Raw genomic sequence first — 144,179 nt, 5'->3', positions numbered from 1 at the left:
CTTCCCCAAAGTTACTTATTGGTAGGTGGGCACACTTCAGGATACCACATCCCTATTCTAATGTTGCTTCTACCACTTTACAATGAAGTCCTCATCCATACCTCTAATCCCTAAATCCCACTTTCAAAAACCAGGGGATTTGGAGAACAAAGAATCAGGCAGGAAAACAAAATGGAACCTGTAAACAGCCTCTGTGACTAAGGTGGGAAGCACCATAACACACTTTTCATTAAGTTGCACAATCTGCTTCCACAAATAACCAACCAGACCAGGATACTTACCTTCATGTACTTCTGATATACACTTCACATGCTAGGCCCTCCGGTTCACTTCCCCAATCATTCTCATAATAGGAAGAGTTAGGGTAATGTATTAGACTCCTAATCCTGCCCTAAGAAATCATTACAAATATGGTGGCTTAAAAGAACCCAATTCATTCTCTTATGGTTCTGGAGGCCAGAAGTCCAAAGTCAGTCTCAGAAGGTTAGCAGGCCTCACTCCCTCCAGAGGCTCTATAGAAAAATATGTTTCCTTTCCTCTTTCAGCTTCTAGAGCTGCATTCCTTGGTTCATCATCCCTTTATCCATCTTCAAAGACAGCCAAGCAGTATTTTCACATCTCCCTGCTTCTATCCTCACATCATCTTCTGCCACAGTGTCAGATCTCAGCTCTCTTTTCACACCAGCTCTCTTTTCTTTCTCCTCTATCATAAAATCTCCCTCTGCCTTCCTCTTATAAAAACACTTGTGGACTTCTGGGGTTCATAACCTTCTGCTTCAAAATCCTTAAACATATCTACAAAGTCCCTTTTGCTACATGTTCCAAAAATTAGAACCTGGATATCTTCGGGGGCCATTATTCAGTCTACCCCAGGGAGCAGTGAAAACAGTATTACCTCCTTCAGAGGCAAGCACTAAACACATTTCTACTTAGAAATGGTGTGGGAAGAATTAGAATAAAGCTGATTTATTTTCCCAGTCATGGTTAAGATAATGCCACCAGCCAAGGCATTTCAAACATTTTAGAGAGTCAAGAGTATCGTCCTGATCTTTCTGTTTTCCACAAAAGAACTGTTTGTTGAAATTTACCAACTGATTTTCAACAGCCTCTTTCACTCAACTAGCTTTTCCATCTCCAACTGATGCTCAGAGCCAGGGAATTATCATAGAAATGAAAATGTTTGGTTAAAACTGAATATACATTCCCTTAAAATGCAGTTTGAAAGCTTTGCCCAAGGAGTTTCACCCAAAGAAACAATTATTTTAAGCATGAAATTGAATGTTAACATTCTGAATATAAATAAACTTTCTCTGTCTCCCTTGGTCTTTGTCTTCAGGGACGTGGGGGAAGGAGCCCCAAAAGCACAGAAATACGCAATTTTTTAGTTGTTCCTAATTTTTCTAATTATTTTATTTAAATTGTATTTTAGAAAGTTTCAAATTAATACAAAAGCAGAAAATATAACTTCATGTATCTATCACAAGCTTTCACAGTTTCCAACACTCTGATGCTACCTTTCCACATATTAATACTTCACACCACTTTTTTTTTCTGGATTATTTTTAAGCATATCTCAGACATCATAAAAAATTTCTCCTTAAGTCTTAGCTTTTATTATTAAAAAGGAGACCTTTTAAAATATATATATAACTACTACATCAATACCTCATTATACAAAATTCACAACAATTTACTAATAGTCTTCAGTATCACTCAGTCTTTAGTTACCACCACTTGTTTCAAAAATACCTTTTAACAGGTGGCTTGTTCAAACCAGAATCCAAACAAGGTTATTATTGTTTTTAAAATCTCTCTTGTATCTACAATTACTTTTCCTTTTTAATTCTGTTATTTTTTTATTTTTGTATCTTTTCTCCTTTTTCTTAATTGGCATTACCAAAGTTCTACCAGTTTTAGTTTTGTGAATCTTCTCTATTATTTTTTGTGGCTGTTGTCCTTTTGTGTGTGTGTGTTTGGTAAAATCTACTGATACTATCTTAACCATTTTAAGTGTACAAAAAAATTTCCATGACATTAAGTATATTCACAATGCTGTGCAACGACTACCATTTATCCATTTCCAGAACTTAGAAAGGATCCATTTTATAAGGAGACCCAAGAGAGTAACTATCCTAAAAAGTAGGTTAAATGCAGATTTCAAAAGTGATATTTACAGATTCATTAGTAGTTTCCAATTTCATGCCAATTTTTAAAGCCCTGACCTAGATTCACAGTTAGGTAGCTTTAACTGGCATTTAATAAATGTCATTTGCAGGAAGGATATATAACTGCATTATATATCCAAATAACTCATCCAAATAACTGTCATCCAAATAACTCATCCAAATAACTGTCAGGGTGCCAACTACTAGGTATTGATCTTTCATATTCAACACCCCATCAAACAGCATCACGTAGTAAATGAAACTGCTGATTTCATCCCAAGGTTCATAGAACTATAAAACTGTTTATAATGTCTAACTAATGAATAGCATCTCAATTCAGAAGCACTGGTTTACTCCTTGAAATGTTTGCACTCCATCAATAGTCACAACCTCACTTTGCCACTTTTCTTGCTATTAATTAGAAGAGGTACAAATAATTCATAGGAGAATAACTAGCAAGCTGTTCAAAATCTTCTTTGAAAATGTATTGAGGTTAAAGCAATTAGCAGAAGTGTAACCTGATTAAAACAATTGGTAACTTCAAGAGAACCTCTGTGATGCAATTTGCTCCTCTAGTACTAGTGGCAAGAGGTTGAAATAAAATGTGATACATGTATTAACTAAGTGTTTATTCAAGAAAATCACAAGGATAAGAGAGCAGACATCCTGAACACTGCATAGAATATTCCACATGATATTTGGTTTACAGCATCACAATTCACCGTCTTAGAAAATGTGAGAGATTCAGTCAGTGATGGGCAGGCCGTTAAGTACTCTGATGCATGGGTCTCCATTATAATGAGATTCATTTCTGATTGAAAAAATTCATAGAATTGAAGAGGAGAGGAAAAGGGGAAGAAGTAATCCTACTTTTACGTCTCATCCAAATGTGTAGATAACATTGGAAAACCTGCATGGGGAATAAGGTATGAAATTGCTTTCACGGTATATGAACATCATGGTCACTGCTAGGCTGTCATAATATTCTTTAAGGAGTTTTATTCCAAGACTTTAGATTTTAACTCTTGGCTGATAGGAGCCTACAAAACATCACCATGAATTAAACATGGAAGTTTCACGAAACTAAATGAAATAAGGGAAGGTTGATAAAGTTTGGCTTCTTAGGGGTACAATTAAAACATGAAAGAAAATACTTCTCAGAGACGAAGCAGTTTTACAGAGGAGTAAACAAAGATGCCTCCAATGTAATTATCTTAACTAAATTGGAATAAGCGGAAATGGTTGGTTCAGCAATTTTACTTCTGCAACTGATTTTCTTGATTTGTAGAAGGAACAAGAAAAATAGCTCCAGAGCCAATGTTTTAGCTGTTTATTTATGGAAAATATGAGTGCCTGCCGTGCTCTGGCACTAGGCTAAGTGCTGGGAATACAGTGGGGAAAAAAACAACTTGTTCCCATCTTCATGAAGCTTCCATCCTGATAGAAGAGGTGATAAATAACCAGATAGGAAATTAAGCAGAACCACAAAATACAAATAATTATAACAGTTTTAGCAGAAACAAGAACAACAACACCCCGGAGGAGACATGAGTGGTGACTCTGGTCACTAATTACTGTTTATGTAGTGGGTTTTCCACAATAGTCAGCCAGACCGCCACAGACTCAATTCATTGATGATGCTTATGGTTGTAATTAAAATGAGAGAATAATCATGTGTGTCAAGCACTAAGAAGCTGAGCTGCTTCTGGAAGTCTCCCTAACAATGACAAAGAGTGAGATGCAAACTGTTTTTATAAGAACATATGTATGTAGGTATATTCAGCGAATACAAGTAAATGCAATTTTCTACAGGACAGAAATGGCTCTAGAAAATGTGTCCCTAACAGAAATTTTATCCCTTATTTGGCCAGTTGCACACTCCCATGCTGTTCGTCTCGTTACAGAGAAAAGAGAAGTAAATGTAAAGCTCCAGCTTCCCCATCATGCTCCTCCCTGGTCAAGCCCTGATTAGTGTGTAGGTTAAGGAAGCTGCCACACTCCACCCCAGCCCACTCCCTCAGCCTTATTGTTATTGCTCAGTCACTCAGTTCTGTCTGATTCTTTGCAACCCCATGGACTGCAGCACGCCTATGTTTCCTGTCCTTCACCTTCTCCCAGAACTTGCTCAGATTCATGTCCATTGAGTCTGTGATGCCATCCAACCATCACATCTTCTGTCATCCCCTTCTCCTCCTGCCCTCAGTCTTTCCCAGCATCAGGGTTTTTTCCAATGAGTCGCTCTTCACATCAGGTGGCCAAAATATTGGAGCTTCAGCTTCAGCATCAGCATTTCCGATTAATATTCAGGGTTGATTTGCCTTAGGATTGACTGGTTTGATCTCTTTGCCGTCCAAGGGACTCTCAAGAGTCGTCTCCCACACCACAACTCAAAAGCATTGATTCTTTGGTGCTCAGCCATGTTTATGGTCTAACTCTCACATCCATACAAGACTACTGGAAAAACTATATAGCTTTAGTTAGATGGACCTCACTCAACCTATGAACACTTATCCCAAAGACTAAAAGTCCCACCCAACATTTTCCTTCAGAGTTAGACATTAATAGCCTCTATTCATATTCATATATGCTACCAGGTCCACTTGAGCCATTTCCTGACTGCATATGAGAATCACCTGAAAGGCTTCTGGAATTTTGTTTTTTTGGTGGCACAGATATTGATTTATTGGTTGGAATGGAACTTAGCATGGATCCATTTGAAAAGCTGCCCAGGTGTTTCCAATGATGCAGACAGGGCCAGGAACCACTAAGTAAATGCTTTAGCATAAATTAGTTTGCCCATTTGGTTTTCTTAAATTAATTAATTTTTAGCTGCACTGGATCTTCACTGCTGCCTGGGCTTTCTTCCAGTTGCAGTGGGGGGTGGGAGTTCCTCTCCAATTGAGGTGTGTGGGCTTCTCATTATGGTGGCTTCTCTTATGGCAGAAAAGAGGCTCTAGAGTATGGGTTCATTAGTAGTGGCCTATAAGAAAGCCTTCCTCAGTGATCAGTGCAAAGAAATAGAGTAAAACAATAGAATGGGAAAGTCTAGAGATCTCTTCAAGAAAATTAGAGATTCCAAGGGAACATTTCATGCAAAGATGGGCTCCATAAAGGACAGAAATGGTAGGGACCTAACAGAAGCAGAAGATATTAAGAAGAGGTGGCAAGAATACACAGACAAACTGTACAAAAAAGGTCTTCACAACCCAGATAATCACGATGGTGTGATCACTCACCTAGAGCCAAACATCTTGGAAGTCAAGTGGGCCTTAGGAAGCATCACTACAAAGAAAGCTAGTTGAGGTGATGGAATTCCAGTTGAGCTATTTCAAATCCTGAAAGACGATGCTGTGAAAGTGCTGCACTCAATATGCCAGGAAATTTGGAAAACTCAGCAGTGGCCACAGGACTGGAAAAGGTCAGTTTTCATTCCAATCCCAAAGAAAGGCAATGCCAAAGAATGCTCAATGGACATGGGTTTGGGTGGACTCAGGGAGTTGGTGATGGACAGGGAAGCCTGGCATTCTGTGGTTCATGGGGTCGCAAAGAGGCTGAAGAGCAACTGAACTGAACTGAATTGGGAAGATTCCACATGCTGGGGAGCAACTAAGCCCATCAGTTCAGTTCAGTTGCTCAGTTGTGTCCAATGTCCATCGAGTCGGTGATGCCATCCAACCATCTCATCTTCTGTTGTCCCCTTCTCCTCCTGCCCTCAACCTTTCCCAGCATCAGGGTCTTTTCAAATGAGTCAGCTCTTCACATCAGGTGGCCAAAGCATTGGAGTTTCAGCTTCAACATCAGTCCTTCCAACGAACACCCAGAACTAAGCGTCTTTTAATTTCATGGCTGCAATCACCATCTGCAGTGATTTTGGAGCCCAGAAAAGTAAAGTCAGCCACTGTTTCCACTGTTTCCTCATCTATTTGGCATGAAGAGATGGGACCAGATGCCATGATCTTAGTTTTCTGAATGCTGAGCTTTAAGCCAACTTTTTCACTCTCCTCTTTCACTTTCGTCAAGAGGCTCTTTAGTTCTTCTTCACTTTCTGCCGTAAGGGTGGTGTCATCTGCATATCTGAGGTTATTGATATTTCTCCTGGCAATCTTCATTCCAGCTTGTGCTTCCTCCAGCCCAGTGTTTCTCATGATGTACTCTGCATATAAGTTAAATAAGCAGGGTGACAATATACAGCCTTGACATACTCCTTTTCCTATTTGGAACCGGTCTGTTGTTCCATGTCCAGTTCTAACGGTTGCTTCCTGAACTACATACAGGTTTCTCAAGAGGCAGGTCAGGTGGTCTGGTATGCCCATCTCTTTCAGAATTTTCCACAGTTTATTGTGAGCCACACAGTCGAAGTGTGTGGTGAAAAGTCAAAGGCTTTGACATAGTCAATAAAGCAAAAATAGATGTTTTTCTGGAACTCTCTTGCTTTTTCGATGATCCAGTGGATGTTGGCAATTTGATCTCTGGTTCCTCTGCCTTTTCTAAATCCAGCTTGAACATCTAGAAGGTCACAGTTCACATATTGCTGAAGCCTGGCTTGGAGAATTTTAAGTATTACTTTACTGACGTGTGAGATAAGTGCAATTGTGCAGTAGTTTGAGGATTCTTTGGCATTGCCTTTCTTTGGGATTGGAATGAAAACTGACCCTTTCCAGTCCTGTGGCCTCTGCTGAGTTTTCCAAGTTTGCTGGCATATTGAGTGCAGCACTTTCACAGCATCATCTTTCAGGATTTGAAATAGCTCAACTGGAATTCCATCACCTCCACTAGCTTCATAGTGATGCTTCCTAAGGCCCACTTGACTTCACATTCCAGGATGTCTGGCTCTAGGTGAGTGATCACACCATCGTGGTTATCTGGGTCGTGAAGATGTTTTTTTATACAGTTCTTCTGTGTATTCTTGCCACCTCTTCTTTTTTTTTTTTTTTTTTTTAATTAGTTGGAGGCTAATTACTTTACAATATTGAAGTGGGTTTTGTCATACATTGACATGAATCAGCCATGGAGTTACATGTATTCCCCATCCCAATCCCTCCTCCCACCTCCCTCTCTACCCGATCCTTCTGGTTTTTCCCAGTGCACCAGGCCCAAGCACTTGTCTCATGCATCCAACCTGGGCTGGTGATCTGTTTCCCCCTAGATATTATATGTGTTTCGATGCTGATCTCTCAAAACATCCCACCCTCACCTTCTCCCACAGAGTCCAAAAGTCTGTTCTGTACATCTGTGTCTCTTTTTCTGTTTTGCATATAAGGTTATCATTACCATCTTTCTAATTTCCATATATATGTGTTAGTATACTGTAATGGTCTTTATCTTTCTGGCTTACTTCACTCTGTATAATGGGCTCCAGTTTCATCCATCTCACTAGAACTGATTCAAATGAATTCTTTTTAATGGCTGAGTAATATTCCATGGTGTATATGTACCACAGCTTCCTTATTCATTCGTCTGCAGATTGGCATCTAGGTTGCTTCCATGTCCTGGCTATTATAAACAGTGCTGCGATGAACATTGGGGTGCACGTGTCTCTTTCAGATCTGGTTTCCTCAGTGTGTATGCCCAGAAGTGGGATTGCTGGGTCATATGGCAGTTCTATTTCCAGTTTCTTAAGAAATCTCCACACCGTTCTCCATAGCGGCTGCACTAGTTTGCATTCCCACCAACAGTGTAAGAGGGTTCCCTTTTCTCCACACCCTCTCCAGCATTTATTGCTTGTAGACTTTTGGATAGCAGCCATCCTGACTGGTGTGTAATGGTACCTCATTGTGGTTTTGATTTGCATTTCTCTGATAATGAGTGATGTTGAGCATCTTTTCTTATGTTTGTTAGCCATCTGTATGTCTTCTTTGGAGAAATGTCTGTTTCATTCTTTGGCCCATTTTTTGATTGGGTCATTTATTTTTCTGGAATTGAGCTGCAGGAGTTGCTTGTATATTTTTGAGATTAATCTTTTGTCTGTTGCTTCATTTGCTATTATTTTCTCCCAATCTGAGGGCTGTCTTTTCACCTTGCTTATAGTTTCCTTTGTTGTGTGAAAGCTTTTAAGTTTCATTAGGTCCCATTTGTTTAGTTTTGCTTTTATTTCCAATATTCTGGGAGGTGGGTCATAGAGGATCCTGCTGTGATTTATGTCGGAGAGTGTTTTGCCTATGTTCTCCTCTAGGAGTTTTATAGTTTCTGGTCTTACATTTAGATCTTTAATCCATTTTGAGTTTATTTTTGTGTATGGTGTTAGAAAGTGTTCTAGTTTCATTCTTTTACAAGTGGTTGACCAGTTTTCCCAGCACCACTTGTTAAAGAGGTTGTCTTTTTTCCATTGTATATCCTTGCCTCCTTTGTCGAAGATAAGGTGTCCATAGGTTCGTGGATTTATCTCTGGGCTTTCTATTCTGTTCCATTGATCTATATTTCTGTCTTTGTGCCAGTACCATACTGTCTTGATGACTGTTTGCCACCTCTTCTTAACATCTTCTGCTTCTGTTAGGTCCCTTCCATTTCTGTCCTTTATTGAGCCTATTTTTGCATGAAATGTTCCCTTGGTATCTCTAATTTTCTTGAAGAGATCTCTAGTCTTTCCCATTCTATTGTTTTCCTCTATTTCTTTGCATTAACATTCCCAGACCAGGGATCAAACTGGTGTCCCTGCATTGGCAGGCAGATTCTTTACCACTCAACCACCAGGGAAGTCCTAGTTTATCTCTTTAAATAACAGAGGTTGAACAGGAAAGAACACATTTCACCAGGGAGGAACAGCCAGGCGGGGGATAAGCAGATTACCCACCTCTGGAGTGGGTGCAAGAAGGGATAGCTTTGAGGAGACAGAGGTCATGAAAAGACACAGGAATATTGAAGGAGGCACAAAATACATGAGCCTCTGATGAGATAATATGCTCTTGGTCTCTGGAGCTTGTGTTGTGGGATTAAAGAAGGCTGATCCTGGGGAGGAGCTGTGTAATGAAAAGACTCAGTTCCCCTCCTGTTTCTCCTTTACTCTTCACATCACCACCATACTCACAACACTTCTGACAACAGCAGCGTGGGGGTTGTTTCCCCACACCCAGCAATTCTCTGAGAAATCTACTGAGTGTCCTACAATTTAACTCAATTCTGATGCTCTCTACCTGGAGATAACATAAATCCCATAGTTAAGAGCTTAGTCGAGACTACCACCCACTTCAGATGCCAATCACAAGTAGTAGGCCCCCAGGTTACCTACAATTTCTTTCCCACTTGGCTACATATCCAAGGTTCCCAAGACCTCCTCCTTGGATTCAATTATTTGCCAGAACAGCCTACAGAACTCAAGGAAACACTTGCTTATGCTTACCAGTTTGTAGTAAGGATATATGATAAAGAATATGATAAAGAATACAGATGAACAGCCAGATGAAGAGATACCCAGGGTGAGGTCTGAGAAGGTACCAAATGTGGGAGCTTCTGCCTCCAGAGTTGGGATGTCTCACACCCCTGGTATGTGGGTATGTTCTACCTGGAAACTCTCTGAACCCGGTACACAAACAATTGATATTTTAGACATATTATTCTTTAAGCATAAGAGGCATTTACTGCCCTATCCAATACTACTGATCTTTGTTTTGTAATAAATATTACAAAGAAAAATTGTTGCTCATTTCATGTTGATATTAAGAGTTCATCCAAAAACATTTTTATATTGGGTGTCGGCATACATGTTGCTTCTGATAAGTTCATTTTCATTCATGCTTGATTTTGGGTGTGACATTGAAATAAATAGTGCTTTTACTAATACAGATCTTATATAATTTGTGATTGCATGTCAGAGTATTCCACATAAATATACACATCTTTTCTGTATTCCTCTGTTAAAGTATTTGCAATTTTAGATACTGGAAAATACCAGCAAACACTTTTAGGTATATTCTAATGCCTAAAATTCAGAACTTCTAGCAGTTAGCAGTACTACTAGAAATCATGTGTCAAAACTCCCAATTTAAGAACTATTTTGTCTACAAAACTTGTTTTTTGGAATGCCACTCATATAAGTTGCATATAGTATATAATGCATGTAAACTTATTAATATTAATTCCTCTTTTATAAAAAGGACTCACTGTGAAAAGTAGACAAGGCCACAAGCCCCCAGTTATGTCAACAGCTCTAAGACTAAATGATTATATCATGACCACTCCCCTCCTATGTGCTCCTGTACCAGTTCCCAGAAATGTCAAACTCAACCTTCAACTTCACATGGCAGCTTTCCTGTTCTTGCTTTTAACTTGACTTCAGAGAAATCTCAAATTAGTAATATCTTTATGTTGATTGTTAAGCTTTAATTCCTTCAAGATCTGGAATTTTTAAAAAAAAACATACAAGTCATAAGAGCTACAAGGAAGGATTCCTTCATGGAAATACAAAGGCTGATCAATAACTAATTAGTAAATACAGGCAATAAGTAAAATGTAACAGTGTTCAAGGTCCCCCAGCTGTGGACACCATGTTCTAGTAAAGCACTTACTTTTGGTCCACATGTATGAACTGACAATAGAGTTGTACTATTCCTGGCTTCTGGGATTTTTCTAAGGGCAGGAGCTTCCCACCATGCCAAAGGGATCCTCAAAATCCTTAAGAGTCCAAGGAGATAACTCACAGGAATACAAAAAAAAAGATTGGGGAAACTTTCATCCTAGACATATGTACTTATTTCTGTTGCCTTCAGCATAAAACTCCTTGCTTTGAGGCAGTGGTCTTTGAAAATGTGAAACAATTGATATGGGACGCACCCAGCACGGTAGTAGAACATAGTCGACACTTCCAGTATGTTTAAATAAAATCCTTCCAAAGTAATACCCTGGCCTTGTCCCTTCCTGCTGAAAACCCATTTAGAGTCATTCATTTTCACTGGATTTTAACGGTCTTGTTGGTCTACATCCCCTCACCTCATCCTCTATGGTACCCACCTGTGTTGAATTCCTTCCTTTTGCAATCCTGCTCCACTGTTAATAGAAGCTTGTGAGCAGTTCGCCTTATTTCATCACTTCACTTCTAATCATTCTGCAGAACCCAAATGGTCAGTCAGAGTTCACAGGGCAGGGAAGAGGAAGGGACAATGATGCCGGTTTAACTCTAACACTTCCTAGTCCTAGCTGTGTCATTAAGATTTGGCCAGTGACTGACAGTACACTAACCAGGAATTCACAGCCAAGATGTGTGAAAACTGAAGAAACCTCACAAATGAGCCTTCTTTCTACCAGCCTGCTTCTATCCATTCATTTTGTCATCTTCTAATTTTACCTACTCATTCCCTTTTTACCTCTTCTCTTCTCTTCTCCTCCATCTCCTTTCTCTTCCTCATTTGCTCTTCTGCTTACTTTTTCTCCGTGGCAAAAGATAAAAAAAATGGCATATAGAAATTAAAAGAACATAAACATTGAAGTCAGGTGAAAGAAAATAAACGTTGCAAAGCAGAAAATACATGCATATTAAATCATTTCTTGCTGTGTGTCCTTGAGTAATGTGTTTAACCTCTCTGAGCTTTGTTTCCACCATGAAGAAATATGTTACAAGAATTAAATGGGAATAATGTATGTCATTTCCATTATATGTAACTAAAAGTACTCAATAGATGGTAACTACTATTATTTATTATAGGCAGCAACATAATTTGCTATCTTTTATAACAAACTTTGGAAAATTCTTAAATAGATGGGAACACCAGACCACCTGACCTGCCTCTTGAGAAACCTGTATGCAGGTCAGGAAGCAACAGTTAGAACTGGACACAGAACAACAGATTGGTTCCAAATAGGAAAAGGAATACATCAAGGCTGTATATTGTCACCATGCTTATTTAACTTATATGCAGAGTACATCATGAGAAATACTGGACTGGATGAAGCACAAGCTGGAACCAAGATTGCTGGGAGAAATATCAATAACCTCAGATATGCAGATGACACCACCCTTATGGCAGAAGGTGAAGCAGAACTAAAGAGCCTCTTGATGAAAGTGAAAGAGGAGAGTGAAAAAGTTGACTTAAAACTCAACATTCAGAAAACTAAGATCATGGTATCTGGTCCCATCACTTCATGGCAAATAGGTGGCAAAACAGTGGAAACAGTAAGAGACTTTATTTTTTGGGGCTCCAAGATCACTGCAGATGGTGACTGCAGCCATGAAACTAAAAGATGCTTGCTCCTTGGAAGGAAAGTTATGATCAACCTAGACAGCATATTAAAAAGCAGAGACATTACTTTGCCAACAAAGGTCCATCTAGTCAAAGCTATGGTCTTTCCAGTAGTCATGTATGTATGTGAGAGTTGGACTATCAAGAAAGCTGAGCACTGAAGAACTGATGCTTTTGAACTGTGGTGTTGGAGAAGACTCTTGAGAGTCCCTTGGACTGCAAGGAGATCCAACCAGTCCGTCCTAAAGAAACGGATATTCAGGACTCTGAATATCTATTGGAAGGACTGATGCTGAAGCTGAGACTGCAGTACTTTGACCACCTGATATGAAGAACTGACTCATTTGAAAAGACCCTGATCCTGGGAAAGATTGAAGGCAGGAGAAGGGGACGACAGAGGACGAGACGGTTGGATGGCATCACTGAATCAATGGACATGAGTTTGAGTCAACTCCGGGAGCTGGTGATGGACAGGGAGACCTGGCGTGCTGCAGTCCATGGCGTTGCAAAGAGTTGGACACAACTGAGCGACTGAACTGAAGTGAACTAACAGGCTGTCTCTTTCTACCCAAACTGTGCTCTCTTAAACCCTCTTTGCCTCCCATCATCTTGCATCCCCCAGAGACGATGTCCATGATCATAATAGTGATGGGTTAGAGGGAGAGGAGTGGTTTGCAATTCATTTTGCATTCATGATGGGCTATATCCTGTGCTAGATGTTTAACACACATTATCTGATTTAATTCTCACAATAATTCTACTAGGTACCACAGTATTAATATTATCCTCATTCTACAGATGAGAAAAAGAGGCTTAGAGAGTTGAATCAACTGGACCAAAAGTTCATACAACTAATAAGTTGCAATTGCAGACTTTGAAACTAGTGCTGTGTCCTTAACCACTACAAAACTTGCCTATCCAAGGTACTTCTCCACAGTCAAAGGCAAGCACATCCACAGTGGCATACCCCATTTTACATTCAGAGTTAAGGGGTTTTTATATAACTTCAATGACAGAAATGCTTATAAAGTAAAACACTATACAGAGAGCCTGACAAATAAGTGGCAGTGCAGGTGCCTGACTAAGCTTCCCTTGTTCAATCGCTCAGTCGTGTCTGACTCTTTGCAACCCCAGGATCTGCAGCACACCAGGCCTCCCTTTCCTTCACTATCTCCAGAGCTTCCTTATGAATCCCTAAATTTTTAGTGTAGGGTGAGTGCAGGATCTATTTCATGCTCTGACATTTCACTGGAGAGGGTTCACGCTTTGTTCATATTCCTTTCAAGTACATCTTACTTCATCCCAAAGACTAAGGAATATTGTTACAGACTGGTCATCTTCCTGGATTGCAGCTCCAAGAAGTAGATCTTTCAAAGGGATTGAAGTTCAAGCATATATGATCATGATTTCTCTTTAAATATACTTTATTCCTAGAGACTCAAGAGGGCACAAGTGAAATTGACTCAAAGAAGGTCTGACTAAATCCTATACTTTATTTTGGACTGAGAGAAAGCAAGATGATCTCAAGCAACTGATTTTGAACAATGAACTGAATTGTACATAAAAAGAACCTCTCCTACACACACACACACACACAACCAACAAATATAGTGCTTAAATTGGAGGAAATGCAAGAAGAAAGCAAATTAACAGAATTATCTTAAGAGATCTCCTCATTCATAATAGAATTCTCACAATTCCAGATGAAAAGGTACTCTGGCATAATGACAGAGCAAAGCCCAGAAAGGTTTAAGAATCATGCAAGACAGAAAAACACACAGATCCTGGAGCTACTCTCGGGGCATGACTTTAGAAATGTAGTGTCTTGCCGCAAGAGGCAACGAGCACTAAATCCCTAGAGAGAACCTACACTGTATGGACTGAATTGTGTGCCCCCAAATTTCATATCTTGAAGCCCTGAACCCCAATGCAGCTACATTTGGAGACAAAGCCTTGATGGAGGTAATATTAAGGGTGGGACCCTAATCACATAAGATTGGTGTCCTTAGAAGAAGAGATACCAGCGAGGTCTCTCTCTCTCTCCTTCCCTCTGTCTATCTCTGCCCCTCCCTCCCTCCTTCTCCTTCTCTCTGTTTCTCTTGCCCTCCCTCCCTCTCTCTCTGTCTCTGTCTCTCTCCCTCCCTCTGTCTCTCTTTCTCTATCTCTCCTTCCCTCATGTCTCTCTCTCTTCCTCTCTCAATGTGCTCACAGAGCAAAGTCCATGTAATTACATGGCAAAAAGGCAACTCTCTATCTGCAACCCAGAAAGAGAACTCTCACCAGAAACGGAATCTGCCAGTCCCTTGGTCTGGGACTTCAAGCCTTCAGTACCATGAGAAAATTAATTTCTGTTGTTTAAGACACCCAGTCTGTAGTATCTTCTTATGGCAGCCTCACCTGACTAATACAGACACTAATTCAACAATGGAACCCAAGAAAGTAGGAAATCAAGAAGAAGTTGGAAAGAAAATGTAGGAGTTTTAAACAAGAAAATGGACACCAAAAGGAAGACGGAGACTTCAGAAAAGAACTGAGGGTGGGCAATGCCACTCTAGCAGGTTGCTAAATTTCACAAAAAGACAGGAGCTTTACATATCCCTCATGGAGAAAAGACAATTTGTAACAGGGGCAGATTTCCCCCTGGAGTACAAGAGCTGTTGTGCCCCAATTAACTTCCTGATGGGCATTTCCTTCCAGTGGAGTTTAAGTTCACATGTCCTCCACTCGAGAAAACGCATGGATTCATCACCACCTTTAAAGCTGGAAACAAGGAATCTCTGTCTTTTGCTCTCCTGTTAACTCTATCCATCAACCTCTCCCACATAAATCTCTTGGTCCATGGCTCATATCAACCATGTAGACCTAGAATATAATATATGTTAATTTCCAACTAATACTTTGTTGGAGGACATGCTACTCTCTGAAGAAACTGCTACTGTAGTTGAGAACGGCTGAAGCAGGAATGTAAGTTGCTGCAATTTTATGTGTTATCTATATTATTGGAACTCTAGAACTGCAGGACACATGTAGAAGCTGGAATTAACTCAACTTTTTAGATGTTTGGTGGTGTTTCAGGAGTAAACTCAGCTCCAGAAGAAGTCAGTTGCAATAGGAGAAACCCAATTCCCAGTAAGCCACCACTGACAGCAGATGAGTCCACCAAGGAAACAAGGGCTGTTATACATATATGGGGACTTTATTCTTTCTATGGCAACAAGAAGAAACGAGATCCAGTTTACTATACTAATTTCTCTGGCGAAACAGGAATTGACTTACTAGGGAAATTCACATTGTTCAATGTTAGGTTAATGTGCTATAGCATTATAAAGCAGATGAACCTGGGTTAAAATCTTATATCCATCACTGATTAGCATGTTGTTTCAGTAAATTACTGAATGTTTCTGAGCCTCACATGTAAAATGAAATAATGATACTAACCATCTCAAAAAGTTAATTTGAGAACTGAGTTAAATCATGCCTGAAAAGTACCTAGCACATCATAATTTCTCAGTAAATGTTAGATCCTCTTATTATTAATAATTACTATTTTTTACTGGACTTTATTCTGGGGCAAATAGCAAAACATTATCTGCTCACTGTGTTGGAGAAGGAGGCAAGTATAAGGAACACCTAGCACTGAATGAGTACTTACTCTGTGCTAAACCCAGTGCTGAGTGTTAAGACATAGATTATTTCATTTTAAAATTTGATTTATTTTTCAATTATTATGTGTGTGCATGCTTAGTCACTTCAGTTGTGTCTGAGTGTTTGCAACCCTATGGACTAAAGCCTGTCAGGCTCCTCCATCCACAAGGATTCTCCAGTCAAGAATACTGGGGTGGAAAAAAAAAAAAAAGAATACTGGGGTGGGTTACCCTGCCCTCCTCCAGGGGATCTTCCCAACCTAGGGATGGAACCCAAGTCTCTTATGTCTCCTGCATTGGCAGGCAGTTTCTTTACCACCAGCGCCACCTAGAAAGCCCCAATTACTATGTGTTTGAATTTTTATTTATTATTTATTAGCACCACCTTATGAAGTAGATACTGTTACTTTAAAAATGATGAATCTGAGATTCAGAAAGCATTTTACTAAGGTCAACACAGATAGTAATTAGTGACTCTAGGAATGTAAATCCCAGTGATAAGACTCTAGGGTCTATCATCTTGACAAGGATCAACTAAAACATATTTCAACAAAATTCAAGTCAAAAATAAGAAGAGTATGACTTCTCAGGTACCATAGCGAATGGTGCTGGGTATAATCTCAAAAAGGTTTCTCGAGCAATGTCACAAAAGCCTTGAAAAACCAAGCTGCCCATTTCATGGTCACAGATGCAGACTCAGAGACTGAGCCAGTGATCTCAGTGAGGTCAGGACACTAACATTTCCTGACTTTCATATCTCATGCTATTCCTAAGGAGGAAAGGTTTATCTCTGGATTGACCTCTGTCCGTAAATGTGTATGTTCAAGGGAGTTAAAGATCATGAGCATACATGTAAGTTCTTTCCTTGTATTCCCTTGATTCCTTGAAGCTGGAGAAGGAAAACAAAAACAGGACCTGCCCTGTCCTGGGATAAAATATATTCATCTCCATTTCTTTTTGGCCCCTTTCTCCCTTTTGAGACCTACATCATCCCACCTGGTAAGGAAAGATGTGTCTGCTGATGACTCATTCCTGAGGGCTTCTAGAGCTTCTTATTCTTTTATTCATTGCTGGGCACTCTGGCCCCTGCCATTGGAGCAGAAAGACCTGAGACTCAGGGGTGCACTTAATGGGAAGGAAGCAGAATAGATTAGTGGTTATTATCCTTGACTACACATTAGAATCCACCTTGATAGATTTTTTAAAGTTCTGTTGGCCAAGCCACATATTATACCAAATCAGCCAGTATCTTTGGTGGCAGAAAAGAGAAGAACCAAAAAAAAAACAGTGTTTTTTAAATCTCAGATCACCCCAATGGGCAACTAGCAAAAGAGGCTATATAACCTGTTTTGGTTCCAAAACTCAGAACCACCCTGAGAAGGAAAAAAATTTTTTCTCTTTTTGACTCAGTACAGATTGTTATAGTTCTACAACAAGTTTAAGGGTCATAGCCAGAGGATAATAAAGAATGCTCCTTGGTCCCACCATTTTATCCTGTTCATAAGTATTCCCTTTGGGGACTTTGAATGATTAAATAGCAATGGTATTTGTCCCAAGGTTTTGGGTCATATACAACCCTCTTATTGCATGATATTTCTCACAAATTGCAGAGACCACATTTCTCTCCAATCACAATTGTGCTCTTTCCCTTTTCCTTTTCCCCCACATCTTCAGCAATGCATGAGCTAGAAATTAGTTTCTATATAATTATGATATTGTTCCATGAAATATCAGGATTGATTTTTTAATTTTTTTTATTTTATTTATTTATTTATTTCTAGATGTGCTGGGTCTTCATTGCTGCACAGGCTTTTCTCTAGTTGCAGTGAGCAAGGGCTACACTCTAGTTGTGGTGCGTGGGCTTCTTATTGCAATGGCTTCTCTTGTGGAACACAGGCTCTAGGGTGCTCAGACTTCAGTAGTTGCAGCATCAGTAGTTGCAAATCCCAGGCTCAAGAGTGCTGGCTCAATAGCTTTGGCACACAGGCTTAGCTGCTCCAAAGCATGTGAGATCTTCCCAGATCAGGGATTGAACCCATGTCTCCTGCATTGGCAGGCAGATTCCTACCACTGAACCACCCGGGAGGCCCAGGAATGATTTTTTAAAGTGTCATAAAAACATTTCCAAGAGGATGAAATTCTTGTATCTGACGGAAATGTAATAGGTCAGCCAAAACTTCTATTTATGTGTCATGAAACAAAAATAAAGTTCTGTTTTTCCTAGAACTACAAAAAAATCACAAATTATCTTCACCAAAAAAGAAAATTTTTAAACAAAAATATCAAATTATGCACAGAGGGAGAAGCAGCAGTATCAGACTGAAACAACACGGTCATAGAAACATGCTATCAACTTGGTTCACATATTACAACCTCGTAGTGAGCTTTTTTTCCCTTTTTAATTAATTTTTTTATTGAAGGATAATTGCTTTACAGAATTTTGTTGTTTTCTGTCAAACCTCAACAGGAATCAGCCACAGGTATACATCTATCCCCTCCCTTTTGAACCTCCCTCCCACCTCCTGCCTCATCCCACCTCTCTAGGTTGATACAGAGCCCTGTTTGAGTTTCCTGAGACAAACAGCAAATTCCCATTGGCTATCTATTTTCCATATGGTAATGTAAGTTTCCATGTTACTCTCTCCATACATCTCAGCCTCTCCTCCCCTCTCCCCATATCCATAAGTTTATTCTCTATATCTGTTTGTCCATTGCTTCCCTGTAAATAAATTCTTCTGTACCGTTTTTCTAGATTCCATATATGTGCGTTAAAACATGATATTTACCTTTCTCTTTCTGACTCACTTCACTCTGTATAATAGGTTCTAGGTTCATCCACCTCATTAGACTGACTCAAATGTGTTCCTTTTTATGGCTCAGCAATATTCAGTTGTGTATATGCACAATTACTTCTTTATCCATTCATCTGTCGATGAACATCTAGATTGCTTCCATGTTCAAGCTATTGTAAATAGTGCTGTAATGAACAATGAACATGTGTCTTATTCAGTTTTGATTTCCTCAGGGTATATGCCTAGGAGTGGGACTGCTGGGTCATATGGTGGTTTTATTCCTAGTTTTTTAAAGAATCTCCATACTGTCTTCCATAGTGGCTGTATCAATTTACACTCCCATCAACAGTGCAAGAGCGTTGCCTTTACTCCACACCCTCTCCAGCATTTATTGTTTTTAGACTTTCTGATGATGGCCATTCTGACCAGTGTGAGGTAATATCTCATTGTGGTTTTGATTTGCATTTCTCTAATAATGAGCAATGTTGAGCATCTTTTCATGTGTTTGTTAGCCATCTGCATGTCTTCTTTGGAGAAATGTCTGTTTAGGTCTTTTTCCCACTTTTTGATTGGGCTCTTTGTTTTTCTAGTATTGAGTAGTATGAGCTGCTTGTATATTTTGGAAATTAATCCTTTGTCAGTTGTTTAATTTGCTATTATTTTCTCCAATTCTGAGGGTTGTCTTTTCACCTTGCTTATAGTTCCCTTTGCTGTGCAAAAGCTTTTAAGTTTAATCAGGTCCCACTTGTTTACTTTTTTTAATTTCCATTACTCTAGGTGGTCCCAGAAGATCTTGCTTTGATTTATGTTCTTTGGTGTTCTGCCTATGTTTTCCTCTAATAATTTTATAGTTTCTGGTCTTACATTTAGGTCTTTAATCCATTTTTAGTTTATCTTTGTGTATGATGTTAGGAAGTGTCCTAATTTCATTCTTTTACATGTAGCTGTCCAGTATTCCCAGCACCATTTATTGAAGAGGCTGTCTTTGCCCCATGGTATTTTCTTGCCTTCTTTGTCAAAAATAAAGTACCCATAGGTGCATGGGTTTATTTCTGGGCTTTCTATATTGTTCCACTGGTTTACATTTCTGTTTTTGTGACAGTACCATACTGTCTTGATGACTGCAGCTTTGTAGTATAATCTGAAGTCAGGAAGCTTGATTCCTCCAGCTCCATTCTTCTTTCTCAAGACTGCTTTGGCTATTTGGGGTCTTTTGTGTTTCCACATGAATTGTGAAGTTTTTTGTTCTAGTTCTGTGAAAAAATGCCATTGGTAATTTGATAGGGATTGCATTAAATCTGTAGATTGCATTTAGTAGTATAGTCATTTTCACAATATTGGTTCTTCCTACCCAGGAACATGGAATCTCTCTCCATCTGTTTATGTCATCTTTGATTTCTTTCATTAGTGTCTTATAATTTTCTGGGTACAGTTCTTTTGTCTCCTTAAGTAAGCTTATTCCTAGATATTTAATTATTTTTGTTGCAGTGGTAAATGGGATTGATTCCTTAATTTCCCTTTCTGATTTTTCATTGTTAGTATATAGAAATTGTTAGTATATATGCAAGTGATTTCTGTGTGTTGATTTTGTATCCTGCAACTTTGCTAAATTCACTGATTAGCTCTAGTAATTTCTGATACTGTCTTTAGGGTTTTCTGTGTACAGCATCATGTCATCTGCAAACAGTGAGAGCTTTACTTCTTCTTTTCTGATCTGGCTTCGTTTTATTTCTTTTTCTTCTCTGATTGTTTTAGATAGGGCTTCCAGAACTATTTTGAATAATAGTGGTGAAAGTGGACACCATTGTCTTGTTCCTGATTTTAGTGGGTGTGTTTTCAGTTTTTCACCATTGAAAATAATGTTTGCTGTAGGCTTATCACATATGGCCTTTACTATGTTGAGGTAAGTTTCTTCTATGCCCATTGTTTGAAGAATTTTAATCATAAATGGGTGCTGAATTTTGTCAAAGGCTTTTTCTGCATCTATTGAGATGATCATATGGTTTTACCTTTCAATTTGTTAACACGGTGTACAACATTGATTGATTTAAGTATATTGAAGAATCCTTGCATTCCTGGAATAAACCCAACTTGATCATGGTGTATGAGCTTTTTGATGTGTTGCTGAATTCTATTTGATAAAATTTTGTTGAGGATTTTTGCATCTATGTACATCAGTGATATTGGCCTTTAGTTTGCTTTTTGTGTGTTATCTTTGTCTGGTTTTGATATCAGAGTGATGGTGGTCTAGTAGAATGAGTTTGAAAGTCTTCCTTTCTCTGCAATTTTTTGAAAGAGTTTTAGAAGGATAGGCATTAGCTCTTCTCTAAATGTTTGATAGAATTCTCCTGTGAAGCCATCTGGTCCTGGGCTTTTGTTTTTTGGGAGATTTTTGATCACAGCTTCAATTTCAGTGCTTGTAATTGGGTTGTTCATAATTTCTACTTCTTCATGGTTCAGTTTTGGAAGATCAAGCTTTTCTAAGAATCTGTCCATTTCTTCCAGGTTATCCATTTTATTGCCATATAGTTGTTCATAATAGTCTCTTATAATCCTTTGTTTTTCTGCATTGTCTGTTGTAACCTCTCCTTTTTCACTTTTAATTTTGTTCATTTGGTTCTTCTCTCTTTTTTTTCTTGATGAGTCTGGCTAAACGCTTGTCAATTTTGTTTATCTTCTTAAAGAACAAGCTTTTAGTTTTATTAATCTTTACTATTGTTTCTTTTCTCTTTTTCATTTATTTCTGCTCAGATCTTTATGATTTCTTTACTTCTACTAATTTTGGGGTTTTTTTCTTCTTCTTTTCCCAGTTGCCTTAGTCATAATGTTAGGTTGTCTATTCGATCTTTTTCTTGTTTCTTGAGATAGGATTTTATTGCTATAAACTTCTCTTTCAGAACTGCTTTTGCTGCATGCCATAGGTTTTGAGTTTTCGTGTAATCATTGTCATTTGTTTCTAGAAATTTTTTTATTTCCTTTTTGATTTCTTCAGTAACCTGTTGGTTATTTAGAAATATGTTGTTTAATCTTCATGTGTTTGTGTTTCCTACAGATTTTTCTTGTAATTAATATCTAGTCTCATAGCATTGTGGATGAAGATGCTTGATACAATTACAATTTTCTTATATTTACTGAGATTGGATTTGTAACCCAAGCTGTGGTCTATCTGGAGAACTTTCCATGTGCACTTAAGAAGAAGGTGAATTGTTCTGCATTTGGATGGAATGTCCTGAAGATATCAATGAGATCCATCTCATCTAATGTATCACTTAAGACTTATGTTTCCTTACTAATTTTCTGTTTTGATGATCTGTCCATTGGTGTGAGTGGGATGTTAAAGTCTACTATTGTTCTGTTACTGTTAATTTCTCCTTTTATGTCTGTTAGTGTTTGTCTTATGTATTGAGGTGCTCCTATGTTGGGTGCATGGATATTTACAATTGTGATGTCTTCCTCTAGGATCGATCCCTTGATCATTATGTGGTGTCCTTCCTTATCTCCTGTAATCTTTGTTTTAAGGTCTATTTTGTCTGGTATGAGGATTGCTACTCCAGCTTTCTTTGGCTTCCCATTTGCATGGAATATATTTTTCCATCCTCTCACTTTCAGTCTATATGTGTCTCGAGGTCTGAAGTGGGTTTCTTGTAGACAGAATATATATGGGTCTTGCTTTTGTATCCATTCAGCCAGTCTGTGTCTTTTGGTTGGAACATTTGTCTGAAAAGCTTTTTATTTCTCCATCAATTTTGAATGAGATCCTTGCTGGGTATAATAATCTTGGTTGTAGATTCTTCCCTTTCAGTACTTTAAATATATCCTGCCATTCCCTGCTGGCCTGCAGAGTTTCTGCTGAAAGATCAGCTGTTGAGTGTATGAGGTTTCTCTTGTGTGTTACTTGTTGCTTCTCCCTTGATGCTTTTAATACTCTTTGTGTTTAGTATTTGTTAGTTTGATTAGTATATGTCCCAGTGTGTTTCTCCTTGGGTTTATCCTGTATGGGACTCTTTGTGCCTCTTGGACTTGATTGACTATTTCCTTTTCCATGTTGAGGAAATTTTCAACTATAATCTCTTCAAATCCCTTTCTTTTTCTCTTCTTTTTCTGGGACCCCTATAATTCAAATGATGTGTTTGATATGGTCCCAGAGGTCTCTGAGACACTATCCTCAGTTCTTTTCATTCTTACTTTATTCTGCTCTTAATTTCAGTAATTGTGTTATTTGTCCCTGTATGTTTATTCTTTAACTCTTCTAGGTCTTTGTTAATTGAGTCTTGCATTTTCTCCATTTTGTTTTCAAGATTTTTGATCATCTTTACTATCATTATCCTGAATACTTTTTCAGGGAGTTTGCCTATTTCCTCTTCATTTATTTGGACTTCTGTGTTTCTAGTTTATTCCTTCCTTTGTGTAGTATTTCTCTGCTTTTTCATTATTTTTTTTAACTTGTTGTGTTTGAGGTCTCCTTTTCCCAGCCTTCAAGGTTGGATTCTTTCTTCACTTTGGTTTCTTCCCTCCTAAGTTTGGTCCAGTGGTTTGTCTGAGCTTTGTATAGGGTGAGATTTGTGCTGAGTTTTTGTTTGTTTGTTTTTCCTCTGATGGACAGAGCTGAGTGAGGTGGTAATCCTGTCTGCTGATGATTGGGTTTGTATCTGCATTTGATGGGCCAGCCTCTCTATTGTTAGCTGCCAATGCTGGCATGTTGGGGGAGAGAGGCTGTGGTGATGGCTCCACCCACCACATATGACTCAGCAGTATCACCTTGCTTCCATGGCTGCCTGACTTTCCTCCTCCACAGGCATTTCCCACCACAGTCCCCTCCCTCACATCCCCTCAATCCATGTCTCTGCAGTCAACAGCAGCCCTTGCCCTGGGATTGCTCCACAATCCCTAAACTCCAGCTCCCAGCCTCTGTACCTTCCAGGGGATCTATGACCCTGTCCAGGGTTTGTATGGCTGCAACAAGGACTGTCTGACTCTCATTCCATTTAGGCTGCCACAGATCAGTTGTTTCACTCTCAGCCTTAAATGTTTCTCCTCTGACTCAGACAATTGCCCCGATGTGGGGATTGGACCCCTGCCTCAGTTCCCCCACCTGCTGAGGGTGGTCCAGTCCTACTAACACTCCTGTTTTTCCTTCTAGTTCCTTCATCCTACTGAGTTTTGTGTAGGTCTCTATATTTTTTTCCACTGGTCAGGTCCTCCTGTCTGCTCTCAGCTGGTGTTCTGCATGCACTTCTGTGTCTGAAGGTGTATTCCTGACGTATCTGTGGAGAGAGATGTACTCCACATCCACCAACTCTTCTACCATCTTGTTCTCCCTAGTGAAAAATGAATCAAACCAGAATCTGTAGAGATGAGACTTATATATGAGGTTGGTGGGGTGGTTTGTTTATTTGTTTTTTCAAGCTTTCCAGAGGACTCCAATATTCAGCCAAAATTAAGACCAATGCTCAAGCAATGTTTCAGGACCTTGAACAACTAGATACAGAATAGGCAGAAGAAAAAATAATAATAAATTGAGACATTGTTCACTTTTTACTAAAGACATGATCACTTTTTCTAAAGAGACAGAAAAGTAGAAAAAAAAACAGGAAGGAAAAAAAGTACAAAGCTTCAAGAGAAAATTCCATTCTTATTTAAAATAATATGCTCAAACCAAAATGACATATAGAGTTAAGAAAATGTTAAGAAAAGAAACAGACAAGGTTTGTTATGTAATGGTGGTTTAAGTTTACTCTTTTGACAAAGACCCTCTTTACATATAGAGTACCCTCCACTTACACATACACACACATGGACACATGCACACACACACATGTTCTTTGATTCTTCTAGAAAAGCCATGACCTTCTAGGTCTGGGTTTTACTTTTCTACTTTTTTTGTTTTGTTTTGTTTCTTTATATGGAATCATAAATTGTCAGAGCAGGAGTTTTAGAACTTTATGCTTATCCTTCCTTTTTTATAATTTTTAAAAATTAATTTATTTATTTTAATTGGAGGCTAATTACTTTATAATATTGTGGTGGTTTTTGCCATACATTGATATGAATCAACCATGGGTGCACATGTGTCCCCCATTCTGAACACCCCTCCCACCTCCCTCCCTATCCCCTCCCTCTGGGTTGTCCCAATTCACTGGCTTTGAGTGCCCTGTTTCATGCATTGAACTTGGACTGGTCATCTATTTCACATATGGTAATATATATGTTTCAGTGCTGTTCTCTCAAATCATCCCACCCTTGCCTTCTCCCACAGAGTTCAAGTCTGTTCTTTATATATGTGTCTCTTTTGCTGTCTCGTGTATAGGGTCATCATTACCATCTTTCTAAATTCCATATATACGTGTTAATATACTGTATTGGTGTTTTTCTTTCTGACTTACTTCACTCTGTACTTTTAATGGGAAAATATTCTTAAGACTTAATTGTATTTTCCTTTTTATCCGACTATAAGAAAAACAAGATGATAAATGGAAATTTGGGGGGAGGGGAACAGCATGCAGGTTAAACAGAACACATCTGTAGGATGATTTTGGCATAGATTACATCAACTTGCAACTATATGAAATTAACAAAATAATGCAAAACATGCGAAAATTTCTGTCTAACTTCAAAACTAAGCTCAAATTAATTCTCAGGCTTAAATGTGCTCTATGATTTATGAGGTTTTTAAGGGGGAGAGATCTTTTCACTATTCATCATCAGCTTTCCTACTTCCCAGTCAAATTACATTAGCAAATTTCTGTTTTGCAAAGCATCTGTTGGCCTGATCCCTATCATTCACACAATGCAAAAAGACTGTAGCAATTACATGGACAATTCATGATGAACAGGGCATTGGCATAGCATTTGGGATATTCCATTATCATTTTCATTACAATGTAGGCAAATTATTTATTGGAAACCTAGATAAAGCAGTTCACATTTATCAGGCAAAGCCACAGAGGCTCTATGCAAATAGCTCAACCTTTTCTGCCACTTGAGTTATTTCAGTCAGTTCATCATTGAAAGCACCTTTCATTAAGCAAAGGAGTCTGACTGTGAAGGACTAAGCCAAGCAAAAGCTCTTTTTATCCAATCAATCATGAGAAAATAGATAGTATCCACATTATCTAATTTATTTGTAATGGATTTGTCATTGAAAATACAAAAAAAATTAGAGAAATTTGCTTTCTCCATGAATAAAGTAAATCACTTTTATGTTATTTCTTTAAAAGGAGGATCCTTCAGGCATCTGGTTGGATCCAATCACTCTGGATGCTCTGATTTTAAATAGCATTCATCCCGGTAGATTTAGAAGCCAGTTTTTCATTCTACCCCATTGCACTCCTATGAGCTCCGAGTACTACTCTTTCCAACAAATGGCAGGCCCTGGACCATGCTTTCTGTGACTTTGAAGAGGAGAAGCATTAAGGCATAATGTCAGAAATATTTACAGTTGCCAACAATTCCACCTCTGAGCTAAAGTTATAAATACTTGACTAAATTCCAAAGGAATATTTATGAGATGTTTTTCCCTCGAGAAAGAATTGCAATCTCCAAAACCGCCTGTTGTAAAAAATATATATAACCAGTTTGAAAAATGTAGATTTCTTTCTGGGTTCACAGAACTTTAGAATCTATGATACAAGAGGACTAGGGCTCATCTCTCCAACCCTAAGGGCTGCCTGGCTGCCGTAGGTAAAAGTTGGAGGCTCAGGCTGCTCTGAGTGCTGGTGTAGACTGTCCTGGCTGAAGCCTCTCTGATCAATCCTGATTCTTACAAAGCGGCTACAACCTGCCCATCAATTAGGGACTGGGATGGCATCACTTTTCATATTGGAAGGCTGAGCAAATCGATTTCCAAAGATTTCTGAGATTGATTAACCACGTGGGCACCCAGAGACCACCAAATGTCACTGCACACAGTTCATTCTATATCCTGAATATTCTATGCTTGCCTTCCCTGAGAATAGTAAAAACCAATACAGAGGAAAACTCTAGTGATAAAAAAGACATGTGGTAGATGGCTAATTTAGAATTGATAAACAGAAAGTTTCCCCCAAGTGGGAAATGCTCTTTCCAGTTATCATGTGTGTGTCTGTGTATCTGTTTTATTTAGGTGAAATTCATATAAAACTAACCTTTTTTTTTTTCATTTTTTGTCTTTTAATTGGCGAAAAATTGCTTTACCATTTTGTGTTGGTTTCTGCAATACAACAACATGAATCAGTTATAATTTTATATATATATATTTATAAATAAATATATAAATATAAATAAATAAATAATATGAATATAAAATATAAATATAATATATTTATATATAAATATAAAAAATAAATATATATATATAGAGAGAGAGACGGTAAAGCATCTGCCTGTAGAGCAGGAGACCCGGGTTCGATCCCTGGGTTGGGAAGATCCCCTGGAGAAGGAAATGGCAACCCACTCCAGTACTCTTGCCTGGAAGAAGCTTCCATGGACTGAGGAGCTTGGTAGGCTATAGTTCATGGAGTCGCAAAGAGGTGGACACGACTTCACTTCCATATACGTATATATTCTTTCCCTCCTGAGCCTCCCTCCCCTCCCACCCCTCTAGATCATCACAGAGCACCAGGCTGGACTCCTTGTACTTTTCAGCAACTTCCCACTGGGTATCTATTTTACACATGGTAGTGTACATGTTAGAGACTTCCCTGGTAGCTCAGGCAGTCAAGCGTTCTACCTACAGTGCGGGAGACCTGGGTTCGATCCCTGGCTCAGGAAGATTTCCTGGAGGAGGGAATGGTAATCTTGCCCACCCCCACACCCCCCAAAAAAGGGGCTCCCTCCCCTCCCAGCCCTCTAGATCATCACAGAGCACCAGGCTGGACTCCTTGTATTTTTTAGCAACTTCCCACTGGGTATCTATTTTACACTTGGTAGTATATATGTTAAGGCTACTTTCTCAATTCACCCCACCCTCACATTCCCCCTCTGTGTCCACAAGTCCTTTCTTTACTAGGCTCATTTGTACCATTTTTCTAGGTTCCATATATATGCATTAATATATGATGCTTGTTTTTCTCTTTCTGACTCACTTCACTCTGTATAAGAGCTCTAGATTCATCTACCTCACTACAACTGACTCAGATTTGTTCATTTTTAAATGGCTGAATAATACTCCATTGTATAAATGTATCACTACTTCTTTACCCACTCATCTGTCAATGGACATCTAGGTTGCTTCCATGTCCTGGCTATTGTAAATACTGCTGCAGTGAGCATTGGGGTACATGTGTCTTTTAGAACTGTGGTTTTCTCAGAGTATATGCTCAGTAATCGGATTGCTGGGTCATATGGTAGATGTATTCCTAGTTTTTAAGGAATTTCCATATTGTTTTCTATAATGGCTGTATCAGTTTACATTCCCACCAATGGTGCAGGAGGGTCCCCTTTTCTCCATATCCTCTCCAGCGTTCGTTGTTTGTAGATTTTTGATGATGGCCATGCTGACAGGTGTGAGGTGATACTTCATTATAGTTTCAATTTGCATTTCTCTAATAATGAGTCATGTCGAGCATCTTTCCATGTGTTTATTGGCCATCTGTAGGTCTTCTCTGGAGAAATGCCTGTTTAGGCCTTCTACCCACTATTTTTTATTGGATTGTTTGTTTTTCTGATATTGAACTATATAAGCTGCTTATATATTTTGGATTAACCTTTTGTCAGTTTCTTCAATTGCATTTTCTCCCATTCTGAGGGTTGTCTTTTCATTTTGTTTATAGTTTCTTTGTTATGCAAAAGCTTTTAAGTTTTATTAGGTCCCATTTGTTTATTTTTTATTTCCATTAATCTGGGGGGTGGATCAGAGAGAATTTTGCTACAATTTATGTCAAAGAGTTTACTGCCTATATCTTCCTCTAAGAGCTTTACAGTTTCTGGCCTTACATTTAAGTCTTTAATCCATTTTGAGTTTATTTTAGTGTATGGTGTTAGGAAGTGTTCTAATTTCATTCTTTTGCATGTGGCTGACCAGTTTTCTCAGCACCACTTATTGAAGAGGCTGTCTTTTCTCTATTGTATATTCTTGCCTCCTTTATGAAAGATAAGGTACCCATAGGTGCATGGGTTTATCTGGGCTTTCACTGGTCTATGTTTCTGTTATTGTATCCGTACTATACTGTCTTGATGACTGTAGCTTTGTAGTATAATTTGAAGTCAGGGAGGTTGATTCTTCCAGCTCTGTTTTTCTTTCTCAAGATTGCTTTGGCCATTTGGGGTCTTTTGTGTTTCCATATAAATTGTGAATTTTTTTGTTCTAGTTCTGTGTGTAATACCCTTGGTAATTTGATAGGGATTGCATTGAATCTGTAGATTGCTTTGAGTAGTATAATCATTTTGACAATATCAACTCTTCCAACCCAAGAACATGGTATATCTCTCCAAAAATATCACACACACAAAAGAAAATTATAAGTCAATATCACTATGAACATAGCTGCAAAAATCCTCAACAAAATTCTAGCAAACAGAATCCAACAAACATTAAAAGAATCATACACCATGATCAAGTGGGGTTTATCCCAAGGATACAAGGATTCTTCAATATATGCAAATCATGCATGCATGTTAGAACATGCTTTTGATACCACTGGATTTAGCTTCTTCATTCCTCCCCAAGGAAGAAGTATACCATACAGTGGACTCCTCCATACTAAGAACTGTGCCTGGGGCAGTACACTGCAAAATTAGAAAACGTACAAAGTCTGCTTTAGGGAACCTCCAGACCTTCTTACCAGACTTCTTCTCCTGCCTTGTTTTGCTCTGGTGTCCAGTGAATTTCTATATGTCCCCATAGCCAAGCCTGCCCTTCCCAAGAGGACACCAAAATCCTAAAACTTCCTCATTTCTGAGCAACCTAGTGCTTAATGTCCAGTGCTTTACTGATTGCTTTTCTTCAAGATTTTTAAAATTTTTTATTTATTGATTTTTTTGGTTGTGCTCGGTTTTCATTGCTGTGCAAGCTTTTCTCTAGTTGCAGTGAGAGGTGGCTACTCTCCAGCAGCGGTGCGTGGACTTCCCACTGCAGTGTGTTCAGAGGCACAGGGTGTAGGGCACACCGGCTTCAGTCGCTGCAGCATGTGGACTCAGTAGCTTTACCTCCCAAGCCCTAGCGCACAGGCTTAGTTGCTCCACAGCAGGCGGGATCTTCCCGGATCAGGGATCAAACCCTGTCTCCTGCTTTGGCAGGTGGATTCTTTACCACTGAGCTACCAGGAAAGCCCTACCGATTGCTTCCAATAACACAATAAACAACTCAGAACTATTAAGCTAAACGTTAATGATGAGAGAAGGCTGAAGGGGAGAACGAACTTGGGACCCCAGAGTTCTTTCTGTGCTCCTGAAACCACCACTGTGGTCTGTTAGCTTGTGAAGTTGATCCTGAGAATGTCTTTACTTTAGGCTTAAGAGATTACAAGTGTTACTCTAGGGTGGAAATTTCACTCCAGATTCACCCATTCTCAAACAGAAGATGCTCGTGGCTGTTTCCGCCTCCAGGGATGCTGTCTCTAGCATCCAGGCATCTGTACTTTTTTTTTTTTTCTTCATTTATTTTTATTAGTTGGAGGCTAATTACTTCACAACATTCGTACTTTTTGAAAGCACCCGGGTGAGTTTCAGCCACAATCAAGGTTAACTCCCTCTCTGTGGAGATTCTAATCAAGTGACCACTGAGGGTCAACCTGTCTCTCAAGTTCTTTGATATTCAGTGAAACTTCTCTTTCTCCACGATCATGAGAGAAAATTACTGTCTGTTCTGTTAGCCTCTTCTAAGGTCCCAAAATTTTTAGGCATTGATTTTTAGTACTAAGCATGACATCCAGGCCTTAAATCAGATTTCATTTTTCTCCTAATGCTCACCATTGATGAATGAGAGGTTGAGGCCTGCGTGATTCCGTTCCATTACTGAAATGAATTGAAAGGCCTCAAAAAAGCATCCTCAGCCAAGCCATCAATAATGTAAAAACATGGTCCCCGCGGATTGCAAAAGTGATGTCTATTTCGATGGGCACATCCTGTGTGGCCTTTGCGTGTGAGGAGGTGACTGTTTAATTAAGAAAGAGCACTGTCCCTGGCAGGACAAAGCAGCTCTCCAAACTCAATCGTCGTCTTAACTAGAGCACGTCTGCCACCTAGTGTTCAGAGCTAGCATAACATTCTTTTAGTCTTCAGGGAAGACTGCTTTATTTCAGGCCTACTTCAGTTTTACTTTCTTTAGTTAAGGTTGTTTCTAGAATGCTTGGGGGTAACAGTGGGAGGTATTATTTCTGAGTAATACCTAAACACTAAACCTAAAAATATAAACACTTGCATTCATCACTCACTCACTCACTAAGGACTGTAGTATTTTGGTGCTGAAATTTACATTTCATGAAATACAATTCAATCAAAATGTTCTGTCCCTAGGAAATGCCTGGGGCTCACAGTTCAGCAGACTTAATAGCCCTCTCTCCCTGGATGATAGTTATAAAGACACTAAATAAAATAAACATGAACTTACAGGGAGATACTGAGGAACAACTATTAGATGTAGGGGTAAAGGATCTTGTCAAAGCAAAGACATAGGTGTATCTTATGTGGTTTAGTGCCCTTTCCCCAGCCAGAGTAAGAGCTGTCCTACAGCTAATGTAAGTGGGGATGGATCACCAGGTAATGGGTTCAGAGAGAGAAACCTATGGGGATAACTAACTCTTTCTTCCTCGTGGTGCCACCTCTACAATGCAGTCTATCCTCTTTGCTCTCTTCCAGGTTCAAGAAGAAAAAGGGCTAACAGCTATCAGGAGAATTTATCCAGGCACCACTGAAATTAACTGGTATCAATCAAGCACTTACGACATACCAGGCCCTGTGCTTCACCTACATTACTACTCCAGTGAGAGAGAATCAACTGTCAATACCCTATGCCAGTCAGCCTGGAAGAACTAAAGATCTTCCCTACATCCAGGGGATTCCCACATTCCAATTTTCCTTGGTACCAAATGCCAGTTGACTCTAGGAACTAGGATAAAAGTTTTTAAGGATGCTAGGACTGAACCCAGGCAATGGGCAGCCAGTTCTAGAATCTGGGCTCTTGAACACTGCACTGCACTCCCCTTCTATAGCACAATGTTATACATTCTCCCTGACAGCTTATTCTTAGCCCAGTAAAAACAAAAGAGAAATATCTCAATCTGATGCCATTTAAATTTAAATCAGACACTGAGCAACTCCACTTTTCCCTAAAAAAGAAAGAAAGAAAATCATTATAGAAATGTCTAATTCTTACCCTAATTCTGACAGCTGTTCCTGAAAGCATGGTTCAGTGCCATGATGAAGAAGGAAACCACAAAACCATTCCTGGGCCCCCAGTTCTGACAGCAGCAAGCCCAGGATGGCTGTCCGGGCCCTAACAATGGTGTACATCTCACAGCCTCCGTCCTTCTCTTGGTTACACAAAATGACCACTGTTTAATATTTAAAGTTCCTTTCTACTGGATTGGACAATATCAGTATAATGCATTCACATTATTTATAAACATTTGCAAATATTTACAGTTTGCCAAGCAATTTAAGACAAAAAATGTAAAGATAATCTAAATCAGTGAGCAATTTCCATGGTTTTAATTTCTTATTTGGGGGTTGTTTTACTCATATATGTTGGACTATTTCCTCCCAGCAGGAAAAAATGTGCATCTGGCTTGTGAAATAGCTTTAGGAAGACAGAGCTCCCAGGGTTTAAGTCAATATTTCAAGACCTGGCTAATCATCAAAACTTCCTGCCCAGATTTTCAGAAATACAGACTCCCAGGCTCCATCCTGAAGCATCTGAATCTAATTCTTCTGAGGGTCCAATATTTACCAATATAATTTTTTAAAACTCCCATTGATTCTGATGGACAGTCAGGTTTGAGACCCTCTGCTCCAGACCACAAGTGGAGCCCTTCTCTTTCTTTCTCTTTGTTCCTATATTGGGTCATTTAATGGGAACTTTCAGAATAAATTTTACCCTAAATATTACAGGGAAAGTTTCTTCCAGCCCTTGGTTCCTCTTTCCCTCACTTGCTTCCACCAGAGAAGAGGAATGACCTGTCTTAGTTGGGGAAGTTGAAGGAAAGTCACTGCATGTGCATGCCTGTCCTCTGGTTGCTGCTGGCTCCCAAGTAGACCACAGCAGGAGCATCTTCTCCAATCTGCTTCTGCTTCCAGGCTCTACGAAGCCCTACAATGGCCCCTTCTTCAAGGCTTCTCCCTCAGCCCTCTGACTCTTGGCTATTTAAACTTGAAGGGCTATGACCCTCCAATTCCTTTAATATGCATCACATCGAAGGGATTGACATTCTTAAGTTATCAGTCAAGATGACATCCTAAGCAAGATGTTATTTAATCGGATATTTGGAAGTCATCCAAGTTCACATGTGATTGAGGGAAAGAAAACTCATTAACTGGCAAAGAAAATGCATTTTCACCTATATAAATATTGATTTGGTCATATGAATGAAAGATAACTGATTTATCTTACCAGCAGAAATATATTATTTGGACCTTTGGGTCTATATTGTACTGTAATGTCAAACATTTGAAAGTTAAATTCTTCCAACAAGTTCCAAATTTATTCCTCTCACAATAAAAATTTATTTCGGTGTGATTTTCCCATGGTAGCACACAAAAAAATATATTGCTAGATGCCTTTATAAGACAGCAGGAAATACGATTACCTCTTTGATATTCTTTTAATCAAAAAATGGACTGGAAAGCATAAGGAACATTTAGTCATACCTAGAGGGAGAGAAATTTAACTAACTTGCTATTTCCTCATGAAAATGTCAAAAAAAAAAGAGGAACGGTTCTAAATAACTTTTTCTGTTTGTTACATCTTTCTTCCTAGAGAAAGACAATGGTTGAGTGATGGTGACAAGAAAAATCATATTGTAACTTTATGCTTTTTCTGAATGATTCATGTGAAAAACAATAAAAGGAAAGAATAAAATTCTTATTTCATAATCACAAGAAATAAGACTACAACTGTCATAGCAGTATAATATGTGAAAGGAACTCCTTGGGATATTAAATAAAAGGAATACAATCAGCCCACACTATTCAAAGGTTCCACATCCATGGATTCACCCAACCTGTGGATTAAAACTATTTGGAAAAAATTTTTTTTTCTAGAAACTTCCAAAAGGCAAACGAATTTGCCAGGCACCAACAACTATTTACATGGCTTTTACATTACATTTACAACCATTTACATAGCATTTATGTTATGTTAGGTATTATACATAATCTGGAGAGGATCTGACCTAAATCAAATCCCTTATGATTACCTAGTGGAAGTGACAAGTAGATTCAAGGGATTATATCTGATAGACAGGGTGCCTGAAGAACTATGGACGGAGGTTTGTGACACTGTACAGGAGGCAGTGATCAAGATCCTTCCCGAGAAAAAGAAGGCAAAATGGTTGTCTGAGGAGGCCTTACAAATAGCTGAGAAAAGAAGAGAAGCTAAAGGCAAAGGAGAAAAGGAAAAATATACCCATATGAATGCAGAGTTCCAAAGAATAGCAAGGAGAGATAGGAAAGCCTTCCTCGGTGATCAATGCAAAGAAATAGAGGAAAACAATAGAATAGGAAAGACTAGAGATCTCTTCAAGATAATTAGAGATACCAAGGGAATATTTCATGCAAAGATGGGCACAATAAAGGACAGAAATAGTATGGACCTAACTGAAGCAGAAGATATTAAGAAAGGGTGACAAGAACACACAGAAGAACTATACAAAAAAGACCTTAATGACCCTGATAACCACGATGGTGTGATCACTCACCTAGAGCCAGACATCCTGGAGTCCGAAGTTAAGTGGGCCTTAGGAAGCATCACTCTGAATAAAGCTAGTGGAGGTGATGGAATTCCAGTTGAGCTATTTCAAATCCTAAAAGATGATGCTGTGAAAGTGCTGCACTCAATATGTCAGCAAATTTGAAAACTCAGCAGTGGCCACAGGATTGGAAAAGGTCAGTTTCCATTTCAATCTCAAAGAGAGGCAATGCCAAAAATGTTCAAACTACCATATAATTGCATTCATCTCACATGCTAGCAAAGTAATGCTCAAAATTCTCCAAATCAGGCTTCAACAGTACGTGAACTGAGAACTTCCAGATGTTCAAGCTGGTTTTAGAAAAGGCAGAGGACATGTAACTCCATGGCTGATTCATGTCAATGTATGACAAAACCCACTACAATATTGTAAAGTAATTAGTCTCCAACTAATAAAAATAAATGAAATAAATAAATAAAGTAACTGCAGTAGCCACAAAAAAAAAAAGAAAGAAAGAAAAGGCAGAGTAACCAGAGATCAAACTGCCAACATCCACTGGATCATCAAAAAAGCAAGAGAATTCCAGAAAAAATATCTACTTCTTTATTGACTACACCAAAGCCTTTGACTGTGTGGATCGCAACAAACTATGGAAATTTCTTAAAGAGATGGGAGTACCAGGTCACCTTACCTGCCTCCTGAGAAATCTGTATGCAGATCAAGAAGCAACAGTTAGAACTACACATGGAACAACAGACAGGTTCCAAATTGGGAAAGGAATATGTCAAGGCTCTATATCGTCACCTGGCTTATTTAACCTATATGCAGAGTACATCATGCAAAATACCAGGATGGAATGAAGCACAAGCTGGAATCAAGATTGCCAGGAGAAATATCAATAGCCTCAGATATGTGGATGACACTACCCTTTGGGTAGAAATCAAAGAGGAACTAAAGAGCCTCTTGATGAAAGTGAAAGAGGAGAGTGAAAAAGTTGGCTTAAAACTCAACATTCAGAAAACTAAAATCATGGCATCTGGTCCCATCACTTCATGGCAAATAGATGGGAAAACAATGGAAACAGTGACAGACTTTATTTTCTTGGGCTCCAAAATCACTGCAGATGGTGACTGCAGCTATGAAATTAAAAGACACTTGCTCCTTGGAAGAAAAGTTATGACCAACCTAGACAGCATATTAAGAAGCAGAGACATTACTTTGCTGACAAAGGTCTGTCTAGCAAAAGTTATGGTTTTTCCAGTGGTCATGAATAGATGTGAGAGTTGGACCATAAAGAAAGCTAAGCACCTAAAAATTGATGCTTTTGAGCTATGGTGTTGTAGAAGACTCTTGAGAATCCCTTGGACTACAAGGAGATCCAACCTGTCTATCCTAAAAGAAATTAGTCCTGAATATTCATTGGAAGGACTGATGCTGAAGCTGAAACTCCAATACTTCGGCCACCTGATACGAAGAACTGACTCATTGGAAAAGACCCTGATCCTGGGAAAGACTGAAGGCAGGAGGAGAAGGGGACAACAGAGGATGAGATGATTGGATGGCATCACGAACTTGATGGACAGGAGTTTGAACAAGCTCCGGGAGTTGGTGATGGACAGGGAAGCCTGACATCCTGCAGACCATGGAGTCACAAAGAGTCAGACATGACTGAGCGACTGACCTGAACTGAACTGGAGAGGATTTTAAAGTACACGGGAGGATATGTATAGGTTAGATGCAAATACTACACCATTTTATATAAGGGACTTTAACATCCACAGATTTTTGGTATCCAAGGAAGTCACGGAACCAGTGTCCCACAGACACTGAAGGACACCTATAAATCAACATCCTCATCTATTGCAAGATGATGTTCAATACGATAATTGATATACCATCATATCACAGCAGTATTAAAGGGATTGTGCTATTCAAATTCTTGCCTGGGAAATTCCATGGGCAGAGGAGCCTGGTGGGCCCCAGTTCAGGGGGTCCGAAAGAGTCAGACACAACTCAGCAACTAAACAGCTGCTATTCAAATTTTATTGTCTTTCAGGGGTTCCAATTTAAGCTGGTGACATAGGAAGATGCTGAACTTACCTCCCCCAGTAGCACACTCATGTATAGCTATATACAGAAAAATTTCCTCTGAAAAAAAAAAAAAAACTTTAAAAATAGCTGGCAAGCCTGGATGAAAGGGGGGCTTGGGGAGAATGGATACATGTATATACATGGCTGAGTCCCTTCATTGTTCACCTGAAACTACCAAAACATTGTTAATCATATATACCCCAATACAGAATGATTTTGGTGTTAAAAAATTAAAAATAATAATAATAAATTTTTAAAAATAAATATAGCTGGCAGATAAGAAAAAAACACATCAAAAGGGTAGGAGAGGCTGGGATACAATCTCATCATACACCATACCCACGGGGGGGTGAACCACAATCAGAAGGAAACCAGAAACCTGGAACTTTTCCCTGAGGAAGGAAAGGCTTATATCCCACATTGGGCACCCCAACTTTTAAGGCCTGCACCTGCAAGACAATCCCAAAAAAAATCTGGCTGTGAAAACCAATGGAGCTCGCATCCACAAGACCCACAGGGCTATGGAGAACTGAGAAACAGCTCTTCCTAGGTCCCCACACAACTTACTTACCTCAGGGCTCAGCACAGAAGCAGCCCTTTGCAATGCACTTGGACTTCCTGTGAAAAAGGCTCATTTGCTAGTTTTCAAGCATTGGACTGAGGGGCAGAGGCCCGCTGAATACTCAGGGGACCAAGACTGGTACATGCCACCTTCCTGCTCTCCCTCTGCTGACCTCCAGAGGGACAGTATCTCCTGGAGAGGAGCTTCTACACACAACTGGTGGCCTGGCTTTTGTGGCTACAGCCCAAGGGACACCCCTTGATTGCCTGATTCTGGAGGCCAGGGGGCTTTGCACTGTATTTTAATATTTTTATATCTTAAAGGTGAACATTGGAGGCTATGCACCTAGACCACCCCTTTTGTTTTATAAATGAAAAAGCTAAGGTCTGGGGAAGATAAGTCACTTGTCCAGGGCTACAAAAGTAATGCTAGAGGGAGGGTTTTCAAGCCAGTGTTCCATGTCAAATATGACTAGCTCATCCAGTTGGCTTGGGGCAAAGGATCAAACCAACATTTGTTGAACAGTTACTATGAACCACAAGAAAACCCTGTGTGCCAGTTATCAATGTACTGCCTCTCAGCTTTACCTTAAATGCACCCCTTCAACACATGCTCTGCAATAAGTGGATTTCCTTAATGCATTTCTCTTTTACAGCGAGTGCAGTTTTAGAACATTTTCAGTAGAGGGTGCTACAGGAAAATTTCTAAAAGAAAGATACCTGCTCTTGGCTGTGGCTGCAGGGTCAATCTTTGGTGTTGGTGTGAGAGCAAAATGTAGTACTTGACCCCAGCCAGCTGCCAGAATGTATGGTCTTTTGACGACCTTGCAGCCTCAGCCTGACCTAGCAATCACCTTCTCAGAGCCCTCTCAACAGCGAAGGCCACCCACAATGGTGCCCTCACTCTTTCTGCACAGCCACATGCCAGCCAGCTGGCTACAGCTCTCCTGTACCTGACATGTTCCTGGAGAGTTGTTTCCTGCTTGCCCAGAATGTGCAGACCATGCAAATCAAAATTTTTTACCATCTAGTGGGCTGTAACTACAACTTTTCCAACAAAATCTGAACCCCAGGCTTAAGGCTGAGCCCTTCTTCCAGGTGTGTCTTTCCTATGTACTCTCCCTCAATCTAGGAACCCTTAAAAAGTCTTAAAACCCTTAAAAGTCTTCTTTTATCTTACAGTTACCTTTTTCTCAGCATTTAATAGGTCTTTATATGATACACCCCTGTTTAAATTGTTTTGTGGTTTTTCTCACCAGATTGGATACAGACTGATGTATTTTGCCAGATGCCTTCAAAATGCCCATCCTCTCCCATGACATCCTTGCATGTATGTGTGCTCAGACAAAGTTGTGTCTGACTTTGCGACCCCATGGATTGTAGCCCGACAGGCTCCTCTATCCATGGGATTTCCCAGCCAAGAACACTGGAGTGGGTTGCCATTTGGTACTCCAGGGGATCTTCCCAACCCAGGGATCGAACCCCCATCTCCTGCAGTGCAGATGGATTCTTTATCATTGAGCCACCATGATGCCCTTAATAATTATAATTATTGTCATCATCATCCTAACAGAAAATAGCACTTTTATTGCTTACCGTCATACCTCTACACAGCAGACTCTAGAAATCAAATCATGTAATCTCCTCAACAATTTTATGGGGTAGACATGCTGGAGGAGGTCACTGAGAGGATGTGCTGCAGGTTGGCCCTTGGGCTGGACCCAGACAGTGGGAGGCTCCCCACCCACTTCCTTGTCCTTGGAATGAACTTGTGCTTACTGTCCCCCTACTAGCAGCCCATTCAAGGGTATAGCCTTAAAAGAGGAAGGAGTTGTTGAGATCCTCTGGATGGTATATGTGACTGAACCCCTGAAGACCTCTGCATAAACTTTTAAGATTCTGTTGTGCAGGTACAGAGATCTACTCATCCTGTGGTCACAGAAAACAAACCTCACATGTATATTTTCTTGCTTACTAAATCAGCCACATACCAATCTGTAGTGGTCAGCCTCTTGCTCCAGTTTCTCCCTTCCCTCCATGTATGGGGGCCAGTTTTAACATTCGCCCAGGGAACTCTAAGGTTTCAAACCAACAAGGTATTATTATAATTCCCATTTTCAGACAGATGTGAGGCAGAGAGAGGATCACCAAATTGTGCAGGACCACACAGCCAGGAGATAATGGAATCCACAGTAGTTGTGTCTGTTAGCAGCTCACATCCGATCTCCCTTTATCTCCCAACTACCTGCTTCCAGACCCCTCCCCTCACGATGCTCCTGGTATTGTTTCCTGCGATCCTTATCAAAAGCCAGAAGCAGCCTGGCCCATCCTTTCCTTTATAAAAGGCACCAGGGCAGAGCTGTCTTTTACATGCTGCAATTGCAGAAAATTTCCAGCCACTTCTTGAACAGGCAACAGACAGAGATACAGAAGGTGACAGTGCTCCACGCCAGAGTCGCCACTGGAAAATGATGTCATTAGTGGTAGAGAAGCAGCAGGTAAAATAAAAGTCCCCTGCCCAAAGGCTAAGACAACCTTTTTAAAAATAACAGCCCCTATCTGTAGACAACAACACATGCATCCATCAAGACAGCTGACTCATTGCCTCTATCCCCATCTCTGGATTAGGTTCAAAAGAACAGTTAGAGAAAATACGATACTATCAGAGAGCCTTGGACTTTTTGTTACCCTGGGATATTCTGATCACTTATTATCACCACAGATGCTCAAGATAACCATGACATGTTTCTCTTCTCTGTTGAAGCTCCTGGGAGCCTTTCTTTCAAATAGACAGCAAGCTAAGAGTCCTGGGTCATATATGCCTTAGATACACTCTCCGCAGCTCATCTTCCAAAGAGAATTGAATCTGTTACCCTTTGTTTGCACAAACCAGACACATCCACACTCTAGAACATACGAACAAACATACTGAGTCCTAGGTCACATATGCCTAAAACACACTCTACAGCAGCTCATTTTCAAGAGTACTCAATCTGTAAGTTACCCTTTGGGGGCACATTCTAGAACAAACAAACATATCCATTCAAAATAAATTAGTCATGTCAGGAAAGTACAGGTTTGCTGAAAAAAGACAAACTGCAAACCTGATGGATGGCCCCGGTGCCTCACCTACACCTGCCCCCTGACTGTCCCCCTCATCACTGCCCATCCTTCTGGTGATCCGGCAAAGAGTTTGCTCAGTAGGAGTGAGCTGGCTTAGCTGAAGCTCTACAAGGTAAGTAGCTCCAACCAGCTTCTGGTATGTGAACCCCCTAAACTAATGACCCCTGGGCACTGAACACTCTTTTTTCAGCAAGGCCACTTCTTGCCACTAGAAAACTCTCATTGTACATGATCAAACAAGTGTTTTCTGCTCCCTTTCAGTATTTTCTTAGTCCTTTCAGGCTGCTATAACAAAACAGATTATAAACAACAGAAACATGCATCTCACAGCTTTGGAGGCTATTCGTCTGAGAACAACATGCCAATACAGTCGGGTTCTGGTGAGGGGCTGCTTCCAGGTTGCAGACTGCTAACTTCTCACTGTGTCCTCATGTGGTGAAAGAGGCAAACTAGCCCTCTGGAGCCTCTTTTATAAGGGCTCTAATCCCATTCACATGGGCTTGACCCTTAGGACCTAATTGCCTCCCAAAGGCCCCACCTACTAATAGCATTGCCTTGGACATTGGGTTTTCAACTTGTAAACTTTGGAGGGACACAAATATTCAGACCACAGCATTCTCCATTTTCCAAGAAGTACAGTGGCAGGATTCTTCTCAGAAGCTGCTTTCAACAGTACATCCTGCTAAGCCTAAACTAAGCACCCTACACATGATGGGCTGACCTTCTTTAAATCTCCCCTAATAAACTTCACTTGATCCTTACCCCTTGTGGCCCTGGAGGTGTTTGGCTCTACCCCACGGCATGACACTTACATGACAAAACTCAAGAGGAAGTAAGTCTCTTTGCTTTGCATGCTGTGCTGCAGCCGTGTTCAACTCTTTGCGACCCTATGAACTGTAGCCCACCAGGCTCCTAGGTCCATGAGATTCTCCAGGAAATAATACTGGAGTGAGTTGCCAAGCCCTCCTCCAGGGGATCTTCCTGATCCAGGGATTGAACCCAAGTCTCTTACATTTCCTGCATTGGCAGGTGGGCTCTTTACCATTAGCACCACCAGCAGTTTTTATTCCAAATAAAGTCAGCCTTGTCTATCCTATGGCCATACCACCCTGAATGTACCCAATCTCATCAAACAAAGTCAGCCTTAAGGACGCAAAATGGTGGAAAGAAAAATCAGTCTTTGGAGTGAGACAGATCTGAGATTGGGTCCTAGCCCTGGCTACATGGACTGTGAACCCTCAGGCCATTTACACAACTTCTCTTAGGTAAACTGAACTTAGTGATGCCTACTAAATATATTTTAATGAGTTTTAACAAAATGTATTAAAAGTTCATTTCCTTTCTAGTATACCTTCTACCACTTCTGCTCCTGAGTCTCTTTCTCTCCAAACTTAGCAGACTTAATTTCAACTCAAGTTTGGCTGTTTGCAGAAACCAAGTCATTTTCACATAATAAAGGCTTATTCATATTGAGTTACAAAGAAGAAAAAAACGCCACAGATGTTGAAGGCAATTTATAAGACCATTTCTCAAAATATACTGAGCAGTGGCAGTAACACTTATTGAAAGATGTTTAAAGACCCCAGTGTGACTACTTTGGAAACAGTAATAAGCATTTTATGAGTTCTGGCCTTCAAAATAAAATTAAATATCTGATAGTGGTTGGTCATACCATTGTTAAGTACTAGCTTTCTTGAAGATACTGTTCCCTATGAAAAGTGCAAAAAAAAAAAAGAATAAAATCCAGTCTTAGTTTTCCTACCTAATTGATATGTATATTTTGAGAATTAAAATAAGAAAATGGCACATGCAAAACATTTTGTAACTAAGTAAAGAGGAGAAGTAATAACCAGGAAGTAATTAGAGGCCAGGAATATTTAGCTTCAGGGATGGCTAGATCAAAATGCTCAAATGATGTTACAATCTTTTGGTGTCTTTGTGTGTGTGGGTGTGTGTGTGTGAACTCCATGCCAATATTTTTCCTGTGCTGGCCTCTCTTTCAGACAAGCTCTCGTTTATGCTAAAAAGAGCCTCAGATTCAAGTCCTCATAGTTTATCAACTGTGGTGGAAAAAGAGCTTCTCTTTCCTATTAGTTCCAACAAAAGTACCAGATTGCACCTCATTAGTCTGGGATGGATCCTGTGACTATCTGTGAACCAATCACTGAGGCCCACTAGATGGAATGCTATGATTGGTGAGGAAAGGCTCACATGCCCTTCTTTGAGACTGGGGGACTAGTCTCAGCCTCATCTAATCACATGTATAAAAATAGGAAAATTGAGATAGTATATCCTGAAGAATGGAAAATGTATGCTTGACATGCAAAAACATTGTAAAGTCTGTTAGCTAAGATTATACTAGAATGTGAGTGCCAAAATAGCTAAAAATCATAGTGGTTTAAACAAAAATGGAAGTTTATTTCTCTCTCATATTCAAGAAGCCAAATGGTAGTCATATCAGAGCTGTTAAAGCACTTGTAATATAAGAGATCAAACTTAATTATCTTGTTATTGCTCTCTATAGGATTTCTAGTCTAAAGGTCACCTCATTGTCCTAAATAAATGCTGTAGCTCCAGCTATTACATCTTTATCTGCCAAAAAAAATAAGAAAGTATAAAAGAAGACAGATTCATTCCCCCCGCCTCGACTTTTTACATCACTTCCAGATACATCCCATTGAGTGGAACATAATCATTTGGCCATATCTAGCTACAAAAGTCAGAGAAGGCAATGTCAACCCACTCAGTACTCTTGTCTGGAAAATCCCATGGACAGAGGAGCCTGGTAGGCTGCAGTCCACAGGGTCACTAAGAGTCAGATACGACTGAGCGACTTCACTTTCACTTTTCACTTTCATGCAGTGGAGAAGGAAATGGCAACCCACTCCAGTGTTCTTGCCTGGAGAATCCCAGGGACAGGGGAGTCTGGTGGGCTGCCGTCTATGGGGTCACACAGAGTTGGACACGACTGAAGCAACTTCGCAGCAGCAGCAGCTACAAAAGAGGCTGGGAAATCTGTTCTTTTTTCTGAGTAACCAAGCACTGAACCAAAAATTGGAGTTTAAAAATTGGGGAGAGACCAATGAATAGTGGGGGAAAACTATAAGTTTTTAACACCAAGAGTTAAATAATTACTGTGCAATACACGCTAGTAAGTGACAATAAAACAAAATAAAGGAATGATGTGTTTGGCTTTATATTTCTGGAACTCTAAGCAGCTATAATTCAAATTGGTCTCCTGATAACACTGTCAAATTAGGGAATCATTGATCCAGAAGAATACTAAATCATGGTAAAAGTCAAACTGTGTCAGCCAGAGACTTTAGGTGCATCACTTACATAGCTGTAGACATTCACTGAAGACATAGTTTTGAGAGTACTAATGAGATGATTTTTCAGACATTGGGAATTTATCATTTCAGACCTTCAAATAATGTCACAAACAGTCACAAGCAGTTTACATGACAACGTTGAGAATAATATTAAGTAAATGTTTTCCCTGGCCTATTATTAAGAAACCAGAAGCAAAGCCAAACCAACAGAGTATTTCAGAACTGTACAAAGTCTGCAGGATGAAATGAAAAGCCTCATTTCAAAGATTCTTGCTAACATGGATTCAACATACACTTCCACACTCCCCTCCCAGAGATACACAACGCTGCCAGTACTAAGCATAACCATTCATTCAGCACAGTCCCCACATTTTCAGCTGAATCTTTCAGTAATGTTGTCATTCTGGGTAAAACTCCCTGAAAATATCCATTCTTGTTGAAATTTCACACTTCTTTTTACAGTTGTGAAACCACTAAAGAAGAGTGGATGAGCACAGCAGGAGAGAGAGAAATAATAACTAAAATAAAATTTCCCTCTCAAGAATGCCCTCCAAATGCCAAAATCATTGAAAAGATCTAATCAAGCCAAGGAATAAACACAATCAACTTCTAATTGTTTGGCAAACACCAGAATAAGCATAAGGTGATCATCAAAATAATTGCAAAAAGCATTATTCTAAGAAGAACAACTATAATTCTAAAACTATTTATATATTTACAACATAGTCCTCTCAGAAAGTGATATAACAAACAGACAAGAACAAGTGATGATATCAAAGATATGAACAATTAATACTGTACTGGATTTATCAAATATATTAAATGTTGGAATACACACACACAGAGCCATTAAGAATATGTATTTTTTGGATACACATACAACATTTATAATAGTAAACCATTTTAAGCCTTTAAAATAATCTTAATAAATCCCAAAAGATCAACATACAACTCAGAATACTTCAACCATAATGCAATAAAATTTGAAATTAATGCCAAAAATATATAGTTATTAAGACCTTTCAAATGCTTGAGAATTAAATAACATAAGACCAGGCAACTCATGGAGTTTAAAAAAAAAAAAACACAGAGAAAATAAAGATCTGCTTAGAACTGAACATGAACAAAACACTACTCATGTAAAAAATTGTTTGACATAGCTAAGCCAACACTTAGAAGGAAACTGATTGTTCTACAAGCACTCATTAGGAACTAAGGTTAAAAATAGAAATCTGTATTACTTTTCTTCTTACCTCTTTGGATGTGCTTTGTTACCCTTTCCCAATTCACTGAGTTAGATGCTGTTCTTAAATGACTAGAAAGTATATGAAAACTATGCTCAACCTCATTAATATTCAGAGATAAGCAAATGAAAACAATGAGATACAAGGCTGGTTTGTTACACACATCTGCATAGTCCACATTTGCATTCCAGACATCAGAAAAAGAAGGAAATGGAGGGGAATGGAAAATCCCTTCCTTTAAAAAGTACATGGCCTGAAAAATACACACATAACCACAGCTCAAAACCAACAGACCAGAACTTGGTCACATGACTATACATGACACCTCAGAGCTTTCTCGAGGTCTGGGATATGTATACTTTATAGTATGGCTTCCATATACCAAGATGATAACTGGAGTTTTACATTACTGGTGAAGGAGCAGAGAATGGATGCTGAGCAGAGAGCTGGCATGCTCTGCCACAGTTGACTTAAATGAATTATTCTTTTTTACTTTGGACTTCTATGAAGGTTCCAGCTCCCTTCTGATGTTCTCATTTAGTTGTAAAAAAGTCTTTGCTGCTCAGATTTGGATCTCAAAAACATGCCAAAAGTAGCTTGGAAAGAAAAAAATATATATATGGAATTTTCCTCTAGGAAACTCTTTAGTCCAGTACTTAATTTTTAAGCATGTCCCTTTTATGGAGTGTTCAAATTAATGCTATCTGTGGTCTTACAAAGCGGAGCTAATTAGGAAGTTCAGACCCTGAGGATTGATGGCAGTCAACTGTGTATACTTAAAATCAGACTATTTTGCATTTCTGTTCATGATATTCCGTGATTTACCAATGTTTTTATCTTTTCAATTCTTTTACCCTAAGAAAAATGTATAAACCTCCCTGCACACTATGACAAGAACTTTTAACACCTCTTTTGTATCTCTGTTAAATGAATGGGTATTTGACAAATAAACTCTTTAACTGAATACAGAGCAGAATATTTTCTTTGGAATAACTAACTCCTCTCAATTAATGTGAAAAGTCATAATTTCCTCTCTCAGACCCTTCCCACTTATTTCCCAGGAAACAAGATAGCCCAGGCTTATTAGTTTATAAAAGTCTGATTTCTTTATACAGAAACATTCTAGTCTTCAACCTTCAAGGCAAAATCTTAAGATTCTGTCACACACAGAAAGAATCAAGAGACCTATTGTCACCTATGGCTGACTCGTGATAGAAGCAAGCAGGAAAATGGGAATAAACAGGTAGAAAAGCAAAAGCCAAGAGATGGAGGGTTGTGATACAAAGCAAGGTGCTAGCACTAGAGTTCAAGGTCATTGCACTTACATCAAGGGTCAGCAGATCCTTGATTAAGGGTCCAAGATCCTCACCCCATTGACTGAACAGGGATGAAATATCACTTTTTATTCTACCTCTTCTCTGCTGTCCCCCATAGCACTCAAAGAAATGTAGATATACAAGTAAAATCCATCTAACATTTGCATTTGTTCCCCAAAAGTGCATAAAAGAGAGAATAATGTAGGAAGTGGCAACACTATCTCTTTCCTGGGGTGCCACCGGCTGCCTATCAGAGTCAGTGCTCCTACCAGGTAAGGAATTCATGATACCCTAGGGATGAATCTAACTGTAGCCAGTGAAAATAAGCTTCTTTCACGTGACACATACATTTTCCCATGTCCTGAGTTCTGAAATGTATTTGTGCAGAGAGGCATTACCCTTCACTGGTCCCAAGCCTACTTCTGAAGTCTTGGGAGAGATTTAGCAGGGAAGTGTAGGTACAAGACAGGCAAAAATGGAAAATGATTAAGAGGAGCTATAAACACCAAAGTTGGGCAAAGATGGTGTCATGAGCTGAACTGTGTCCTTTACATATTTTTACCTCAGTTTCCCCATTTGTGAAATTACAGTAATAATTTTTTTACCCCTTAAAGAGTTTTTGTAATTACTAAAATGTCTACATATTTAAGAGCTTAGAATAGCTGGCACATAATAACAGCTCTGCAAGTCTTACCTATGACTGTATGCTACGTTAAACTACCTTTAGAACACAGTCCACATAGGCTCCAGCCAACAGCTGTTCCACTGAAAGCAGTAGCTAGGACCTTTTCTGGTGCTCTGGCTCCATCCTGCTGTGTTTCACATCTCTTGTCTCACTGCCTCTCCCAGCAGAGCCAGTCTGAACATCTTCCATGCTGAGCTGGTGCATGCAGCTAAGGAAACAAAGACAATGACAAAGACAATGATATGCTGCTACCCAGTTCATCACACATGACCTGTAACGTGGAAAAGAACTGTACAGTGACACTGAAACGCTGAGACCCAGATGACGGCTCTCCCCCTGCATATAACCGCCGTTTCCTGAGGGCCTTCAGTGTGACAGGCACTGTGTACTTCCCACTTTCCATGCCGTCATGAACTGATATTTTCATCCCCCCAAAATCCACGTTTGGGCCTTAAATCCCAGTGTGATGGTGTTCGGAGGTGGGGCCTTTGGGAGGTAATTAGGGTTAGATGAGGTCATCAGGTTAGAGCCCCAGTGACAGGATTTGTATCCTTATAAGAAGAGCCCCCAGAGGACTCCTCTCTCGCTCATTCTCTCTTTCTACCATACCAGGACACAGCGAGAGGGTCAACCATGCTGACACCATGATTTCACATTTCTAGCCTCCAGAGTTGTGAGGGAAAAAATTATTCTTATTTAAGCCACTTGGTTTATGGTATTTTGATAAGGCAGCTCGAGCTGACTAAAAAACAGGCATTATCCTTTGTTCTCATGAGGGTGCACAAGACCCAGTCTCTGCCCTCAGGGGACTTACAGCTTAGTGATTAAATACTAATCTCAAAGCAATTACTTAGTGTGAGGAGGAAATACAACAATGATAGTTCAAGGGAAGAAATATGTAAACTACCCCCTACATACATGCCCATAGCTTTCTGCTGAAAGCAAGGGATTTATTTCTGTCTTCATGATAGCAAGCAATGAAATTTGAAAATACGAAGCACCATTTTTCTTCCACTCATCATCCTGGCAAATTCTCCAGAGCTGTGCTTCTCTCTCTCTTCCTCACACTCTCCCCCTATCTCTCTCCATGTGTGTGTGTGTACACATTTCCCTTCACTTAGAAATCACCAGTATCCTAAGGTTTCACAACAATTTTGCCCTCCAATTTTGTGTGATGGTGGTTTCAGAACCAAGGACAGCACCTGAGCCCTACCATTCCCATACTTTTTACACCTATGGAAGTGGTATGATCAGATTTCTTCTACAGTCACAGGTTAAGTCATCCCTCATACACAACTCTAAGAAAATAATACTAAGAGTAAAGTAATAGCAATGATATCTAACATCAATTGTATTCTTACTATATGGTATACATGCATTATTTATTATCTCCAGCTTTTAGTTGAGAGATATTCAGCAAAAGGAGGTCAAGTGATTTGCCCAAGATCACACAAATAGTAAGAGTTAAGGCAGCATTGGAACCTATATTAGGTAATTATTATTATTATTTGATTTGACATTTCTAATTATATAACTGAAATTACTGTTTCTCTGAAACATATTTCTGGAATAAGGTACTGTTTTTTAGGAATGCTATCAGAATTATGTGCATTTCACCATATAAATATTACACTGTTGATCACAATTTAATTAATTTTGGGTCACTGAGCTCCAATGAACTCAGGTAACATGTGGGGTCTCCAGCAAAAACATCAAGCTGGGGTACTCTTTCTACCCCCTTCTGATGTCTATGTCAGAAGCTTTCTCTATCCCTTTTTTTTTTTTTTTTTTAATTTTTTTATTAGTTGGAGGCTAATTACTTCACAACATTTCAGTGGGTTTTGTCATACATTGATATGAATCAGCCATAGATTTACACTTATTCCCCATCCCGATCCCCCCTCCCATCTCCCTCTCCACCCGATTCCTCTGGGTCTTCCCAGTGCACCAGGCCGGAGCACTTGTCTCATGCATCCCACCTGGGCTGGTGATCTGTTTCACCATAGATAGTATACATGCTGTTCTTTTGAAACATCCCACCCTCACCTTCTCCCACAGAGTTCAAAAGTCTGTTCTGTATTTCTGTGTCTCTTTTTCTGTTTTGCATATAGGGTTATCGTTACCGTCTTTCTAAATTCCATATATATGTGTTAGTATGCTGTAATGTTCTTTATCTTTCTGGCTTACTTCACTCTGTATAAGGGGCTCCAGTTTTATCCATCTCATTAGGACTGGTTCAAATGAATTCTTTTTGACGGCTGAGTAAAATTCCATGGTGTATATGTACCACAGCTTCCTTATCCATTCTTCTGCTGATGGGCATCTAGGTTGCTTCCATGTCCTGGCTATTATAAACAGTGCTGCGATGAACATTGGGGTGCATGTGTCTCTTTCAGATCTGGTTTCCTCAGTGTGTATGCCCAGAAGTGGTATTGCTGGGTCATATGGCAGTTCTATTTCCAGTTTTTTAAGGAATCTCCACACTGTTTTCCATAGTGGCTGTACTAGTTTGCATTCCCACCAACAGTGTAAGAGGGTTCCCTTTTCTCCACAGCCTCTCCAGCATTTATTGCTTGTAGACTTTTGGATAGCAGCCATCCTGACTGGTGTGTAATGGTACCTCATTGTGGTTTTGATTTGCATTTCTCTAATAATGAGTGATGTTGAGCACCTTTTCATGTGTTTGTTAGCCATCTGTATGTCTTCTTTGAAGAAATGTCTGTTTTTCTCTATCCCTTTTATACTTTAATAAACTCTATTGCACAAAAAAAAAACAAACAAAAACATCAAGCTGTGAGGCTGAATCAGGGGCTCCTTGAGTTAGCTACCGCCTTCAGTCCTAGCCTGTGAGTGATGTATTTACTGTCACCAATAGGGAAGAATCTAGAAGGGGGAAGTAATGGAAAATTACTATCTTTTTCATGGACTTTGCTGGATTTTTTTGCAATATTTTAAAAATTTGATATTCACCTTTAAAAATAAAAGTGTTCAACTATAAATACACACTCGAGACAGAAATAAGACCAAGAGGAAGAATTTATTCATTTCCCAGTACCCAATCACTCTTTTTTATTTTTTGTGTATTTCTCCAGTCTTGTATTTATAAAAATTAGTTTCATCAAGTAGGGGAACAAGCAGTCCCCAACCCTGCTTCAGTTGTGAAGTACTTATCAGCTAAACATATTGAGACTTCATGTAAACTTTCATTTGAAGAATGCCATTGATTTTTAATTAAGCATTTAAAATTCATCTAGTAATGGTTTTAGATAATTTTGTAGACACTTTCAAATTGAATTTTATTCATAAACCATAAATATTTATAGCTGATTTAGTGATCCCATGGAAGAAAACAAGGAAACATGAATCTGAGGATTTCAGGAATTCAGATATCAACTTGCTATCTACTCAAAAACCACTAGGTGGTACTAGGTAATTTTTCTTTTCCCTTAAAGTGAGACGCGTGTGTGCATGTGTGTGTGTCCTCTCTCGGTCCTGTTAAGAATGGTGAAAAAAGTGCAATATGCTTAAAGGAAATGTGGGGGTTGATGAAAAAGTTCCCAAATTGGATTGTGGTGATGGCTCACAAATTTAAATCATAAATTTTTGCTAAACCAGCTTGAATTGTACTTCAATAAAATAATAAAAAGAGGAAAAAAGCTAAAGTAAACATTTCCATACACGGCACATCTTGAAATTTACATATACTTTATATATTCATAAAAAAGCTCTCTGGTTAGCTACAAGTTAAAATTTTTAATTCATGTATACAATCTTAATCAAAGTAATTAAGAATATATTTAAACTCTTTTCCTGTGTTAGGTAGTACTCTCAAATAGAAATAATCCAGTATTTAGTCTTGGCCTTTTCAACGTCTTCTTTACCATGCAGAGTACCTCCATGTTGCTCATAGTGGACCTTGAAGGCATTATACTGACTGGGAAAAAAAACAGAGAAAACAAACATCACCTGATGCTACTTATGTTACTGCGCTAAGTTGCTTCAGTCATGATCCTTCAGTAGGATCTTTGGAACCTACTTATATGTGAATTTAAAAAAGGAGAACTCAGAGACACAAAGAACAGATTGGTGATTACCAGAGGTGGAGGGCCAGGGCTGCAAAACAGGTTGTTGTTCAGTCACTAAGTCGTCTCTGACTCTTTCGGCCCCATGAACTGCAGAATGCCAGGCTTCCCTGTCCTTCCCTATCTCCTGGAGTTTGCTCAAGCTCATGTCCATTGAGTCAGTGATGCCATCCAACCATCTCAGCCTCTGTCGCTCCCTTCTCCTTTTGCCTTCAATCATTCCCAGCATCAGGTGGCCAAAGGATTGGACCTTCAGCTTTTGCATCAGTCCTTCCAATGCATATTCAGGGCTGATTTCCTTTAGGGTTCACTGATTTGATCTCCTTGCTGTCCAAGGGACTCTCAAGAGTCTTCTCTAGCACCACAGTTTGAAAGAATCAATTCTTCAGCACTCAGCCTTCTTTATGGTCCAACTCTCACATGTGTACATGACTACTAGAAACACCACATCTTTGACTAGGCGGACCTTTGTTGGCAAAATGATCTGCTTTTTTAATAACACTGTCTAGGTTTGCCAGCTCTCCTTCCAAGGAGCAAGCGTCTTTTAATTTCATGGCTGCAGTCACCAGCCACAGTGATTTTGGAGCCCAAGAAAACTATTACTGTTTCCACACTTTCCCCATCATTTGCCATGAAGTGATGGAACTGGATGCCATGATCTTTGTTTCTTGAATGCTGAGTTTTAAGTCAGCTTTTATATGGGGTCAGAAAGTACAAACTTCCAGCCATAAAGTCATTCGTGGGGATATAATGTACAGCATGGTGACTATAACTAATAATAACATATCCATTGGATATTTGATATATTGCATATTTAAAACTTGATGTGCAGCACCACAGCAGGAGCAGAGGCTGGGCGGCACTGGAATGACTTTGAGGAGATAGCCCACGTCCAACAGCAAAGGAGAAACCCCAGCAAGACGGTAGAAGGGGCAAAATCACATCTAGAATCAAACCCCATACCACCAGAGATGCTCAGAGGGCTCAAACAAACCTTGTGCACACCAGGACCCAGAGACCCCACAGAGACTGAGTCAGAACTGTGTTTGAGTGTCTCCTGAGGAGGTACGGGTCAGCAGTGGACTGCTGCAAGGGCAGGGGCTCTGGGTGCAGTAGACCTGGGTATGGCATAAGCCCTCTTGGAGGAGGTCAGCATTAACCCCACCATAGAGTCGCCAGAACTTACACAGGACTGGAAAACAGACTCTTGGAGGGCACAAATAAAACCCTGTGCACACCAGGACCCAGGAGAAAGGAGCGGTCACCCCACAATGGACTGACCCAGACTCGCCCGTGAGTGTCCAGGAGTCTCTGGCAGAGACATGGGTCGGCAGAGGCCTGCTGCAGGGAAGGGGACTCTGAGTGCAACGGTGCCGCACGGGACCTTTACCTCCACCATAGTTTGGCCTCAGGTCAAATAATAGGGCGGGAACACAGCCCCGCCCATCAACAGAAAATTGGATTAAAGATTTGCTGAGCATGGCTCCACCCATCAGAACAAGACCATTTCCCCCCTCAATCAGTTTCCCCCATCAGGTAGCTTCTATAAGCCTCTTATCCTTCTCCATCAGAGGGCAGACACACTGAAACCATGATCACAGAAGACTAACCAATCTGATCACAGGACCACAGTCATGTCTAACTCAATGAAACTATGAGCCATGCCATGTAGGGCCACCCAATATGGACGGTCATGGTAGATAGTTCTGACAAAACGTGGCCCACTGGAGAAAGGAATGGCAAACCACTTCAGTATTCTTGCCTTGAGAACCCCATGAACAGTGTGAAAAGGCAAAAAGATAGGACACTGAAGGATGAACTCCCCAGGTCAGTAGGTGCCTAATATGCTACTGGATATCAGTGGGGAAATAACTCCAGAAAGAGTGAAGAGACGGAACCAAAGCAAAAATAGCACCCAGTTGTGGACGTGACTGGTGATGAAAATAAAGTCCGATACTGTAAGAGCAATATTGCAGAGGAACCTGGAGTGTTAGGTCCATGAAACAAGGCAAATTGGAAGTGGTCAAACAGGAGATGGCAAGAGTGAACATGAACATTTTAGGAATCAGCGAACTAAAATGGACTGGAATGGGTGAATTTAACTCAAATGACCATTATATCTACTACTGTGGGCAAGAATGCCATAAAAGAAATGGAGTAGCCACCATACTCAACAAAAGAGTCTGAAATGCAGTACTTGGATGCAATCTCAAAAATGACAGAATGATCTCTGGTCGTTTCCAAGGCAAACCATTCAATATAACAGTAATGCAAGTCTATGCCAGTAGATGCTGAAGAAGCTGAACGGTTCTGTGAAGACCTACAAGACCTTCTAGAACTAACACCCAAAAAAGATGTCCTTTTCATTAACGGGACTGGAATGCAAAAGTAGGAAGTCATGAAATACCTGGAGTAACAGGCAAATTTGGCCTTGGAGTACAGAATGAAGCAGGGCAAAGGCAAATTAAGAGTTTTGCCAAGAGAATGCACTGGTCATAGCAAACACCCTCTTCCAACAACACAAGAGAAGACTCTACACATGGACATCACCAGATGGTCAATACAAAAATCAGACTGATTATATTCTTTGCAGCCAAAGATGGAGAAGCTTTACACAGTCAGCAAAAATAAGACTGGGAGCTGACTGTGGCTCAGACCATGAACTCCTTATTGCCAAATTCAGACTTAAATTGAAGAAAGTAGGGAAAACCACTAGACCATTCAGGTATGACTTAAATCAAATCCCTTACAATTATACAGTGGAAGTGATAAATAGATTCAAGGGATTAGATCTGATAGACAAGAGTGCCTGAAGAATTATGGATGGAGGTTCATGACATTGTACAGGAGGCAGGGATCAAGACCATCCCCAAGAAAATGAAAGGCAAAAAGGCAAACCAGTTGTCTGTGGGGGCCTTACAAATAGCTGTGAAAGAAAAAGACAAGCAAAAGGCTAAGGAGAAAAGGAAAGATATTCCCATCTGAATGCAGAGTTCCAAAGAATGGCAAGGAGAGATAAGAAAGCCTTCCTCGGTGATCAATGCAAAGAAATAGAGGAAAACAATAGAATGGGAAAGACTAGAGATCTCTTCAAGAAAATTAGAGATTCCATAGGAACATTTCATGCAAAGATGGGCACAATAAAGGACAGAAACAGTATGGACCTAACAAAAGCAGAAGCTATTAAGAAAAGGTGGCAAGAATACACAGAAGAACTGTACAAAAAAGATCTTCATGACCCAGATAATCACGATGGTGTGATCACTCACCTAGAGCCAGACATCCTAGAATGCAAAGTCAAGTAGGACTTAGGAAGCATCACTATGAACAAAGTTAGTAAGATGATGAAATCCAGTTGAGCTATTTCAATCCTAAAAGATGATGCTGTGAAAGTGCTGCACTCAATATGTCAGCAAATTTGGAAAACTCAGCAGTGGCCACAGGATTGGAAAAGGTCAGTTTTCATTCCAATCTCAAAGAAAAGGCAAAGCCAAATAATGACCAAACTACAAGTGCACTCATCTCACAAGCTAGTAAAGTAATGCTCAAAATTCTCCAAACCAGGCTTCAACAGTACGTGAACTGTGAACTTCCAGATGTTCAAGCTGAATTTAGAAAAGGCAGAGGAACCAGAGATCAAATTGCCAAGGTCCACTGGATCGTCGAAAAAGCAAGAGTTCCAGAAAGACATCTACTTCTGCTTTATTGACCATGTCAAAGCCTTTGACGGTGTGGATTGCAACAAACTGTGGAAAATTCTTAAAGAGATGGGAATACCAGACCACCTGACCTGCCTCTTGAGAAATCTGTATGCAGGTCAAGAAGCAATAGTTAGAACCAGACATGGAACAACAGACTGGTTCCAAATAGGGAAAGGATTATGTCAAGGCTGTATATTGTCACCCTGCTTATTTAATCTATATGCAGAGTACATCATGAGAAACACTAGGCTCAGTGAAGCACAAGCTGGAATCAAGATTGCCAGGAGAAATATCAATAACCTCAGATATGCAGATGATACCACCTTTATGGCAGAAAGCAAAGAAGAACTAAAGAACCTCTTGATGAAAGTGAAAGAGGAGAGTGAAAAAGTTGGCTTAAAGCTCAACATTCAGAAAACTAAGATCATGGCATCCAGTCCCATCACTTCATGGCAAATAGATGGGGAAACAGTGGAAACAGTGGCTGACTTTATTTTGGGGGGCTTCAAAATCACTGCAGATGGTGACTGCAGCCATGAAATTAAAAGACACTTACTCCTTGGAAGAAAAGTTATGACCAACCTAGACAGCATATTAAAAAGCACAGACATTACTTTGCCAACAAAAGTCCATCTAGTCAAAGCTACGGTTTTTCCAGTAGTCATGTATGCATGTGAGAGCTGGACTATAAAGAAAGCTGAGGGCTGAATTGATGCTTTTGAACTGTGGTGTTGGAGAAGACTCTTCAGAGTCCCTTGGACTGCAAGGAGATCAAACCAATCCATCCTAAAGGAAATGGTCCTGAATATTCATTGGATGGACTAATACTGAAGCTGAAATTCTAACACTTTGGCCACCCAACGTGAAGATCTGACTCACTGGAAAAGACCCTGATGCTGGGAAAGATTGAAGGCAGGAGAATGGAACAACAGAGGATGAGATGGTTGGATGGCATCACTGACTCAATGGACATGAGTTTGAGTCAACTCTGGGAGTTGGTGATGGACAGGGAGGCCTGGCGTGCTGCAGTCCACGGGGTCACAAAGAGTCAGAGACAACTGCACGACCGAACTGAACTGAACCTGATCTAATACTTCTTCCTGATGAAAAATCATGGACCATGAATGACATAACACGACTTGATTTTCTGGGGCCCCATGTGAGCTGGTCTGAGATTAGAGCATGCTGTTGATTGCACTGTGGCCTCCTGGCAAGTCCTTCTGCAGAGTCCTCCCTCACTGACTCAGGATTTGGCAATCTTCTCTTGGACCCGAAACTACTATTAAGAGAAAATACCTGGACTTGCCTGACTGGACTAGCTCACAACCCATCCTCACTAGGCCCGACTCAGCCAACCTGCCAGCTGATTGGAGGTGCCCAAGTCCAGCCAAGATTAGCAGAACCACTCAATTAACTTGCAGATCCATACAAATATTAAAAGATGGTCGGTTGTTTAGACCACTTACATTTTGGGGTGTTTGCAGCAATAATTGCTGACAGGGTAGTCAGGCAACTGCAACTTAGACTGTCCTCTCTGCCTCTAGCATAACCTAGATGGGTTCAGTTCAGTCGCTCAATCGTGTCGGACTCTTTGCAACCCCTTGGACTGCAGCACACCAGGCTTCTCCGTCCGTCACCAACTCCCGGAGCTTGCTCAAACCACAATGGATTAGAGTCAACCATACTAGAGTGAAAAACGTAAGTTAAGATGGATGAGAACTTAAAGTTATATTATAGCTTCTAAACAAATTTACAACAACAAAGATAGTCTTTGAACTGGATCCAAGCTCTATAATCTGTTAAGTTAAGCCTATACATTTAACTTAAACTCATATTCTTCAAAATGTGTGAGGTGATACTCTTTTATAAAAAATTTTTTAAAAACTTTGCTATTCAAAGTGTGGCCCATGTATCAGGAAGGAATATCACAAACCCCATCCAAACATGCTGAATTAGAATCTGCATTTTTAAAAAACTCTCCAAGTGATTACTTTTCACTCTTAATTATACTACTATTATTTTCATTTACTATTTCATTTCAGGCTCTATTGAGTTCTTACACTTAGCCATAACTTGGAGACTACAGCAGTGGGATTCCCTACTGTTTTCAGTGGTTAGGCAGGCAGTCTTTTTTTCTTATTCCTTAAAGAGCCTGTCTTAAAAAGACTGTAGGTTTCAATTGGGTGTGTCCACTTACATATGGTTTTTAAATAAGTGTATGCAGGTCCGCCATATCTGTGGATTTGAAACCCATGAATATGGACTGCTGACTGTACTAGCCATTTTATATGAGGGGCTTGACCTGTGGATTTGGTATCCGTGGGGGCTCCTGAAACCAATGCCAAGATACTGAAGGAGTGTACTCCACACAGCACTGCTCCTCCCCGCAGGGCACAGCAGCAGGCACGAGTAATGCCACACAGCCTTTGAGAGCTCTGACTCACAACTGCTGTGAAGTGTTCACCCTCTTACCTGCCATCAGAGCCGATGCCCCTTCTCCATCTCTGCTGGATATTGATAAGTATGCATCATAGCCCCAATAACATGTTCCCCACATTTACATGTTCTTCTTTTATCAGACAGTGCATATCTTGAGGGCAAGTACTAGATCCCTTATTCAACTTTTTAGAATCTCCAAGGCCAAATACAGTGCCTGATACAGGCAGATGTCGGATTGTGCTCTTTTTAATTAATGAATGAAAGGAAAAAAAAAAAAAAAAACTTGGTCACTAAGTAAGTGACTCATGAAGTTTCAAATACATGCAAAAATATCTTACCTATTTCTGAAGTTTTAAATTATAGTATATATTTTCACAGTTAAGTCAATGTTTTTCTCTTATAGTCTATTTCTCCTACTAGACTGATTCCAAAGATTTCAGACTACGATGGAAAAAAAATTAATACAAAATAGTTTACTTATTTTTTTCATTTTCAATGCATATGCTTCTATCTATTAATATTTTGTCTTAATCATCTTTGACTCTCCAATGATTCCTACAGTTTTTGGTATATAACATGTACTCAAATATTTGTTGAATGAGTAAGTTATTTTCAAACTACCAGGAGTTTGTGAGCATATTACAATTAATGAAAAAAGCTCCAATGCAAAACATTTTAATAGGTGGTCAAATATACAGTTATTAGAATTACCTAAATATCACTTATATAAAAATTGGTATATATCACATTAGATGACTCTATAAAAACACAAATCACACATTGACAACAACCCCTGCAGTCCAAGAATACCCCCCTCATCAATAGTACAAATTACACATTTTTTAAAAAAAGACATTGTTTAGACATTTAAACCAAAGTAACTTTGACTAGACTAAATACATTCATTCATCAAGTACAATAAATTTAGCATAGTCACTAACAACACAATTTTAGGTGCAATTTCACATGCTTTCATAAATCTTCCAGTTCAGTTCCCACAGTAAAGTGTCTTTGTGCACACCATTTTCATTTATATATAGGTGCATCATACATCATACTTAAGACTATTTTACTTCATAATTAAATGTGTTAATGTATATTGTAAGCGAATACCAGGCCAAAATTTAACCCCAGTGATGACCAATTTCAACAATTAAAAAAAAATTCTTTACAGTATATTCTAATTTGTTTAATTGCATGGGTACTATTTTCTCTTACTAAATACTATCAAAATAAGTAATAAGAATTTAAATATTAAATCCAAAAACATGGAGATTCCAACCTTCTTAAAATATTAATAAGCATTTTAGTAACATGATCATTTAAGTCAAAAAGTAATTTCATATTCATTGCCAAATTAAAATACCTATGATTTGAAGACAGAGACCTAAAATACTTGCAGTAAATTGAAAAGTACAATTTTTAAAATGTGCAGTAATTTGCTTGTGAATTTGTAATGTAATGTTTTTCACAGTAATACTATGTTAAAACACTACTCTAAATGATCAGCCTAAGTACACGTACCTTTACCAGCAAGAAAAATTAAGGCCTTTTAATGCTATCAGTAATTACAGCTGAACTCAAATGTCAAATAGAGGTTACAATGCTGCAAACTATTATTTTTAACCTTTAACATATTGTTAGTTGCTTCATCTCAACTCAATTACTTATCTTTCCATGAAGTTGAATGTTAGTTAACTATTACCTTTAAATAAGCATTTATCCGTATCTCTATTTTTATTTAGCCCTGAACCCAGTCAATCTAGAGAGAATGCTGGAAATATTAGGGCTTTGTCTGACTGGATCACAACTATATATTCAGGGGTTAAAAGTCTGTCCCATTTATATTTCTGAATGAACTAAGATGCCTGGCCTCCATAGACAACATTACTTATTTTCCCAAAGCATTGGCAGATAATTGCTACTTCTTCACTTGACCAAATTGACTTTTTTTTTAAATTTAAGTCTAGGCTATGAAGACATTACAGGATGTAAGGAAGGATAACCAAAGCTACAAATATATCAAATCAAGGTTAAAGGCACTGGATAAGGAAGATTATTACAAAGCATTGTAAACAATTTTTAAAGCAAATCAAGTTTTACAGTATTAAATGCCAAACTACTAAGAGCAAATGGTACTAAAATGATGACAATGTTTTAAAATAGTGGACAAAATTTCTGTAATTTCACAAATAAAATTTTCATTGTTCTACCATTTTTTTTCATCCTACAAGTTCTTTAATATTCCAAATCCTAGAAACAAAAGAGTTTTCAGTTGCATGAAATAAGAAAACTGCAACTGAAATATCTCTGAAAATTAATTTTATCTTAAGTTACATTATAAATTTGATATATATACATATATATATGGTACAGAGATATGAAGATCATCTTGGAAATCATAAAACAGTAAATTATACTCAATTAAAATCACAAAAAAAGATCTTATTCAGTTGAACACAATCTAAAGCCCCACAACAGCAAACTGTAGTGTAAAGAGGCACAGTAAGTACAATTTCCAGACACATTAAACAAATAATGAATACGGAGTTGAAAATACCACATGCTCCAGTTTAGTCATTTAATACACACATTTTCACAACTGTTTCTTGAAAAACTATTTAGATAAAATATTTAGCATTTATCATCAATTTTAAATTTATCTGAATCTATGCAACTTTCATCCATATTAAAATACTGATTACTGTAAATACTTTATTATAAAACTATTATACAATTTAAATTTTTATTAGAGAAATGTATTATTCACTATCCATAATTAAAGTCTTTTTCATGAGTGCATTTCATAAGAAATACACGAAAATCATTATTTATGATGCCTAGGGAGAAAAAACTATGGTAATCCTATTAACCCAAACTATATCCTTATTATTTCTTAAACATTTAAATGTTTAAATATGCTTGGTGACTAGTGATCATTCATCTCCACAGTGGTAAATTTCAGCATAATGTTAAATGACTGGACTAGACAATAAAAGAGTCACATGTAGATAAACACAAACCAATACTTGTTCTCTTACATGAAAGCTTACTTATAAAGTAACACCAAATGGGCAGTGAATAACAGTGATTAAAAAAAAATGTAAACAGAATAAAATGTGAGTCCCTTCCCTGAAGAACAAAAGATAAAAGTATTTCTCATTTTATGAAAACAAAACATTATCTATCAAAAAGGTAAGACGCTGATTTTACAAATCTATTATTTCTAAATATGGATAAAGAAAATCTGGAACAATAGATTCACATTTTATTGAGCTAAAATGCACAAAAAATATGATAATACTTAAACTTATTAATTCATTGTAATAGGTTGATACTATCCCATACTAAAAAGTATCTTGTTAAGATTCAAAATAGTGTTTAATTATCTGAGCTTAAGATTTAACAATCACTATCCAAGTAACAACAACAACAAAAGTCCACACTGTAGGATGAAAAAAGCAAAACTGAAAAATTTCTATTCACTATGACTTTAATTTCATCCCCACAAAAAAAGCTACAGCAATACCCATTTAGGCAATAGGCAAAAACATGAAGTCCTTATGGAAAATACCTACATTGACCCTAAATAAAAGATGTAAGATAATCAAATTTTGCTATAGTAAATGCATGTGAATTTTAAAGGTGTACAAGCTTAATAAATTTACTAAGCATAGAATTAATTTCATACTTCTCTTTGTGCTCAGATGATTGCAAAACTACATTCAGAGAGAGGGTTGGGAAGGTGAGATAAAACTGTGATACTTTCCTTCACACTAAAGAAGGGTATTTTAATTCTGAGGGGGAAAGAAAGGGAAGAGTCTAACAGTTCACAACTCTAAAACAACCTCCAAGAATATGACAAGACTGTTAACTACTTAAGACATTTTGTTAGTGAATCAAAGTTCAATGAAAACAAACATTTTTGCAAATTTAATTTCAAAATTTTAAATGTTTCTGATAATAGCTATTTTTTTTAAAGGTGGTGAATGTGAAATAGAGTTAATACTTAGAGATCTACTTTTTTCAAGAAAATTAGCACTGCCCCCTTCATGAAATTAAATTATAATCTTTCTTGAATATGATATAAAACTGTTTTGAGTAAGAATGAAACAGAAGCATGAATTTAGATATGCACCAAGCTCTGTATGACATGCTAATTTACACATGGTATTTTTGACAACTGAATGTTGCCCTTCACTGCTTATTAGAATTCTGAGAAACACTTTTTAGTAACATACAGTCATACTAGTGCTTAACTAAATGGGGACATATAAATACATGAATTATAAAAGAAAAACCTCAAAATGAGTTATTTAAAGGGGAAATAAAAAGAGCTTCAGTCATCCATCTTTTTGAAGTTACAGAGTAAAAGGCAAGATATTTTATGGTTTATAAATACTTGTCACAATGTAGTAAATACATATTCCAATTTTCCCATAAATTAAACATTTTAAAAGAAAAATATTTTGTTCCTTGCAAATATCTTCACTTTTCCCTAACCTTGGCAAGACTAGTAAGTGCCCTTAATTTCAAGACTTTTGTTGTTGTTGTTTTTATCCATTTCAATGATCTTTCTCATGAAGTATGTATATAAGTGAAAATGAAAGGAAAAAATCTGCTTTTGGAATGCAGTAATTCTAAATCCTTTTACTAAGAAGCACCTTTTGATATGCTGGTTTGAACTTTTAATACAAAACCTAAAGAGTAATTTTTTTCTGTAGAATTTTCTCCAGTTTTAATAACTTCATACACAGCAATACTAAGGATATCAGCCTATGCTTTCTACATTTTTTTAAAGTGTTCTAATAATGTAATGAGTTATAGATATGGCTCACTGTGGCCGGGTGGACAGAGGTTTCATGATAAATGGCTACAGAAAACAAACTAAACTCATTATGATTGAATAATGGTTTGCATTTTGCTTGAGCCAACAGACATTTAAGCCACGTACCACCACATTCCCTGCATAACATTCCTAAGTTTCTTTACTCTTTATAGTTTTCTAATGAACAAATAATTAGTTTTCCTGAGTAAGATTATAAAAAAGTTAACTCTTCTACCAAAAGTATAAAGACAAAATGTAGACTCACAATACAAATTTTTTACACAGCATTACAAGTGCAGAGTTATTAACTGCTGCTCTTCATTATGATTGCCCCACCCCTTTAAAAGACTGCAGCAAAAGATTCAATTGTCTAATATGCTCTGCAGTACAGTAATTAAATGCTTCAGCCCATAAACATACCCCTCATCTACTGTGTTGCTAGGGAACACATGAGCAAAGTCTATCATTCGCACTTCTACTGCAGTCTCGTGACAACCAGTGGGAAGATGGTAGAAAACTTTTTCCAGTTGGGAAAGTACATTTCCGTTTAAACGCTCCTGTGACATGCTTTTCCACCCATTGTCTTGCTCTATATTTTCAACCTTCAATGAAGTCTGACTGTGATGCTTTTTTGAATACATTTTTCTGTGACAAGCATACATTTTGGACAAGCTTTTACCCACTGAAGCTTCTATTTTTCCATTTGCTGTAGAATTTAACACATGAAAGTTATTATTGTACTCCAGTACATCTGTGTCTGAGAGCTGTCCTTTGGACAAAAACTTTTCTGCCAAAGTCCTGTCATTCAATTTTGTAGTAGTTGGCTGAGATGAACCTTCATAAACAAATAGTAATGAACTTGCATAAAAGTTAAGCTGCTTCTGGCTTTCAAACCATTGGAGAATTTTCTCAATCTTCTGAATACTGGCAGCAATAGCATCTCTTCTTAAGCAGAATCCATTATGAAAAAAACGGGAGACTCCTATAAAAAGGAAAGTACTAGGATTATAATGAAATTATGAAATAACCATCATTTGGGAAGTAATTTCATCTTAGATACAAATCTTAAACTTTCTCCCATCAGCCCCTGCAATTAAGTGAACAGATAAGGATTCCAGTTAAACACAGAATCTTGGAGCTCAACTTAATTTCTGGTGAAGATGTTCTTATTAGAAAACATACAGATGACACTTATGTAAAGCAAAATACCTTATTTAGACAGAAAACTTACTACAGGTAGACTATTAGTTTAGTGCCCTCTATATATATTCTCTTAAGGAATAGGATTCCAAGATTTGTTTCATTTGCTATTATGAGGAATTTTATAGTAAGACTGTACATTTATTAGAATCATGAACTAATCTAGAACCTAGAGTCAAAGTATAACCATTTTCAATTATGTCAACAGCCCATCACCAAAATACCAAATCATAACTGTACTTAATTTTTTATGCTCTCAACAATACTAATTAAACCAGCCTTTTCACAAAAGGTGAGCTCACTTTGGAGACTATCAGTAGTCCAATATGCTATTCAATATTGAGACTTAATGTTTTAACCTATCATATTAGGCCTCTTTTAAAATTATTTATGCATATTTTATCACATTTGGGAATTCATGGAATTTGATTTTTGCTGTTCCCCTACTTGGGGATAGAAACTGCTAAAAAATATATTCATATTGGCCTGAGAAATATTTTAATATAGAGCCAATCTAAATGTTATCTTGCTATTGGTTAAGTATACCAAGGCAAATATCAATTGATAAGAGCACATCGTAGATGAGTATTCTGTAAACATAAACATTTTTTCAACTATTTACATTACTCAACTTCTTCCTCATCCTGGATACAGTTAATAATAAACTTTAAAGAACATTATCTCTGGAAGTCTGTTATCATTGCTTTTATAATATCTTGGCCATACCTATTTTAGAAGTGTATATATTAAGACAGTATTGAGAATTGAATCACTACACCAAAGAAGAACTAAAACTGAAATCACTTTAGAGTTATTCTGATTAATTCTATAGTAATAAAAGGCACTGAAGTATGGTCTTTCAATCCTTACCATCCTTTAGAGTTTCTTTTGTTAAGCTTCTTCCATAGTGCTGGTTTTTTGTCTCATAGCTATCAGAATGAACATGATAAACCTGTCAGAAAAAATACTGAATATTAAAAATGAATACTCCTTAACCCTGGGGGTTTTATTGCAGCAATGAAAGGATGGCTAAAGACGGGAAGATCTACTCATATAATTCATTCTAACGGATTTAAGATGAAAAAAGAGTCATAGTGTCAAATCAATGATGCTAAAAAGGCAGTTAGCATATTTATATCCACTACTGATGAAAACTCTCTAAAAAGATAGATAAGTATTTCCAATATGAAAAAAATTATCCATTTCAATCCATCAAAAGTTAGTCTCAAGTTTAAAAAAGAAATAAGGAAGCATCTGTCTTAAAACAGAAGAAACTTCCACAAAAACTACTCTACCACTAACACATATATATGGAATTTAGAAAGATGGTAATGATAACCCTATATGCAAAACAGAAAAAGAGACACAGATGTATAGAACAGACTTTCGGACTCTATGGGAGAAGGCGAGGGTGGTATGATCTGAGAGAACAGCATCGTAACATGTATACTATCAAGTGTGAAACAGATCGCCAGTCCAGGTTGGATGCATGAGACAAGTGCTCGGGGCTGGTGCACTGGGAAGACCAGAGGGATGGGATGGGGAGGGAGGGGGGAGGGGGTTCAGGATGGGGAACACATGTAAATCCATGGCTGATTCATGTCAATGTATGGCAAAAACTGCTACAATATTATAAAGTAATTAGCCTCCAACTAACAAAAATAAATGGGAAAAAAAAGAATTAAAAAAAAAACTACTCTACCACAATACCTTTTATCATTATTATTACCTAATATTGTTCCAGAGCTTCTAGCAAATCCAAATAGATTACAAAGAAATAAGACACATATTTTGAAAAGGAGGAAAAAAATATTACCCTTTGTACATAATGGTTATATAATTGGAAAACTCAATTTAAAAAGTAACACAAACAATAAAAACCTGAGATGGTGACAGTACAAATTAGTAAACAGAAGATAAGCTTTCATATATACAAACAACTGACTAGAAAATGTAAGATTCCATTTATAAATCAAGTTAAGAAATAAAACAAAGGAATAAAACAGAAGGCATGAACCTTATGTGCAAAGTACTTACAAGATAAAATGTAAAAGAGATTATATGGAAAAGTGACAGTGTTAATCGCTCAGTTATGTCCCACTCTTTGAGACTGGTAACTAGGGAAGGTATTTCCAACTAAAACTCAATCTACCACATACAATATGCTTTTTAAAATGTTGATAGTGTTTTTGCCATTCAGAAATCAAAAGACCAACAGAAAAAAAAAAGGTATTTGAAATTTATCTGATGAACAAAGAGCATGTTTACTCATGGGAAAATGAACAATGGATCTGAAGAGTTCACTGAAATCAAGTCTCAAACATATCAGGAACACAGACTATCTCAAAACTGTGGCAACCAAAAGTTTCTCCAGACACTGCCGAATGACTCCCTGGGAAATTAAACTACCCGAGGTTCAAAATCATCTACTTTTGCTTTACTGACTATGCTAAAGCTTTTGACTGTGTGAATCACAACAAACTGTGGAAAATTCTTAAAGAGATGAGAATACCAGACCACCTGACCTGCCTCCTGAGAAAACTGTATACAGATCAAGAAGCAATAGTTAGAATGCTGCAATAGTCACATGCTGCAGCCCATGGGATCGCAAAGAGTTGGACACGACTGAGCAACTGAACTGAACTGGTTCCAAATCACTGCTCTGTATCAAGCAGATTGCCAATATCTACCACAATTATAAATGCATACAAGCTCAACTCCCCTCTAGGTACTTAATCCATAAATACCCTAGCACACCGGTGAAATGAGGAAGGCCTCCAGTCATTCATTTCTAACATTATTCGTGATAGCAAAAGACTGGAAACAAGTCAAAGATCCATTAAAGAGAGCTGGTAATGCCACTATGGAAAAATCTCCATGCTACGTTAAACAGAAAAAAAGCAAGATACAGAACAGCATTCAAAGCAGACGGTTTTGCATTATAGGAACAAATATCTCTGGGAAAGGTACATTGGTGAGGGAAAAAAATCACTATAAATATAATATCCTGTGTGGGGAGGGTGACTTCTCGCAGTATATGTTTCTATACTTACTGGCATCTGAACCATACAATGATGTATTTCATCAATTTTTAATTAAATATTTTTAAGAAGCATTAAGAATACATTGCTTTAGAAACTGGTATTTTATAACTTTCAGTATGATATGGCTAATTACTCTCTATCTCAAATGCTTCACTTTATTCAAAAAATCCAAATAGAACTGTGTTCTTTTTAATACATACACTTAGCAGCCTATTTAAAGAAAGACAATTTATCTTGAACGAAGTGTTACTATGAATAGAAGAAAAACACTTTATATATATACCAAAATTACATTTGACTACAGGAAAAATTATTTTTATAAGGACAGTTAATCATATTCGGAAAGTGTGTTTTAAAAAGTACTCATGTTCTCTATGCCCAGAAATACGTGTAAAAGAGGATTTTCACAGTGACAGAGGTATTATGGCAATAAGATGGTAATATATAAATTTATCAAATCAACATGCTGTACAGCTCAAACATACACAATGTCATGTTATCACTTATCTTGCAATAAAAAGATGAAATTGAGGAAATTAATAATGTGATAAAATTAAATACGAAAAAATAAATGAGAAGAATTTTCAAATACCCAGTCATGTAAACTACCAACTAGGAAATGTTTGTAAAATCCCCAAAAAAGGATTCTCAAAACTTCACCATTCTACTATCCAGGGAGGTATTTTCTGAGCTAAATTAAATTTCACATATGAAAAATCTAGATTTCACCTACAGATTAAAGCTAACTAGTTTCATGGGTCTCCTTTATTTATATTCTATTTACTTAATTTTATTTATTCATTTATTTTTTATTGAAGTATAGTTGATTTACAAAGTTGTATTCATTTCAGGCATGTCTGTTTACTCCTACTTTACTAATAAAAGCTAGAACGTAAAGAGATCTGAGAACTTCTCCAATCTCAACCCACTACCCAGTCTTGATCAGTTACAAAGACAATTGTAAATCAAAAGTTAACAGTACCACCTTGAAAATATCTAACAGGTAATAAAAAAGATGCTTAATTTTCTTTTTTTTAAAGGAAAGGTAACCTGGAAGACATGAGGAGGGGGAGAAAATGACAAGTATAAATCAACTAAAATCTTGAATTATATGTTTTAAAGAAATTTCAGGTGAATTTCTACAAATTATATTTCAATTACTTGTGGTTAATATTTTAAGTGTTAGTCTCTCAGTCATGCCTGACTCTTTGCAACCCTTCTTCAGGGATCTTCCCCACCCAGAAACTGAACCCACATCTCCTGCATTGCAGGCAGATTCTTTACTGCCTGAGCCAACAGGGAAGGCCAATAAATATAATAATCCCCACAGTTATACAGCACATGTTTAAAAAGTCAATACAAAACTGGAAAATTAAACCACCATTCATTCACACACATAATAGTTGACCACTAAGGACGCTACTTGAAATAGGCAGAAAGTCCCAAAGCAAGCTGCTGATATATTTACTTCTCTCAAGTCTGATACTTTAAGCTGAAATACACTCCACCTGCCTATGTATAATATGCTCCTTACATAAACTCACAGTCACCTTTCATGAACTAATTCAAAAGATGCTCTGCTTCTTGGTTTTCTAGAACTATTTTCCCTGTTGCCAGTTCAAAATACTATCTTTTCCAAAGTCACTCCATACTCCACCTCTCTCGACTGCTTTGCTCTTATACCTCTTATTTTCTTTCTCTTTCGTTACAAATTATCTTAATAAATCTTTTGTTATTAAATCAAAGTGAGTCTTATCATCTATACCATCTTGGGATCAAGGAAATAACAGTATAATTGTTGACAGTCATTTCAAAACAAGGAACTACTGGGACTTCCTGGCAGTCCAGTGCTTAAGATTCTATGCTGCCAATGCAGAGGGCATGGGTTTGATTCCTGGTCAGGACACTAAGATTCCACATGCTGCACAGTGCAACCAAAAGATTTAATTAATTAATTTCTGGTAATTATGTAAGGAATTTATGTATTTATATGCAATAAATTCCTTTAAATGTAATAAACTCCTATAAATATATTTATATGTATAAATTGCTTTTATTTATATAAGGAATAATTATAAATAATTCCGTTCTGTTCAGTCACTCAGTCGTGTCCAGCTGTTTCTGATCCCATGGACTATAGCACACCAGGCTTCCCTGTCCATCGCCAACTCCCAGAGCTTGCTCAAACTCATGTCCATCAAGTGAGTGATGCCATCCAACCATCTCAGCCTCTGTCATCCCCTTCTCCTCCTGCCTTCAGTCTTTCCCAGCATCAGGGTCTTTTCAAATGAGTCAGCTCTTCGCATCAGGTGACCAAAGTACTGGCATTTCAGCTTCAACATCAGTCTTTCCAATGAACACCCAGGACTGATCTCCTTTAGGATGGACTGGTTGGATCTCCTTGCAGTCCAAGGGACTCTCAAGAGTCTTCTCCAAGACCACAGTTCAAAAGCATCAATTTTTCAGCACTTGGTTTTCTTTCTTTTTTTTTAGCACTCAGTTTTCTTTATGGTCCAACTCTCACATCCATACATGACTACTGGAAAAACCATAACTTTGACTATACAGACCTTTGCTGGCATATAATTAATTAAATATAAGGAATTTCTAAATTGGCATTTTCTTCTGCCCACCAAACCTCTTCCTACTTACTGGTTAAACACAACAGAAAAACAGTTTAAAACTGATATATTTGGTAAACTTCAGTATATTCAGTAAGGTTTGGTTTTGGGGGGTTTTTTGGTTTTGTTTTGTTTTTTAATTGAAATTAGGCATGATTGTCTAGGAGGAAAATTTTTAAAATTTGAAACACTGATTCTAAAATTATCCAACTCTATCTTTAGTATTAATCTATAAACCCATTGTGATTGAAAAGTTTAATAAATTTACCAGACACTAAAGAAATAACTATCTGAAAAAAAAAATCCTAATAGAATTCCTATTAAAATTCAAAGTATGTCTCCCAATTTTTATATTCGAGAATTACATAATTTAGTCAATATTTACATTCTCATTCTCATTTATTATTTCACACTGCAATCATATCCTTTCTCAGACAAGCAAATTATATGTAATTATAAACTGCTAACTACTATACAAAGGAAAGCCATGAGAATAAAATTAGAACTCAAATTAATCTACAGATTCAACATAATTCCTACCAAAATCCCAGGTAGACACTTCCTTGCAGAAACTGACAGACTGATCCTAAAATTCACAAGGAAGTTGAAGGGATCCTAGGTAGTCCAATCTTGGAAAAGAACAAAGTTGGAAGTCTAACAATTCCTACTTTCAAAAGTTATTCCAAAGCTACATTAATCAAGACAGTGTGGTTCTCGGGAATACCCTGGTGGTCCAGTAGTTAGCACTCTGCTTTCACTGACATGGGCCAGAGTTCAATCCCTGATCAGGGAACTAAGATCTAGGAAGCCATGTGGTACAGCCAAACAAAACAAAACAAAACACAGTGTGCATCTGAGAAAATAGCTGCTGCATATCAATGTATCTGGTAAAGGGTTAATCTTCAAAATATATAAAGAAGTCAGACAATTTGACAGGAAAAACTAATAAGTGTTGTTGAGAATACGAAGGAAAGGGAAACCTTGAGTACTACTAGTAGGAATGGTACAGCCACTATAAAAAACAGTATGAAAGTTCCTCAAAAACTTAAAAATATACACCCAAGAAAAAGAAAACACAATATCCTGGCACTACATGCACTACGTGTTCACTGCAGCATGATTCACGATAGCCAAGATATGAAACAATTTAACTGTACATCAATGAATGAAAGGATAAAGATGTTGTATGTACAGGCATACCTCATTTTATTGCACTTCATAGATACTGTGTAAACCTTCACAGTATCAGTTCAGTTCAGTCGCTCAGTCATGTCCGACTCTTTGCGACGCCATGAACCACAGCACGCCAGGCCTCCCTGTCCATCACCAACTCCCGGAGTCCACTCAACCCCAGGTCATTCGAGTCGGTGATGCCATCCAGCCATCTCATCCTCTGTCGTCCCCTTCTCCTCCTGCCCCCAATCCCTCCCAGCATCAGGGTCTTTTCCAATAAGTCAACTCTTCACATGAGGTGGCCAAAGTATCAGAGGTTTAGCTTCAACATCAGTCCTTCCAATGAACACCCAGGACTGATCTCCTTTAGGAGGACTGGTTGGATCTCCTTGCAGTCCAAGGGACTCTCAAGAGTCTTCTCCAATACCACAGTTCAAAAGCATCAATTCTTCGGCACTCAGCTTTCTTCATAGTCCATCTCTCACATCTATACATGACCACTGGAAAAACCATAGCCTTGACTAGACAGACCTTTGTTGGCAAAGTAATGTCTCTGCTTTTTAATATGCTGTCTAGGTTGGTCATAACTTTCCTTCCAAGGAGTAAGCGTCTTTTAATTTCATGACTGCAATCACCAACTGCAGTGATTTTGGAGCCCCCAAAAATAAAGTCTGACACTGTTTCCCCATCTATTTCCCATGAAGTGATGGGACCAGATGCCATGATCTTAGTTTTCTGAATGTTGAGCTTTAAGCCAACTTTTTCACTCTCCTCTTTCACTTGTATCAAGAGGCTTTTTAGTTCCTCTTTACTTTCTGAAATAAGGGTGGTGTCATCTGCATATCTGAGATTATTGATATTTCTCCCAGCAATCTTGATTCCAGCTTGTGCTTCTTCCAGCCCAGCGTTTCTCATGATGTACTCTGCATATAAGTGAAATAAGCAGGGTGACAATATACAGCCTTGATGTACTCCTTTTCCTATTTGGAACCAGTCTGTTGTTCCATGTTCAGTTCTAACTGTTGCTTCCTGACCTGCAGAGTTTCTCAAGAGGCAGGTCAGGTGGTATTCCCATCTCTTTCAGAATTTGCCAGTTTATTGTGATCCACACAGAAAAAGGCTTTGGCATAGTCAATAAAGCAGAAATAGATGTTTTTCTGGAACTCTCGCTTTTTTGATGATCCAGAGGATGTTGGCAATTTGATCTCTGGTTCCTCTGCATTTTCTAAAACTAGCTTGAACATCTGGACGTTCACGGTTCACGTATTGCTGAAGCCTGGCTTGGAGAATTTTGAGCATTACTTTACTAGCGTGTGAGATGAGTGCCACTGTGCAGTAGTTAGAGCATTCTTTGGGATTGCCTTTCTTTGGGATTGGCATGAAAACTGACCTTTTCCAGTCCTGTGGCCCCTGCTGAGTTATCCAAATTTGCTGACATATTGAGTGCAGCACTTTCACAGCATCGTCTTTTAGGATTTGAAATAGCTCAACTGGAATTCCATCACCTCCACTAGCTTTGTTCGTAGTGATGCTTCTAAGGCCGACTTGACTTCACATTCCAGGATGTCTGGCTCTAGGTGAGTGATCACACCATCGTGATTATCTGGGTCATGAAGATCTTTTTTGTACAGTTCTTCTGTGTATTCTTGCCACCTTTTCTTAATATCTTCTGCTTCTGTTAGGTCCATACTATTTCTATCCTTTATCGAGCCCATCTTTGCATGAAGTGTTCCCTTGGTATCTCTAATTTCCTTGAAGAGATCTCTAGTCTTTCCCATTCTATTGTTTTCCTCTATTTCTTTGCATTTACCACTGAGGAAGGTTTTATCATCTCTCCTTGCTATTCTTTGAAACTCTGCATTCAAATGGGAATATCTTTCCTTTTCTCCTTTGCTTTTCGCTTCTCTTCTTTTCACAGCTATTTGTAACGTCTCCTCAGACAGCCATTTTGCTTTTTTGCATTTCTTTTCCATGGGGATGGTCTTAATCCCTGTCTCCTGTACAATGTCACGAACCTCTGTCCATAGTCAATCAGGCATGCTGTCTATCAGATCTAGTCCCTTAAATCTATTTCTCACTTCCACTGTATAATCATAAGGGATTTGATTTAGGTCATACCTGAATGGTCTAGTGGTTTTCCCTACTTTCTTCAATTTAAGTCTGAATTTGGCAATAAGGAGTTCATGATCTGAGCTACAGTCAGCTCCCAGTCTTGTTTTTGCTGACTGTATAGAGCTTCTCCATCTTTGGCTGCAAAGAATATAATCAGTCTGATTTTGGTGTTGACCATCTGGTGATGTCCATGTGTAGAGTCTTCTGTTGTGTTGTTGGAAGAAGGTGTTTGCTATGACCAGTGCATTCTCTTGGCTGAACTCTCTTAGCCTTTGCCTTGCTTCATTCCGTACTCCAAGGCCAAATTTGCCTTTTACTCCAGGTGTTTCTTGACTTCCTACTTTTGCATTCCAAACCCCTACATTGAACAAGTCTATCAGAGCCATTTTTCCAACAGCATTTGCCTTGGTTCATGTCTATGTGTCACATCTGGTAATTCTTGCAACATTTCAAACTTTTTCATTATTACTGTATTGTTATGTTAGCTGTGATCAGTGATCTTTGATGCTACTATTATAATTGTTTTGGCATTTCTTTAGCAATAAAGTAGTTTTAAATTAAATTAGCATTTAAATAATGCTATTGCACACTTAAGAGATTACAGTACAGTGTAAACAAAATTTTCATATGCACTGAGAAACTAAAAATTCTTACAACTTGTTTTATTGTAATATCTGCTTTATTGCTGAACCCACAGTATCTCCAAGGTATGCCTGTACATAAACAATAGATTATTCAGTCATTAAGAAAAAGGAAATCTGCTATCTGGAGTAACATAGATGAACCTTAAGGGCATTATGCTAAGTGAACTAAGACAAAGACAAGTATCGCGCATCTTCACTTAAACATGGGAATCCGAAAAACAAAGCAAACTCATAGAAACAAGAGAGTAGAAAGTGGTAAAGTTTACCAAGGACTGGGAGGGGAAATAGAAAGAGGTTGGTATTCATCTTTCAACTATAAGATTAAAGTCTGAGAACCTAATGTAAAACATGGTGACAGATCAATAACACTACTGCATAACTGAAATTTGCTAAGAGGGTAGAACTTATATGTTCTCATAAACACAAATAAAAGATAAATATGTGAGGTGAAAGATGTGTTAATAAACTAAATGAGTGAATCCTTCTACAACGTGTAGGTATTTCAAATCACCGCAATGTATACTTTAAATATCTTGTGTAAATGATACCTCAATAAAGCTGAAGAAGGAAAAAAAAAAAAGACTGTGGTTCTGGCATAAAGATAGACAATATGAATCAACAGAAGAGAATTGACAGTCAAGAAATAAACTCTCATTTATGGTCAACTTATTTCAACAAGTATGTCCAGAGCATTCAATGAGGGAAAAAATGGTCTTCTCAACAAATGGTGCTGGGACAACTGGATATCCATAAGCAAAAGAGAAGGGTTGACTCCTTCCTCAAACCATACCCAAAAAACTAACTTAAAATATACATATATCTCAATGTAACAGTTAAAACTCTAGAAGAAATATAGGAGTAAATCTTAATGACTTTAGGTTAGGCAATGGTTTCTTAGCCATGAAACCAAGAGCACAAATAGCAAAAGGCAAAATTAAATTAGACTCCAAAATTAAAAATATTTGTACTCCAAAGGTATTATCAAAAAAGTGAAAAAACAACCCAAATTAAAAGTAGACAAAGGACCAGAATAGACATTTCTCCAAAGAAGACATGCACACAGGTCAATAAGCACATGCAAAGAGGCTCAATTCCATGAGCCATTATGGAAATGCAAATAAAAACCAGAATGAGATACAATGTCACACCCACTAGAATGCCTTATAAAAAAAAAAAAGAAGAGAGACAGAATAACAAGGTTTGGGCTTTGGGTAACAATGCAGAGAAACTGAAACTTCTATACATCATCCGTAGAAATGCAAAATGGTGCAAGAACTTTGGAAAACACTTTGGCAGTTTCTTTAAAATTTAAATTTAGTCACGGCATCCACTAATCTCAAATTCAGGAACTACATACCTTAAAAAACATATGCACGTAACATACATAACAGCATTACTAATAACAGCCCCAAAGTGGAAACAACCCAAAGTTGATCAATGAACCAATGGATAAACAAAATGTAGTATATCCATACAAAAACAAAAAAGAATAAAATACTGATTTACGCTAACAACATGGACACACTGTGAAAACATTATGAAAGAAGCCAGTCACAAAAAACTACCTATTTTATTACATGATTCCCTTTATATGAAATGTCCAGAAGAGGCAAAGCTAAACAGTCAGAAAGTAGACTAGAGTTGTCTATGGCTAGTTAGTTGGAAGGAAATAAGTGACAGATAGTATGTATAGCTTTTCTTTTCAGGTGATGAAAATGTTCTACAGTTGAATACACTGATGGCTGCCCAACTCTATGAGTATACTAAACCAATGAACTGCTACTTTAAATGAGTGAATTGAATGGTGGGTAAATCATATCTCAATAAAAATGTTATTAAAAAATACAAACATCCATGGCTGATTCATGTCAATGTATGGCAAAAACCACCACAATATTGTAAAGTAATTAGCCTCCAACTAATAAAAATAAATGAAAAAAAAAGGAAGAAAAGTTTTAAAAAAAAAGGAAGAAAAGTTTAAAAATAAATAAATAAAAAATAAAATAAAATTTCTGAACAATACTCCTCAAAAAAATAAAATAAAATAAAATAAGAAATACAAACAGAGGAACCTCTATTTGGGGAAATAACACAGAGAGCAAAATTATGCAGTGCCTTATTTATTTCTACTCTGTGTCTATACACACACACACACACATATATATATAAAGGCAATGGAAACCAACTGAAGCATTTTTAAGCTGGGGAATGTCAAACTTAGATATACATTTTATAATGTTTGGAGAACAGACCAGAAGAGAACAAAACTGAAATTAAGAGTTAAGATACTTGTCTAGAGAAGAATAATTTTGAAAATGGGACTCAGGTGCTTCAAAATTAAGATCAACAAAATTGATGGATGGCTTTGAGAGATGATGGTACTAAAAGGTTTCTCCTTCATAAAACTGGACGTATGATAATGTCATTCACTGAGACAGAGAATAACAGAGATTGCTGTTACTGCTTTGGTTGTTATTTTGCAAGAGGGATGTAAGTCAGTTTTTTACATGTTAGTCCTAGATGTCTTTAAGTTATCCAAGTAAAATGTTGAATAGGCTGTTAGCTATATAGATTAGGAGATCAAAGAAAAACCAGAGGCTAGATATGTATGTTCAGGAGTTATCAGTGTAAGTGAAACTGAATCAATGAGAATAAAGGGCACTGCTTGAGAAGAAACAGAAGGCAGTAAGTGGAGCTAAATGGAATACCTCAATATTTAAAGAACAAAGAAATGAGCTGGCAAAAAAAAGACTGCAAAATGCTCTTAGGGAAAAAGCAGGAGAGACTGCAGTGTTATGGACACAAAAATGAATGTTTCAAGGAGGACATAGCAATGTTGAAGACTACTTTTAAAAGTGAAGTAAGATGAACAATGAAAAATGCCATTTGAATTTAGTGACACAGAGATGTCATTAAGGGACCTTCATGAGGCACCAGTCTGGTGGCAGGATGAAGCTAAAGCCAGATTTAAATGGATTAAAGAATACAGCATGGGAAGTAAGGGAACAGTAACAAATATAATAAGTTTGGGTACAAAGGGGAAGCAATTTAAATTCACTGCTAGAGAACAGAGCAGGATAAAAGTGGGGTTTGATTTTTTTCTTTTTCAATTGAGAGTGATTTGAACATTATTTGAAACAAAAAGGAAAAACAACTAAAGAGAGACCAAAGTTGAAGATAAAAAAAAAATAAAATAACAAGAGAGAATCAACAATATTAGGTTCAGAAGAGGCGGAAAAGAAATGCAATCCAGAGGGCAAAGGGAAGGGCTGCCTCTGACAGGAGGATGGAAAATTCTTCAATGTAGGGAGGAATAATGAGGAAATGAAAGCACAGGCAGGTTAAATGTGTACGTCTGTTAGCAGGAAATTAAAGGAAACCATGTATAATGGCTTATTTTTTCTGAAGCAGAAGCCAAAATTATCTCCTAAAAGAAGGAAAGGGGAGGGGTGAATGATTTGAAAACAGTGAAGGCTTAAATAGGCATCACTTTATAGAATTTTATTCCACATTACCTAACTGTGGCATACTGTTTGCAAAGAGGGCCTCAACATCCTTGTGCACACTGCCATTCGTATTATGACTTCCCTTTTTCCACAACCAGAAGTGGAGTCTTCTCCTCCTTATCAATATGGACTGGCCCTGTGACATACTTTGACCTATATAATTCCATAAAAGTGATAGAAGGTGACTTCCTAACCTACATTTCAACAGACCTTGTAGCTTTCGTTCTTGCCTTCCTAAAATGTATATAGTACATGAAGAAGCTCCAGTCAGCCTTCTGGAAAGAACCTTATGGGAAAAAGTCCAGCCAACAGTTAGTATCAACTTGTAAGGTCACTTGGACCAACTAGACCCAGAGGAGCCATCAGATGAGTATAGTTACAAGAGGGACTCTGGATGAGATCAGAACTGACCACCTGAGCCCAACTCAAATTGCCAGTCCACGGAAAAATAAGCAAAGAAAACAATGGCTTTAAATCACATTTTTAAACCAGTAACTTATTTCCCCGTTTTTGTTTTAAATATACAGAAAAATTACTGGCACTTTTCTCATGGGGAAAAAAAAATCACAAATAATATCACATTCATTTACCAGATTATTTCTTTTGTACTAAACTTAAAACATCTTTAAAACAAAATTACTAGAGTCAGAGCTTTGAGGTTCAGCCACTCATTCGTTTATTAATCATGTACTGCGTCCCAGAATAAACCCAGACACTGCCCATATACCAGGTAACAAAAGAGATAGAATCTCTGCCTGCACTGAGGAGTTATGGATAACCTAATTCTAAAATATATGTGACATCTGTAACATTCAAGAAAACATGTAATGAGAGATGTACGTATTACACTAAAAATCACTCTTACCCTCATGCCAAGCACCAAGAACCCAATCTCTTCCATTAATGGGTACTTGCTGACCTGTTGCTGAATCTTCTCAGATGAAGCAAAAGGATCATAGCTTTTCCGCCCTATCTTTACATCCATTATACAGGGCTTATTAAATTTATGGGTCACATCTTCCAGTTTTAGGTATAAATCTGTTATTAAAGAAAAACACTAATTAGTAATAGGAAAACATATTACTACTTAAGAGAAAACAAAAATGAGGAAATCTTAAAACTGAGAAAAAAGTTAAAACAAATCCAGAGTCAAGAATTATTATTACTTCACCTGGAGGAAAAAAAAAGACTGACTAATAAATTTATAACAGGTATAAATATCACAGAGAAACTCTTACAAGAGGTGGAATAAATATTCAACCATAAATAAAAGGTATGAATTAGATACGTCTTCCAAGAACATTAAAAAGGCAATGAGATAATTTTTAAAAACTGTCCTTGAATACATTCTCCTTTTGAACATGATTTACATCTATGTACCTCAGCAGGCATCTTAGTATTCTAAGAATTTTTTAAATTCTTCATTTAAGAATAGTAAAAGGAATAAACCTTTTCCACAGAAGATACAACAGGTATAGGTTAAGAAAGGTAAATCAATCCAAATGATGTTAATGCTAAACATACATTCTAGGCTTACTAGTCCTAAAGGAAAAAGAAACACCCTGCTTTTTAGAACACAAAAAGTCCTCAAAAGTTCATTTGTAAGTAACTTTGGCATCCTGTATACACCTTCCCTCAGAAAACTATTATAAAGGGAGATTCAAGTAAAAAAGTATAAACATCTCAGTTATCATACACTGTAGCTGACCTTATAGTTTTAGGTTGAAAATACAGGTCCAGGTGCACTGAGGGAAAGAAGTAAGGAAAGAAAGTCTTTGCCCCTTCCTAGGTGAATAAATCTTCCCAAACAAAACTCTGAATGAGATCACAAATTTCAATCATGTCATAAGAAGCACTTCTTGTAAAAACCTTTCCTTACAAACAGAAAATATTTTACTTTTTTTTAATCAAAGTAACAAGGTTTGATTTTTTTGAAATAAATGAATTTATTTTTTAAAATCTTATCCCCTAGTCAAAGGAAAATGAAGAGAGGGAGGATTGTGTAGAACCAGGTGAAATTAAGACAAAAAATGAACTGCAGCCTAAGAGAACTCACAGAAACAAAAAGGAGCGTGCCACATTTAAAAGAAAGGTTCTAACAAAGGGACATTCTCAACAAGATAAAAGGTCTGGACACAGACATGAACCTCTTGATGGTGAGAGATAATGAGAGAAGTAGGAATATCCTGCTCAAGAAACTGGAACCCACCCATTTCTGTACTTTAAAAGATAACCACAGGAAAGTATGATAAGATGGGGAAGGAGGAAGCACAGGAGTCCCCTTCACACTCTTCCCATTTTCAGCTACCTTGAGGAAAGAGAAAGAAAGGGATTCATCCTCTCCCTAAAACTGCATAAAAATTTCAGTAACAAGGCTTATGTTTCAAATATCAGAAGAGATTAATTAGACCCTAATGCAGTAAATCATTAGCATTCACAAGTTTATCATCATTAATTTCCATAACTCAAGAAACCCTAAAGGCTTTGGTGAGGTAAGGCTACACATGGGAAGAAAAAGATAGTGTGCAAATCTAGCTAAATATCACAGCATCTACAGTTCGGTGTAGGGTTATTATTTTCTACCTGCCAATTTGGTAGTAATTAAAAACAAAAACTGTTTTTTTGCCATACAACAGAAACAAGAGAAGCTAAAGACTTTGCAAATCCCTATTTCATCCTTCTCTTGGGAAAGAGAAAAATACAAATGCAAACTCTCCTTACAGCAGGAATGTAATAAATGTCTGCTTGACTGAATCAATGTTTGCCCTCTCATTCATTCTCTTTCTGCCCAGAGGGACTTTGGGTTTGGCCTTCTTCATTGTGTAATAAGTTGAGCCGTTCCTTCAGTACACTGGCCTAAGTATCATCAGTTTTATCTGACATTTACTTTGATTAGGCAAGGGCTTCCCTGGTGGCTCAGATAGTAAACAATCTGCCTGCAACGGAAGAGACCTGGGTTCAAATCTCTGGGTGGGGAAGACCGCCAGGAGAAGGAATAGCAACCCACTCCAACATTCTTGCCTGGAGAATTCAATGGACAGAGGAATCTGGCAGGCTACAGCCCATGGGGTCACAAAGAGCTGGACATGACTGAGTGACTAATTCTTGGCTAGGCAAATGTGTTTTTATCTTTCAGATTCTTGATATGCTTTATCTGATTTGAAATACCAAATCATATAAAATACATATATATATATAAAATGACTAAATTATTGATTATTAGCCTTAAGTTCATAATCCTTAAATTAAGGCCTACTGAGAGTTGGTTTAGTGTATTCTTTTAGTTTTCTAAGTGAAAAGTTGAAATTTTGAGATTCTTGTTTCTCTTTCCCTCTAAGTTATTAAAATAAAAAATCAACATCAAAACCTGCTTTAGAGATGCACAGTTTTTAAAAAAAAAAAGTTACGTATCTAGGAGCTTGCCACAGTTGCTTCTGAATAAAACAGGGAAATGAGACATGATCTGAGAACTGAGATTTAAATTGATTTTTTTTTTCAGATTATCATCACTAGAAATAAATCTGAATACTGATTCTATCTGAAAAAAATGCAAGAGAGCTTAATTCAAAGTAAGTCAATCTCAAAACAATAACTTAAATGATCAAAGGCATTTTAACTACAGGAGAGCCTCATTTATAAGGCTAATCTACAGACTGGATAACAAAGGACACTCAGCTAAAGCCCCTCTGGGTATAGAATGGTACAACAGTTTTCAATTTTTAGATATATAGAGAATATGTTCCAAAAATCTGATGGACTAAGAATAAGATAGTGTTCTATCTGGAATAGTTTAGGTTCATTTTGAACAAAGTCAAGGAAATAAATTAAACTATATTGATATGATGTTTGGAAAATAATTATGACTATTTGCTATGATGTAACTTGTAAGGAAAGTAAAAATTAAAAAACATTAAACATTTTTAAATATTAAAAAATAAAGAAAAGTTGATTTTTCTTATATACATATGAATTAATGTGTGTATAAATCATATAGATAGCAAAATAACTATATTTACTTTTTTAAATTCTTAAAAGCTCTATTTAGTACAACAGATTCTGATGAAGCCAGTCGGTCTGTCAGAGGTCTAAAGACTGACACTTGTGAACCTCAAATCTAAGAGATATTCCATTAAGCTTAGTCTTAATATTTGTGTAATAAATAACAGGACATCTACTTTTCATAAATATATGGATCTCATTATAAGAAGTCACACTGACTAGAAGTATAGTTCTCTATGGCTGTTATCTATTAATTTATGGAAAATGTATATAGAATTTCTATAGTTCTTTAATTTTTTGAGGTAAAAATCATAAAAATATCTACCAGGTAGTCCAAAATATACCACTTCATGCTTTTATAAGCAGTGTATTAACTTAAGACTTAGTGGCTGTACCAACAGCAAGGTTAACATGCTCAAAATATTTATATATTTCATGCTGTGACGATAGTATGTTTAAGATTACACAAGGTTACTACGAACAAAGAAGCTTTTCTATTTTAAATGTATTTTCTATTTAAATATAAACAATTAAATATAATTATCTTAAATATAAATATAAATTCAATACTTACATTGTTTTCTAATATATTACACATAAAAAAATTCTACTGCTGGAATACAGTCCTGATACCAAGAAAAAGAAAAAAAAAAAAGGCAGAAAATTCCCCAGTAACAAAGGAGAAAAAATAAAAACATTTGAAATATTATGGAAAACTGAAAGATCTGCAAATAACTAAACAGTAAAGATAACTATTCCTTTAAAGGAAAGACAAAGGTGAGGACATTTAGAGGGTTGAAGATTTATTCAGATCCTCTTAATGAATATTGATTATATATATTATTACAACATAGGTTCCAAGTTTCATCACATTCCTTCCCACCCTATCTAGGTATTGGCTACCATCTTCATTTCTGAACCTCCCAAAATGTAAAAAAGGCCTGGTGGTGAAACCCTGCCCATTTATGAAGCCAAATGGAAAAACAGAGGATGCCTTTCTTCTGCCTTTCACATCAATTATCAGCTACTTCTGAGAGCAACAGAAGCTTGAAGTATAAGGAATTAATAAATAGAAAAACCTTGAGTCTCCAAATGTGGGGTGAAGGGGAAGAAAGGGAACAGTTTATTTCACTTCATGCTTCTCAAAACCTAGCTAGTAGAGAGATCCATAAACCTATCAATCAATGAGAGTAGAGATTACATTTGAGAACTCTAAATTGCTCAAACCTACTTGAAGATATACTATTCTATTCCTCCAAATAAGTTTTCAATGGTACATGTATTAGGTATCTATGTGCTTATACACAAGTAAAATGAGATTTAACATATATAATTAATTCCAAATCTTCAAATATAATTGTAACAAATGCTTTACCTTAAAAAAAAAAATACTAGTCATATTCTAAGGTTTGCTAATGTGATGTTTGTATAACTCTATGACTGTCATTTAAAAACTACTATACACTTTAAATGGGTGAGATTTATGGTACATAAATTAAATGTCAATAAAACTGCCATAAAAATTTCAAAAGGTAAGAAACTGTTGGTCAGGACATCCTTATGCTTCCCTTAAGTGACAATAACTTGCTGTGCAAACTGGCAGTACTTTCTATGTTTTACAACTTTGGATTCTAAGAATTATACAAAGTTGTATAACATACTACCTTGAGACTTCCCCGGTGGAGCAGCAGACAGGAAATCTTCCTGCCAAGGCAGGGGACACAGGTTTGATCCCTGATCTGGGAAGATTCCACATGCCTCTGAGCAAGTAAGCACGCATGCCGCAACTACTGAAGCCCCAAGGTTTTGCTCCAAAACAAGAGAAGCCACTGCAGTGAGAAGCTCATTTACCACAACAAAAAGTGGCCCCTGCTCACCACAATTACAGAGAAAGCCCACACACAGTAACCAAAGACCTAGCACAGCCATAAATAAATAAATAAAGATGCTCAAGTAGAAAGAGGGGAAAGAGTTGAGAAATAAACTATATCAAGTTAATACTATGTAAAGTATAGTAATGCAAATTAGTGTTCTACTAAAATTTAAGAAAATATTTATTTTCATGATCCTGTGGGATAAAGATGTCAGAAAGTTTCCCATCTTATATTTGTTTCATTTACAATCAAAATGATAAAAACAGAAAGAGGACTCCATGAATTCTCTAGCAAAATCAAAGCTTAACAACCTCTATGGGGCAGTTCTCCTTCCAGAGCTAAAAACTGGAAAGGAAGGGGGTTCCCTGACTGTCCAGCGGTTAGGACTCAGTACTTTCACTGCTGTGGCCCAAGTTCAATTCCTGATCAAAGGAACTCCCAGGAAGTTGCACAGTGTGGCCAAAAAGAAAAAATATGTTTTTAATTTTAAACAATAAATTATTTTTCAAAAGATTACAAAGGAATAGGAAATTTCCTAAGGCTATTGTTCGTATTACAGGACCACATCTATTTACATCTATACTTCTATTTATATTTTCTCCTCTTTTTTCTCATTTTCCTCACCTCATCTCTTCAACTCAGTACTACCAACATCTCCATTTATACTCAAAATAAGAGTTTCAGAGTTTAGAAAGCATTTTCACATAAAATAACATGCATTTTCACAATTCCACGTGATACTATTTTCATTCATTGTATAGAAGAAAAAGTGGAGCTTCAAAAGGTTAGAGTTATAGCAGTTCACAAAATTTGGAAATAACCAACGGAGAAGCCAAGCCTTCTGACTTCAGTTACTGACCTTTCTACGGTAGCACAGATATCCCTCAGGACTATTTGGTATTGAAAACCAAAAAGGTATTGATTGCTAGCAAGTCTTTGATTTTTAAATTATTTTAAATTATGTAATTCTAGACTATAAAATGTTTCAATTAAAACATTTCTTCTTTTACCCAGATTCTTCTTGTATACTCTACTTTTCAAAATAATGATGCTGTTGGTTCAGTTATTTGACCCATTCTATTTTTTCTTTTTTTTTCTGGTTGTGCCTTGTGACATGCAGCATCTTAGTTCCCTGACCAGGGATTGAACCTGTGCCCCTTGCAGTGGAAGCGTGGAGTCCTAACCACTAGACCACCTGAGAATTCTCTCTACCCCTTCTAAATAATTTTTTAAACTTTACATTTAACTATCTAGATATAGATTAGATAAGGAAAAAGGAGGGAAGGGAAGAGGGAAGAAAGGCAAGGAAAGAAAAAAAGGAGGGAGAAAAGAAAAAGGGAAAGGAAAGTGAGAAGAGAGGGGGAAGAAAGGAAGGAGGGAAAGAAAGGAAAAGCAGAGCAGAGCAAAGCTCAAGTCCCCTGCCTCCCCAAATGAAGCACAGAAGAATTCTACAAATCCTGGGGAACCATTGATTTACTATTATCTGAGGATACTCACAAGAGATACCATGATTCCTTATTAATGAAACCTAGCACAAGTAGTGACAAAGACCTGAGGGAAAGAACAAGCTCAAACTGGAGTCCCCATCTCCTCTTGTTCTCAAAATGTGGTTCAAGCACTATCTCCATTAAAAAAAAAAAAAAAAAAAAAAACCACACACTTTTATTTAACAAGCATATCATGAACTCCAACACAGATATGCATTATCAAAATGTCTGGGAGTTGAGCCTATTAATTTGCATTTTAGCAAGACTATGGGTTTTTCTTAAACTCAGTCAAGTCTGAAATTCTTCCCTCATTCACGAATCTTCTTCAATTGTTAGCGGTCATGTTACCAGTTTAACTGACTTTCGTCTCCTCTGTCAAAGGCCTTAATGTGGCAAATACTGCTTCAAGTATTAACTAATATTAAGAGAGAAATTCTGTGCCCTTACATAAAAAATTTTGTCCTCTATATGAAAATTACCAAAATTTTTTAAAGCGTGCAAGTAGGGAATCAAGGAACAAGACAGAAGATAGGAAGGACGTTATACAAAGACAATATTTCTTGATTTTTCTTTTTTCAAAATGGGAAAAGAAATTGCTCAAAATGTTTGGAAAAAAGAACATCTGATAATTAAGAGTATTAAGTACTAGTGTATATATATACATATACATATGTTCATTCAATTGTTTAAGAAACTGGTCATTAATTTGTATATGCTATTTAAGAAACTGGTTATGAAAAGCAAAAGTATTAATAAGTTTTCTTAATGAATAAGAGAAAGTAGTAAGAAAAACACATATATTCTATTTTTATAATACTAGGCTTAATCTTACTTAAATCTTTTAAAAAGCAATTCTCATGAATTAAGGCTAAAAGATGGATTTTAAAGAAAAGATTACCATTTGGTGCAGTAGGAGGTGACCAGATGCCATAATATTTTGGCAAATATTTTCGTAGCTCTAAAAGAACATCATCAGTACAATCAGCAGCAAAAACCTAAAACAAAGAGAAATGGAACATTTGCAAGTTAGTTCCTTGTAATGCTTTCTAACTGCTCCACACATTTCTCAAATAACACAATACACTGAATCATAATTTATCTAGTATGAGTTTTAACTGGAATTTAATGAGTTTAAGTCTGGAATAAGCCCAAAAAAAAAAAAAAAAACCTCTATGTGTCTCCAGTGAGAAACTCTGTATTATTTAGAGCATATTCTTGGTTATCTAATTCTAGCCTTTCACTGTCCTTGAACTATTTTACAACAAAGTAAATTGTAGATAACTCTTAGCAAATGCAAAAGAATTCCTGTCCATAGACAAAGAATAAATTCTGGCCAGAGGAGGATCTGTGCCTCCCGAGTCTCAGTGGTAAAGAATCCATCTGTAATGCAGGAGACTTGCAGGAGACATGGGTTCAATCCCTGGGTCAGGGAGATCCTATGGAGAAGGAACCGGCAACCCACTCCAATACTTACGCCTGGGAAATTCCATAGACATAGGAGCCTGGCGGGTTGCAGTCCATGGGGTCACAAAGAGTGAGACACAACTAACCATTAAACAGCGACAGAGGAGGATTACTGACTTACCTCCAACCTCCCTGGAAGGGGAGAGTTTACAGTGTTCTTATGTACACTCATTTCACCTTCCCTTTATGCCATATAAATTTGTGCTTCTTTGACTTTTCTTTTGAACCAGTTTTAACGTCTGCTTAGTTCTGATACTAAGTAGGGCCCTGTGGGGCTCCTGAGCACAAAGCCTTTCCGTAGCCCCCATTTCTTTGATTATAAGAAAGAGGCTTCATTCAGCCTCCATGACCTTCCCAATGGGCAGATGCAAGCAGTTACTAAATAGGAAAGAGAGGTGAAGTGAGACCAGGGAGAAACAGACAAGAGCAGCCTTGGGGGAAGGTCCTGTTTCCCCATCAAGGGATACACACAACACTATCTTTGAGCTGTTTTGACCCCAGACAAGTTTGAACCTGAAAGCTGATGACACTGACTCCTACTTACCTCACCGCCAACCCATCAGAAGAATGCAAGCCAGTCACTGCTTTGATCCTTATCACCTACCCCCACCTCATGTCTGTTGAGACCTTTCCCTACTGCCCAGGGATGGGGGCACAGTTCTTGAGGGGATAGCCTGCTGGGTTCCCTTTTTGCCTGGCAAAGAAATAAAGCCACTTTTTCTCTCTCCTCCATAACTATTTCCATATTTCTGTTTGGCATCGGCACACAGAGTCAATATTTTTGCATCACTTACCTCATTAAATGAGTTTAAATAAAATCTTTAACATATATTTACTTTATATCTTTAAGGAAATTGTGATTTTACCTTAAAAAAAAGTATCATTTAACTCAAAGTCTAAGTATTGTTCATTTAATTATTTGATTTATAACCAGTAACAATTCTAGAAACCAATGGAAATATCCAGATATCCTGAAACTAGATTTTTTATTTTTCTTCTAGAAAAGCAGAAAGAAAATTTTTGTTTCAGACTCACAGACTGAGGGAAAGAACTTGTGGTTGTCAGGGAAAAGGTGAGTGAAAGGAATAGTTAGGGAGTTTGGGATAACAGGTACACATTGTTATATCTACAATGGAAAATTAACAAGGACCTACTGTATAGCACAGGGAAGTCCGCTCAATGTTATGTGGCAGCCTGGATAGGAGGGTAGTTTGGGGAGAATGCATACATGTATATATATGATGAGTCCCTTTGCCGTCCACCTGAAACTATCACAACACTGTTAATCAGCTATACTCCAATACAAAATAAAAGGTTTAAAAATAATAATAACTTGCAAGACCTCTCACTCTTGCCAAATAGGTCTACTAATAATAATGACTAGCAAGACATCTTACCCATTAACTCTTGCCAAATATGGTCTACCTAAGTACTCAAAACCATTTAAGTTTACTCATGTAAAATGCTTATGAAATCTCAGTATCAGAATTCTAATTATATACGTCAAACCACATTCACATCAAGTAGTTATATATGACATAAAATTCTATTGAATAAACTCAAGTATGGCAGAAACTCACCAAACGTGATACACTGTATTTTCTAGCTTCCCCTACTGAAACGTGAGCAGAAATGATATCAGTTACTTCCTGGCCAAGGTAATTAAAAGCAGGGTGTACCTATCATCCCTTTGTTCCTGGCACCAAGACATTGAAGACACAGTGTTCATGATGACCTAACAAGATGGAGGAGCCAAGTACATCTCTATGTGCTTACCTGAAGGAGTCCACGATATAAGTGAAAAGATAAAAGATTAGAAGAGTAGAAAGGTAAACTTTCTCTTATGTTAAATTTTTTTTTTAAAGTAGTAAGACTGATCTTTACTACAACATGCCAAATAAGATAACCTAAACAACTTTGTACCTAGAAATGCAGGATGAAATGTATTATTTCCTTAAATGCATAGCTGAGCTCCCATGATTAAAAAAAGGAAATTCACAGAGACCTAAAACAAAGAGGAAACCCAAAGTGCTAAGCTGAGCAGTGATATTTGGGCTCAGAGGTCCACTCTGAAGACCTGAACCAAAGGATCTCTGAACTTAGGACCAGTCCGAGATGAGGACAGAGATACTCAAAGACGGAAAAAAGAATACTCCCAAGAGTAAAGAATGCTCTGGGCCAAGCTAATACAGAAAAAAACAGCAAATAAACAATATCAGGAATAAAAAGGGAGTCATAATTAAACTAGCAAAGCATTTTAGAAAATACTATGAAGAATTTTACCAGATGGACAATTACGTAAAACTATAATTTACATTTTAATACCACATTAACAAAGAAAATCAAAACATTTAAGAAACTGAATCATTAGTTAAAAAATATATCCCTTCCCAGGAACAAATGAGAGAAAGGAAAGATGGAAATGACTTATGGAAGAAAAAGAGACAAGTCAACAGGCTGCTCTAATGAATTTATAGGTAAGTTTTATCAAGTCTAAGGAATCAAATACTTATCTGATACGAATTCTTCCACAAAAAAGAAAAAGGAACGCCCCTCAAAACTCATTTTATGACGCTAAAAGAAACTTGGTATCAAAACCAGACAAGGACAATATGTGAAGAAAATAATAATCTCATTCATGAGCATAGCTGGAAAAAATCTTATATATATAACACTAGCAAACAAAATCCAGTAATGCATATTATTAAAAAATAAAAATGACATGTCCAAGTACATTTTATTTCAAAAATCAAAGGTAATGTAATATTAGAAATCTGTTATGGCATTTACCAGTGACTTCCCCAGTGGCTCAGATGGTAAGGAAACTGCCTGCAATGCAGGAGACCTGGGTTTGATCCCTGGGTTGGGAAGATTCCCTGGAGAAGGGAATGGCTACCCATTCCAGTATTCTTCCCTGGAGAATTCCATGGAGGAGAGTGAAAAAGCTGGCTTAAAACTCAACATTCAAAAACTAAATTGTGCCATTTGGTTCCATCACTATATGGCAAATAGATGGGGGAAAAGTGGAAAAGTGGAAACAGTGGCAGATTTTATTTTTCTGGGCTCAAAAATCACTGCGGACAGTGACTGCAGCCACAAAATTAAAAGACATTTGCTCCTTGGAAGAAAAGCTATGATAAAGCTAGACAGCGTATTAACAGTCATCACTTTGCCAACAAAGGTCCATCTAAGTTAAAGCTATGGTTTTTCCAGTAGTTCTGTATGAATGTCAGAGTTGGACCATAAAGAAGGCCGAGTGCCAAAGAACTGATGCTTTCGAAATGCAGTGCTGGAGAAGACCCTTGAGAGACCCCTTGGACAGCAAGGAAATCAAACCAGTCAATCCTAAAGGAAATCAACCCTGAATATTCATTGGAAGGATTGATGCTGAAGCTAAAGTTCCAATCCTCTGGCCACCTGATATGAAGAGCTGACTCACTGGAAAAGACCCTGATGCTGGGAAAGACTGAGGGCAGGAGGAGAAAGGGGTGGCAAAGGATGAGATGGCTGGATGGCATCAACTGACTCAATGGACATGAGTCTGAGCAAACTCTGGGAGACAGTGAAGGACAGCAAAGCCTGGCGTGCTATAGTTTATGGGGTCAAAAGAGTTGGACACAGCTTAGCAAATGAACAAGGGTATTTACCACATTAACAGATTAAAAGAGTAAACTCATGATCATTTCAACAGATACAGAAAATCTCTGTCCTCCTGCATTGTCTCTTCCTGGCACAAGAGACTGGGGGGTTGGTGAACAGCTGAGGTCACTTATTTACTTCTCTAGTTCCCTCCTTATCAGTCCAAGTCTTGTCTTAAAGTTACCTTGCTGAGTTCCAGCAGCCACTCCCTCTCCATGCTGACCAGGCCTACAGATGGTATAGCCTTATCTCCTTATCACTTAAGCAGGTGACCTTAAACTCTGACTACATCATGGTAAACAGTCCTTTTATTAAACTGAGAGAGGGCATCATTTGTTCCTTGAGAGAATCTTAACTCACAAAGAAAGCACTTTCCTTAATCTGTGGAGAAGTATCTCTCAAAAACTTAGCTTGAAAGTCATACTTTAACAGGGAAATGTTAGAAGCACTTTTACCAAATGAGAAGATCCCCGCCCCATTGCTTTACTTCATCACACTGAACTATACAGAAATCCCCGACAGAAGTATATAGATTCAAAAGGGACAAATAAAGCTTCCAATCACAGAAGATGTAACCATCTATACAGAAAGCAACTAAAAATGTTACAAAGTCTCAGATAAATATAAGTTACTAAGAGTTCACCAAGATTACTATATGTAAGAACACCATACAAGTATCTAATTCATTCCTATGTATTAGCAATCATTGGAAAATGTAACTCAAAAATATACTGTTTACAATAGAAACAAAAAATAAGAATAAATCCAACTTAGAATGAATCCAACAAAGTATGTGCAAGACTTTTACAGAGTAAATATAAAATATTTTCTTTGAAAAAGAGGAAGTGTCAGCAATTGAAAGCATATTCTAGAGCCAGACTGCCTATGTTCAAATCCAGGGACCATCATTAACTATTTCAATGATCCTGGTCAAATTATTTAAACTAATCATATTTTATTATAAAATGAGGATAATAACAGTGTATCTAACTCACAGGTTGTTGTTAAATGAGTTGGTAAAGCATTAATAGCAAATATTTGGTTTTTGTTTTGTATTATCTTTTTACTTGCACCTAAATTTAAGAAGTAAAGTTATAATTCTTAGAAGAAAATATGAGCATACACCGTCATGACATTAAATATGACACTAAAAGTCTGCACTTCAAAAGACACTAACAAGAAAATGAAGACAACCCAGAGAATAGGGGAAATATTTACAAGTCACATATGAAAATCAAAGCAAACTACAATAAGATTAACACTTCACACTCACTTGAATGCCTTTTTAAAAATAAAAACAAAACTAACAAGTGTTGATGAGGATACAGAGAAACTGGAGTCCTCATATATTAGTCATGAAAATGTAAAATAGGGCAGCCACTTTGGGAGACACTTTTGGCAGTTTCTCAATTAATTAAATGTAGAATTACTATATGACCCAGTAATCCCACTCTATATCCAATTCTAGTATCTAAAAGAATTAGAAACAGGTATTCAAACAAATACTGATACATAAATGTTCATAACAGCCTTATCTACAAAAGCCAAAAGATGGAAACAATCCAAATGTCCTTCAATGAGTGAATGAATAAACAAAATGTGGTGTGTAAATTTAATAGAGTATTACTCAGTCACAAAAAGGAACAAAGTACTAGTGCCTACCACAAACTTTAAAAACATGCTCAACAAAAGAAGCTAGACACAAAAATAGCTAAATCCATAAAAGGCAGGTTGGTGGGTGGAAGACATTGGGGTGAGGGAGGAATAGGACATCATGGCTTAATGGGTACAGGGTTTTCCTTGTGTGTGTGGTGAAAATGTTTTTTAACTAGATAGAGGCGATGGTTCAGAGAAGGCAATGGCACCCCACTCCAGTCCTCTTGCCTGGAAAATCCCATGGACGGAGGAGTCTGGTAGGCTGCAGTCCATGGGGTTGCTAAGAGTTGGACATGACTGAGCGAATTCACTTTCACTTTTCACTTTCATGCACTGGAGAAGGAAATGGCAACCCACTCCAGTGTACTTGCCTGGAGAATCCCAGGGACGGGGGAGCCTGGAGGGCTGCCGTCTACGGGGTCGCACAGAGTCAGACACGACTGATGTGACTTAGCAGCAGCAGAGGTGATGGTTGCAAAACATTGTGAATCTTCTAAAAATTATTCCTAGTAATAAGGCTAATTAAATGTTAACTGTCCCCCAACTCTTCCCCTCTACCCTCCTTTGGAGTTTCATAGTACACACTAGCATGTTCAAGGCTCTAAGAAATTCTGTAGTAAAAAAATAAAGTACTTATTTAAACTCAGCATTTCTGAAAAATACAGTCTATCATTTAAGTGTTTTTCAGAAATGTAGGTCAAAACCCATCAATCAAAATTAATTCAGTATATCATAATAAGAATCCCTCAAAAATGAAATAGAATAGAAAATACTAGAATATATTGGTAAAGATAAACATTGTATTTTTTCTGAGCTGTTGTTTCAGTCACATACACAGTATACTAAGACATGCTATCAAATGTATTTCTTACTGAGTCAGCAGCAGAAAATTATGAAAAGCACTTTGAATACAACAAAATAAATCTTACCTCACTTACCATATTATAAAATTCCAGCTCTCTTGGACCCCTTGGAGGTGGCTGCAATTGTTTCAAAACTGTGCCATCTGGATGTTGCAATATACCTACAGAACAAAAATAAGATATTCTAAAATGCTTTAATAGACAATTTCATAAATTTAACAGTTTCCTTTTACTTATTTCAGAAACTGAAACATTCAAACAACATATTTCAATGCCTGTTAGAGGCAAAGCACCAGGAACACAAATTCTAAATAGCTTGCTTTTGTTGTTTCCACCTGTTATGCCCCTTATAGCTCCCTCAGACTTTCTAATAAATAGAACATATTTAAATTTTTATAGAAATTCTTCAGTAATAAGACTTTCCAGGAGATGTTAATTTATAGTTAAATACGAAGCAAATTGGGCCTCCCTGATAGCTCAGTTGGGTAAAGAATCCACCTGCAATGCAGGAGACCCTGGTTCAATTCCTGAGTCGGAAGATCCGCTGGAAAAGGGATAGGCTACCCACTTCAGTATTCTTGGGCTTCCCTTGTGGCTCAGCTGGTAACGAATCCACCTGCAATGCCCAGGGAGACCTGGGTTTGACCCCTGGACTGGGAAGACCCCTTGGAGAAGGGAAAGGCTACCCACTCCAGTATTCTGGCCTGGAGAATTCCATGGACTGTATAGTCCATGGGGTCGCAAAGAGTCGGACACGGCTGAGTGACCTTCACTTTCAAGAAGCAAATTAAAAGCAATAGCATAAACTGATCCCACTTTTATAAGCAAACAAAAAAATGTTAACAATGGTTCTATATGAATTTCCCATTTTTTCATTTTTTTAAGTTTCTCTCATCTGTTATAAGAAAGCAATTAAAGTTTTTCCTGAGTCAGACGCACTGTGTAAAGCTGTACTGATGGCATGAGTGCACCAAGTCAACGCGAAATGTAGGGGCTGAAATCCGGCGCCAAGCCTGGACAAGAAGGGGCGCCACTTCATCATACGCCCACTCAAAGGGGAGACTGTTTTTCATCTACATGTGAAAATCTTACATTTTCATATACTGAGATTTCATACAATCATGCCAGTTAGAACACAACAGAGCTCAAATAAATCTATTTCCAATTTTGATAAAACACTAATTAAGTTTCTATTTCTTTGGCAAGCGTCAGCAATTTTTAAGGACAAAAATGCAGAATTTAATCAACAAAGTATCAACCTAAAAGATATAGTAATCAAGTTTGTTTAAGTGCTACTTATAGAATATAAGGAAGGTAAACATTAATTCATATGGGTAAGATTGGTTGGTAAGCAATGAAAAGATTTTGGGACTTCAAAGAACAGTCTAACATAGCTCAAAGTTACTGAAGAGAAATACTGTTCCCAAAGTCTGGGAAAGCCTTGACGCCCATGGTAACAAACATTTCCAATGGGCTAACGAATAAAGATAGATACAAAAAAGCCCTGGAGCTTCCTGACGGCTCAGTGGTAAACAATCAGCCTGCCAACCTAAGAAACACAGGTTCGATCCCTGATCCAGGAAGATCCCACATGCCGCAGGGCAACTAAGCCCCTGTCCCACAACTACTGAGCCTGTGTTCTAGAGCCCGGGGGCTGACACTGAGCCTTTATGTCACAACTACTGAAGCCCACGAGCCCTAGCGCCTGTGCTCCACAAGGGAAACCATCATAATGAGAAGTTTATGCACCAAAACTACAGTTTAGCCCTCTCTCTGCAACTAGACAAAAGCGTGTGCAGCAACGTAGACCCAGGACAGCCAAAAATAAGTAAATAAATAAACCTTAAAAATATTTTATTTAAAAAAAAGGACTGATGAGCTGAATTGGGAGGGGGCAGGGAGCATTCATAAGTGAAGAGAGAACTATGAAGCTTCCCCACCTTGGGGCAGACACCTCATCTAGATACAGGTGAATCTGCCATTAGACAAACATTTTAGCAGGCAAGCAGAAATCAGACTGTAGACAACAGTGTGAGGTAGCAGAATGGATTAGAGACAATAGTCCTAACACAAAAACAGATTGCTTGATCCAGCAGTTCTCCCACACTATTCACTCTGAAAAATACCACTCCAGGTTTTCAGAGAAAGAAGCCATGGAGAAGGAGATAGTAATACCAGGCATTCTCCCAGTGAATGAATAGGATCTAAAAGTAAACCAATAGTATCTTACACTGCAGCCAAATCCCTCACAGCTGAAAAACAGTCACGATAAGAAAAGAAACATCTTGTAAGGCTGAGCCAACACCACATGAACTGAATCTAAGAATGCAGCCCAGCACCAGTTCAACTAAATTCTAAAGGGAATATGAGTTATCAGTCCCCCACTCTAAGCAGAGGGAAGGGCTTATACTCTATGTGGAACAAAACAAAACAAAAAATAATATATTTCACTTCCCAGGGTTCTTTTCTTTCTTCCCACTGTTTTTTAAATAAGGTGTCCAAAATTCAATTTAAAAATTGAGACACACCAAAAGAAGGAAGTGTGATGTATAACCAAAAGAAAACACAGTCAACAGATGATGACACATAGATGAACAAGTACTTATAACTACCAAACAAGGATGTTAAAACAATTGTAAGTATGATGCAATAGAAACTATAGGAAAAATGGATATAAACACTGAATAGATACTTCAGGAGAAATGCAAAGTCTAAAAAAGAAACAAAAATTGTACAAGTAAAAAGACACAGTATCTGAAATACAATTATCAGCAGATGATTAAGAATAGGCAATCAAAGAGACTGATAATAAACTTACAGGAAGGTCTATAGAAAATATCTAAATTAGTGCAGTGACAGAAAAAGTATCTAAAAAGAAAAACGGAATAAAGCACTGGTATCCTGTAGGATAATATCAAGCATTCTAACAAACACATAGTTGGAGTATCATAAGGAGAAAAGAGAATGGGTCAGAAAATAATTCTGGACTTCCACTTTTACACAGGATACAAAAAGCTGAAAGAACACCCACTCCCATCTAAAAATAAGGAAAAGTTAGATAATCTACAAAATTGTAACTTTTCTTGAAACCATTAGAGCACTGAGACTGTAAACTATAAACATATAATCTAACCACTACAATATGCGCGATGGGAGCACTCCCTTGCTTATGGTAGCACACGGCAAGAAGATGCGACTACCTTACAAGGCAGTAATAATTCAGCTAATATTTTTAACAGTTAACAATAACAAAATACAGGTTAGGGAGAGAATACTGACTTCGAAAAGTTACAAAACACTTTCAACATCTTTTTCAGAAACTCTTCTCTGTGTCCAAGAGAAAGACTGGAGTAAAAGAAAAAAAGAAAAAAAAACTGAATAAAAAGATAAAAAGCAACGCTCAAAGGTACAGTCCTTGAGGAAGCAGACACCATTCCTGTAAGTGGCTAGGGCAGGGAGTCCCTGGAGAAAAAGAACCAGGCACAGCTTTCTTGACATAAGAGAAACCATTTTAGATCTAAGTCGTTTGGGGATCTAAGCCTGGCCACAATGCTTGCCCTTGAACAGGACCCAGTAATTAACAATCTTAAGGGAAGTTGGATGGCATCACCGGCTTAATGGACAAGAGTTTGAGTAAATTCTGGGAGATAGTGAAGGGCAGGGAAGCCTGGCATGCTGCAGTTCATGGGGTCACAAAGAGTCACGACTTAGCAACTGAACAATATGGGAAGTGAAGGGCTGCAGGAACAAAGTAAAAACAGTCAAGAAACAATGTGCTGTGTTGCTCACTAGTGTTCCACTCTTTGCGACCCTATGGACAGTAGCCTGCCAGGCTCCTCTGTCCATGGGATTCTCCAGCCAAGAATACTGGAGTGGGTTGCCATTTCCTCCTCCGGAGGTTCTTCCCAACCCAGGGATTGAACCCAGATCTTCCGCATTGCAGATGGATTCTTTTCATTCTCAACCGCCAGGGAAGCCCCAAGAAACAATAGTTCAGTGATAAAGTCCTAGTTCCTCCTCAAGTTATACATGTAACAATCTGGTACAGATCATAGCTGTTAAGGAACTACGCCCCTACTCCAGTGAAGGATGGGATGATGAGGTTTCCTTTTCGAACCCTCTGCAATTTCATTCAACTAAAACTTGGACTCTATCGATCTCTGCCCCGATTCCATACTGAATTCTCTGCTCAAGCCCCTTCATGAACATTCCATACATCCTTAACTTAAAGTTTGCCCAACTTTACCATTTGGGGAGACACTGCTTTGGGAAAGAGCTCCTTACTTACTGCAGGGAATAAATCCTTCTTCTCCCGATCGTTGACTTGGTTATGTCTTTTGGCTCAACACCCACGAAGAGAAACCCTATTTTTCAAGTAACACGACTACAGGAAAAAACAGTTCCTCCCAGAACCTTTTCCCCTGTGAACAAAATTCTTAAGCTTCTAGGGTAAGGGCAGAAAATCATATTGCCCCCAAGGCACAAAGATGGGGAAAATAGAGAAAAAAATCCTTTAATCCTGGAGGCAAAGAGAACAGAAAAGCATGATGAGTCCTGACTCCAGAGGTGGTCTATTGCTAGGGGAAGAAAAAGAAACTCACTTGCTAAAGACTTTGTCTCCCACACAAAAAAAGGAGCATGAGACAGGAGGGAAAAGGGTAGGACACACATGCTAGATAAATGAAGGGGTGCAACCCTTGGGATACAGACTGGCTGGAACCAGCTAAAACTAAGGTGGCTCTGAGAACAGTCCAATCACTGACCTTTAGTTCATTATACCTTCATCGTAATAGGTGGTACAGTTGGTAATGAACCTGCCTGTCAATGCAGGAGACATAAGAGACGTACATGGGTTTGTTTGATCCCTGGGTCGGGAAGATCCCCTGGAGAAGGGAATGGCAACCCACTCCAATATTCTTGCCTGGAAAATTCCACGGACAGAGGAGGCTGGTGTGCTACAGGCCATGGGGTCGAAAAAGTCAGACACGACTGAACACATACAACCACAACCAGTACTAAAAATCACCCCCACTTAAGCTGAGACACTTACAAGATAGATCATAAAAGGTCAGAAGGTGGGCATGGCCCAAACCCTGGGAAATCCCCACCCTTCCCAGACCTAACAAGAATACTCACCACCCTCATTAGCACATGAAATTACTGAGCCCTTAAAATCCAAGACCCCCATGCCCTGGGGCAGCTCTCACTTTCTGACATGGTCTGTCACCAATAAGCAATAGTAGTCTACATATGGAGGAGGGGCATGAACATAGAGAAAAAACACTTATGGACATCGGCTGGAGAGGAATACTGAGAAAAATAATCCAGCAAATCATTCTCACTCTAAACAGAAGATTACAACAGAGGAATTTCAAGCCCATGATACACTAAAGGTATATTAGTCTGCTTGTACTTCTGAAATACCAAAGATTGGATGCTTAAATAACACAAATCTATTTTCTCACAGCTATAGAGCTAGAAGGCCCAGATCAAGGTGCCAGGTACTCTGGCAAGAGCCATCTTTCAGGCCTGTGGACAGCCACCTTCTCACTGTGTCCTCACGTGGTGGGGAAACAAGAGCATACTCTCTCATGTCTATTTTTATAAAGACACTAGTCCTATCGGATCAGGCCCCACCTTATGATCTTGTTTAGTTGTAATAAGAAAAAGGAATGGCTAAAAGATCAAGGGAAAAGCCCTCAAAAATAGAACAAAAGAAAGTCGAAGTACCAATACCTCAGGTGAAACAAACACGCCCCCTTCCTACCTAGCCCTAATTTGCATAGGGGAGGCGAGTGGGGAGGAGATAAAACTTATAAAAAGAGAGAGCCAAGACACGTTGAAACTCCAATACTTTGGCCACCTGATGCAAAGAACTAACTCATTGGAAAAGATCCTGATGCTGGCAAAGATTGAAGGCAGAAGCAGAAGGCAGAGAGGATGAGATGGTTGGATGGCATCACCAACTCGATGGACATGAGTTTGAGCAAGCTCTGGGAGCGGGTGATGGACAGGGAAGCCTGGAGTGCTGCAGTCCATAGGGCTGCAAAGAGTCGGACACGACTGAGCGGCTGAACTAACTGAAGATGGGTTGAGGCCTCTCCTCATTAATCTGAAAGGCCCTGTCTCCAAATACAATCAAATTGGGAGTTAGTGTTTCAATATATTAATTTTGGAGGGCACAACAGTCAATCCACAACAGAGGGTAACTACAACAACAGAATTCAAACTTGGCTCTACTCCTGACTAGACTGGTTCAATCACCAACATTAACAGTCTAGCAGAAGAGGTATATTCATTTCAGACATAAATACTGTTTGCCTCAGTTACTTCAGTCTACATATGAGATCCAGATTTTAATTAAAATATCACAAGTCATATAAAAAACTAAGGGAAAAAACACTACCAAGAGATAATGCAACATACAGAACAGTTTCAGAGATTACACTGATGTTAATCAAACTCAAAATAACCATAATTAATCTATTAAAAACTATAACAGAAAAGGTAAGACATGCATGAAAAGGTGCGGAATTTCAGCACAGATAAATTTTGAGTTAAATGGAATGTAAGAAATAAAAAACATGGTAAGAGAGATTAAAAACTGCTTTCTATTGGTTTACCAGTAGACATAAAACAACAGAGGAAGAAATTAGTAAATGTGGGGACAAGGAATCCACAGGGACAGAGGAGCCTGGCAGGCCACAGCCCACAGAGTCACAAAGAGTCAGACATGACTGAAGCGACTTAGCACACACACATGCATGCAACAGAAATTACCCAAACTGAAACACAAAAAGAGAAAAAAAATAACTGCATGTTAAAATTTCTATCTGCGGATGGAATCGTCTAGGTAATTTTTAACTTTTTTTTGGTAACTTTTAACAGAAATTTCTACAATAAACATATTTTGCTTCCATTAATAGAAAACATACTTGACACAGGAAAACATATACGCTAAATAATTACATACTCCGTATAATCTCAATTATGTAACCAAGTTATTAAAAAGACTTTTTTTTAAATGACCAAAATGACAATGTCTAAAATGTTCCAAAACTAATAAAAACAAACTATAGAGCCAGGAAGCCCAGAGAATCATAAATACTATGGGGGAAAAAAAAACCTCCTAGACATTTAAAAACAAAATTTAAATACAAAAACAAAAATGGTTAAAAGGATGGGGGGTTAAAAAAAGATATACTACTCATAAGAAAGTTGATATATTAACATTCTTATATATTAAACTATGCTAATGTCATATAGACTTCAAGAAAAGAAATATTGAGGACATGCCATAATGATAAGAAGGTCAATTCATTAAGACACAATGGTAGCAGTTTCAAAATATATGAAACAAGAACTGAAAAGATAGACTCACAATTACTATCTCAATAATTCATAAAAACAAATATTCAGAACATTAGTAATGATATATAAAACTTGAACAACAGTATCAAGCAACTTGACTACACTGACACTTATAGAATACTACGTCCAACAGAATATATATATTTTTTTCACGTATAAATGGAACTTTTACCAAAACTGACCATCTGCTGGACTACAAAAAATAAATCACACAGAGAATATTCTCTGACTACAATGGTAGTAATGATAAGACATCTGGGAAAATACCAAATAGACAGAAAGTAAACATACTTCTAACTAATCCATGGATCAAAATTCACAAGGGAAATTAGGAGATTTAACTAGGTGATAATGAAACCAACATATCAAAATTATGGAATGCACCTAAAAGTACCACTTAGTGCTTAGCTTAGAGAAAAATGCATAGTTTTAAATGCTTTTGTTGCAAAAGAAAGAAGGTTCCAACTTAAGATGCAGGGAAAATAAGATATTAAAGAAAGACAGGAGCAAAAAAAAAAAAAAAAAAATCAGTGCAATAAAAATGGACAACAGAAAAGCATCAGTGAAACTAAAAGGTTCTCTGAGATCAATAAAACTGATAAACCTCCAGCTAGACAGATCAAGGAAAACAAATAATCATTATTAGAAATAAATGAAAGATGAGGTGTCACTACAAATGCTACAAACATTAAAAGCATAAAAGAATTATAAACTTCACACCAATAAATTCAACAACTTAGATAGGGGTTTCCCCGGTGGCTCAGTGGTAAAGAATTCACCTGTCAATGCAGGAGACAAAAGGTTCAATCCCTGGTCCAGGAAGAGCCCACAGGCCACAGAGCATCTAAGCCTGTGTGCCACAACCACTGAGAGCCCAGGAATCGCAGCTACTGGGCCCACGCGCCGCAACCACTGACGGCCACGCACCGAGAGCCCATTCTCTGCAACAAAAGAAGCCACCATAGTAAGAAGTCCACATACCACAAGAAAGAGTAGTCCCAGCTCACTGCAACTAGAGAAAAGCCTATGCAGCAATGAAGACCCAGCACAGCCAAAAATAAATAAAAATTATTAAAATTTAAAAAAAAACTTAGATAAAGTGTACAAACACCTTTAGACAGAGAATAGAAATTTTAAGTTGTCCTATGTATACCAACACTGTGGCCACCTAATGCAAAGAACTGACTCATTTGAAAAGACCCTGATGCTGGGAAAGATTGAAGGCGGGAAGAAAAGTGGATGACAGAGGATGAGAGATGGTTGGATGACATCACCTACTCAATGGACATGAGTTTGAGTAAACTTCTGGAGTTGGTGATGGACAGGGAGGCCTGGTGTGCTGCAGTCCATGGGGTCGCAAAGAGTCAGACACGACTGAGTGACTGAACTTAACTCAACTGATGTATACCAAGGGCTTCCTGCATAGTTCAGTTGGTAAAGTATCTGCCTGCAATGCAGGAGACCTGGGTTCAATTCCTAGGTCGGGAAGTTTCCCTGGAGAGGGAAAAGGCAACCCATTCCAGTACTCTTGCCTGGAGAATCCCATGGACAGAGGAGCCTGTCGAACTATGGCTCATGGGATCACAAGAGTTGGACACGACTTAGCACTAACTTTTTATGTATACCAAAAACATTGATTTCATATTTTTAAATATACTGAGACAACTGAAGCCAAAATGTGCTCATTAGTAAATTCTATCCAACATTTACAGAAAAATATACCAGTTTTACCAAGAAATGTAGGGAACATTTCCCTGCTCACTTTATGAAGCCAGCATATTCATTTTTAAAAACCTCAACAAAGACTTAAAACTACAGGCAATTATCTCAAATGAATACAGTCACAGATATCTCTAATAAAAACACTAAGAAACCAAATCCAAATATGCCAACAAATTTGGAAGACTCAGCAGCGGCCACTGGACTGGAAAAGGTCAAGTTTCATTCTAATCCCAAAGAAGGGCAATGCCAAAGAATGTTCAAACTACCCCACAATTGCACTCATTTCACATGCTAGCAAGGTTATTATACTCAAAATCCTCCAAGATAGGCTCCAACAGTACATGAACCGAGAACTTCCAGATGTACAAGCTGGATTTAGAAAAGGCAGAGGAACCAGAGACCAAATTGCCAACGTCTGCTGGATCACAGAAAGAGCAAGAGAATTCCAGAAATAACATCTACTTCTGCTTCACTGACTATGCTAAAGTCTTTGACTGGGTGGATCACAACAAACTGTAGGCAATTCTTAAAAAGATGGGGGAGTACCAGACCACCTTACCTGCCTCCTGAGAAATCTGTACGAAGGTCAAGAAGCAACAGTTAGAACCAACCATGGACAACACACTGGTTTAAAATTGGGAAAGGAGTGCATCAAGGCTGTATATTGTCACCCTGTTTATTTAACTTGTATGCAGAGTACATCATGCGAAATGTCAAGATGGATGAATCACAAGCTGGAATCAAGATTGCTGGGAGAAATATCAGTAACTTCAGATACACAAATACCATTTTAATGGCAGAAAATGAAGAGGAATTACAAAGCCTCCTGATGTAGGTGAAAGAGGAGAGTGAAAAAGCTGACTTGAAATTCAATATTCATGGCATCTGCTTTCATCACTTCATGGCATATAGATGGGAAAACAATGGAAACAGTGACAGACTTTATTTTCTTGGGCTCCAAAATCACTTGGGCTCCAAAATCATGCAGCCATGAAATTAAAAGATGCTTGCTCCTTGGAAGAAAAACTATGACAAACCTAGAAAGCATATTAAAAAGCAGAGACATTACTTTGCCAACAAAGGTCCTTATAGTCAAAGATATGGTTTTTCCAGTAGTCACGTACATATGTCTGAGTCGGACCATAAAAGAGAGTTGAGTGCTGAAGAGTTGATGGTTTTGAACTGTGGTGTTGGAGAAGACTCTGAGAGTCCCTCGGACTGCAAGGAGATCGAATCAGTCAATTCTAAAGGAAATCAATCCTAAATATTCTTTGGAAGGACTGATGCTGAAGGTGAACCTCCAATACTTTGGCCACCTGATGTTTCCAAAGAGCCAACACATTGGAAAAGACCCTGATGCTGGGAAAGACAGAAGGCAGGAGGAGAAGGGCATGACAGAGGACGAGATCCTTGGATGGCATCACCAACTCAATGGACATGAGTTTGAGCAAGTTCTGGGAAATGGTGAAGGACAGGGAAGCCTGGCATGCTGTAGTCCAAGGGGTTGCAAAGAGTCAGACATGACTGAGCAACTGAACAACAACAATTTATCACAACCACGTGGACCTTAATCCAGGAATGCAGTTGATTTAAATATTCCAAGATGAGTAAACATATTGATGTTTGGGAAGACAGTTTTCTGAGAAAAAAGGGAGATATGAATATAGAACAGGGAGAAGAAAGAACTCTGTGATATTAGATTTTAATTGCAGATATGAATATTAACTTTAATTTTTACCAATAAGAAATTATTTCTTAATTGATTCTGCTGAAAGGACCAACAGTAATAACAATCAAGGAGCAATGAGTATACCTGTTGCCCAGATGTTGGTTTTTATTTTTATTTTTTTTTTTTTTCACAATAAACAATTTCAATATTTACTAGAGGATTATTTGGCTTAATTTCAACATACAATCATTTTTTAAAAAGAGAAATAACAACATTAGAGAAAAGTTAACAGCACATACATCACCAAATTGGGCCGACCTACATTCAGACTAATATCATCAGTTACCGATTTGTGTGCAAAAATGCAACTCTAGATTTACTTTAAACTTGTTACAATGCTGTTTGTTTCACCTTGTGAATCATAGGATTTCATTAGATCCCGCAGATGTTGGTTTTTAAATACCATTTATCCCCAAAGGATGTACCTTTCCCTCTCTTCCTTGCTTTTTGCTTCTCTTCATTCTTCCGCTATTCATAAAGCCTCCTCAGATAACCACTTCACTTTCTTGCTTTTCTTTTTCTTTGGGCTGGTTTTGTTCGTCACATCCTACACAATATTACAGACCTCTGTCCATAGTTCTTCAGGCACACTGCTATCTAGATCTAGTCCCTTGAATCTATTCATTAGCTCTACTGTGAATTCATATGGGATTTCATTTAAATTATACCTGGCTGGCCTAGTGTTTTTCTTGGTTTTCTTTAGTTTAAGCCTGGCTTTTGCTATGAGAAGCTTATCATCTTAGCCACAGTCAGCTCCAAGTCTTGTTTTTGCTGTATATACTTTTTTTATACTGTATATGTTTTTGCTTGTTTAACTGTATATACAGCTTCTCCATCTTCGGCTACAAAGAATGTAATCAATTTGATTTTGGTATTGACCATTTGGTGACGTCCATGTGTAAAGTATTCTCTTGTGTTGGTGAAAAAGGGTACAGAGTTGGCTTAAGACTAAATATTAAAAAAACTAAGATCATGGCATGGTCTCATTACTTCATGGGAAACAGAAGGGGAAAAGGTGGAAGTAGTGACAAATTTCCTCTTTTTGACTCCAAAATCACTGTGGACAGTGACTACGGGCCATGAAATCAGAGGACAATTGCTTTCTGTCAGGAAAGCAATGACAAACCAGAGACACTACCCTGCCATGATGCTGAAGCTCCAGTATTTTGGTCACCTGATGCGAACAGACGACTCATTGAAAAAGTCCCTGATGCTGGAAAAGATTGAAGGCAAAAGGAGAAGATGGCATCAGAGGATGAGATGGCTGGACAGCATTACTGATGCAATAAGCATGAATCCAACTGGGCAAACCCCAGAAGATGGTGAGGGACAGGGAGGCCTGACATGCTGCAGTCCATGGGGTTGCAAAGAGACATGACTGGGCAAATGAATAACCCGCAAATGAACTAGGTTCTTGAGAAAATAACGTCTTATTCTAAGGCTGGGACCCGAAAGGTATGAGATGAACATGGGACATCTTTTCATGCCACAAAGTGAAAAAATGCTTTAAAATATGGGAACATTAAAAAGACACAGAAGCCAGCTTGAAGAAGCTCCCACTGCCAAAATCTGGGACAATTGAGCATCAAAATTAAGCAGCAACAATAAAGGCTAAGATCCATCCGTTGAAGTTTGAAAAACCCAGCAGTCCATCCTAGTAATTAAAGAAAGAGAGAAGAAAAATCTATATGCCTTAAAGAAGAATGCCAACTAACAAATGTAACAGGAATAAGAGATTGGAACATCATTTTCCAGCTAAGACGGTAATTAGTTCAGTTGGTCAAATATTAACGAGTGCTTGTAACATTTGGAGAAAATGCCAATGATATACAGGATGTTTAACAGTCTCAAAATATTCCTCTCAAATTATTTACCTACATTAGGAAAAATTAAACTTAACAGTGGAAAAATCTGGCAGACATCATTTAATCAGCCGATCAAAGTTATATCACCAGTAATGCAATTGACATCCTGTGCTGTATGATATGATGCTTCGAGAAACAACATAATTCATTTGGTATTCTTATAAAAAGTGCAATCATCTGATTCTAGTCATAAGGAAATAATTAGAGAATCTTGAAGAATATTCCAAAAGTCATGTGCCTATAGTCTTCAAATATTTCAGTTAAAAAAGATAAAGATAAAATTTTAAGAACTGCTCTGTATGACAGGCAACTAGAGGGTGATAACAACTAAATGCAATGTATATAACCTTAGATGGAGGGAAACTGCTATAAAAGAAATATTATAGGAATAGTGGTAAAAGCCAAATGATAAATATTCTGGATTTGATAATTTTACCAAGGTTAGATAAGAAAATGTTCTTATTTTTAGGAGATAGACAAGAGGTCACGATGCCTGCAACTTGCTTTTAAAATGGTTCCACAAAATCATTATCATACATGATAAAGCAGTTGTGGCAGAATATTAATAGGCAAATCCAGATGAATGGTAATATGTATTAGTTTGTTGTTCTATATTTGCAACTTTTAAGTTTGAAATTTCCCGGCACAAAAATTTTTTAAATTCCTTAAAAAGGAAGTATGATATACAGTAGCATCAATTATTTAGATAAAATCTAGTTTAAGACTTTTACACTGAATGCAAATAGCCAGAAATAGTCAAGACAATCAGAAGTGAGATGTTTACTCTACCATACATCAAGATTTATTATACAGCAGCTTAACTTACTGCTAGGATAAACAAACCAGTAAAACAAGTCCAATATGAAACTGAAAGAACTGAGGTATATATGCACAATGGAGTACTAATAAGCTGTAAAAAGGCAATAGGGAAGCACTCTATGAACTGCTAATACTGATTTCTAGGAAATACTGCTAAGTTTAAAAAACAAAGTACAAAAGAGTATATACAGCATACTACTTTTTGTCGGAAGAAAGGAAAAGAAGAAAATAAGAGATCTGCTGAATTCTGCAACAAGAAATTCATAAAAGATAAATCAGAAACAATGAAACTGGTTATCTACAAGGGATGCAGAGAAATGGGATGGAGTGATACAGAAGAGAGTGACACTTCTGATATACTTTTGTAAAGTTTTGCTTTTGGAAGCATATTAATTTTATAAGCATTCAAAAATGGATCACTGAAGGAAGAGAAATGAATTTAAACAGAAACAAACATAAAAATCCTAATCCAAATGGCTTTTGAAAAGTTTCCAACCACATATCCTCAATGAAAGGGAATCTAATCTTGAATTCTTTATTCTAGGTTTGTTTTCTACAGTAGTATGGGTATAGAAACTCTGAAGATCATAGGATTAAAAAAAAATTTAATATTGCTGGCAGCCAGGTTCTCACTGAGGTAAATGGAAAATACAAATTTAGAATCAGGAAAAGAAAAAGAACTCCATGGAGTTAGAATGAAACTAGAAGTATCAGTATGCAATTATGATTTCTAAAATATTTATACACACTTTTTAGTAATGTCCATTGAAAAGACCTGGAAGCAATGACATTCCAGTGGTAACAAGCAAACCTGCACCCAAATCTTGGTTTCTAAAAACCATTTCCCACTAAAAATGAACCAGGGCTCCTTGGAGAAACGGCAGGTTCCAGAGCTGTGGGGACTTCCCTGGCAGTCCACTGGTTAAGACTCCATGCTTCCAATGCAGGCCTTCAATCCCTGGTTTGGCAAACTAAGACCCCACAGGTCATGTGGTGTGTCCCTCCCCCGGCCCCCCACACCCGTCCCCCCGGCAAAAAAAATTATTGAAAAAAAAAATAGCTTGACAGAAAGGAAGGAAGTGCTCCAAACTGGTCAAATCTGGGACAATTTGAAGAGCAAAATAAACAAGTTCTATAATAGATTATGACACTATAAAATAAAAATCCATGACTCCAAATTGATCATAAAAAAGAACACACATACACAGGAATAACAGAGAGCTATTTTTTTTTCTTTTCTTACAAAGTCAACTATGCTTCAATAAATAAAATATCAACTATATTCCCTATGTTGTATATTACATCATTGTAACTAAATTTATATCTCACAGTTTGTATCTCTTAATCCCCTTCACCTATTTCACTCCTCCCCAGTGCCCATCCCCTCTAATAATCATTAGTTTGCTCTCTATATCTCTGAGTGGAGGGGCTGCCCCCATCCCCTGCACTCTCCTGGAGCTATTTCTTAGAATCAGTGCTCAGTCACTCAGCAGTGTCTGACTCTTTGCAGCCTCACTGATTATAGAATGCTGACTGTTAAAATAGACAGAGTGGTAGAAAGAAAAAAGAAAATCACAACTTTTCAACTATCAGAGTAAAGGCTGCTTCAGGCAGAATCATCATTAGATGTCTAATCTAGGGGTAAAGTATGAGGATCCCAATATTTGCATGAACTTACAAATATCTCTCCACAGACAGCTTAGTCACACAGGGAGAAAATATTAACTATATGCTGGAGAAGCCAAACCACACTTGGACCAAACGATCAAGTTAACATCACTAATAATGGGCAGATAGACAGTGTGGACCTCTAGATGTGATACCCTAAAAAGGTTATCTTATATATCACTTGTATAACATTCCAGCCAGAAAAGTATCACCTGAACCTCATCGTAAGAATCCATCATAAATCCAAATTAAATAATACTTTATTAAGTAACTAGCCTGTACTCTTCAAAGTCTTATCATTTTTAAAAAGGCTGAGAAACTCTTACAAATTATAAAATTCCAAAAGACAAGAGGACTAAATGCAACCAATGATTATAGACTAGACCCTATCCTGAAAAAACCAAATATAAGACATTACTGGAATAGTGGACAAAATTAGAATATGGACTATAGATGGAAGTACTGTATTGTTACCAAAACACAAGTTAGTGTGCCCAACACACAGTGAGGTCAAACGATAGCAAAACAAGCTTGGAACAGAGAAAGATTTACTGCAGGGCCATGCAAGGAGATCAGTGGTTCATGCCTTAAAAACCGCAAACTTCCCAAGAGCTATCAGCAAAGCACTGTTAAAGGAAAGGTGAGAGAGGGGTGTGGTTAGTTGTTGCACGGTCAGATCCTTTGTTCCTGAGGTCAGGTCATGGTCAGGTAATGATGTTCCCATAAACCTCCACCAAATTATGTGTTAATGTGTAATTCTCTGTTCTGACAAGAAAGAACCAGATTCCAAGGCACAAATTTCACCCTTTGAGATCCAGGTCCTGGTTAAGAGGAGGCAGGTCTCAGCTGGTGGCTCCCTAGGGGCCAGGTCCCCAGACCCTGCCCAACTGTCATCAGTGAGGGAGCCTAGTGCCCTGGACCCACCTGGCCCTCAGGCTCCTCAGGCCGCCCAAATGGCAGGGGCCAGCGCCCACAGATGGCGCCCCATGCAGACCACCACTGCCATTAGTTGGCACAGGCAGGGGTAGAGGAGAAGTTCACTGCGGTCCCCAGGCCTGGGCCAGGCCAGGGGGTGGCCCTGGCCAGCGCTCTGGAGCTCTGTCCCCTGGGCCCCCCAGCTCATCCAGCGGCCCAAGGTTGGGTGAGCTGGAGGGCCCCTCCAGGGGAAGGCTGGGGTCTGCCTCTTACCTCACTCTCCACCTGACGACCCCCACTCCCCCAACTGTTGGCTGAATCCCCCACTAACGGTAGTTCACCGACAGCTCGTGGGAGGGGACCACTGCAGCACCGACCAATGGCAGAGCAGGACGACTACCGGTTGCTCACTGACAGTTGGTTGCTTGTGGGAGGGGCCCACTGTGGTGTCAACCAATGGCAGAAGAGGACCGCTACCTGTTTGGGGGTGAAGGCCTCTGGTGTGAGGCGGTAATGGAGCTCAGCGACAGGCAGCTGCTAAGGGCTGTGCTCCACGGCTCTGTCGCCGTATCAAACTGTTAAATTTTCCGTATTTGATAAACGTGCTGTGGTTACAGAAATACACACTGAATCACATTCTTATGATTTACACACTGAGGTATTACTGTGTAAAGAAAGGCGCATGATGTATGCACCCGACTCTCAAATAGTTAAGAAAAATATTGTTGTTCAGTCGCTAAGTCATTTCTGACTCTTTTGTGACCCCATGGACTGTAGCCCACCAGGCTCCTCTGTCCGTGGGATTTCAGAGACAATAAATCTGCCGAGTGTTGTCATTTCCTTCTCCAAGGGATCTTCCCAGCCCAGGGATCAAATCCACGTCTCCTGCACTGGCAGGTGGATTCTTTACCATAGAGCCACCAGGGAAGCCCAAGGTAAAAATAAGTATGTATATACAGAGAGAGAAATTCAGAAAAATGTTAAATTCTCTATATTGTTCTTGTAACTTTCCTGTAAGTTTGAAATTATTTGAACTCAATTAGTTTCAGAGTATCTTAAAAAAAATAGACCAGCAGTAAGCCAAAATAGTTGTGGGTTTCCCCCTCAGAACAATATCAGTTTAAATCCTTCTTTTCCCTATAGACCATCTCATTTCTATATCCTAAATTGGATTAAGATACAAATACCTGATTTCAACTTGTTTAAAACCTCAAGGACGTTTGAAGGAAATTAATGGTACATGTCAAATATCAAAACAAAAAAGGATTTTACATTTTGGTATGCTTCAGGATTTCAAATTGATGGCAATTACATTTTTGTGAAACATACCTATAGAAAAAGTTGTCTAAAACAAGACCCAGGAGTTCCCTGGTGGTAAGGATTCCAGGCCGTCACTGCTGAAGCCCAGGTTCAATCCCTGGTCAAGAGAAATGAGATCCTACAAGGCCCGCAACATGGCCAAAAAAAACAGCTGTATAATGTGCAAGGTATACTATAATGTACAAGAATGTGTAATACATTATTTTTAACAGCAAAAAAAAAAAAAAAACAGTGAAAATCTAAAATTTCATCACACTATAAATTTCATATCCACACTATAGAATACAACAGTTTTTTAGATGAAGTATATTATAAGCATGAAAATGACATACTATATAACACAATACAAAATGAAAGCAAGAAGATGCAGATATATTGTATGAAAAATTATAAGTGTGTTAATGTGTTTACATATGTGACCAGAAACAAAGGCCTGAAAGGATACACCAGAAAGTTACCAGTGTTTGTGATTGCCCTGAGAGAGGGAAAATAGGAGGAAAGGCACTGATATAATGTTTAAACTTTTCTTCCTGAAAGATCATGTACAATTTACAACTTGAAAATGCAAATATTTTGTATTCTTAAAAATAAGACATAAACATACTTTGATGAAATGATTTCACTGAAGAACAAAAAATATAGCTCTTGATATCAGAACTATAACATACCCTTCTTAAGCAGTTATAATGATATAACAAGATCTATTTTTCTGTTCAAGTACTTGGTGCTATTAGTTCTATGTTTTTAAATTTTAATTTAATAAAGCCAACAAATCCCTTTTGGAAATAGGTAAGACATTAATCCTAAACTGAAAAACCCTGTTTACTAAAGGGTAGTAATAATTTTTTTTTTTAAATCCATAATGTCTTTAGCAAAGTTTATTCTGAGAATTTCAGTTGATAGCCAAAGTATGAACTACAAGATGTACTTTACAACTCTAAGTGATTTATGATAGTACAGAGACATAATAAACTTGAACTTTGAATTACTGACCATCTTGTTAGCCATGCTATGAATAAAGTAGATTATCATCATTCAGGTGTCCTTTCACTAATAACATTTTAAGTTAAATGTAATAATAAATAAAGCTAAGGACTCCAGATTCCAGAATCTATACTATTCCTTTTATTAGTTCATTTGGATAACAAACTCTTTCAGTCACTGTTTGCAATGTAGCTTTAAGGTACATTTGTTATTAGTCAGAGATAACTCTGAACAGGTTCACTATTACATACTTTAATAAGCAGCAGTCACACTAACGTGTTTGTGGTTTAATTTCGGATATTTTGTTCATTCTCCTTTGTATGTAAGTCCATCTTAGGGGCCCTTAGGGAAACAATTATTTTTTTCATGCCTCTAGAATATTATTAGGAATAGCATCCTTACAATTCATTAATATAAATCAATAGGTATGCAGTATAAATCTATTAAAAAGTATTCCATAATTAACTTCCATTAACAGAGGGGACAAACAGGAGAATGTCTCTCTTCTAAGCACCTTGATAATGTTTCCTTACATTTAAGCCAAGCACTTGAGAACAATTATTTGTTTTCTAACCTGGGTGTATCAAAAGAACTGATAATTTTCACTTTTTCAACATTTCCGGAGTTTAACTGAGCCTCAGGCCGCAGGAGGCTGCTGGGATAAAAAGATTCAGTCTCTAAGGAAGTAACAATTTAACAATTTCAAGGGAAAAAAGGAATACAATTGACTCATCATTAACCCCTAACTTTGAAAAAGAGAAAAGTAGAGAAAAGAATTGGGAAATGTTGTTCTCTGACAATTAACACACATACATTGTCCCATCCATTTTCAAAAATCCTCGTTTGAGTGGTTTTCTGCAAGCACAAAGTGTGTGTGTTCACTCAGTCTTGTTCAACTCTTTGAGACCCCCATGGCCTAGCCAGTCTGCCAGGCTCCTCTGTCCATGGAATTTCCCAGGCAATACCGGGGTGAGTTGTCATTTCCTCCTCAAGGGGATCTTCCCCACCCAGGGATGGAACCCATCTCCACAGTCACCGGCAGCGGCAGGCGGATTCTTTACCACTGGGCCACCTGAGAACATGGTGGGGAAAAAGTGCTACCAGGCAGGGCCCTTGGTTTCTAGATTCTCCACACAGTAGCTGTATGACCTTAGGTTTGTCACTTAACCAGCCTTGGCCTGTTATCTTACCTTAAAATGTCAGTATTTGTCTTACTAGCCTAAACCAGAATCATCTTACCAGCACAAACCAAATCGTCCTCAGTGGTTTCCAGGTCAAAGATCCGCATTACTCACATACTCATCTGATTCTCCAAGTAATCATGGCCTAGGAACCAGTGTGAGTAAGCTAGGTGAATTCCAGTTCCTAAACTGAACTTTTACATCACCAAGAGAATAAAAAGGCCCTGGATTGTGCTTTGAACGCTGTGACTCAAAAAATGTATTACACAAGCTAAAGATACAGTCTTAAAAAGATGATCAAGAATGACTGTCTTAACTGTGTACCATCCTAGTACAACAGCAGGGTGTATTTTCGACCGTGAATCCGAGTTTCAGCATTACTGAAACCACGCCTCCCATAGAAATCCAGGAGCTATCAGAAAAACCTCTCCAAAGGGCGGGGGAGAGAGATAAACCAGGACAAGCTTTCCAAAAACAAAACAGAACCCAAACAAACAAACATTAAAAAAACAAAACTGTTTTTTTTTTTCTTCCCCTCCAGCTATGCAGCTGCACCGAAAAGAGAAGCCCTTAGATTAGCTTCATCTGCGTTTCATTCCTTTTCTTTTGCAATACTAGCTACCCGCCTATAATAAACAGACCTTGTGCTCAGGGGAAAATTTACTTCCCCATCCAGTAAAAACGAAGTTCCTTATTTTCACTAACAACGAACGCCGTCTCCAATCAGTATCCACCCTCCCTGGGGAGACCAGACACTCCTCTCTCGCCACCTCCCACTGCGGGCCTGACACCCCACATCCCAGAAATCGCCCCACTTTTCGAGCCCCTGCTGCACGGGTCGCGAGGCTCTGGGGGGAAGCGAAAGAGACCCAGGGTGCGGCGTGCACCCCAGCACAGGCGTTCAGCCCAGTCAGTGAGCCCCCCAGTGCCTCCGCCGGCCGGGGTCTCGCGAAGGCGGAAGGGGAGCGGCGCGCCCCGCGCCACCCCCACTTACCCACTTTGTCCTTCCCGTACATGTGGCCGGCCACCTGATGCGAGAGGGGCACGCAGCCGTTGAGGAAGCGGAGCCTGCCGCCCGCCGGCTTCGGGGTGCCCTCGGGGGCGGTGTCGCTCGCCAGTGGGGTCCGCATTTCTGGGGGGCCGGGCGCCTCAAGCCGGAGAGGGGATGGCGGCTCCGTTGCCATAACGGAGAGCTGAGGCGGCAGCGGCGGCGAGCGCAGGGAAAAAAATAGTGCGGAGGGAGAGGGCGCCGGAGAACCCGAGGGTCGCTCAGGCTCGGCCTCGAGGAGGCCCGGGGGTTCCTGCGGCTGGTGCCCGCTGTGGCCCGGGGAGGGAGCCCATGACGCCGCGGAGGCGCGGGCGCTCCCCTGCCCAACTCTCCGCGCGGGGCGGCTCTCGGCTCCCGCCTCTCTGCCGCCGCGGCTGCCGATCCCGGTGCAGCCCTGGAGACAGATCCAAGCACAAGAGCAGCGGCGGCGGCGGCGCCCCGCGCTCCCCGGGGCCTTGACGGCGACGACAGCCCCACCTCCCGCGCCCCCGCCCCCTCCCGCCGTCCTCCAGTCCCCTTAGCTGCCGCGCGCGCGTCAGCGCCGCCTGCACGGCCGCCTCCGCCGCGAGCTTCCTACTGCGCGACCCGCGGCAGCCGCCGCTACTGAGCATGCCCAGAGGCCGCCCGACGGGACCCCCGCGGCGGGGCGCGCGCTCGGCGCTGCCCCGGCCAGCGGAAGGACCTGGAAGGGGCGAGCACGAGCGGAGCTCTTCTCACCCCCACCCGATGGGCCTTTTGGTGCTGCACGGGCTAGTCCTTCATTCATTCAGTACGCGTTTTAGCGCGTCCCCGGCTTAAAGACGTCTGGTTCTCGCAGTCTTAAGGGGCGGTCAGTCACTGGTTAAGAGTTGGGAGGCAGAAGCGTTGCCCTGGGTGGCTTGGGAGACCACCTTTTACCGCAATCACCTCCCTCCAACTCCCGCTCCGGAAAGATACAATAGGAGTAAAACCAGGCAGCCTTCGAAACACCCTTTAAGTAATCCTATCCTCCTCACCAAATTGGTGCCTCTAAACAACTTATAACAAGTTATAAACAACTTATTCAAAAAATTTTGAAACCGACACTAATTTCAGACTGTAGAAGATAGGAAATAATCTTAATTTTTTTTAAGTGAGAACGTTTTTTAAAAGAAATGAGCCGGATTTTTTTTTTCTCTCTCCCACTGGACCCTTAGAGCAGGTTCCAAGATGCTCAATAGATGGAGAATTGTGTCGAAATCAGGAAAAAAAAGGGGGGGGGGGTGGTGCACACTGGGAGCGAGGGGGAGATTCTGGGATGGGACACCACAGTTGGTTCCTGTGTTTGGCATTTCAAATGAAAACTGGACCTGGCCTTACAGGTACCAGACTAAGCAAGAAATTTGGGAGTGAAACCTTAGATATCCGACTATGGCAAGTGTTATATCAGCACAGACAATCCGCCCCCATAAATCCGCACACCTGGGAGAGACAGAAAACCTGGCCCGGACTCCCTATTCCAAAGGTGGGTCCGCTGGGCTCTAGGACCAAGCCCCTCAGGATTGCGCAAACTCAGTTGCTATCTCTCTCGGTCTCTTCCTCCTCCCTCCTGTTGTGGCTGTCAAAATCCGTAGTCAACACTTCCTAAAGGGCCGGGACTCAGCTCCGCGCATGCTCAGTATCAGCCCGGGTGCTTAATACACACGTGCTGACGGCCAGTCGCGGCGCCTGCGCGTTAGCTGCCTGGAGTCAGTGCCCTTAGGACGTACGCCTGTCGCACCTTGAGTCCTGCTGTCCGCGCGAGCCGGTTTGTGCTCAAGTGTCCTGTGCACACCCTTGCAAGTGACGGCGCCATGAGTATGACTTCCAGCGTACGAGGTGAAGTGGGGCATGGGAGTGGGTGCGCCTGGCGGCCTGCGCATTGGTTGCAGCTTACTCAGCACCTCCTTGGACTGATATTGCTGCCGTGCGTTCCCGCCAGTCCTATAACCTTGAAATAGAGAAGGGCAAAAGCTCCACGGGCCTGCAGGTTCCCCGGACCGCATGGGACAAGGGGCGAGATCAGGCTACGATCGCGGGGCGTAAGTGGCGTGGGGGCCATGCAGGTATCTACCCAGGTCTAGACCTCGTTTCCCCTAGCTAGCCAAACCCTAAATCCTAATGATCCCGGTACTCTACTAGCTTTTCTTGTTCTCCCCTGAAACTCCTCTCTGTTAGGTCACAGGGCTTGGGAAAAAGGAAAGGTGAAAACAAAAGCAAAAAAAAAAAAAAACCCTCCCCCCTTCTCAAGGTTTAAATCACCGTGGAGTGAAAACGTGGGTTTCCTGCAGCTCTCAAGCGAGGCATGACTAATCACATCTTAGTTTTGCACATTTTTTTTAAAAGGAAGAAACGCAATCCGAAGTCTTCAGTTTTACCAGTTTGGGGGTGTGTTGTTTTTTTTTTTTTCTCTTTTTTTTCAATTATGCCTCTGGCATCTGGCGCTCCGTGGCGGTAGTCCAGGAGAGAGGATTTGAAAACAGCTCGTTGAGCCTTCACGTTTCTCAACCTTGCTTCCCTAGTGCTGGTACCTAGTTTTCTGAAATGTTACTTCACAGAAGGTCCGATTAAAATTAAGGGACTTTCTAGAAGTCAGTTAATATGGAGCTTCACTTTATAGCAACTCTTAGTGGTAATATAATTGTTAATATAATAATTATACCCGGTGCGTGATAGAAGTGATCTTTGCCCAGATATAAAACGCCACACCTCAGAGTTTGGTTGCCTGTAAAAGTAGTTAGGTAAAGAGATTGTCCAGAAGTTAATTAAAATAGCATTATTGATTCATTTAGTGCCAGGTTCTGTAACAGATCCCTGATAACTTGTGCCCTAATTTTGTAATAAATTCTATAAATTGGCGAATTCACTTGTAGCCAAAAGTTACCTAACTGAATGAGAGTGATAACGCATGACATTTTTAAATTACTAATGCAGTGTAGAAGAGCTGGTTATTTGCACAACTTATTTTGAAGTTTTGAAAGTTTTTATTTCACCTAAAAGCATAAGGATTGTTGTGAGGACTATGGGGAGGGGCCCAGAGCCTTTGTAAATCACCTCTATGGGTGCCTTCTTCCACAAATACTGTGGTGTGGCAAGGGACAGAATATCCATCTGGATCTCAAATTCTTCTACTCTGTTTTTAAACCAAACCTGTTCATTGCTATAGATTGAAAATCAGCTTAAATCTTTTGATTTGGGGGAGGATGATCATGTCTTTTCTCAGTTAAGTAAGTGAATTATATATATATGTTTTATAGTTTGTGTATATATTATATTGTTATAAAGGGAATAAGATGGCATTTGGCCCTGGACAGAGGAACCTGGTGGGCCACAGTCCATGGGGTCACAAAAGAGTCAGACACGACTTGGCAACTAAACCCACCATAACAACAAAGCACGATATAAATAAATGTTAAATTTTAAAAAAAGGGTGTGTATATGCATGCAGAATTCTTGTCTATATTCAGGGAAAGAAATAATGGGTGGGAGACTTCCTTGAGGGTCTGGTGGTTAGGACTCTGGACAGATGGAGTAGCAAATCTCTTAGAGAAAATCTTCATCTAAATTATTTCATCTGATTGATGATTGTCATTTATAACTTTATTGCTACTTCTATTTCAGGTATGCCTTTGGAAAAGGTGTGTGGATTCATTACATATTCTAATATATTGTCTATAGGTCTAAGATAAAGTCAAGCATGTATCTGCTGATACTTTTTAAGTTGACCTATCTTTATGCTTGGAAGTGTCTCTTAATAGTAAGCTTCCGGGGTGGCTCAGATGGTAAAGAATCTGCCTGCAATGCTGGAGACCCGTGTTTGATCCCTGGGTGGGGAAGATCCCCTAGAGAAGGAAATGGCAACCCACTCCAGTATTCTTGCCTGGAGATTTCCATGGACAGAAAAGCCTGGTGGGCTACAGTCCGTGGCACTGCAAAGAGTCAGACACTACTGAGAGACTGTCACCCACTCACTTCCAATGCAGAGGTCCTGGGATCCGTCCTTGGTCGGGGAACTAAGATCCTGTATGCCACTCACCTCACCCAAAAATTAAATAAATAAATTATAATAAGAATAATAAAATAAATTTTAAAAAATAATGGTTGGGATAGAAATAAAATGAATGCAGATCAGGTCAGGACATGAATCTGGGAGAGGCAATGAGGATGAGTAATTGGAATTGTAATCCAACAATCCCAGTCAGAGAGATGGCTTTTGGTACCCACTTTTTTTCCTTACTGATGTATAATTGACATTCTTATACCAAACATACTTTTTATGTAATGTCTGTGAGTGTGTGTTTGTATGTGTGCTCAGTCGTGTCCAATTCTTTGTGACCCCATGGACTATGGCTTGATAGACTCTGTCCTTGAAATTTTCCAGGCAAGAATACTGGGGTGGGTTGCCATTTCCTACTCCAGGAGATCTTCCTGACCCAGGGATTGAACCTGAGACTCTTGCATCTCCTGTATTAGCAGGCAGATTCTTTATCACTAGTGCCACCTGAAAAGCCCCTTTTTATAGGACCGCAAATATTTATTACAGTTTTAGAAACTATAAGAAACATTAAGCAGCTTTCACTGCTACAGAGTCCCGTTCTCGAATGACTCTTCCTCATACCCAATAGGTTACTTCTAGGAAGTGTACTAAACTTCTTGCTCCTCTGTGTCTCTAAAACTCATTGAATCTGCTCCCATCCTTAATACCTTTCCTTCTACTTTACTCTCAGGGTATGAAATAGGTGTTAGGCTATCTGCCTTGTGCTTTCTTATGTAACCCAAACCCTGAGCACTACAATGGAGGTGCTGGTTTAGTTGCCAAGTGGTGTCTGACTTTTTGCGACCCCATGGACTGTAGCCCGCCAGACTCCTCTGTCCATGGGATTTTCTAGGCAAGAATACTGGAGTGGTTGCCATTTCCTTCTCCAGGGGATCTTTCCAACCCTGGTCTCCTATGTTGCAGGGGGATTTTTTACCCTGAACCAACAGGGAAGCCACCAGCACTACGATGCGTGTAACCAAAACTAATCCTCTGTTATATTGTTGTCTCTTTTATTGAAACTAACTATAATTCTCCATTCCATTTAATCTCAACATATAAAAATACTGCTTGGGTTCAATAAATTTATTGAGTCATTTAAAGTAACTATTCAAGGATTTGTTTTTTATCTGAGAAGGAATGTGCAGATCATACACAAATAAAGGCGATGGCTCCTATAGGTTATAAACAATAAATAATGAAGGGACTTGGGAGCTGTCGATGAAACAAGATTGGCAGAGAATTGATATTTGTTGGAGCTGAGTGAGGATAAATGGGAGTTCAGTACACTATTTTCTGTGTTGGTCTGAAGCGTTCCATCATGAAGTTTTATTTTTAATCTCAGGAAGTATTTGAATTCCACACTTTGATACTGAAGGATAAGATGAGGCCATAGAGAAGTCATTTTTGTGAGAGCAATGTGATAGTAGGATGGACAGATGGAGTAGCAAATTCAAATTAGGAATCTGTTATATCTTTTCATTGAACTAACATTGGACACTGCCTGTACACTGGGCCTGGAAAGAAAAACATTACCAAGCATAGCCTACGGAGCTGAGGGAGACCCGAGAAAGGCAGAGATTTAAGCCCAGCTCCCCTCCCCGTCTCCTGAGGCGGAGGGTACATTCTGATTCCATGGCAGTTGACACTGGTCAGGAGAGGACAGTTTGGGGCCAAGGGGCTAAAGGAAAAGAAGCAGGGTGAGGTTTCTGTCTTGGGTTAAAGCAAATGAGTCCCACAGTAAAGAAAAGTTAAGAAATGAGTTATAAATGAGGGTGTGGGATTTGGGAATAAGTTGATGTTTTCTCTATCTGTAATTAATACTAAGAAAACCAAAGATTATATACAAAGAATGTAAGCCAAGGGAAGAGTAAGAAAGGGAAGGATTATTTCAAAATGTATTTTTTGTATTTTCTATATTGGCACATGTGATAATTGTATAGATAGAAAGCATTGTTAAGCAAAGTAAGCATTTGATCTAACTATAGGACTACTGTACATTGAGAGAGGCGTACAAAAAAGGGAAGGAAGGGTAACTAGAAGAGGCAGAAATAAAGCTCAGGATATTTCTGGACCCCAATTTTGAAAGAATGTCTGAAAGGTGCCAACTGAAATATCTTTAGAAATTAGGTCTTGATAAAATCCCTTGTTTACCCTGAGATTGTGTCTGTTCTTCATAGACGTATACACTATCAAGAACTAAATGTGACTTGGGTTTTGCTTATTGCTTTTATCTGTTTACTGTCTTGAGTTTTCAATTCCTTGTCCATTGTAATTGTTGACTTTTGAATCCATCATTATTCTCGTCTATCTCCATATAGTTCCCTTTTCTCTCTTTTCCCTAGAGTTGCTAGTGGCATCCATAGCTTTTTGCCAGAAAGACTGATTCAGGCTGCAGTAATGAAATGATAAGACAGCAACATTTTTCTTATTCTGGGAACTTTTACATTTGTCTCTAATGAGGTTAGAGAATTAGAATTTGGGAAGGAGGGAGGGATGGAAGTTGTTTTCTTAAGACCTTATCTGACTGTATGATTCTATCAAACTCACTGGAGCAAATGCAAAGCCATTTCCCTAGCACACATATGGTGCCGTGAAATTTATATACTGTCATAAGTGACCCTCCTTGGGTTAGGGTAACAGAGTACATGTTTTGAGACAAATTAATCCTAGCCAATTATAGCTCTTTTTCAATCTCAGACCTTCATGTACTATGTAGGCACCATTAAAACAAATATGTTAGCAATACTTCAAATTTCACCTCAAAAGTAAGGAGTAACTAAGATCAACAGCATTTAGGGAATTATTTTATTTCAGTCTTTTGGCTGTTTCCCACTTGTAAGTTTGCCCTAAGGATTCAGCATTCAGAAAACATAATTGAATATATACCTTCAAAGCTCTATTTTAGCCCATTTTGTGATGGGTAATTAGCTATTCAGAGTGGCTTTCCCTTAGCTAAGAAGTGGATTCCCATACCTCCTGACATTTTCTCAAGGTAATTCCATGATTGAAAAAATGCGTCAGAAAGGAAGATCTTGAATCAAACTAGAAATCAGAGCTAGTGTTAGCCCTGCTTGGATTTGCCACAGAATGATACTATGAAGCAGGTAAAATTCAAGGCAGGAAACTCTCCAGCAATCCAGCAGTTAGGACTCCATGCCTTTATTGCCATGAGCCTGGGTTCAATCCCTGGTCAGGGAACTAAGATCCCATAAGATGTACAGTGGCACCAAAAACAAAAAATATATATCCTTTATCACTGAGGGAAAAAAATAACATTTGTAATACAGAAAGAAATTTTGTAAAAATTTTTGATTAATGAGACATAACATTCAAGACAAATCTATACAAGGTGTGTAGCTGAAAATATCTTTCTTTTTTTTTATTTTTTTTTTGAAAATATCTTTCAATGAGGCCAAAGGTTTGAAACTCTCAAATGACTTATTAACTTTTCTCAGTCATGCAGCACATGGGAAGGGTATAAAGTTAATGTTTGTTTTAGGGGATTATAGCAGGGAGGAACAGAAGGGTTATGTTGCCAGAAAAACAAACTAAATTTTTTCGCAGAGAAAAATACTGTGGTTGAAAACAGGAGCCAAGGAACATGCTAATTAGAAACACTTGATAAAAACTAAATTATTAAACAAGCTAGAAGAGAAGACTAAGATAAAAGGAACTAAGTGTAGAATGCTTGTTTCTTTCCATTAGAGTTTTGTAAGAATGAGCTCCAATTTTATGTAAGGTACAATTAGATTCAGTGATTACTCACATTAGTACAATAAGAAATTTGACTCAGTAGTGCAAGTAAGCCATACAGTTAATTATTCATTTTATGTTTTTATTTGGCTTTGGAATGTGTTTTTTGTACTTATCTCTCTAGGGCTTTACTTGATAGTCTGGGAACTTATTTCAAACAGTGAGAAGATCTGACTCAGGAAATGCTGGGACGCAGTCCAGTGTGTTTATCCTGACCCCTGTTCAACTTCTTCCTGCAGTCCATTCCATGCTGGGACTAGACAACTCTCCTCTGAGGCTGAGGCTAACCAGACTATGCAGCACCCTCTTCTCTCCACAATTCTCTGGAACTGGGGTAGTTTTTAAGTGCTTGGATTTCCAAGGGATCCTTGAAAAGCTACTTTAAAAAAGAATAAATAGATGGCCTATTAGTCAAGCAAATAATTGGGCAGGAAAATGTCATTAATTTTTTTTTTTTTAACACTGAAAACATTCTGTATTGAGGTTTAGTCTATTAACAATGTTGTGATAGTTTCAGCTGAACAGTGAAGGGACTCAGCCATACAAACAGTGATTAAATTTAGAATGAATTTGTAGAGAATTCATATCATCCACTAGTGGATCATGGAAATTTAGAATTTATTAAAGGAGAATCTAACCATAATTATATTTTCTATGAAATTAGTATATTCTGGTTTTTATTTTAATGAGACACTTTGAAATTAAAAAACAAAAAAAAAAATTTGCATGACTTGAAGACCAGAATACTGCTGGATATATTCCTTTGAATGTTTATTATTAAGGATTGGTTTAATTTTATTTGTCCTTTCTTGCTTTTTCTTTGGATAGCATTTCTCTTTGAGGTTATTCATTTTTAAATGACTAAAGGACCTACTATTTAAATGAACTCTAATGAGTCATTTTGTTAACATAATCACCTCCTGATAGTAAGAGGGATAAGTGGGTCTTGTTTGTAACCTGAATTTTTATGGCCTTCTTTGTAATCTGATTTTCATTATGTATCAGAGTTATTTTGCCTTTTTTTTTTTATTAAGCTATAGGTATGTGCAGGCTCACAGGTTACTTTAAATCTATTTATGAACACTTTTAAATGATTACTAAGCCTTGTTTTTCCTTCTCCAACCATGGAATAATTTTTACGTTTCTCTCTTCTATCTTAATTTAGCTAACGTCACTCAATAGAAAATATACAATTGCCTCAGTAAGGGCTGGGGAAAGTTTTAACAAGGGACTACTACACCAGTGTGTTCTGATCATTTTGTTAACATTAAAAACCTTTGTGGGATGCTTAATACTCAAAACTTGGATTTCCTGAACATTGTTGTTAGATTATTAGTAGGCATTTTGGTTTTAGTAATTCTTCCTGTTTTCCTTCCCTACTCTAGTTGAATGGATCGCAGCTGTTACCATTGCTGCTGGAACAGCTGCAATTGGTTATCTAGCTTACAAAAGATTTTATGTTAAAGATCATCGCAACAAATCTATGGTAAACCCTCACATCCAGAAAGACAACCCCAAGGTAGTACATGCTTTTGACATGGAGGATTTGGGAGATAAAGCCGTGTACTGCCGTTGTTGGAGATCCAAAAAGGTAAGAGAAACAAGTCCTTCATGTCAATGTCATGTTTATGTAACATTTCTTTTTAAACTATTCTGTCAAGCTAGCATCATCAAGAATTGTTAAGATATATGTTCTTTGGGCTTCCCTGGTGTCTCAATCAGTAAAGAATCCACCTGCAATGCAGGAGACCTGGAGTCCTTGGATCAGGATGATCCCTTGGAGAAGGAAATGGCAACCCATTCCAGAATTCTTGCCTGGAAAGTCCCATGGACAGAGGAGTCTGGTGGGCTGCAGTCCATGGGGTCGCAAGAATCAGACACGACTTAGCAACTACACCACCACCACGCCTTCTTCTTTTCTTTCTCTTTTTAATGGAATCTCTGTTTTCTCTATTTTCTGTGTACTCTTCAGAAATATATTTACTGAAATGTATAACCACCATGAAGTAAAGTTACATCACACCCTCGTTGAGTTAGGTGAATGTAACCATATTTTTTGCCAAAGAAGAGGGAAAAATTCCTTTCCTTATGTTTAGAATTTCCTCCCCAAGTGTGTCTTAGTGTCCACTATCCCAGGAAAAGGAGTATGCAGCCTAAATAAAAAGAGAAACAAAAAATTAAATAAAATAATAAATAAATACAAAGAGAAATAGAAGAGGTTCTTTTTTTTTTTTTTTCCCCTCTTGGGATTTCAAGCTCCTAGATTCTAGGACAAGATTTGGAAATATCTAGTGATTCACCTGAAACTATCACAACATTGTTTGTTAATCAGCTAGTAGCTCTGTTGGTAAAGAATCCTCCTGCAACGCAGGATTCGATTCCTGGGTCAGGAAGATCCCCTGGAGAAGGGATAGGCTAGCCATCCCAGTATTCTTAAGCTTCTCTTGTGGCTCAGCTGGTAAAGAATCTACCTACAATGCTAGGAGACCTGGGTTCAATCCGTGGGTTAGGAAGATCCCCTGGAGAAGGGAAAGGCTACTACCCACTCCAGTGATCTGGCCTGGAGAATTCCATGGACTATACAGTCCATGGGGTCGCAAAGAGTCAGACATGACTGAGTGACTCACTTTACTTTGCTTTATACCTCAACAGAAAATAAAAAGTTTTTTTTTTTTAAACAAATAAAAATTAAATGCTAGTTTAAAAAAAAAGAAATATCAAGAGAAACTGTTAGAAAATTGCCCCTGAAGATTTCTTACCTGGTACATATTTACTGACCCTGTATCCTAAGCTTTCTTTAAGTTGCAGCTCCTACATTTGAATATCTAACCCAAGATTTTTTTGTATCTTTTTTTCTTTTGTGAAAATTGCATTTTATCAAGTTCCATTTGGAAGTATCTCTGTGATACCTGCAGCTTCTAGATAGTGATGACAGCTAGTGACCTAAAGATGGTAAAATGTTCTTCTGAGGTCATCTTGAAAAGCTTCATACATTGAATGACTTTAGAATTTCTGGTATATTTAGAGAAATATGATGACATATTGTGTGTACTTCCACTATTTAGCATTTAAATACAATAGATTTGACACCATCAGGCCTAAGAACATAGACAATAAAAATGATGTATCTATTTCTGAAAGCAAGTTGTATCAGGGACCTTGTCCCACAGTGGAAAGCCATTATCACAAATTACATGTTGCAGATAAGGAAGAAGTCACATACCAGGTACTAGAAAGCATATTCTACTCACGCCCTTCTCTGGCTGCAGTTGATGTTGTATAATCCAATGGTGATAGACCACTTAGATTATGTCATTCTGCTTGAAAACTGCTTGATGAACATACGGAATATGAACCAAAAATTAATAGTCCCGTTACAACAAATTGTTCCTTCAGAAGAGCACTGTTCATTTGGAGTGTGGGATTGTTTATACATTACTATTGAGGTTGCTAGAAAATAATCCTCAATAATATTCTATAGACTAGATCTGTTTTTCTTAATTAACACCTAGAATAGGTTTCATTCTGTAGTTGCTCACCAAGATATAAAAAGTAACATCTTTAGAAATTAAGGAATTTCTAAGTCCAGAGTTGTATTGGTTCTTTAGTCAGTGATCTTAAATAGTTCATTTAGCTTCTACTACTAGATACATGTGTGGAAACATTTAAATAGTGAAACAGCAGGTGTCATAGATATGTATAGTTGGTGCACTATGGGTGCTTTAAATAAAAGAAAGAGCTTGTTACACTGTGGGCTCGAATTTTCTGGAAAAACTTAGTGATATCCATAGGAGTTCAATTGCCCCCTGGGAAGATGAATCAGTGAAGACTCTAGTCTGGTCCTTGCACCTCCTTCCTCGAAAGAATAAGTCCAAATCAAAAATCTTAAGTACCAAGGAAACAGTTCACCTCAAACTGGAACTTGAACCCATGTTCTGGGTCTCGAACCCAGCGAGAAACCTGCTTGGGACTGTAGCCCACGTGGCTGGGACTTGAACCCATGTGGTGGAGACTGGAACCCAGTATTACAGCGATCTTATATGGGGGCTTAAGTTATAGTGGAAGTCGACTTGTTCGCCATCTTGGACCTGTTTGGTTCTAATCAGTTTATGTCATATCCTTGGGCTACGTCATTCTTCTCAAGATTGTGCCCTGCCCCCTTCCCTCCTTCGCAAGGAGTTTGCCTCCCAACATGGGGGAGCTCCCTGTCAGGGAGTTCAGACATAAAGTTATACTGAAACCAGAGTGCTTACTGTGGGAATGAAGAAAAATGAACAGATACATGAAACATTTTGAAGGAAGGATTAGCTGTGAATGATTTGTGCAGAAGATTGAGGGAGGAAAACTGAAGCTCACTGAAGTGTCTTGCTTAAGATAGGATTGTAGGGTTAGATGAGATGGTACCATCAATGGAAATAAGGAATTCGGAGTGAATGGCTGATTTTTCAGCACACCAATGAAGAGTGCAATTTCAAAGAGTGACATTGAGGTGACATTTGAATGGAAACATTCAGCAGACAGTCTGAAGTGTGGGACTAAAGTTGAGACATCAGGGTTGGAGATGGCAATCAGCAGAACTGTGAGTCAAGGGTAGGAGTGCAGCAGATCCTTGATACAGATAAAAGTCAAGGAAGGGCTAAGTAAGAAATCTTTGGAGAATTTTCTGCATCTTCTAAAAAGGAAAAAGAGCCAAAAAAAGGAGATGAAATGGACACCAGAGCTAAATGTAAACTAAGAATATCATGGCTTCAGTGTGAAAAAGAGAAAAATTTCAAAGAAGATTTTGTTACGAACGTCAGCATGTGCAAAAGACAAGAAGGTGAATAGACTATTATACTAAGACTGTGGGGTTAAGCAATTGACCTTTTGGCATCATTTGGACAGAATAATTAGAATAGGAGCTGTGTCCAAGTTGGTTACAGTATGAATGTGTAAATATGACACTGAATGGAAAGAAAAAGAAATACAATGACTGCTTGAGTGAAGCCAAGTAAAGAGTGTTTTCTTTGGTTGGTTGTTTGGACTGCAAGGAGATCAAACCGGTTGATCCTAAAGGAAATAAACCCTGAAGAGTCATTTGAAAGACCAATGCTGAAACTGAAGCTCCAATACTTTGGACACCTTATGCAAAGGCACAACTCATTGGAATTAACCCTGATACTGAGAAAGACTGAAGGCAAAAGGAGAAAGGTGTGGCATAGGATGAGATGGTTAAATAGCATCACCAACTCAATGGACATGAATTTGAGCAAACTCCAGGAGATGGTGAAGGACAGAGGAGCCTGGCATGCTGCAGTCCATGGGATCACAAAGAGTTGGACACGACTAAGCGACTGAAAAACAGCAACAAAGGGTCAGTAAAGCAAATATGGACTTTTTTTTTTTTCAAATATGGACTTTTACAAACTAAAATCTCAAGTATTTCAGGAAAAATCACAAATGGACACAAGCTAATGGTTTAAATGTTTCAATTTTCTCAATGTCTTCTTTCTTTTTAAGCTAGTCTTTTATGTCATTATTAATCCTCTTTACATCTATGATTTGTCAGTTCTAAATTTTCACTGAAGCTTGGGCACTTTTTATTCCCACATGAATGAATTCAGAGATCACTTTGAATGCTTTTCAAATTAGTGGATGTGCTTGCTCTCCAGAAATTTTTGGAAAGTCCGCACATTCCTGAGGTTCTTAAGGTGTCACACAGGTGCCAAGTCATATATTTACATGTCTATGCACAGAAGGCTTATAACCGATAACTTTGATTGGATGGCTATATTGAGTTTATATTCAGTAGTTTTTCTTCATATAAACCAGTTGTTTTTATAATACTAATAATATAACAAAATTTAAACTCCTATCCAAAAAAAAAAGTTGCCTGTGATATAAGCTAATTCAATTTTAATTCATTCTTTTTTTATCGGAAGTATAGTCAGTTTACAATATTGTGTAAGTTTCAATGTATATGTTTGGCTGGGTCCCTTTGCTATTCACCTGAAACTATCACAACACTGCTTGTTAATCAGCTATACCCCAATACAAAATAAAAAGTTAAAAAAAAATATTGTGTAAGTTTCAGGTGTACAGTGTAGTGATTCAGTTTTGGGGAGTTTTTGCTGATTATATTCCATTATAGGTTATTACAAGATGTTGGATATAATTCTCTGTGCTCTATGGTAAATCCATTTTGCTTATCTATTTTTTATGTGTGGTGGTTTATATCTGTTAATCCCATACTCTTCATTTGTCCATCTCTCCTCTCATTCATTCTTAAGGTACAGTCACTAGTAATCTGTTGGGTGTTTCTAACATTTTGAGCAGTTTTCTCAGACCTAATGAATCAGATCTCTTAGTCATGTTCAGAAATTACATGCTTTTAACATGCATGCTCCTCTCTTCCCACCCACACCCCGCCCCACTGGTTTGGCTCTGCTCTTCAGAAACTGGCCTGTTTCATAGTATTTCACAAGAGGGCTATCCCTAAGTAAAGTGAGAGAAAAAGGAGCCACTACAGAGGAAATGATTAAAACAACTACAGGGAGAAATCCCACCTGAGACAGTGGTGTGTGGAGAGGGTGGAAGAAAACAAGAGTACACGCAATGATTCGAGACTCGGCCTTAACAAGAAATAGTCTTTCAAGACAAGGTGAGGGAACCTTGATATCAGAGGGAGCAGTGTTCAGCAGTCTTACTAGATCCCCACCCCCTACGCACCTCCAATAGGTTACATCATTTACTCAGTTGTGTGGTGGCCGTTGGGTAGGCAGGAGAAAGTTTGAACAAGGACCGAAGGAGAAAGCAGACCAAGAAATAAGAGGAAAGATGAACCAGTTCTTATCAGGAGCTCAGCTGAAACTGAAATGAAATGTAACTGGAGAATCATTTTCTTTGCTTTACAACTTCAGAATTTGTGGTAGGTTTGTTTTTTTTGGGGGGGGCTGGGGTGTGATTATGGAAAGTCTCCATCCCATTAATGGTTAGAGGTGCATTGCACTGACTACCTTTCTTCACAGACACGATATTCTAAACATTGGTTACATCACTTGCTCAATCCATTATGAAGACAGTCTTGTAAAGTCTTAATTTTTTCTTATGTATTTTCCTATTATCTTATGCTTAACTTTGCTAAAGTTAAGTACACAAGAATGGTATAAAATGTCATATTCTCTCTTGTAGTCTGAAAGATCTCATTGCTTTTATTTTCTTTCTCTACCAAAGCAAGTTCATTCCTCAGAACAATTTATGGTAATGAGCCAAATGGCCCCAGGCAGCCTCCTTGGAAATTATAATCCAAACTCTAAGTAAAAATACAGAGTTTAGAGAAGGAAGATTCAGTTGTTTTTTTTGTTTTTTTTTTTTTTATTTTTACAAGTAGAATAGATAATTCAATAAGGAGTGTTTATTTATCTCCATGTTGAATCTCCCTAAAAACAGAAGCAGCTTAATTTCTGTTACCAACCATTAGAAGAACCGACCATTAAGAAGAAACACATTTTGTGTTTTCTTATGAACATCCTGCCGAGTTTGCTAGCTTTCCAAGAGGAGAACAAGGATCTCTAGAGTTTTTTTTCCCCTGAACATTTATTCCCATCTCTTCTCCACACCCTGTCTTCTCTAGTTGTAAAGCTGTTTGGGATTTGTAATTTTCTAATTGGGTTAACAAATGATAGGATATTTTCTGGACATACAGAGAATTCAGCCAGTTTAATTCTCAAAATTTTCTCCAGGATTTGTTAATAAACAAACAGTGACATCTTAGAACAAATTTAGAATCATCTGTGAGCTAAACGTTTTCTCCTCATCAGTTTTCTGATTCTTTTAAGTATTGGTACTACATGAACTGAGTTAAATATACCCTTTGTGTTTTTTTTTAATTTCAGCCCTTTGCTTGACATTTTTAACACACATAAAATTTTAAATGAAAGAGGGCTAATAAAATTCATGTTTTCATTATATTATTATTTGATACAAAAACTGCTATACCTCCTAGATTATGCTCAAAAGTATATATCCACCACATGTTTTCTTTCTCCTGCACAGAGAGGTTAAAAATGAAATGAGACACTTTCTGAAAAACACAAATATTGTCAGGTAATTTGCCACTTGAATTTTTGTACCAATAATTAACATTCATTAGTTTATACTGTATTCAGAAATATGAGTTAATTTTAATAAATATATTTCTTTAATACATACAGCATATTTTTATGAAATTGCTAATCCTTTCTTGAAATAACTCATTTTGGCTCTTTGTTGTTTGTGGGGGAAAAAAAAGTCGGGTCTTCTCATCATCTTAAAATAAGAAATCTCTAATGGATAAATATAGAATGCCTAATCTTCACATCAAGTTTGGGAGATTATTCTGACTAATGTTAGGTAATATAGGAAGTACTATTAAAAGATATATGTGCCTCTGAACAGAATGATTTTGAATCCTGAGTTTACATTTTAAAGGCATGCAAAGCTTTATATACTTTTAAAAAAGCATAAAAGTTAAGAAATAGCCAAGGTCTACTTGGTCACTCTTTTTTTTGGAGGAGAAACGTAAGTGAAAGTCACTCAGTCGTGTCTGACTCTGTGACCCCATGGACTATACAGTCCGTGGAATTCTCCAGGCCAGAATACTGCAGTGAGTAGCTGTTGCCTTCTCCAGGGGATCTTCCCAATTTCGGGATCGAAAGCAGGTCTCCTGCATTGCGGGCGGATTCTTTACCAGCTGAGCCACAAGGGAAGCCCTCTGGGAGAGGGGAGGGGAGTATAATTGATTTACAATGTTGTGTTAGTTTCAGGTGTAGAGCAGAGTGAATCAGTTACACATATATGTATATCCACTCTAGTTTCTTTTCCCGTATAAATCATTACAGAGTAGTTCATCTATTTTATATACAGTAGTGTGTATATGTCGATCCCAATTTATAAAAATGGAGGGTTTTTTTTTTTACAATGCAAACTTTTTTACTCACTGTAAAATCACCTGTGTTTGTATACTAAATATATGTCACTTTGAAATGCTGTTCTTTGCTGTGGAATACATTTGATTTTGATTTGATTTTTGTATGGCCTGTTTTGTCATCCATGCAAGAAAACCCTGAAAGCTTGAGTTAATGTTTTTGCTGCAAGGACTTGTTTTTAATACGAATATACTGTGCCACATCTTACTGACAGAAACAACATAAATTTCATATATATCACATTGCTACCCCAGGATAGACTTTACATCTAGAAATTTACAATATGATGATACCTTGAGTTTTTTTCAAGGTAGTTTTTAACTAATTTACTGCCTCTCAGAATTATATACAGATAGTAAAATTAAGATTGAATTTCTTTAACATCAACTAAATATTATTTTAGTCTTAGACACATTTCATCAAAGTTAAAGATTATATACCATCATTGTCTAGTTTCAGGTACTGAAAATTATACTTCCTTGATGGAGTAATAAGGTGATTTTTACTCTTCAGACCAAGACTCCTAGTACTTTACTCTTCTAAATAGGCTCCTTCAGTGGAAGAGTGTACCTCATACCAAACAGTGAAGCTAGATTCTAGAGTGAAGGTACGTTCCAGACAAAAAGAATAAAACAAAGATGCTAGGTATCATCATTTGACATGAAATAAAAATCAAAGGTAAAATATAGAAGGAAAGAAAATAATTTACTGATAATTGTAAAATCCTGAGGAGACACCTAAAAACATTGTTGAGTTCTTATTTTTATCATTTAACAACAGAAGGATATACTTGCAAAAAACAAGTGATATACAGGCACACACACACAAATATTTATTTATATATATATGTGATATATATCAAGAATAGTCAGATATGAAAATATTATACTTAATACCTGTAAAACATATAAAGCAGAAATGTTCTTATCAGAAAAATGCATGAGACCTGAGGGTGAAGAACAGAAGAGAAATAAAATAGGACTTGGCCCAAAAACTCTCAGATTTATTTGGAAGAATAAATAGGTAAAGGATAAATCGGAAAGTTTTAACAAAGAACTGTGAAGGAAAACCAGCCCTGCCTAATAGTGAAGCAGTTTTAAACACAGTCATTATCTCATAGTAAGCTGATGAATATGATAATGTGGAACCTATAAATAAGCACTTTATATGTAGACTTAATTTTGATAAAATTTTGAATAAAGGTATAACAATTTGGGAGGTAACCACTTCTAATAATACTGAAGCAACAGGTTCTTAGTGCTGTTCTTAGAACAGCATTTTGCAAATTGCATTCCACAGAACATGATGATAATGGACGTCAAAGGAGAAGTGTTTGTAAATCCAGTCAGCCTGGGAAATTTGAGGTTAAAATTATGTGTGTATCTGTGTATGTTTTTACTGGAGGATAATTGCTTTACAATATTGTGTTGGTTCTGCCATACGTCAACATGAATCCGCCACAGGTATACATATGTCCCTTCCCTCCTGAACCAGCCCTCCCATCTCCCACCCCATGTATATGTGTTTTTAATAGTAGATCCTCTTTAAAGTAACAATATATGTTGTGAATCAAGAGAACTGTATATGTTTTTTGTGTACGAAATGAAACCAAATTAGAATATTTTGCAGGACTTCTTAGATTACAGAGCTCACTTTGGGAAACACAGTGTTAGATATTTAATTTTGTCCATTTTCCTCCCACTGGACACCAAAATGTCTGTTTTATCTAAAATGTGAGATCTTGAAAACGAATGGAAATTTATCACATCTCCGGGAGAAAGAAGTCTCCATGACGGATGTTAACAAGGGAAATACTTGCTTATTTGTATGAAAGTAGAGAAGTATATGAACAAATAAGCAAATTAAAAACGGTTGGGGTGAAAAATTGCTATAAAGTTGATTAGCAGAAGGATAATGAACAGATTGATTTTGAACAAATTATGAACTTAGACTCTTTCCAGTAGATAGGTCAGGGATACAATTCACTAGAAAGGAAATATGACTAATACATAAACATTAAAAAGGTTTTTCTCATCCATAAGCAGATATCACAAATGGAAATGCAGTTAATGATCTGCGTTTTATCCACAAGTCAATTTCTTCCTCCTCCTTAGTGTGTACACTTCACATATGCTCATTCAGAAAACCATCTCTAAGGTAGCCCAGAAAAGTCTACTGAGTTATCGTGTTACACATGTGAATTAAGTGTCACCCTACTCTGCCAAACATAATACTGATTTTGCAGTTAGACATTTCACATTCTTTCTCTTCCTAGTTCCCACTCTGTGATGGATCTCACACAAAACACAATGAAGAAACTGGAGACAACGTGGGACCTCTGATCATTAAGAAAAAAGACACTTAAATGGACACTTTTGATGCTGCAAACCAACTTGTCATGATGTTTCCTGATTGTTTAATTAGAATGACTACCACTTCCATCTAATTCACCTCCCCTGGGTTCTAGATGTGTGGTAAACTATAGCTTTCATATTCACGGCATTTGCCTTACTTGTGGAACCATTGTGGTGCACATCTCTTGAAACAAAAAAGGAAAAACAAAAAACCAATCTCATGGCCTGTGGGTTATTTTGGTCTTGTAAGGATCTGTTTCTTTACAATTAAAACTGACATTAGAATATAGTTGTATGTCAAAGTTAACGTATTAAATTATTCTCAAAATCATGTATGTGCAGATTGTACTTGTAAGTTTCAAAGAAGAATTAATCACCATTTAATATTACTTAGCCTAGAAAGTAAAATGGGTGTGATTAAGCTACATTAATCTCCTAATAACAGTCTAGGAAAAACTATTATGACCTTGGGTTTCTTCTTGATCGTAGTACTGATACTAAGAAAATACAGTTCCTGTGTTTTCAATCAAAATGAACTTTGAATGTTGATTCTGCTTAATTATAAGTGGGCCAGGTCAGTAATAAAGGGACAGTAACTTTTTTGTATTCATCTTCCTGGATATTTAATCAATCCATTAAGGAAACCAATAGTGGAAGTTTAGATCAAATTAATATGAGATTTTAAGTTGTCATGAAGGCTATCTTAAAATGTTATGTTCCAGAATTCTCACCAAGGAGTGGCAAGCACTTGAACTGGGGACACTGAAGGAATTGGAGCACATAATGCCAAGTCTCTTAAATGCTAAACACACATCCTTGGCAGAAATAGTGATAATGAGGGTAGATCAAAGGTATGGGAAGATTTTTATTCCCTCATTCTCAATCAACAGGCATATGGTTACAAAAGAAACTATTTTGGGGAGAAAAATAAGAATCATATCCTCTTTTAAATTATATAATCTTAAAAGCAAAAATTTGAAGACAAGTTTTTGTTTATGTAATATTCTTCAAAGACAGACCAGTAACTTTGCATTTCATTGCTGATTTAGAAAAAAATATGAAAAAAGATAATTAGGAGCAATAAAATAATGAAGACAGGAATAGTTTATATATATATATATTTATATATATATACATACACACAAACACACACACATATATATAGGCAGACATAGTTGGAAATTGACAAAGGTAACAGGTAAACTCGTTTCTTTGCAGATGCTTGAATTCTCAGTAGTAATCAGTCATGTTTCTACTTGGTAGAATCCAGAATTTCCTTGGAAGTAACAGGAGTCAGTGAAACCAAACATCAGTGTTCTTGTATTAAATATGGTCATTGGTATTTTTTTTAACATATGGCTTTGTATATTACGGTAGATAGAGTTGATCCCAAAATTGTGTGTGCCAATTTTTAAGTAGTGCACGTGACTTAGTTGAACTTGTCTTCAAGACACATCTTCACAAAATCTAAAGGTACTGAAACTGAGTGGGACCCTGTGGGGCTTTCTCCCAGGCCTTTCTGTCCCCCATTTCTTATTAAGCAAGATGCCCGCCATTATGACCTTCCATGAGTTCCAAAGGGTAGATTTGAACAGTTGCAAATCAAGAGAAAAGCAGCCGAGAAATCACCTGAGGCAAGATTAAAGGAGGCAAAGAAGCTCATCAAGATTCAGTTCAGTTCGGTCACTCAGTCATGTCCGACTCTGCTACCCCATGGACTGCAGCATGCCAGGCCTCCCTGTCCATCACCAACTCCGGAGTTTACCAAACTCATGCCCATTGAGTCAGTGATGCCATCCAACCATCTCATCCTCTGTCTTCCCCTTCTCCTGCCTTCAATCTTTCCCAGCATCAGGGTCTTTTCCAATGAGTCAGCTCTTCGAATCAGGTGGCCGAAGTATTGGACTTTCAGCTTCAGCATCAGTCCTTCCAGTGAACACCCAGGACTGATTTCCTTTAGGATGGACTGGTTGGATCTCCTTGCAGTCCAAGGGACTCTCAAGAGTCTTCTCCAACACCACAGTTCAAAAGCATCAATTCTTCGGCACTCAGCTTTCTTTATAGTCCAACTCTCACATCCATATGTGACTACTGGAAAAACCATAGCCTTGACTAGATGGACCTTTGTTGGCAAAGTAATGTCTCTGCTTTTTAATATGCTGTCTAGCTTGGTCATAACTTTCCTTCCAAGGAGTAAGCGTCTTTTTATTTCATGGCCGCAGTCACCATCTGCAGTGATTTTGGAGCCCAAAAAAATAAAAGTCTGCCACTGTTTCCACTGTTTCTCCTTCTATTTGCCATGAAGTGATGGGACCAGATGCCATGATCTTAGTTTTCTGAATGTTGAGCTTTAAGCCAACCTCTTCACTCTCACTTTCATCAGGAGGCTTTTAGTTCTTTCTGTCATAAGGGTGGTGTCATGTGCATATCTGAGGTTATTGATATTTCTCCCGGCAATCTTGATTCCAGCTTGTGCTTCATCCAGCCCAGTGTCTCTCCTGATGTACTCTGCATATAAGTTAAATAAGCACAGTGACAATATACAGCTTTGACATATCCCTTTTCCTATTTGGAACCAGTCTATTGTTCCATGTGCAGTTTAACTGTTGCTTCCTGATCTGCATACAGATTTCTCAAGAGGCAGGTCAGGTGGTCTGGTATTCCCATCACTTTCAGAATTTTCTAGTTTATTGTGATCCACACAGTCAAAGACTTTGGCATAGTCATCAAGATTAGGAGTCCCTTATCAGAGACCACCTTTGATCCACTGTTAGAAAAACCTTCATCATGCTCTCCAGTTGAGACAGTGTTTCAAGGGTGAGGCCAGGTTTGTCTCCCTTTGCCTGACAAAGCAATAAAAGTCATCCTTTCTACTACATCCAAAACTGTCTCTGGGGTTTGATTGGCACCAGTGTACAGAGAGGCAGAGCTTTGGTCATAGTACTACAAACTGATTCTACCTGTAAAATTCTTAGGATGAATCTTTTCATGCCTCTCCCCCCGCTCCCCCCCCCCCCCGCTTTTTTAATAAGTATGACTAGGTCAGCAATAGCATCATACTTTTAAAGGTGAATTGCTTTAAAGAAAAATACATCTATGAGCTCCCAGATTTACTGATGAAAGGACATCCTTTAAACAGACTAAGCTGTATTTTTTTTTTTTTTTTTTTGGCCATGGCATGTGGGATCTTAGTTCCCCGACAAAGAATTGAGCCTGTGCCCTCTGCTGTGGAAGTTGTGAGTCCTAACCACTGGACCACCAGTGAATTCTTCTGTAGTCTTAATTTTGAATTTAAAATGATAAGTTATGAGTCATGCATTTTTATAGCTAGTGGGAGAAAAAAAACTAGTGCCAATTCTCAAAACTTTATGAATGGTATAGGTGGGTGAGTATGTTTATGGTAAAATTGGAAATGATGACCTTATTGTGAAAGGCAGATCTACTGTAGCATTTAATTAGATAAATGTAGTTCCAGGGTCATGTAAAATTCTATTACATGCTTTTGAACTAGAATTCCTTTAGGATTTTAAAACCTTTTCATGTTACTAACCTACAAGGTAAAGTAAGTGTTGTATACAGTTACTGCTCTCACTTAAACACCTTAAAACTTCTAACTGCTTTTTCCTTTGATTAGAGATCAAGCAAGTGGGACTCCCCAATACCATCACCATCTTTTTTTCTTTATATCATTTATGTTTTATGGATTTCTGCAGTAAGAATCTGCCAGGTTGGGAAGTTTCTAATGTTATGAAGAAATTGTTTTGCAGCTATTTAGAGTGATATACACCTATTCATAGAGATATTTATTAAGCATTTATTATAAATTGTATAATTGAGAACAAAACACTTTATAGAATTAAAAGCTCACAGTCTGGATTATATCATCTATGACATAGGTTATATTATTACGATAATTTTTTTTGTGTTTTGTTTTTGTTTTTTTTTGTTTTTGTTTTTGTTTTTTATTACGATAATTTATGACGGGGTTATTTTCCTTGACATTATAACAGGTGCAGTCAGTACACCAATTCTTTCTACCAAGTAGGTGGATTTATTTAATTTTATATTAGTTATCAAAGATTTTAAGATGAACATTGGTAGAACTTCCCTGGTGGTCCAGTGGGTAAGACTCCACACTTCCAGTGCAGGGGGCCTGGGTTCAATCCCTGGCCAAGGAACTAGATCCCACATGCCTCACCTAAGAATTCACACACAGCAACTATTAGTAAAAAATCCCACATGCCACAACTAAAGAACTTGCACGCTGCAACTAGGACCTGGCTCAGCCAAATAAATACATAACATTTTTAATTGGTTAAGGTTCCTCCTAATTAGCAACATGTTTAATGCTTGGGTAACTGTCAGGGTATTTTACTCTACAAGTTGTCAGGAGCTGTGCTTTTCCTCCCCAATTTTAACACCAACTGATGTCAGGCAAAGCTACCTCTTAGCCTTTTAATTAGAACAGATGGACAAAATGGCCTGTTAGGCATTTGTTCACCAATTCTAGGCTACAACTAAAATTTCAGCATCCCTAAAGGGGCAAAAAAAAAAGGTTGACAGATGATCAACTCGAACTCCCTTTTTATTACATGATTAATCCCTACTTTTATGGTATTGAAGTATTGTTTTATGAAATACTATCATTAGTAGTATTAGTTGGTTTCAATATTCTTGGCAAAATAAAATGTTGACAGCCCTATATTAGCTCCCACTTTAAGTGCTCCATGAAATCTAAAAATCTGGGGACCTCTAAATCAAGAGTTTTTCTAAAGTTCTGGGACTTAGTTATTATTTTATAAAGATGTTAACACAATAGGTTCATTGATCTTGACATTTAGTTATATTTGAAATTTTTCATATATGACAAGACAATGAGTGAACCTTCATGCAAAGTTATTAATGTAAGAAAAGTGGATTTTACTTCCACTCAGCTTACTATCATGATCCAGATTAAGAATAATGTCAATCCGGGCTTCCCTACTGGCTCCGTGGTAAAGAATCCACCTGCCAATGCAGGAGACGTGGGCTCGATCCCTGGTGCAGGAAGATCCCACATGCCTCAGAGCAACCAAGCCCAGGAGCCACAAGTACTGAGCCTGTGCTCTAGAGCCCAGGAGCTGGGACCATTGAGACCAAAAACCAAAACTACTGAAGCCAGCATGCCCTACAGCCCATGCTCCACAACAGGAGAAGCTACCACAATGAGAACCTCACAGCGCAACAACGAGAAGCCCCTGTTCACCACAACTAGAGGAAAGCCCACACAGCAGTGGATGGCCAGCACAGCCGAAAAATAAAAAAGAATAACGTCAATCCATCCTAGTCCCTTCACAACTTATGACGGTAAAGGGTTAAATAAAATAACACTGAGATTTACATAGGATGACTGTTAACTGCACATCTGCATTTTCTGAGAAAATGTATTTTTTATGTTTCCGAGAAAATGTATTTTTTATGGACTTAAGCAGTATTTCATTAACAAAAGAATTGCATGCATGAGCTGAAGTTACCAGTAATCATGCTCAAGGGGAGAGACTAGAAATCAAATTTTAATCAGTAAATGGGTAAATATCATTCAGATTATAAATTAAGGGTACTGGTATGATGCTTGTCCTAAGGTCTTTGAACAACATTACAGGCAGTTTGACCTCAAACATGGAACTGAACAGTGCCAGGCTGAGAATGTTGTCAGCTAGGCCATGTAGAAACTACATGTTCTTCAAGTGCAGTAATACCTATATCTTTGAGGATTGTCTCTATCTTTCTTGTTCTTTCAACTTGTCCCTTACAGATGAACAGAAGTCAATTTCTGTCAAGTCTTGGTTCTTCAAGCGCTATTTCAAAAGCTTTTTTCATTTGTAAGCATATAGAGTTTTATAGATTCTCAGCTTTATTTTCAATCTAAAATAACTTTGAACATTACCCACTGCCTCTACATGCTCATTACTATAGGATAAATTGATTTTTTTGCTGGTAATACTGCCTGTCAACATTTTCATTATTGGGTTAGGCAGCAGCTCATCTCATTCCATGTATAAGATAGACATGAGAGATGGTCTTTTATGTCTGTATCAACCATTAAACTTAGCTAACTAAATGTGTTAAATTTATTTCAAAATCTCCCAACTATGAAAAGTAGAGTTCCACTTATGTATTCCATCTCTGCACAGCACTCTTTAACCATAAACTTTCTTGATACTGACTTCCTCTCCTCATTCTAGACAATAAGATATTATATGTTCCCTTTAATATCATTATGACTTTATACTTTTAGAATTGGTCAGCCTTTATCTTTCCAACTTGCAGTGTGCCTGGCAGTCATCACGTGAACTTTGGGTATCTCTCCACCTCTGCAATCCTTCAGGCGAAGAGCATTTTGATCATCATATAAAGCAACCTCATCACTTCCTCATTTAATACTATTCCTCAGGACCCACTGGGAAGCTGCTTCTAGCACAGAAGCTAAAACAATATTGACTTTTCATTGTTGGTTACTGTTTCTATCCTAACCCTGAGAAACACCTGCTGTAGACTCTCCTGTAATGGGAATATTATACCATGAATTACATGTTTTCATTTAACAGTGCCACCCAGCATATGCACTAGAGGTCAGTCCCTGTTCCTGAAGAACCTTTCAGTTCAGTCACTCAGTCACGTCCAACTCTTTGTGACCCCATGGACTGCAGCATGCCAGGCTTCCCTTGTCCATCACCAACTCCCAGAGGTTACTCAAACTCATGTCCATCGAGTTGGTGATGCCATCCAACCATCTCATCCTCTGTCGTCCCCTTCTCCTCCTGCCTTCAATCTTTCCCAGCATCAGGGTCTTTTCCAATGAGTCAGCTCTTCACATCAAGTGGCCAAAGTATTGGAGTTTCCCTTCAGCATCAGTCCTTCCAATGAATTATCAGGACTGATTTCCTTTAGGATTGACTGATTAGATCTCCTTGCAGTCCAAGGGACTGTCAAGAGTCTTCTCCAACACCACAGTTTAAAAGCATCAATTCTTCGGCCCTCAGCTTTCTTTATGGTCCAAGCATCACATCCCTACATGGCTAATGGAAAAACCATACCTTTGACTAGATGGACCTTTGTCAGCCAAGTAGTGTCTCTGCTTTTTAATATGCTGTCTAGGTTAGTCGTAGTTTTTCTTCCAAGGAGCAAGTGTCTTTTAGCTTCGTGGCTGCAGTCACCATCTGTGGTGATTTTGGAGCCCAAGAAAATAAAGTCTGTCACTGTTTCCATTGTTTCCCCATCCATTTGCCATGAAGGGGTGGGGATCATGGATGCCATAATCTTAGTTTTCTGAATGTTGAGTTTTAAGCCAGCTTTTTCATTCTCCTCTTTCACTTTCATCAAGAGACTCTTTAGTTCTCCTTCGCTTTCTGCCATAAGGGTGATATCATCTGCATATCTGAGATTATTGATATTTCTCCCAGCAATCTTGATTCCAGCTTGTACTTCATCCAGCCCAACATTTTGCATGATGTACTCTGTATATAAGTTAAATAAGCAGGGTGACAATATACAGCTTTGATGTACTCCTTTCCCTATTTGGAACCAGTCTGTTGTTCCATGTGCAGTTCTAACTGTTGCTTCCTGACCTGCATACAGATTTCTTAGGAGGCAGGTCAGGTTGTCTGGTATGCCCATCTCTTTAAGAATTTTCCACAGTTTGCTGTGATTCATACAGTCAAAGCCTTTGGCATAGTCAATAAAACAGAAGTTTATGTTTTTCTGGAACTCTCTTGCTTTTTCGATGATCCAACAGATGTTGGCAATTTGATCTCTGGTTCCTCTGCATTTTCTAAAACCAGCTTGAACATCTGAAGTTCACGGTTCACATACTGCTGAAGTCTGGTTTGGAGACTTTTGAGCAGTGCTTCACTAGCGTGTGAGATGAGTTCAACTGTGCGGTAGTTTGAGCATTCTTTGGCATTGCCTTTCTTTGGGATTGGAACGAAAACTGACATTTTCCAGTCCTGTGGCCACTGCTGAGTTTTCCAAATTTGCTGGCATATTGAGTGCAGCACTTTCACAGCATCATCTTTTGGGATTTGAAATAGCTCAACTGGAATTCCATCACCTCCACTAGCTCTGTTTGTAGTGATGCTTCCTAAGGCCCACTTGACTTCTCATTCCAGGATGTCTGGCTCTAGGTGAGTGATCACACCATCGTGGTTATCTGGGTCATGAAGATCTTTTTTGTATAGTTCTTCTGTGTATTCTTGCCACCTCTTCTTAATATCTTCTGCTTCTGTTAGGTCCATTTCTGTCCTTTATTGTGCCCATCTTTGCATGAAGTGTTCCCTTGGTATCTCTAATTTCCTTGAAGAGATCTCTAGTCTTTCCCATTCTGTTATTTTCCTCTATTCCTTTGCATTGATCACTGAGGAAGGCTTTCTTATCTCTCCTTGCTATTCTTTGGAACTCTGCATTCAAATGGGTATATCTTTCATTTTCTCCCTTGCATTTAGTTTGTCTTCTTTTCTCAGCTGTTTGTAAGAACCTTTATATCCCCAGAATTCTAGTGACTTACAAGTTCAGTTTACAGTTCTGTGATTCTCATGTGCTTTTGGTGTCTGGTTTGCCAAGACATTGGTAATACTACATGACTCGCTTTTTTTTTCAGTCCTGGGAAAGAAAATGTTTCAAATTTTAATCATTACATAAATCTGCCCAGTACCCCCAAACAACTGGGGTACTGTGTGTACTGAAATTACTACACTACAAAGTAATTTTGAAGAAGGTTAAGTGGGTATTTATACCAAAATCATCCTAGTTATTCACTGCCCATCCATGAGCATGCTAGAGGGTCCCTAACAAAGCAAAAAGATAGTGAAGTGAAAGGACTTCCCATGTGGCGCTAGTGGTAAAGAACCCACCTGCCATTGCAGGTAGATGTAAGAGACACGGGTTGGATCCCTGGGTCAGGAAGATCCCCTGGAGAAGGGCACAGCACCCCACTCCAGTATTCTTGCCTGGAGAATCCCTTGGACAGAGGAGCCTGGTGGGCTACAGTCCATACGGTCACAAAGAGTCAGACACAACTGAAGTGACTAAGAGCTAGGGACTCTGTGTTTTCCACTGTGTGAACTTGATCAGATCACTTAACCTAGTTGAGCCCCATAAAGCAGCAATAATAGGGCTCTCCCACAGAGCTGTCATGAACATGAAATGCCCGTGAAGCACTTCACACTGTGCTCAGCCCCAGGTAGGTGTCCTCAATTATTATTGTCCTTTATTGAATTTCAGCTGTTTAACAGTGTATCAAAATGCCGTAGGAATCACTACTGTTGCATCTGCCATGACCATTTCAATTCAAAGAAACCTTTTCTTAATAAAAAAAAAACTATTGTTTGGTTAGAACTATAGTCAACCAACCATATTTAGATTTGAGCGTAAGGAGGCTTGGATTGTTACACGCTTTATTTGATCAGTATCCCGAACAAGAAGCTGGAGAAAAACAGAAGCAATAAACACACCACACAAAGGTAATGAGACTGGACATTTAAGCTGAGAGAAGTAACCCACACGTTGCTACTTTATTCTCCTTCCGTTTTTGTCCTTTGGTGGTTTAGTGACTAAGTCGTACCCAAGTCTTGCAACTCCATGGACTGTAGCAAACCAGACTCCTCTTACTAATGGGATTTCCCAGGCAAAGATACTGGAGTGGGTTGCCATTTCCTTCTCCAGGGGATCTTCCTGACCCAGGGATAGAACCCCTGTCTCCTACATTGGCAGGCGGATTCTTTACTGACTGAGCCAACAGGGAAGTCTTTTGTCCTTTAGCCTTTTCTATTACAGAGGAGGCAATGGCACCCCACTCCAGTACTCTTGCCTAGAAAATCCCATGGACGGAGGAGCCTGGTAGGCTGCCGTCTGTGGGGTCGCTAGGAGTCGGGCACGACTGAGCGACTTCACTTTCAATTCTCACTTTCATGCATTGAAGAAGGAAATGGCAACCCACTCCAGTGTTCTTGCCTGGAGAATCCCAGGGACGGGGGAGCCTGGTGGGCTGTCGTCTATGGGGTCGCACAGAGTCGGACACGACTGAAGCGACTTAGCAGCAGCAGCAGCAGCGGCTTTTCTATTAATGTCTACTCCAAAGAATGAAAACTCCTAGTGAGAAATGCCAAGTTCTAAAGACTCCCATGTACTTTTTACCATAACCACCAGGAGGAGCCCTGGCCACACATTTCTATGGCAAGGTACTAGATAGAGTGAAACAATCTTATTTTGCAAGTTTCTTATTAACACTTAATCTAGATTAGAACAACTACGATGAACTAAAGAGCCTCTTGATGAAAGTGAAAGAGGAGAGTGAAAAAGTTGGCTTAAAACTCAACATTCAGAAAACTAAGATCATGGCATGTGGTCCCATCACTTCATGGCAAATAGAGGGGGAGACAGTGGAAATAGTGATAGACTTCATTTTGGGGGGCTCCAAAATCACTGCAGATGGTGACTGCAGCCATGAAATTAAAAGACGCTTGCTCCTTGGAAGGAAAGCTATGACCAACCTAGAAAGATAGTGAAAGTGAAGTCACTCAGTCGTGTCCGACTCTCTTTGACCTCATGGACTAGAGCCTACCAGGCTCCTTCGTCCATGGGATTTTCCACGCAAGAATACAGGAGTGGATTGCCACTTCCTTCTCCAGGAGATCTTCCCAACCCAGGGATTTGAACCCGTGTCTCCCATATTGTAGACAGACGCTTTACATCTGAGCCACCAGGGAAGTCTGACCAACCTAGACAGCTTATTAAAAACAGAGACATTACTTAGCCAACAAAGGTCCGTCTGGTCAAAGCTACGGTTTTTCCAGTAGTCATGCATGGATGTGAGAGTTGGACTATAAAGAAAGCCGAGCACCGAAGAACTGATGCTTCTGGACTGTGGTGTTGGAGGAAACTCTTGAGAGTCCCTTGGACAGCAAGGAGATCCAACCAGCCATCCTAAAGGAAATCAGTCCTAAATATTCATTGGAAGGACTGATGCTGAAGGTGAAACTCCAATACTTTGGCCACCTTAGGTGAAGAACTGACTCATTGGAAAAGACCCTGATGCTGGGAAAGATAGTAGGCAGGAGGAGAAGGGGACAACAGAAGATGAGATGGTTGGATGGCATCACTGACTCAATGGGCATGAGTTTGAGTAAACTCCAGGAGTTGGTGATGGGCAGGGAGGCCTGGCGTGCTGCGGTCCATGGGGTCACAGAGTCGAACACGACTGAGCGACTGAAATGAACTGAACTGAGAAGAACTTCAGTACTGTTGACTAATGGGGAGTACCACTGGATTTCAAAGAAGCTGTTTCATCCAGTGAAGTTTTTATTAGTGTCCTAAGAAGAAGAGAATGTAAACCCTAAGGGCAGACTCAAACTCCAAATAATAAGCAGATCAAAGCAAGTGGATCTGAGACTGTTCTTTATCAGTAAGCACAGAAAAATGCACACTTGCAGGGGAAGAGCTTCGTAAAAGTCCATGTGTAATATCAAATAATATTTCTAATCTCCTACTGCCTTCAGACACATCTTAAATGATAGAAACTTTTCAAATAATATACTTCCTAAGTGAAGTACATTTCTCTAGGCTTAATCTTCTAATTTCCAAAGAGAAATAAGATTTATTTTTCCATCTTAGTCGCTCGGTCATGCCCGACTCTTTTTGACCCTGTGGACTGTATGTAGCTTGCCAGGCTCCTCTGTCCATAGAATTCTCCAGGCAAGAATACTGGAGTCAGTAGACATTCCCTTCTCCAGGGGATCTTCCTGACCCAGTGATCAAACCTGGGTGTCCTGCATTGCAGGAAGATTCTTTACTGTCTGAACCACCAGGAAAGCCCTTTTCTTCTTGATAAGAAGGATTCAATATACTCATAATTCTCTGGGAAGATGAAATTAAGAGTCAGTTCTTTCTCTCTGTGTATGTGTATATGTGGTAAATATTTATATATTTTTTGTTTTGTTTTTCTTTTTTATTTTTTCCTTGTCTTTTCTTTCTCATAAATATTTATATTTTGCATGTATCAGCTCCAAGTCAAAAACTCATTTTACAAATACAAATCAAAATAAAAAGTATACACTTGCAAAAGAAATAATCCTGCCTTTGCGGAAGATGTACCAGCAGAACTTCTGTCTATAGCTCTTCAGATACTTGATCAGATCTAATACCTTGAATCTATTTGTCACTTCCACTGTATAATTGTAATGGATTTGATTTAGGTCGTACCTGAATGGTCTAGTATGGAAAACATCAGTTTTCATTCCAATCCCAAAGAAAGGCAATGCCAAAGAATTTCAAACCACCGCACAGTTGCACTCATCTCACATGCTAGCAAAGTAATCCTCAAAATTCTCCAAGCCAGGCTTCAACAGTACATGAACTATGAACTTCTAGATGTCCAAGCTGGTTTTAGAAAATGCAGAGGAACCAGAAATCAAATTGCCAACATCTGTTGGATCATCGAAAAAGCAAAAGAGTCCCAGAAAAACTTCAACTTCTGCTTTATTGACTATGCCAAAGCCTTTGACTGTGTGGATCACAACAAACTGTGGAAAATTCTTAAAGAGATGGAAATACCAGACAACCTGACCTGCCTCCTAAGAAATCTGTATGCAGGTCAGGAAGCAACAGTTAGAACTGCACATGGAACAACAGACTGGTTCCAAATAGGGAAAGGAGTACATCAAAGCTGTATATTGTCACCCTGCTTATTTAATTTATATGCAGAGTACATCATGCAAAATGTTGGGCTGGATGAAGTACAAGCTGGAATCAAGATTGCTGGGAGAAATATCAATAACCTCAGATATGAAGATGATATCACCCTTATGGCAGAAAGCAAAGGAGAACTAAAGAGTCCTTGATGAAAGTGAAAGAGGAGAGTGAAAAAGCTGGCTTAAAACTCAACATTCAGAAAACTAAGATCATGGCATCGATGATCCCCACCCCTTCATGGCAAATGGATGGGGAAACAATGGAAACAGTGACAGACTTTATTTTCTTGGGCTCCAAAATCACCACAGATGGTGACTGCAGCCACGAAGCTAAAAGACACTTGCTCCTTGGAAGAAAAGCTATGACCAACCTTGACAGCATATTAAAAAGCAGAGACATTACTTTGCCATCAAAGGTCCATCTAGTCAAAGGTATGGTTTTTCCAGTAGCCATGTATGGATGGGAGAGTTG

General features: G+C 38.4%; 2 protein-coding genes across 7 annotated transcripts; one reads left to right on the top strand and one right to left on the bottom strand.

The window, feature by feature from the left end:
- Window positions 1-57,824: 57,824 nt before the first annotated feature.
- IPMK (inositol polyphosphate multikinase) lies at window positions 57,825-112,036 on the bottom strand. Of its 3 annotated transcripts, none has more exons than XM_043926242.1 (6): window positions 111,844-112,036; window positions 91,342-91,436; window positions 84,552-84,648; window positions 77,159-77,331; window positions 64,064-64,145; window positions 57,825-62,975 (listed from the first exon to the last, which is right to left on the bottom strand). In XM_043926242.1, the coding sequence occupies exons 1-6, from the start codon at window positions 112,031-112,033 to the stop codon at window positions 62,356-62,358; spliced, it is 1,257 nt and encodes a 418-aa protein (XP_043782177.1). In that variant the 5' UTR covers window positions 112,034-112,036; the 3' UTR covers window positions 57,825-62,355. The 3 variants fall into 3 exon arrangements, with proteins under 3 accessions (XP_043782177.1, XP_043782179.1, XP_043782178.1); XM_043926244.1 differs by having other exon boundaries at window positions 77,213-77,331; XM_043926243.1 differs by having other exon boundaries at window positions 91,351-91,436.
- Window positions 112,037-113,561: 1,525 nt separating this feature from the next.
- CISD1 (CDGSH iron sulfur domain 1) lies at window positions 113,562-131,316 on the top strand. Of its 4 annotated transcripts, none has more exons than XM_043926192.1 (4): window positions 113,779-113,936; window positions 119,926-120,020; window positions 121,072-121,277; window positions 130,907-131,316. In XM_043926192.1, the coding sequence occupies exons 1-4, from the start codon at window positions 113,899-113,901 to the stop codon at window positions 130,994-130,996; spliced, it is 429 nt and encodes a 142-aa protein (XP_043782127.1). In that variant the 5' UTR covers window positions 113,779-113,898; the 3' UTR covers window positions 130,997-131,316. The 4 variants fall into 4 exon arrangements, with proteins under 4 accessions (XP_043782130.1, XP_043782127.1, XP_043782128.1 ...); XM_043926193.1 differs by lacking the exon at window positions 119,926-120,020 and adding an exon at window positions 115,516-115,532 and having other exon boundaries at window positions 113,884-113,936; XM_043926194.1 differs by lacking the exon at window positions 113,779-113,936 and adding an exon at window positions 117,592-117,630 and having other exon boundaries at window positions 119,811-120,020.
- The last annotated feature ends 12,863 nt before the right edge of the window (window positions 131,317-144,179 follow it).

The sequence above is a fragment of the Cervus elaphus genome, chromosome 15 (genome assembly GCF_910594005.1).
Source record: "Cervus elaphus chromosome 15, mCerEla1.1, whole genome shotgun sequence".
Taxonomy (NCBI): Eukaryota; Metazoa; Chordata; class Mammalia; order Artiodactyla; family Cervidae; genus Cervus; species Cervus elaphus.
Note: the sequence above shows the minus strand (reverse complement) of the source record. Positions and strands in the feature narration are given on the sequence as shown.

What these genes read in the sequence shown, in the direction of transcription:
- CISD1 (XM_043926192.1), top strand. Translation starts at nt 113,899, where the DNA reads ATGGGACAAGGGGCGAGATCAGGCTACGATCGCGGGGC. An exon ending in TCAGGCTACGATCGCGGGGC is followed by an intron (nt 113,937 to 119,925) that starts GTAAGTGGCGTG and finishes TTCTTCCTGCAG; the next exon opens with TCCATTCCATGCTGGGACTA. An exon ending in GTTGTTGGAGATCCAAAAAG is followed by an intron (nt 121,278 to 130,906) that starts GTAAGAGAAACA and finishes TTCTCTTCCTAG; the next exon opens with TTCCCACTCTGTGATGGATC.
- IPMK (XM_043926242.1), bottom strand. Translation starts at nt 112,033, where the DNA reads ATGGCAACGGAGCCGCCATCCCCTCTCCGGCTTGAGGCGCCCGGCCCC. An exon ending in GTACGGGAAGGACAAAGTGG is followed by an intron (nt 91,437 to 111,843) that starts GTAAGTGGGGGT and finishes TTTGTTCTGTAG; the next exon opens with GTATATTGCAACATCCAGAT. An exon ending in TTTATAATATGGTAAGTGAG is followed by an intron (nt 84,649 to 91,341) that starts GTAAGATTTATT and finishes TCTTTGTTTTAG; the next exon opens with GTTTTTGCTGCTGATTGTAC.